This window comes from Meles meles, chromosome 6 (assembly GCF_922984935.1).
Source record: "Meles meles chromosome 6, mMelMel3.1 paternal haplotype, whole genome shotgun sequence".
NCBI classification, from domain to species: domain Eukaryota; kingdom Metazoa; phylum Chordata; class Mammalia; order Carnivora; family Mustelidae; genus Meles; species Meles meles.
In genome coordinates this window covers 68,091,360-68,230,735 of record NC_060071.1, presented here as the reverse complement: position 1 = coordinate 68,230,735, position 139,376 = coordinate 68,091,360, and the positions used below count along the sequence as shown (strand labels likewise).

The 139,376-nt window shown below is 49.5% G+C and overlaps 5 protein-coding genes, 3 non-coding genes and 1 pseudogene across 12 annotated transcripts; 5 read left to right on the top strand and 4 right to left on the bottom strand.

The window, feature by feature from the left end:
- Window positions 1–32,387: 32,387 nt before the first annotated feature.
- LOC123945358 lies at window positions 32,388–32,487 on the bottom strand (annotated as a pseudogene).
- A 9,184-nt stretch (window positions 32,488–41,671) lies between these two features.
- TRNAH-GUG lies at window positions 41,672–41,743 on the bottom strand. The gene has a single exon. It is a non-coding gene; the product is annotated as a tRNA-His (tRNA).
- A 628-nt stretch (window positions 41,744–42,371) lies between these two features.
- TRNAH-GUG lies at window positions 42,372–42,443 on the top strand. Its single transcript has one exon. It is a non-coding gene; the product is annotated as a tRNA-His (tRNA).
- A 1,421-nt stretch (window positions 42,444–43,864) lies between these two features.
- TRNAH-GUG lies at window positions 43,865–43,936 on the top strand. The gene has a single exon. It is a non-coding gene; the product is annotated as a tRNA-His (tRNA).
- Window positions 43,937–49,522: 5,586 nt separating this feature from the next.
- On the top strand, window positions 49,523–69,840 carry SHF (Src homology 2 domain containing F). Of its 4 annotated transcripts, XM_046010131.1 has the most exons (7): window positions 49,523–50,049; window positions 58,779–58,920; window positions 61,306–61,512; window positions 63,074–63,214; window positions 64,663–64,834; window positions 64,979–65,098; window positions 68,711–69,840. In XM_046010131.1, exons 1-7 carry the CDS (start codon window positions 49,549–49,551, stop codon window positions 68,895–68,897), a joined length of 1,470 nt encoding a protein of 489 aa, XP_045866087.1. In that variant the 5' UTR covers window positions 49,523–49,548; the 3' UTR covers window positions 68,898–69,840. The 4 variants fall into 4 exon arrangements, with proteins under 4 accessions (XP_045866087.1, XP_045866088.1, XP_045866089.1 ...); XM_046010132.1 differs by lacking the exon at window positions 63,074–63,214; XM_046010133.1 differs by lacking the exons at window positions 63,074–63,214; window positions 64,663–64,834 and having other exon boundaries at window positions 68,711–68,867.
- Window positions 69,841–70,897: 1,057 nt separating this feature from the next.
- On the bottom strand, window positions 70,898–102,842 carry DUOX1 (dual oxidase 1). The gene is made up of 33 exons (XM_046008859.1): window positions 102,785–102,842; window positions 100,651–100,734; window positions 100,296–100,460; window positions 98,222–98,409; window positions 97,879–98,080; window positions 97,567–97,733; window positions 97,073–97,133; window positions 96,804–96,900; window positions 95,039–95,129; window positions 93,954–94,056; window positions 93,529–93,701; window positions 92,207–92,382; window positions 91,913–92,031; window positions 91,178–91,315; window positions 90,403–90,516; window positions 89,464–89,663; window positions 88,655–88,840; window positions 86,317–86,542; window positions 85,954–86,047; window positions 85,513–85,688; window positions 83,294–83,363; window positions 82,795–82,920; window positions 82,062–82,240; window positions 81,670–81,900; window positions 81,031–81,130; window positions 80,712–80,761; window positions 79,199–79,326; window positions 75,024–75,177; window positions 74,371–74,603; window positions 73,971–74,129; window positions 72,733–72,888; window positions 72,376–72,504; window positions 70,898–71,715 (listed from the first exon to the last, which is right to left on the bottom strand). The coding sequence occupies exons 1-33, from the start codon at window positions 102,840–102,842 to the stop codon at window positions 71,593–71,595; spliced, it is 4,656 nt and encodes a 1,551-aa protein (XP_045864815.1). The 3' UTR covers window positions 70,898–71,592.
- Window positions 102,843–110,705: 7,863 nt separating this feature from the next.
- On the top strand, window positions 110,706–113,933 carry DUOXA1 (dual oxidase maturation factor 1). Of its 2 annotated transcripts, XM_046009053.1 has the most exons (6): window positions 110,706–111,201; window positions 111,540–111,597; window positions 111,938–112,072; window positions 112,288–112,501; window positions 112,749–112,966; window positions 113,677–113,933. In XM_046009053.1, exons 1-6 carry the CDS (start codon window positions 111,007–111,009, stop codon window positions 113,931–113,933), a joined length of 1,077 nt encoding a protein of 358 aa, XP_045865009.1. In that variant the 5' UTR covers window positions 110,706–111,006. The 2 variants fall into 2 exon arrangements, with proteins under 2 accessions (XP_045865009.1, XP_045865010.1); XM_046009054.1 differs by lacking the exon at window positions 111,938–112,072.
- Window positions 113,934–115,019: 1,086 nt separating this feature from the next.
- DUOXA2 (dual oxidase maturation factor 2) lies at window positions 115,020–118,425 on the bottom strand. Its single transcript, XM_046009055.1, has 6 exons — window positions 118,279–118,425; window positions 117,086–117,143; window positions 116,688–116,822; window positions 116,217–116,430; window positions 115,693–115,907; window positions 115,020–115,355 (listed from the first exon to the last, which is right to left on the bottom strand). Exons 1-6 carry the CDS (start codon window positions 118,423–118,425, stop codon window positions 115,162–115,164), a joined length of 963 nt encoding a protein of 320 aa, XP_045865011.1. The 3' UTR covers window positions 115,020–115,161.
- A 526-nt stretch (window positions 118,426–118,951) lies between these two features.
- Window positions 118,952–138,122, top strand: DUOX2 (dual oxidase 2). The gene is made up of 34 exons (XM_046007061.1): window positions 118,952–118,960; window positions 119,602–119,685; window positions 119,929–120,015; window positions 120,295–120,459; window positions 121,043–121,230; window positions 121,372–121,573; window positions 121,719–121,885; window positions 122,315–122,375; window positions 122,525–122,621; window positions 123,050–123,140; window positions 123,422–123,524; window positions 124,075–124,238; window positions 124,845–125,020; window positions 125,247–125,365; window positions 125,727–125,864; window positions 126,085–126,198; window positions 126,372–126,574; window positions 126,891–127,076; window positions 127,467–127,692; window positions 127,772–127,865; window positions 129,724–129,905; window positions 130,460–130,529; window positions 130,934–131,017; window positions 131,498–131,682; window positions 131,827–132,057; window positions 132,229–132,328; window positions 133,039–133,088; window positions 133,349–133,476; window positions 133,720–133,873; window positions 135,085–135,317; window positions 135,559–135,717; window positions 136,027–136,182; window positions 136,290–136,418; window positions 136,716–138,122. The coding sequence occupies exons 2-34, from the start codon at window positions 119,616–119,618 to the stop codon at window positions 136,836–136,838; spliced, it is 4,635 nt and encodes a 1,544-aa protein (XP_045863017.1). The 5' UTR covers window positions 118,952–118,960; window positions 119,602–119,615; the 3' UTR covers window positions 136,839–138,122.
- The last annotated feature ends 1,254 nt before the right edge of the window (window positions 138,123–139,376 follow it).

The window sequence follows — 139,376 nt, the reverse complement described above, 5'->3', positions numbered from 1 at the left end:
CTCTTTTCTGATTTTGGTGCTTTTATTTTTATCCTTGCCTAATTGCTCTGGCCCTGACTTCCAGTACTGTGTTGAATGAAAGTGATGAAGATGGACACTTTTTGAAATATTGCTGACCTTAGAGGAAAAGTGTTCAACTTTTTAGTGTTGAGTATGATGTTAGTTGAGGGTTTGTCACATGTGGCCTTTATTATGTTGAGGTACATTCCATCTGTCCAAATTTGTTGGAAGTTTTTATCATGAGAGGATATTGAATTTTATTAAAAGCTTTTTCTGCATCTATTGAGATGATAATATGATTTTTATCCTTCTTTTTGTTAAACTGGTATATCACATTTACTGATTTGTGTATGTTGAACTATCAGTGCCTCCCAGAAATAAATTCCACTTAATCATGATATATGATTCTTTTAATGTACTGTTGAATTTGGTTTGCTAATATTTTGTTGAGAAATTTTGCATCTGTATTCATCAGGAATATTAGCCTGTAATTTTTTTTTCTTGTAGTGTTCCTGTCTGGCTTTGGTATCAAGGTAATGCCAGCCTCATAAAATGAGTTTGGAAGTGTTCATTCCTCTTACATTTTTTGGAAGTGTTTGAGAAGATTTAAATGAAATCTTTTTAACTGCTTGGTAGAATTCACTGGTGAACCCATCTGATCCTGGGCTTTTGTTTTTTTTGTTGTTGTTGTTTTAAAGATTTTTATTTATTTATTTGACAGACAGAGATCACAAGTAGGCAGAGTGCCTGAAAGAGAGAGATGGGAAGCAGGCTCCCTGCCGAGCAGAGAGCCCGATGTAGGGCTCGATCCCAAAGATTCGGGGCTCAATCCCAAGATCCTGGGATCATGACCTGAGCTGAAGGCAGAGGCTTTAAGCCACTGAGCCACCTGGGCTTTTGTTTGTTGGGAGGATTGTGATTACTGACTCAGTCTCCTTCCTAGTAATCAATCTCTTTAGAATTTGTTTCCTCATGATTCAGTCCTGGTAGGTTGTATGTTTCTAGAAATATATTCATTTCTCCTAGGTTATCTAAATGTTGGGGTATAATTGTTCATAGCAATTTCTTATGATCCTTCCTGTGCTATCAGTTGTGATATCTCCTCTTTTATTTCTGACTTTGAGTCTTCCCTTTTTTTCTTAGCTAAAGTTTTATCCACTTTGTTTATGTTAAAAAAAAAAACCAAACCCAGTTCTTAGTTTCATTGATCATCTCTATTGTCTTTTTTGCCTCTATTTCATTTGTATCTGTTCTGATTTTGTTATTTCCTATCTTCTACTAACTTTGAACTTTGTTCTTTTTCAGATCCTTCAAGTGTTAACTTCAAGCAACCCTTGAAGTGGGTTGCTTATTTTGAGGTCTTTTCTTTTTCTTAATGTAGTATTTGTTGCAATAAACTTTCCTCTTAGGAGATGGAGCTCTTGCTCCATCTCTCAAGTTTTGGTATGTGGTGTTTCCATTCTTATTCTCTCTCTCTTTTTTTTCCCCCAAGTTTTCACTTGTTTTATGTAAATATAAATTAAATATATAATATAAACATATAACACTTATAAATATAAGGTATGCAACATATTGATATATGTATATATTATGAACTGATTACCATGGTTAAGTTTATTTAACATCTATCACCTCATCTCACCTCATGGTTGCAACTTTGTTTCTTGTCATGAGTCAGGATATTTTAATTTTTCTCTCTCTTTTTTAAAAGATTTTATTTACTTATTTGACAGAGAGAGAGAGATCACAAGGAGGCAGAGAGGCAGGCAGAGAGAGGGGGGGAAGCAGGCTCCTCTCTGAGCAGAGAGCAGGATGTGGGCCTTGATCCCAGGACTCTGAGATCATGACCTGAGCCAAAGGCAGAGGCTTAACCCACTGAGCCACCCAAGAGCCCTTGACTTCTCTTTTTTTGGATCCACTGTTCAGGAGCATGTTGTTTAGTCTGCACATATTTGTCAATTTACCAGTTTTTTTCTTGTATTTTATTTCTTGTTTCATAGCATTGTGATCAGAAAAAAGTGCTTGATATGATTTCAACCTTCTTCAATTTATTAAGATTTGTTTTGTGATCTAACATATGATCTTCCAGACAATTTCCACGTATACCTGAGAAGAATGTGCATTCTGCTGCTGTTGGATGGACTGTTCTGTAAATGTCTGTTAGATCCATCTGATCTAACATGTAGTTTTAAGTTTCCTGGTGGATTTTCTGTTTGGATGATTTATCTATTGTTTAAAGTGGTGTACTGAAGTCCACCACTACTTTTTTTTTTTTTTAAGATTTTATTCATTTATTTGATGGAGATCACAAGTAGGCAGAGAGGTAGACAGAGAAAAAAAAATATTTTTTTCCCATCCCTTCACTTTCGGTCTATATGTGTCTTTGAAACTGGAGTCTCTCATAGACAGCATACAGTTGGATCTTTAAAAAAAAAAAATCCGGGGCGCCTGGGTGGCTCAGTGGGTTAAAGCCTCTGCCTTCGGCTCGGGTCATGATCCCAGGGTCCTGGGATCGAGCCCTGCATTGGGCTCTCTGCTCAGCAGGAAGCCTGCTTCCTCCTCTCTCTCTGCCTGCCTCTCTGCCTACTTGAAATCTCTGTCTGTCAAATAAATAAAAATCTTTTTTAAAAAATTAAAAATTAAAAATTAAAAAAAAATCCATTCAGCTACTCTGTCTCTTTTGGATTAGAAAATTTAGTCCATTTACATTTAAAGTAATTATTGATAGGGACTTAATACTGCAATTTTGTTAATTGTTTTCTGACTTTATTGTAGTTCCTTTGTTCCTTTCTTCTTCTCTTTCTCTCTTTGTGAGTTGATGGTTTTTCTATAGTGGTATGCTCTGATTCCTTTATCTTTTGTGTATCTACTACAGGTTTTTGTGTGGTTACCATGAGGCTTACATAAAATATCTTAGAGTTATAACAGTCTATTTTAAGCTGATAACAACTTAACTTTGAATGCACAGATATACAAACACACACACACACACACACACACACACACACACATTTTGTCTTTGCTCTTCTAATTTACAGCTTTTTACCATGTATCCATTAACAAATTATAGCTATAGTTATTTTAAATACTTCTGTTTTTTATCCTTAATATTAGTTATGTGATTTACCCACCATCATTACAATACTAGTCTGAATTTAAGTATATATGTACTTTTACTAGTGAGTTTTACACTTACAAGTGTCATGTTACTAAGTAGCAACTATGTATTTCAGTTTAAAGAACTTCCTTTAACATTTCTTGTAAGACCACTCTAGTGGTGACGAACTCCTTTAGATCTTGCTTGTCTGGGAAACTCTTCATCTCTCCTTCATTTCTGAAGGACAACTTTGCCACGTAAAATATTCTTGGTTGGCAGTTGCTTCTTCTGAATACATCATCCCACTTCCTTGTGGACTGCAAGGTTTCTCCTGAAAAATCTTTTAGTAGTCTAATGGGGGTTCCCTTGTAAGTAACAAATCACTTTTCTCTTACTGTTTCTAAGAATCTCTCTTTATATTTAACTTTTTAAAAAATATTTTATTTATTCATGGGCGGGGAGTGCACACAAGCAGGGGGAGAAGCAGAGAGAGAGGGAGAAGCAGACTCCCTGCTGAGCTGGGAGCCTGACATGGGGCTCCATCCCAGGACCTGAAGATCATGACCTGAGCCAAAAGCAGATGCTTAATCAACTAAGCCACCCAGGCACCTCTATATTTAACTTCTGACAGTTTAATTATAATGTTTTTCATTGTGGGCCTTTTTAGTGTCCTAAAGGGGAGGGTTGCAGTCAGCACCTACATACAACCTGATTAGAAGCTAGACGCTTGGGTACCCCGTGGGAAAGTATGCAGTTAAACCCCTTTCAGGGAGAAACTGGGAAATGATCACTTTTTGCCTGCTCTATGCTGAGCCTCGCTGTATAGCTGTTGGGGGTTGCTTCTCCACCCATTTGAAAACTGTCTTTGTTTGCTGTAGTTCTATTGTACTCATGAATGCAAATGCCATTTACTATAACAGCCAGGTGTCTTGGGGCCCATCCTTTGGGTGGCACCCATAAAAGTTGGGGTGCTACAAATGTATACAAACTCTTCCTGAAGATGGCAACTTAATTTTATTGTTGAAGGGAGCTGGAGGGGAAAGGTGAGCTCCAGAGAGGATCACAGTCATGCCCTAGATGCCTGCTGATTAGAAGCCGGATCCTCAGGCAGTGGGGCACAAAGTATGCAGTCACACCTCTTCCAGTGAAAGGCTTGGAGGTGGGTGTTTTCCCTGCTCCCTCTGCACCAAGCCCTGCGGGGAGAGCCACAGTGAGTGCTCTTGCACAAGCCCATTAACAACAGCTCCTTTGTCTGCTTCAGTCCTGTGGGACTCAGTGAATGCAAGTCCTTTTGGCTATCAGATCCAGGCAATCTGGAAGCTTGTCCCTTGGGTGGCAGCCACAAAAGCTCCGGCATCAGGCCTGTGGACAAGCTACTTCCAGAGAGATGCTGATGACCTGGTTTTACCATGGGAGTGAGCCTGAGGGGAAGGTGGGGAAGTGCCTATCAGCTTGTTCAGGCTCCAGGAAGATGGTCAGCACATGCTAATTAGAAGCTGGACCCTCAGGCAGCAGCTTGTAAAGTATATAGTCAAACCCCTCCCAGAGCAAGACTAGGAAATGGGCATTTTTGCCAGCTCCTTCTGCACTGAGGCCTGGAGGCATAGCCACAGTGAGTAGTCCTGTACTATCAAGAACGGCTTCTTTATTTGCTATAGTTCTCTGGGACTCAGGAACCCTAGCACTATAGGCTTTCAGAGCTAGGTGTTTTGGGGAGCCCATTGCTCAGGATAGGGAGCCTTAAAAGTTGGGACACTAGATGTGCAGTTCAAACCCTTTCCTTTTCAGGAAGAAGGAGGAGAAGTTCCCTTGGATTGTATGGTACTGTACCAGGGGTGTGGTTTATGGGGAGTCTGTCTCAGATTTCCCTACCCAATTAGATATGAGCATTTTTGATGAGGGAACAGAAGTATGGCTGAGGACAAAGGTGTCTGCAACCTCCCCGCACCCCTCACTCCTGGGAGAGATATGTGTGACACTTTTCCAGGAATCTCCCAACTGTCTTAATGTTAATACCTTGCTAGAGCAGAAAAACAACCTTAACTTGGAAATGGCAAGGCCTCCCTTATCTTGTAGGTCCTCTTTAGCATATGAAAGTTCTTTTGAAACCTCTCTTTTTCCCTACCTTTCCTAACCCCATAGTATATAATGAGTCACCTGTCACAACCTCCGTGCCACAGCTCTTTCCATCCTTCCCTGGTGTTTAATAAATTCTTTTATTTATTTGGTGAAAAAAAAAATTTTATTTATTTGAGCACCATTTTGCACCAAAGACATCTCAAGAATTCTTTCTTGGTTGTCAGCTCTGGACCTCACTTATATTCCAAAGCTTCATCATTTTGTCTGTTGAATGATATGTAGGAGTCAGTCAGCCACTAGTTTCTGGATTTCTCTCCGAGGGAATTACTCCACATGTAGCTGTACAGTCAGCACATCTATGGGAAAAGGGACATTCTGGAGCCTCTTCTGTGTCCATCTTGGTCTGCAGTCACTCCAGACTTATTTAGTATAAATGAGTTGGACAAAAACATTATCTCTTTCAGATTACAAATGCTAATGGCACTCAGTAAGTGACTTTAGGCAAAAAGTCAATTGCAGCTTTGAAGGCAGACATGAGCAGGAAGAATAGTTTATTAAATTTTTAGGGAAGTTTAGTGATGTAAAGACAACTCATCATTTAACAAAAATTAGCAATTTTCACTTTCATTTACTTAAAATTGTGCTTACAATGACATTCACTGAATTGCCACAAGAACATAGGATCAAAACTATGCTAGACCATGGTCTCTCCAATTTATAATTCATCTTTAATAGTACATCAAAAGGATTATTTTTTCAAGAGTTCTGATTATAACCTCCAAACACAGGAGGGTAACATCTCTTAATTTGGCATAGTAACTGTTAAACAGCTAGCACCTGAACATCTACCTGTATAGTGAACAAATCACTTACTTAATGATAACTTCCAAATCTATCTCCAGCTCTGATTTTTCTCCTGAACCACAGACCCCCAGCGGGCTTGTGAACAGCTTCACATGGTGGTCTCCTAGGTACCTCCAAGTCAACATATCCAACTGAATTAAAGCATAATCCCTCCTCTTTCCTCCTATTCCTGAAACTAGTCCTGTTCTCACAGTGAATGAATGGCACCCCTTAGACCCACTTGCCCAAACCAGAAAGAAGTCCTTTCCCTTCCTTACCACACTTCTTTCTATCTAGCAGTGACAAATCCTATTGATTCTCCTTGGTCTAGTGCATCTCCATCCTCACAACCTCCTAGTAACAGCTCTCATCATGTCTCACTTGGGCCATTAAGCAATGTGGTTATTGATCTCCCTGACATCCAGGTGGCTACCAGATTGATCTTTGGAAAAAACATCTTAACATGCCAGTGTTCAAAATTCTGACAATCAAAATCTAAATTCCTAGCATTTCATACAAGGTTTTTAAAGATCTTTCAACCTCATCTCCCAGAACTCTTTTCATTTACCCATGTATCCCTACTAATACACATATCTTTTGCTTTAGAGAACCAAACATTCTAGTTCCTCAAATCTTTTTGTGTGTTCTGTAAGTAGTAATTTTAGCTTAAGGATAATTTTTTTCCCCTGCTGGCTTCTTTCAGTATTTTTTCTTTTATTTTTGACTTTCTGTGATTTGAAATGATATGTCTAGGTGTAATTCTGGGGGGCATTTATCCTGTTTGGTGTTCTCTGAGCTTTCTGCATCTGTGGTTTGGTGTCTGACATTAATTTAGGAAATTCTCAGCCATTATTGTTTCAAATATTTCATTTATTCCTTTTTTCTTTCTGATATTCCACAATGTGTATGTTACACCTTTGGTAGTTGTCCCGAAATTCTTGGATATTCTATTCTATTCTATTTCTTCTTCTTCTTCTTCTTTAGTCTTTGTTCCCTTTGCTTTCAGTTTTGAAGGTTTCTACTGCTATATCTTCAAGCTCAGAAACACTTTCCTTATCTGTGTCCAGTCTACTAATAAGCTCATCAAAGGCATTCTTCATTTCTGTTAGTTTTTTTTTTATCTGTAGCATTCCCCCGCCCCCCTTGGGATTCCTGTATCTCTGCTTACATTGCCCATCTGTTCTTGCATACTTTGTACTTTATCCATTAGTGCCGTCTGCATAATAATTGTAGTTGTTTAAAATTCCCAGTGTGATAATTCCAATATCCAGAGATGGCAGTGTAAGGACCTATTTAGGAGCAGCCCCACCTCGGTAGAACAGCCATTTTGTTGTTTATGCAGTGAACTTAGATTGACTCTGCCCCCCAGAGGAACTCACTTAGAAACAGGTCTGGGAAACCAGTAAAATATGGCCGACCAGCCCCTGATAAAAGAGCCCATATACCAGGACGTGTCATGTCAGGGAGAGATAAGAGCCCAGGATGCAAGGACCAGTCAGGCCAGGTGGAGACATCCAATCAGTAAAGCGCACATACTATCTCCCTGACTACCAAAGAATGTGGGCCCCGCCTTTTGGGCACCAATTCTGACCAAGGTGATAGACTAGTTCAAATACCTACTATGGGGTGAATTGTAATTCAACTGGCCACCCGTGTGTGACCTAGCCTGACTGTGTGACCTAGCATGACTGTAACTGGTGTTACAATCTCATTGGCCACCTGTGTGTGGCCAGGCTCAACCACATGGCCTTTACTCTATAAAAGTTAGTCTGTAAGGCAGGGAGGGGTCGCCTTCTCTGTAAGAGGCAGCCCTGGTGGGTCAGTTTGGTTCTCCATGCTTGACGTGAAATAAAGCTTTGCTTTACCTTCGCTTTGTATCAGTCTCATCCTTTTGTCCAGGGACCCTTCAGGCAGGATGTCTTCAAGTTTGTTTTTTGACTTTTAGTGTGTCTTGTAGTTTCTTCTTGATAGCCAGGAATGATGTATATGTATGTATGTGATGCATTTTCCCATACAAGAACTACTACAAATAGACCTTTAGTAATGTGGTAGTAAGGGGTAGAGGAAAGGGAAGTGTGCTATTGTGGTATGATTAGGTGTCAGTCTTTTAGTGACCTACGCATCTAGACTGTAGACTTCACAAGTGTTTCTTAGTTTTTGTTTTTGTTTTTTGTTTTTTGTTTTTCTCCCTCCTTAGGTAGGACAGGATGGCTAGAGTGGGCTGGAGTTGGGTATTTCCCTTCTCCCAGGTTGGGTAGGCCCTGATAATACCCCAGAAGGTTAGGCTCTGGTTAACTAGTTTCCCCTACGGGAAGTCTTTGTTAAAAAGAACAGAGTGCTCTGGTTTCAAAATGGTTCCTTTTCCCCTTTCCCTGCCAAAGCATTAGAAGCTTTTTGTCCAATATGACTATGAGAACCTGGTGTAGCTACTGGAGATAAAACTCACAAAAGTACGGGGATGTCCTCTACGACTGGGTCCCCCCAGAGATCTTGGGGGCAATGGTTTGCCTTGTCTCGTCACCTCTCCTGTAGATCCAAGAAGTATTGTAGGCTTTTCAGACTGTTCATTTTTTTCAGTTGTTGTTCGGATGGAGTTGTGACTTCCAAACTCCTTACATTCCATTCTAATAATATCCCAGAATTTGGTAAGCAAGTTCATGTTTGCAATATCTAAATGCATCATGGTTTTATCAAAGCAACATTTTTTTAAAAGATATTATTTATTTATTTAAAAGAGAGATAGTGAGAGAGAGCATGAGCAGGAAGGAGAGGGAGAAGTAGGCTCCCCACTAAGCAGGGAAACTGATGGGGGGCTCGATCCCCTGGGATCATGACCTTAGCCAAAGGCATATGCTTAAACCACTGAACCATCCAGGCGTACCTTATCAAGATAACTCTATCCGATCTCAGTCTTCCTTATTTCTGTCAGAAGCAGCCCATAATTTTTTGGTCACTAAGGACCACTGCCAAACCTCTACCTACAACATATCTATATTCCAATCACAGTAAGTACAGTACCTCCTTATCACAGAAACCACCCTTCCTTACTTTTTCCTCTACCTTTCCACTTATCAGGAGCAGATGACCTGGGTGAAAGAGATACCCCAGGAAAAGGAGGCCAGGAGCCAAGGACTCTCTCTGGAGCCTTGACTCAGTCTCCACCCTTTTGCTATCCATGTTCTCCCTTAGCTCACCATGGGTCAGGATATGCACAGTTCAAGGACTACTCACTGCACTCTAGAGGGATAGCCCAACCTTCACCTGGAAAGGGCGAATCCTGTATGTCTACCAATTCTTCTAGCCAGCACAGGGCAGCACTGATGAAGGACAACACAGCCAAAAAAAAGGTGACCAGGATGTCTGCTACATTATCAACAAGGCCTATGGCATCCCATAGCTCCATTGCTGGTAGCTTCAAAAGGGTGCAACTCCCCAGCCCCAGAGTGCCCACCCCATCCCCCAGGACACATCCCTTCAGTGTGAGTGCCTCTCCAGCATCCAGCTTGCTCTCAGAGCTTCGCAGTGTTTACCTCATTTCTTCTGGCACCTGCTCTTATTCTGGCTGGCATTGTTCTCATCTGTTTTCACATGAGTTTGTCTCAATTCCTTTTTATGTTCTCAGTGTCTGGAGCCGTATGCTTTTTTTTTTTTTTTAAGATTTTATTTATTTATTTGACAGAGAGAGAGAGATCACAAGTAGGCACAGAGGCAGGCAGAGAGAGAGGGGGAAGCAGGCTCTCCACCTAGCAGAGAGCCCGATGTGAGGCTCGATCCCAGGACTCTGAGATCATGACCTGAGCTGAAGGCAGAGGCTTAACCCACTGAGCCACCCAGGTGCCCTGAAGCTGTATACTTAATGAATGACCTTATGGAGTACATATTAATTGCTTGAAAAGTACTTATTAAATTAATTGCAAATAGATGATTAAAGCCCAGTGTTGATGACAGAATCAAAAGAAACCATGTTTGTTGTAACACTGTATGTCAACTATACTTCAATTAAAAAATGTTTGTGAAAATGTTATAAAATGATGAAGCCCCAACTATGTAAACTGTATCTAGTATTGAGCTAAAATAATGTTATTTATCATTTAATGATAGAGATATTAATATGAATAAGGCAAACTTCTGCTGTTAGGAGTCTAGCAGAAGAAACTAAGCTGATAGTACATAATTTCAGCAAAATGTAGAGTGCTATGGTAGGAGTGTGGAAGTACCCTAAGAACATTTCAGAAATAGTTAATCCACCTAAGGCCTTGGGAGAGAAAGACCTCAATACTAACTCTATGTCAGTTTGACAAGCCATTGTCCCTAGCATTGAGCTGATCAGTCAATTGCACGTATTGAGCACCTACTCCATACAGACAAATGTATCAAACAAGTATTATGAGAGAGTCTTTATGTTAGCCCTGAGCAAGGCAGGCTATTGTCTCCTTAAAAACACTGGAAAACAAGGGTCACAGGGAGAAACCAGAATATAGAACTAACATCCTGCAGAGCCCCTGAAGAAGATTTGGAGCAGAACATTTCCATACATTCCTGTGTAAGAAGTTGGATCAGTGTCTAAGGATATCCAAATTAAGTACACCCAGATAAGTACTTACTCACCCAGAAGTGAGTAAGCAATAAGCAGAGTTTTCTTTGAGCTTCCAAGTTTTCTTTTATCAGTGATTGGCTGCCCATACTGTCATCAGATATTTGATTTATCGGAAAGAAAACATACTTTTCTCAATGGGCTTTCTGCCACACCTTGTGGTCCCCAAAGAAAAGAAGATCAAAAGGCCTTAAGGTGCTTACCAACCCCACAAAGATGCTTCCTGCCACAGCCTGGGTGTCCGTGCAGTGGTACCTGTAATGATTTGCAAAAGGTTACCTAAAGGGATGTAAAGACCTAAAGCACTAACATTAGGAGGAATCTTGGGAGAGTATCCCACAAAACCTCTCCTCCATTTTACTGGCAAGGAAATGAGACCTAGAGAAGTAGAGTGACAAGCCTAAGGCCACAAAGCAAGTTACAAACAGATCCTGGACCAGAAATCAGGACTTCTGGCTTCTAGAACAAGTACATTAAAACTCATTATGAAATAGTAGTTCAGCCTATTTTTTGTCTCTATTCTGCCCTTCAGCCTACATAGGGCCTGGACCTGACCTTCTGAAATCAGGCATGCTTGGAAGGGTTTGCCTTTTCACATTGGTTTTACCCCTCTACATCCTACACATATCCATTCTTCCAAAATAAGTGTCATCTTCATGCCTCTTGACAGATTACATGACGAAGGCCCACCTCCTGACTGGTATAGGAGAATGACTCACGTTCTGAACCACCCACTGCACAAGACCCAGGTAGCAGAGAATGGACATCACCCATCCAAAGTAAGGGATGATTGGTAAGGTCTGTAGTGAGAATGACAGGGCAACTGGTGAGATGAACGTGCTCATGTGTGCCATAAATGAACTGCATTTCAGGCCTCTAAATTAGGCTCTCAGCATCCCAAGAGCAGCTAATATAGTATAGATACTCAGTGGATATTTAAACACAAGCTAGTTTATGGGGCGCCTGGGTGGCTCAGTGGATTAAGCCGCTGCCTTCAGCTTGGGTCATGATCTTGGGGTCCTGGGATCGAGCCCTGCATCAGGCTCTCTGCTCCGCGGGGAGCCTGCTTCCTCCTCTCTCTCTGCCTCTCTCTCTGCCTGCCTCTCTGCCTACTTGTGATCTCTCTCTCTGTCAAATAAATAAATAAAATCTTTAAAAAAAAAATTTAAACACAAGCTAGTTCAGGAATACATTTAAATGTATTAAAAATCTATCATCTTGTCAGTACTAGCACAAGGAGATGTTTCTGAGACTTCCTCCTCAACCCCTATGTCATTCCAATTTCCAAAGATGATAATCAAAGAGCAAGAGACTGATGCTGTTTACTAATGGGATCAAATTCTCTTCTTAGAATCAAATTGATGTATATACTGCCTCATCTCTTGGACACACATTTTCCTTCTTCTTTTTTTAAAGATTTATTTATTTATTTATTTGTGAGAGAGAGAGAGAGAGACAGAGAGAGAGAGAGCGCAAGTGCAAGCAGGGGTAAGGGCAGAGGGAAAGAATCCCAAGCAGACACCTGGCTGAGCACAGAGCCCAGCACAGGGCTTGATCTCAGGACCCTGAGATCATGACCTGAGCTGAAATCAAGAGTCAGATGCTTAACCAACTGAGCCACCCTGAGTGCCCCTGGACACAAATTTTCATCGTCTACTTTATATCTCCCCCCACACTAACTCTCACTCCCCCCATAAAAACAGATATGACTTAAAAAGAAATGACATTCTTGGCTGGCATATCAAAATCAGAGAAAGCCACAGTGTAATTCAGGAAATTTTGAAAGTAAAAAAAGAGAGAGTGAACAAGAGTGAAGCCAGGAAGGACATGAGGGAAGACAGGATCATCTCATGTGGGATTAGAACCTGCTGCTGCTACTGAGGTAGGCCTCCCTATGACCCCATGGAGGCAGGCTTCATCCCTATGAGCTGCTCTATATACATGCTCAGTTGTACTCCGGCATACTCTTGCCTCTCCCACCAGATCTCCTACTACCATCATTAACAAAACACAGCACAGCCTCCTCATGCTTATCCCAAATTTCTTTTCTCTGGGGTCTAGAAGAGCTATTCTAAAAAAGCAGAGCCCTCACATTCAATTTCCCATACCTGGATCTGGTCTCCAGCCACTGAAATATATTAAATCGAGAATCAATTCTAATGACAAAGATCCCAAAGACAAATTGAAGACCCAGGCCCAAAACACTGCCCTCCAGGATACCTAGGATCAATCAGAACATTATTGCAATGTGAGTTCTGAATCCTAGATGTCCATTACCTGGTTGGATTTTTAAACATGGGTACATGTGCTCTGGGTGGAATCAACCTAGAATGTTAACAGTAAATCAGGTGAGATGGAGTGGGGACTAGAGGGAAACAGAGAAATCATATATAAAGAGCCCCATATGTCTATATGGTTTTTAAAAACTGTCTACAGGTTAGATGGCATACATACACACATACAAATAAAAGTGTCGTAAATCAATACTATTACTGTGTGCAATGTGGATTCTATTTTCTTTCCTTCTTTCTTTCTTTTTTATTTGTTCTTTCTGGGTCCATAAGTTGATATCAAAGTTCAGTAATGGATCACAACCTACAGTTTGAAAATAAGTGGTCTAGGGCCTCTGAGAACTTTAAAATTTCTCTAAGGAGGAAAATTGTCAGAGAAGCAAATTCCAGAGATTGTCAGATCTTAGCTCTATGCCTTTGTAATCAATATTGGACACATGTACTTTTTAACTAATAACACATGGCCCTGGGCTATGTTGTAATACCCATCCTGCATGCCCAAAACTCACTGTACTGCTGTGTTTGAAGCAGGCAGAGGGTGAGGATGAACACGCTGATTCCTGTGAAGAAGGTCAAATGCTCTGTAGACTCTGACTATCACCTCTCCCCCACAGCTCTCACAGAATGAAGTTAAAAGAGTCCAAGCTGAGGAGACAAGTCACATGACTTCCTTTTCCTTTTCCTCAAGTTTCTGTACCGGTAAGATGTGATAAAAAGGTTTATTCTTGGGGTGCCTGGGTGGCTCAGTTGGTTAAGCATATGCCTTCTGCTCGGGTTGTGATCTTGGGGTCTGGGGATCAAGTCTCACATCGGGCTCCCTGCTCAGTGGGGAGCTTGCTTCTCCCTCCCTCTCTGCTCTTCCTATTGCTTGTACTCTCTCTCTCTGTTTAATAAATAAAATCTTTAAAAAAAATTTTTAAAAGGTTATTCTGTAAGACTGTTCTTTCTAATGAATACCAAAGTATTTTTTTTAAAGATTTTATTTATTTGACACAGAGAGCTGAGCAGGGAGCCCAATGCAGGGCTCAATCCCAGGACCCTGAGATCATGACATGAGCCAAAGGCAGATGCTTAATCGCTTAATCGACTAAGCCACCCAGGCACCTCTAACCAAAGTATTTTTAAAAAGGAGGAAAATGTTCCCCTATGGATCTCTGCCCAATATCCAACCACTCCAAGGGCAAAAGTAAAGGCTAAGCCACAGATCAACTACTTATGGTCTTATGGTCTGTTGATGTATCAGACATGTTTGATCAATACACAAACTGCTTTCCTCACATCTAAGTATTGGACAAGAAAAGAAAATGAAAAGAGAGGTCTCAAAAGAAAAGAAAACAAAAAGAGCATGTTGTCCATTGGGATGTGTCAGGAACAACAACAATGACAAAAAGCTTCATAGGTCAGAGTTGAATTTCAGAGCCGTTCTCACTGTAAACTCATTGCACTTGAAGTGAATAAAATCTGGTTTTCAGAATGCATCCTGTTAACAAATGAAGTCTGAAAACTAAGGTTGTACTCTGGTGTGTTTCTCCAAATTATCATTCTTTTTTCTTTTCCTTCCTTCCTTCCTTCCTTCCTTCCTTCCTTCCTTTTTTAGTGTGTGTGTGAACATTTTCTGTGCATCCACTGGAGAACAGGCAGAAAAGAGGAACTCATAGAGAGTCTGGAAGTTACTCTCTCACCCCCAAGCCTACAATCAAAGGACACGTGCCTGCCATAGTTAGATGAGCTATGACTGATGTAGAATCCAGTTCAGTATACACTGGACAGTCAATTCTCCTTGCCCCCTAGCAATGAGACACGAGGCTATAAGAATTTGATGATCCGCGCACAGAGACCTGTTGCAGTTCGCTCCCTGAGCTTTGGGTTTGCAGGTGCAGGGGAGTGGTTTAAGACACAGCCCAGGAGCTGTCAACGGAGAAAAAGGGAAGTTGCTGAAATCTCACTCATCATTTCATCCAGAGCTTCAGGCAGGAGTTTTTAAAGGGCTTTAGACATCTTGTTAGTTTTTTACCAAAGAACCTTTTTCAGAAAGTGGTGACCCAGGACCAAGAGCACCAAACAGGTAAGTACAGACAAGGCCAGTGCCCTCTGGGAATCCATGATGTGGGTGCTAGGAAGTAAGCAGCTTAAGCTAAAGAGAGAAGGTACAGAGTGAGGATCAGCAAGCAGGGCTTCTCGGGGGCAGATGAAGCTCTGGTCATGAATGTCTGAGACTTAAAGCAAGAACAACCCTCCGGCGACCTTGCTACCCATCTCAAAGTGTCAGACTAAGCTGCAGTCCTCAAGTACGGAGGGATGGCTGTTTTCTTCTTGAGGATTCCCAGGGAGAGTTCAGCTTAGTCTGAATACTACATTTTTTCACTTATCTCTAATGAAATCTCACTCCCTTCTATTTTATCTGATATGCTCTTTCTGTCCCTTGGAGTAGATTTGATCAGCATCTACCACTGGACTCTTCAAAAGTCATCTGTCCTCAAAACCATATAACCTCAGTCATGTTAATCTTTCGTCTGGAGCAAAACCATGTAAATAAGGTTACTAATAAGAAGTACAGTCATATGGTTCTCACCTCATGGCTCCCTGACTAACCTCAGAATAAGACTTTTGTTTTCACCATCCTAGCTCTCTCTAATACTGGCATCAATGTCCCATACATTACTGACAGTATATTTTAAATGGATATTTTCTCTCTTTTAAAAGTATGTTAGGGGTGCCTGGGTGGCTCAGTGGGTTAAAGCCTCTGCCTTCGGCTCAGGTCACGATCCCAGGGTCCTGGGATCGAGCCCCACATTGGGCTCTCTGCTCAGCAGGGAGCCTGCTTCCCTTCCTCTCTCTGCCTGCCTCTCTGCCTACTTGTGATCTCTGTCTGTTAAATAAATAAATAAAATCTTTTTTTAAAAAAGTATTTTATATCATTGAGCTTACTAATAAAGCTAGAAATAAGTGCCATATACTAGGCTTCTCTTGTAAAGGCTACAAGAACCAGGCCCTGCATTGAATCAAGAGCCAAACCCAGATTCTCTCAAATATTTAAGTCTATCAAATAGTACAGTTTCGAAAAATAGTTTATTCTCAGATTTTACCTATTCCTGGAAGTGCAACTCAATAAATTATGATTCACTTTCAAGTAATTAAGATCTATACATCAAATAGCCCTTTAGATCAGTTTGTGAAGAGAGTTGCTTTCCATCTAGTAATTGTCTTGTCACAAGGTCACATTCCTAAAATAATTGTGTCTCTTGCTTCCCCTTCCATGCATTCTCAACACCTCACCCAAACAGGCCCAGCAGGATCTTCTTGAACAAGCCTGCATGTGTTTTGCAGAAACTTCTTGCTCTGGTGAAAGGCTGTATGTTCCCCCTGACAAGCACCCAAAAACTAAGTTACAAAAATTACTTCATCTCATTTGTATCAATTCCCAGAACTTAACCTGGCCTGAGGAAAAACTTTCTGTTCATCAGTGAGGAAAATTATTCAGCCAGGGGACACTAGACATTATTGTGGAAATGACAAAAAGGCCAGATCAAACCTTGCCAAGGAGGAGCAGGTCAGAATAGGCCTACCCAACCTGGACTAATAATCAGTAATCTCAGTAACCTGCTACCATGGAAGGGGACGCTAGTAACGGCAGAAGAGTCTCTTGAGACTCACTTTTTTCCCCTTGTTCCATAGCGACAAGGGATTATTTAGCTTGCAGATTCAGAAAAGGGTCTATTCTCAGAGACAGCTTTAACCATTCTTCCATAAAAATCACACAAACCTCTACCCTGCGTCGTCAACCAGATGTGCACTGACAGACTGGAAAGAAAACACCACCACCCTCAACACTCCGTGGTGGGCAGGGCCTGAGCCAAGATGCCCAGCAAGTAGAGCTACGGCAGCTTGACTGAACATTTTATGTGCTGGACTCTTTGTCGGAACTTTATAAGGAGGAACTCACTGACCCCTCCTTAGAATTATTGAGGTGGTTACTGTTATATTTTCCATTTTACAGAGGTGGGAACTGGAAAACAGAAAAGTTAAGTAACTTTCCCAAGGTCACGGAAGCTATTAAGGAGCATAGACAGAAAGCAAACTCAGGCAGCCTAGCTTCAGAATCTGAGCTCCCATTCTCCTATGCTGCACCTTACCCGGGCCAGGCTCGCCCATCTCTGCTCTTCCTAAGTATCTTCAGCACACTGAAGTCATATGAGCAAAGATCTCCAATTTCCAAACTCTAGGAAGGTCCAAAGAAGTCAAAGCCAGCAAGAATGTCCCCGCTGGCCATCATGCTGAGGCAGGCCACGGCTGGGACCAGTCACTAAGTTCAGATGCCCAAGGATCTTGGTTCACAGATTTCCATGACTCTTTCTTCACTGCTATCACTCCCATCTGAGATGCTCCCACTTCCTTATTACATAGCCTTCCTTTTCACCTTTCCCTCCTCCTGGTTTCCCCTTTGCAGGGAGCCCAAGCCTGTGTTAGCTGAGTAGAGTATATATTACCAGACACAGGAAATCTGAGAAAAGAGAAAATAATCTTTATCACCATCTAACTGAATCAATTCAAGAGGCCACTTTAGGATCACCAGAACTCTGTTGCCTTTCCATGCTTAATAGAGAACATAGTGAGTAAAACGTTTTGCTTGGAGGTGTCAGTGTGCCTGAGGGACATTATTATCTCTGGAACATCATTTGTGAAGTGTATCAAGGAACTAATTAAGTTTCAATCCTAGACTTCCTGTGTGTGTCAGGTACCTTCAGTTTGCCCCTCTAGATCCACTCTCTACCTCCTGGCTCTGGACCCTAGGAGGCCAAACCTATGAACTACAGGCTCCCATGCCCTCAAGTTCATCTAGTTGGGTTCTCCCGGGGGAACCACAAGGAGATCAGAGTGTCTGAGAAGACTGAGGTCAGTGTACTGAGGTCTTTATCTGACTTTCCTCCCGGGTTCTCTCAAGTCTTGTCCCTTCAGGCCTAGGAGTAGTAGCAGTTCCCTGCTTACTGCGGCAGGTTCTTGCATAATCCTTTCTTGTGTCTCTGCTCCATCTTGCACACATCTTTGTAATGGTCTCTTTGTAAATAAACCCTCCTCTAATCTGAGTTTAAGTATTCCATCTCTTTCCTGTTGGGTCCTGATACACTAGGTGAAGCTGATTTAAGATTATACCCCGTCACATGTCAGTTCAGTAAAGCCACCGCAAAATTAGAGGGGATGCACTAGTCAAAAAATAAATAAAAATCACATGCCTAAAAAAGATTTTTGTCATCACTTCATAATCACATTTGACTGTTTCCTGGGAACTAAAGTTCAGTGGGTACCACCAGAAATTAGTTAAGAACAATCACTTTAGGGGCGCCTGGGTGGCTCAGTGGGTTAAAACCTCTGCCTTGGGCTCAGGTCATGATCCCAGGGTCCTGGGATCAAGCCCCACATCGGGCTCTCTGCTCAGCGGGGAGTCTGCTTCCTCTTCTCTCTCTGCCTGCCTCTCAGCCTACTTGTGATCTCTGTCAAATAAATAAATAAAACCTTTTTAAAAAAAAAAGAATAATCACTTTAGCAGAATGTATTAACAACCTGATCCTGGAATATTAAGTTGAAACTGGACCTCTCTTGTGGGGGGGGGGGGGGAGCCATAAGGGGCATTGCAAAGGAAGAGAGAAAGTTCATGGTCTTGGTCTGCTTAGCCTGGGATATTGTGTTTTTTTGTTTGTTTGTTTGTTTTAGCCTGGGATATTGTTAATACTACCTAGCTCTTTACATAATGGTACAATTTGAGGGATTAGTAACTGTGTTCTATCTGGAAGCTGAATTGAGAGGAAATCTATCTGCTAAATGGTGAAACGTAATACCTTGACTGTAGCTTGCTATGAAGTATGTACCCACTGATAAATTCTCCACGTATGTGTATGGGAGGCTTTTCCAACATGGACTAACAATAGCCCTCTCTCATGCTTACTGCCTGTAGCCTCAACTGACAGAGCAAGAAAGAGTAGGGTAAAGGTGGTTGGTAGTGCTAGCTGAACAGAGCATTACAGCATTACAGGTCAGGCTTAGCAGAAAATGTCTGCGCATTTTCTCAATGACCTTATCCACAGGATGTGGAAACTCCCAACTAAGGGAGACAGAGCTATGGAAACTCCTAGGGCCTGGAGTACTAGCATTTAGCAGTTAGAATGGAAAGCTTAGGATGACTTTCAGAAAATCCATCTCCAGGGCTATTGGCATTGTGGCCCAGGCTGATTCTTTGCTGCTCTAGCTTAAAAAAAGAACAACTGAATCTGAAAAGCAAAAAGGTTATCAATAAGCCAAAGTGGAAAGCCAAATAGAAGGTGGAAAACCATGGAAGGCAAGAGAAAAGTCTATCAGATGGAGGCCAGGAAACTTATGAATGGTGGCACAGACTCCGTGAACCTGGCAATGACCAGCTCTGAGAGCCATGAGCGCAGGTAGAGTGAGAAGGGGACCTAAACCAGAATGGGCCCAGTGCTTAACTGCTAAGTTGTAATGGATGTGTTACCTTAGAAAAGAATGCTTTCTCCACGGAGTATCCAAATCTCTGTTTCCTCTACCCATTTCAGACTACCGAAAACATGTGATCTGCTTCCAGTAAGGGTGGACATCCAACGGGAAAGGTCAATGAAAACAGTAAGGTGAGATATCAAACGGCCCTTCAACCCACCCTCAACTTCTTCCTTCCAGAACTCTTATCTCTCAGAGTTAGAGATAACACTATTCTGACAGGCAGTAAAGTCTTCCCAGATAAGGTGCTTTCTCTCAGTGGGAAGAATCACGACTCTATCTCCAGTGGCCTTTTTAAGCCAAGTCCTAGGTTCTGTTGTTAGCAAAAGTTTTTCCTGGTTTCTAGTATACAGTTAATGCTGATCAAGGACTTCCTATGCTGATATAATTTGTTCCTATTTATACATTCTTTTAATAATTTCAGTAGGAATTTGAGGACATAAAAAATCTAGCTTCTTCAGCTGCAGATAGAACACTCAGGCCCTAATGAGAGGAACAAGGGAGCTCTTACCAAGGATGCGCTGCCTAAAATTCTTCACTAGGGATTTGCATTCACATGTGACATAGTTAAGCCTGAGATGTTCTTCCAGACCTCCCCCCGGGGAACTTGTACAGCTCATACCCACCCACCTATCCTGCTATGCCCACCCGACCCTGCCAGGCTTCCCACCATCCTCCCAGGAAGTCAGAATAGTTAACTCTGATAGGACAGCTAGAAGAGACAGCAGACTTAGGTGAGCTAGGAGGAAAAGTGAAAAAGAGATATAATCTGTAAAAAGGAGGAGAGATCAATAATATTCAGTGATGTATAAAATCAGGTAGCATGGCAAATGAGAAGATGATGCTAGATTTGTCACTTACAAGGTGACTGGTTCTATATGAGAGAGCTGTTTACAGGATAGCCAAGGTCCATACCAAGTACTAATGGGTTTTCAGAGCAAGTGGACTTCTCACCCATTGATGGTAGGAATGATTTCCACAAGAATATGCAAAAACAAAATGCAAAAATCAACAGTGTTTCTGTGTACCAAAAAATTAAGTTCAATGAAATATACTTTAAGATATAATTTTTAGGGGTGCCTGGGTGGCTCAGTGGGTTAAGTGTCTGCCTTTGGCTCAGGTTGTGATCCCAGACTCTCCCTCTGCCTGCCACTCGTGCTTCCTCTTTCTCTCTCAAATACACAAATAAAATCTTTTATAAAAGATATAATTTTTTAAATAGTGTATCTTCAAATATTTTTTCTGCCTCTCTCATATATCCCCTCTTTCTAGGACTCCAATTATATGTATATTAGGCCACTTGATGATAGCCCAGAGATCTCTAATACTGTTCTCTTTCTCTTTCTTTCAGTCTTTCCCCCTTCTCTGTTTTATTTTGGATAGTTTCTATTGCTGTGTGTTCAAGTTTGCTAATCTTTTCTTCTCCAATGTCTAAGCTACTCTTAATCCCATTCAGTGTACTTTCATTCTAGATTTGTGTTTTCACTTCTAGAATTTCAATTTCAAACTTTTTTTTTATGGTTGTTTAAACTGTCTACAGGTCAGGCCTTATTGCTCCTGTCTCTCCGCCAGAAAGTTTCCATTCTTCTCTGTGATGTCCTCAGCTATCTGTCAAATAGATGGAAAGCCTCTTCAACAGACCAGTAACCCAGTTGAAACACACAAACCAACCAACCAAAGCACTTGGCACTCACAACTCAAATGCACAGTGCTTCCTAGGCTGTTACACAGCAGATACTTGATACTTATTGGATAGTTAATAGTTAATAATTGGATAATAAACTGGATAGTAAATAGTTAATAATGAAGAACTCAACGCCCCCCCCCAAATACACATAAAAAATGGGCAGAGGACCTGAACAGACATTTTCCAAAGAAGATATATAGATAGCCAAGAAACACATGAAAAGATGCTCAATATCATTAATCATCAGGGAAATGCAAATCAGAACCACAATGAGATATCATCTCACACTTGTCAGAATGGCCAGAATCAAAAAGGCAAGAAAGAACAAGTGTTGATGAGGAGATGGAGAAAAAGGAACCCTCATGCATTTCTGGTAGGAATGCAAATTGGTGCAGCCACTATGGAAAATCATACGGAGTTTCCTCAAAAAATTAAAAATAGAACTACCATATGATTCAGGATTTCACTACTGAGTATTTATCCAAAGAATACAAAAACACTAATTCAAAGAGATACATGCACCCTATGCTCACTGCAGCATTATTAACAACAGCCAAGATATGGAAGCAGCCCAAGTGTCCATTCACAGATGAATGGATGAAGAATATATGTATATACATATATATATATACACATATGCATATATACATATATACACATATATATGTGTGTGTATATACCTACAATGGCATATTACTCAGCCATAAAAAAGAATGATATCTTGTCATTTGTGTCAACATGGATGGACCTAGAGTGAAATAAGTCAGAGAAAGATAAATACTATATGATCTCACTTCTATGTGGAATATATTAAAAAAAAAAATGACCAAACAAAGCAGAGACAGACCCATAAATACAGAGAACAAACTGATGGTTGACAGAGGAAGATGGAAGGGATGGGCAAAATGAGTGAGGGGGGTGTGGGAGGTACAGGCTATGGAAATCATAGAGATGAAAGGTACAGCATAGGGAATAGAGTCAGTGGTATTATAGTAGTGTTGTATGGTGACAGATGAGAGCTACACTTGTGATGAACATAACATAACATATGGAGTTGTCGAATCACTACGTTGTACACCTGAAACTAACATTGTGTGTCAACTATACTTCAATATTTTAAAAAGGGAACTTTTTTTTTTTTTAAATAATGAAGACAGAAGGAATAATGCTATAAGGAAAGGAGCTAGATAGCTTTGAACACCAGGATCTTTCAGGCACTCCTGAAATCTTCCCATGTGGGTGACCCTTTCTTGAGCTCTAAGGTTGGGTCTGCCAGTATTAACACAGTGCTTATGTCATTTAGCCACCTCTGGAGAAAATGCTGAAAATTTGTTTAAAATGAAAGAATTATATTAAGAGGAAAGGCCGAGAGCCTGAAAATTTCAAGAGACTGAAAATTCCAACTTTCTAATCATTGGCTGAGTTAATGTTGAGTGGTTATATGATCCTGTTATCAGCTAAGGAAGAGAACCGCTCTAGAAATTATTCTTCTTCCAAGAGAATGACTGAAGAAATCAAAGTACCAAGGAGGAGTATGGGGAGGCCTTTCCCTGTTCCTCTCTTACCCAATTCCATCTCAAGTCCTTGGCGCCAGCCAGAGTCATAAAATAGCTGTTATCTGGGGGCTTGGAGCAGATTATCTTGTAGAGTCATATAGATTTTTTAGAGCTTTTGGACCTTTAAGATCTTCCTGCTAATCACAACTATACTGGTTGTAGATAATCCAAATCATCAAGCCACAGGCAGTCACCTGAGGGGCATGGCATTAGGACACTGTGCTCTGCTGGCTCTGCATTCAGGACCTCAGTGAACTCAACAGCTTACTATATCTCCCGCTTCCTGAAGAGGACATCCAGTTCCTCTCTCTAAATCTGACTTTAAGAAGTCTCCTTCCATGCTCCTGTCTTCCCCAAAACCTGAACGTCATTTCCATTTAGATGACCCACTGATGTCCAGCACCACTATGTTCTACCAAAGAACTTCCTGTATCAGGGGCACTTGGGTGGCTCAGTCGGTTAAGTATCTGCCTTTGGCTCCCATCATGATACAAGGGTTCTGGGATTGAGCCCCATATTGGGCTCCGTGCTGGGCATGGAGCCTGCTTGAGATTCTCTCTGACTTGTGCTCGCGTGCGTGCTCTCTCTCTCTCAAATAAAGAAAGAAAGAAAATCTTAAAAAAACAAAAAACAAGAACTTCCTATATCTTCTCAGATGTCACCTCTTCCCAGTTCCCCTTTGTTACCCCCTGGGTAAGGTAGTCCTTACGCTTGCTTCTCTCCTCTTATACCAGCGCTCCCAACCCCCATCATTGGCACTTTCCCTCACTCGGCCTTGTGTTGGAGCTAAGCATGTGTTAGAGCTAGGATAGAGCTTATGTTAGACTTAGGGCCTTTATGCCCTCTCACCAGAGGGGAAGTTCCATGAGGGAAGAGCTTATGAGTGAGAGAAAGAGATGTGGAGCAGCGTGCAGAGGGAAGCATTTAAAGATATATTTCTTCAACATCACAATTTTGGATAGGGTTGACTCTGAATACCAAGCCATTTGAATTACTGCAGGCACTTAAAATGGCAGGTTTAAAGGGGAGATGACGACAAGTGTTTTGCAAGAATCCCATTATTTTTATAATCCCATTATTTTTGTATCTGGTTATAGTCTACTTTTTGAAATGCTGGCCATTTCTCATGGAATCCTGATGCTTTTTGAATTTTGCCAGCAAGAATGTTAAGGTCTTTTTCTCTCTAGCTTTGTCCCACATGTAGGTTCCTGCTGCAGTGAGACACTGGCAGTGTGAAGGGTGTGGAAAGACAGGAGGGGGGTGATAAATGCCGCTCCATGCTGCAGCTCCTGGCTTGGCCATCAGATAACCTGCTCTTTCAGGAAAGAGTTTCTATAAAGACTTAACTGAAAGATCCACCACACGTTATCCAACCGTAGAAAGGATAATGGGAATATAGTAAAACTAAGGGCTTATATCCTCTTTGCCCTGGCATTAGGGATTTCTATGTTCCCTTCCATCCTCTGCTTCTACATCCTGTTTGTACTTTCTCTACCCCTCTGACCCTCCTTCCTTCTCTCTCCCTCAAACCCCCTTCTTCCTTTCTCCCATCACTCCTACTTATACTTTGCAGAGAGCGCTCTGGGAAAACAGCCTCCAGAACGCCTGTGGGGCCACCACAGTCCTTGCAGAGTGGAGCTCATGACCAAGGCAGACTGTGCTGAGGGCGTGTGTGTCAGAGAGCAGGTGTGTGAGCAGTCATAGCCTCCGGATGGAGATGGACGAGGCTTGGGGAGAGGCCAGGGGGGCCCTGTGAGTGTGCTCATGCGCCACAGACATTCAGCATCAACATCCTTCTACAGTTAGTCTTACAGGACGTGGATTCAAATCTTTACTTTCTGTTTCCTAAACTTTGTGGGAGACTTTTCGCTTGGGTTCTGATTAGAAAAGCCTGACCTCTTGTACCATTATTGATTTATGATTGGCTAATTATTTGCCATGGGCTAAATTATGAGGTGGACAAAGTCTAAAACAGCAGGTGTTGGTCTCCCACTTCTGACCCTCCCCCTAAATTCTCTAACCTTCATAAAAAGTCTACCCTTGTTTGGAAAATAATCCGTGACCTATTTGTTATTAAGCATCTCAGGGTTTATCTCTCTTGGGGTTTTTCACTTTTATGGCAGGATTTAGAAATATTTGGAGTCAGGGGCTCTATGGGCAAAGTGACCTCATGACCTTGGGAAAAGTACAGTATTTAATTTTCTTGAACCTCAGTTTCCACTTCCACAAAATGGAAGTGGCAATAAGCGTATCTGCCTACAATATTGAGAATGATTAAGTTATAATCAAAGTGAAGGGGAAAAAAGACATTTGTATAAATGGAAAAGTGCTCCAAGAAGTACCAAGCACTTAGCATAGTGCCTGTACAAAGTTAAGTGTTTGCTTGCTTGGTCGTGGCTACCCTGCCCTACATAAGTAACAGAGCAGGAATCACTGGAGCAACTTAGAAGCAGGAGGTAGAAGGCGGCAGGAGAATAGAGAGAAGGAAACAGAGCAATATGGTGGTTGCTGCCGGTCCATGTAAAGAGCAGGCCAGTAAGGTCTTTTCAGAGGCAGCAATGGCCAAGGAGCAATTAAGGAAAAGGACATTTAACATCTGCTGTGCTGAGCTACAGCTTCACCCTCTTTCCCTCAAGACTTCAGTAAAATCTGCTACATATACAGCTTGGTGTCAGCGGTGCTTGGAGAATTCAGGAAGCTAGAGTATCTCTAATCAAGTTGAGGCATGGGAATAGGGTTGGGGGGAAGGGAGGTGATACTTTTAAAAAGGCGGTCAACATGTAGAGTTAGAGAATTCAGCAGAAGTGTACAAACAGAGCCAGGGACAACAAGGAGAGAATTGCCAAGATTTCTTAGAAATATTGGGAGTGATGGTGATTATTGTCATTCTGTAGGAGATGAGGATTCAAGACAATTTTATTTAAATATGAAAGAATGGGTGCTCCCAGCAGGCTAGAGAGTTTGGGGACATCTAAGTAGTGACTAGCACTTCAGTTACGTGAATGTGTGTGTGTGTGTGTGTGTATTTTTTTTTTAACATATAATGTATTATTTGCCCCAGGGGTGCCGGTCTGTGAATCATCAGGCTTACACATTTCACAGCACTCACCATAGCATATACCCTCCCCAGTGTCCATAACCCAGCCACCCTAGCCCTAACCCCCAACCAGCAACCCGCAGTTTGTCTTATGGTTTGTCTCCCTCCCGATACCTCTCATTTCATTTTTTCGCTCCCTACCCCCACTACCCCCCACCCTGCCTCTCAAATCCCTTATATCAGAGAGCTCATATGATAATTATCTTTCTCTGATTGACTTATTTCGCTTAACATAATACCCTCTAGTTCCATCCACATCACTGCGAATGGGAAGATTTTGGTTTTTTTGTTTTTGTTTTTTCTTAAAGATTTTATTTATTTGACACAGAGAGAGCTAGTGAGAAAGGGAACAGAAGTAGAGGGAGTGGGAGAGCGAGAAGCAGGTCTCTGGCCTAGCAGGGAGCTCGATCCCAGGACCCCAGGATCATGACCTGAGCCAAAGGTAGACACTTAAAGACTGAGCCACCCAGGCACCCTAAGATTTCAGTTTTTTTGGTGGCTGCATATTTTCCCGTTGTATACGCATATACACCACATCTTCTTTATCCATTCATCTGTTGATGGATATCTAGGTTCTTTCCACAGTTTGCCTATTGTGGACTTTACTGCTATAAACGTTTGGGTGCACGCAGTCACATGCATATTATTATCACTTGGTTTATGTTATGCCCCTTAGCTGTATTGTAACCTCTTTGGGATAGTACCTACGACAGGGTGTTGGAACTGAATCTGTGGGGCTTTTTTGCCTTGTATGAATTTCATTCTTGTATATGGACACACCAGATCCTGGCAGTGACCCACAAATAGTATGCAAAGTGTCAGTGTGTTGCTTCTATTTTCAAGATAAGAAAATGCAGCCTCAGATTGGTGACGTCCTGTTCCCTGGGTTCCAGACCCAACAGTGAGCCAAGCCAACCTGGGCCATGAGGATGCATGAGGTAAACCTGGATGTCAAGGTAAAAATCTAGCTTTCCATTCCCCCTCTTACCATCTAGAGCCACGCTCATGCAATAGTCAGTGTCCTCTTTAGTCCCACAGAGGTAATTCGTCTTTCCCCCTCAAATCTCATTTACCACCTACGGCAAAACCTTTAGATGAGCTCTTTTTTTTTTTTTTTTAAAAGATTTTATTTATTTATTTGACAGACAGAGATCACAAGTAGGCAGAGAGGCAGGCAGAGAGAGAGAGAGGAGGAAGCAGGTTCCCCGCTGAGCAGAGAGCCCGATGCGGGGCTCGATGCCAGGACCCTGGGATCATGACCTGAGCCGAAGGCAGAGGCTTTAACTCACTGAGCCACCCAGGTGCCCCTAGATGAGCTCTTTGATATTTAGAAAGCTAATACCAACGGCATCTTTACAGAACTATGGAATTAAATGAAATAAATAATTCATTTAGTTAAATGAAATAATTAAATGAAAATCTTTGACATGTTGCCTGGTACATAGAGATGTTCAATGCATTTTCTCTCCCTTTTCTCTCCTCCCTTCTTTCTCTATCACTAAATTTAAAAAAAAAAAAAAGATATTTATAAGAGAGAGAGAGAGACATCAGGAGTGGGGAGGAGGGGCAGAGGAAGAGGGAGAACCAGACTCCCCACTGAGCCGGAGCTCCATGTGGGACTTGATCCCTGCACTGTGAGATTTAATCCCAGGACCCTGGGATTAATGACCTGAGCTGAAGGCAGATGCTTAACCAGCTGAGCCACCCAGGTACCCTCTATTGCTAAATTTAGGTTCAATGTTCATTCTACCATGCTCTGTTCCTTATGTTTCATTGTATCTTCAATAACGCCATCACATGACATCATCTGACCCTTCACCTGGGGGTAACCCAGCAGGGTGAGACCAGGGACTGGGCTGGCTTTGGACCTGGGCGGAGAGAGCCAGACAAAGCCCCAGGGCATGGTTGAGGTGGAAGGACAGAGATCCAAAGTGGTAGGGCCAAATTTGTTCTCAGGTTCAAGAGGTGACCTCAGAGCCAGATCATGGGATAATTTCAACACAAATACTAGTCCGTGTGAAAATATCTATCAACAAAAGAGAAACATGGTCTGGAAAGTTTATTGGTGTATTAGCCTGTTTGGCTGCCATAGCAAAATACCATAGACTAGTATTAAACAACAGAAATTTCTCACAGTTCTAGAGGGTGAAGTCCAAGACCAGGATGCAGCATGGCTGGGTTGCAGATGGCTGCCTTCTTGCTATGTCCTCCCATGGGAGACAGCAAATGAGCCCTCTGGTTTCTCTATGAAGGCCCCACTGTCATAACCTCATCTAACCTAATTACCTCCCAAAGGGCTCAGCTCCAAATACTATCATATTGGCAGTTAGGGCTTCAACATTTGGGAGTGGGGGAGGACACAAACTTGCAGTCCATAACAGTTACCAATGACCACAGTACAGCTTTTATTTACTTTAGTCTGTGCAATTTGTTTCTAAACAAGCAAAATGCACACCTTTGAAAGCCCAAGTTCATTTTTTTACAGACACAAGGCTCAAGGAGACTTCCATTCATTAGTCACAGATTTCCTGTGACTATAAATATTCTCCCATATTTTTAATGTAAGAATTGAGACAGAATATTAAGTCTGATTTTTAACAAATTTAGAGCAGCAAGTTCTTTGCTGAAACCTTATTTCTTCTTAACAAAAGCCATTGTTTCCTTAAGGAGAGTGAACATTATGACCACAACATTGACTATCTTATGAGGACAGATGTCCTTACAAGAGAAAGGCACAGTGAGGTTGGAGACACAGAAGAGACAAAGCAATATGAGGACTGAGGCAGAGATGGAATTAGGCAAGCCACAGTCCAAGGAATGGCTAGAGTCACCAAAAGCTGAAAGACGCGGGGCGCCTGGGTGGCTCAGTGGATTAAGCCGCTGCCTTCGGCTCGGGTCATGATCTCGAGCCCCGCATCGGACTCTCTCGGGAGCCTGCTTCCTCCTCTCTCTCGGCCTGTCTCTCTGCCTACTTGTGATCTCTCTCTCTGTCAAATAAATAAATAAAAAATCTTAAAAAAAAAAAAAGCTGAAAGACGCAAGGAAGGGGTTCTCCCTTAGAGTCTTTGGAAAGAGTGCAATTCTGAAAACACTTTGATTTGGGGCTTCTGGCCGCCAGAACTGTGAGAGAACAAAATTCTGTTTTAAGCCACTTTACGGTCATTTGCTACAACAGCCTAGGAAGCAAATACAGGTGCCCAAAGGGCAGAACTAAGTTTGAACCCAAGTCTCAGGACTCCTTTAGTCTTATGTTTATTTCCCTGCCACCTTTCCACATTCTCTAAGTTATGATTTTGTCAGAGACATGAAAAAATTCACACTTTTCACAGCTGAAAATATAACTTCTGAGATGAAGGCATTGAAGAACATTGCAGGTGCTGCTTCTCCTATGAGTTGATGCTTAGGCCATCCAACAACTAAGCTTTGGGGCTTGAAAGTAATACATATGACTAAGACTGATATTAGGCATTAGGGAATCATTCTAAGATCTAGAGGAGAGAACTGATAAAATATAGCCAGAAGGGTAAGGCAGTTGACTCCAACAAAATACATACACAGGCGATAACAATATGTAACTCACAAAATCTGTATGCAGTTAACAGGATTTACTGAGCATACCATATGTGCTAGGCATTTTTCAAGACTTCTTGATCTCAATGGGAAAAATGGGATCTCAGGGTAGCAGGGGCTAGGTAACATATAAATGCCCGAGACAGTATAGTCATGGTTAGGGAAATGGGATACAAGTCTTGTATGTTAATCAGGGTGGTTTGAGCTATAGGCATCCTTGTCATTGACTAATTGTTCATGATCTCCATAGAAGTAAGACAAGTGTCTACGAAAGCCTTAACTGAAAAAAAAAAAAAAAAAGTTGGGAGGCCTGGCTGGCTTAGTCAGTAGAGAGTGTGACTCTTGATCATGGGGTCATGAGTTCAAGCCCCATGCTGGGTATAGAGTTTATTAAAAATAGCAGTGATGATGGGGTGCCTGGGTGGCTCAATGAGTTAAAGCCTCTGCCTTCAGCTCAGGTCATGATCCCAGGGCCCTGGGATCTAGCTCATCCGGCTGTCTGCTCAGCAGGGAGCCTGCTTCCCTTCCTCTCTCTCTGCATGCCTCTCTGCCTACTTGTGATCTCTGTCAAATAAATAAATAAAATCTTTAAAAAAACAGTAGTAATGATAATGATAATTATAATAACAATAAAAACATGCCCACAAATCCTTTAAAAAAAAATTGTCTAGATCTGGTAAGCAGAGATCTTACTTGAGGTACAATAATGGAGAACACACCACGTAGCTTTTGTTTCCTTCTCCAGATCCTCTTTCCATCTTTCTCCTCCTGCTCTGACTAGTGCAAGCTACATTACCAGGCTGCCTCAGTCTCTGGTTTTTGGTTAGGTTTAGCCAATGGGAACCACTGACAGAAGACTGGATATCTTTCAGTCTATTCATCAACTACCCCAGTGTTTGTTCAATGGACTCATAAACAAAATGGCCATGGTGGCAGAGAGGGAAGTTATGCATAGGCTCTACAACAGGGACTTCTCACCAAGGCAAATCTGACCTCTCCTGCTGGTGATTGCTGAATCTACCTAAAACAAAGACCAATGCTAAGTTCATAGTATGGCACTGTTCTTCAGGGGCACTAGCCAGTCACTCAATAACAGTTGATTATGTCGTCCCATCATGGAGGGAGTAGCAGTTCCTCAATGAACTTAACACTTATTCTGAATATGGTATCCCTTAATACTTTGATGTTACATAGTAGAAGTTAAGGGAAGACTACAGCAATACCATTAAGTCAGGACCACTATTAGTTCACACACGGAAGAGTAAAGGTTTGAGTCATCAGATAAAGAACCAATTGACCACCAGTTAAGAAACAAGATCTTAACAGCTAGGCATATTTTCCCCTTGGTTTATTCTGTATATATGTATACTTGTTAGTTTCTTTCTTCTCTTTTCCCTTCCTGTGCTCTTCCATATAGGATGAGTTGATCATAGTTAAACTTTTATTTTGTTTTTAATTTATAGGATATCAACGGGGGATCGTGACTGAAAAAGAAAAAGGATGACCATCACACAGACAAGAAAAATGATTGATAAGACTTTGGGTAGACTTTGTAAGAGAGATAGTCACAGCACATTAGGTGTAAGCATTATATCATCACCATCATTTTTTGGAAACTAAATGTGAGTAAAATGGTATATATGGATCCTAAGTACCTAAAATAATGAACTACACTAGACTGTCTACTGGCAACTCAGCTTCCCACTTTGTGCTCCCCAGAGCTCCAGAGTTAGGAATTCTGGAAAATATTTCTTAGATCTCTTGACAACTGTTTTCTATGTTAGAGTCCACAAATGACAGGTGCTTGCATGAAATTTAGAGAACAGAATTGAGGCAGCTTCTTCAAGACTATTCAGACTTTAGTACAACATCCATTCATGATAAAAACCCTCCACAAAATAGGTCGAGAGGGAACATACCTCAACATAATAAAGGCTTTGTATGAAGAATCCACAGGTGACATACTTAATGGTGAAAAACTGAGAGCTTTTCCCCTAAAGTCAGGTACAAGACAAGGATGTCCACTCTCACCACTTTCATTCAACAAAATACTGGAAGTCTTAGCCACAGCAATCAGACAACATAAAGAAATAAAAGGCATCCAAATTGGTAAGGAAGAAGTAAAACTCTATTTGCAGATGACTATGTATCTATAGAAAACCCTAAAGACTCCACCAAAAACCTACCAAAACTAATAAATTAATTCAGTAAGGTCACTGGATACAAAAATCAATGTACAGAAATTGGTGGCATCCCTAAAGACTAATAATGAAGCAGCAGAAAGTGAAATTCAGATAACAATCCCATTTATAATTGTGCCAAAAACAATAAAATATCTAGAAATAAACTTAACCAAAGAGGTGAAAGATCTATACTCTGAAAACTATAAAATACTGATGAAAGAAATTAAAGACAATGCAAAGAAATGGAAAGACATTCAATCTTCATGGGATGGAAGAATAAATACTGTTAAAATGTCTATACTACCTACCCAAAGAAATATACAAATTTAATGCAACCCCTATCAAATTACTGACAGCATTCTTCACAGAACTAGAACAAACAATCCTAAAATTTGTATGGCTCCACAAGACCTTGAATAGCCAAAGAAATCTTGAAAAAAACAAAACAAAACAAAAAACAAACCGGAGGTATCACAATTCCAGACTTCAAGTTATATTACAAAGTGGTAGTAATTATAACAGTATGGTACCAGCATAAAAATAGACACATAGATCAACAGAATAGAAAACAAGAAATAAATCACAACTATATGATTAATTAATCTTCAACAAAGGAGGAAAGAATATACAATGGGGAAAAAGATAATCTCTTCAATAAATAATGCTGGGAAGACTAGGCAGCTACCTGCAAAAAACAAAAACAAAAACAAAAACAAAACGAAACTAGACCCTACACAAAAATAAACTCAAAATGGATTAAAAGCATAAATGTGAGATCTGAAATTATAAAAACCCTTGAAGAGAGCACAGGCAATTTCTCTGACATAGGCTGTAGCAACACTTTTCTAGATATGTCTTCTGAGGCAAGAGAAATAAAAGCACAAATAAACTATTAGGACTATACATTAACCTGTGTGTCATCCTTGCAAAGGGGCTATGCTAATCTCTGCATTGTTCCAATTTTAGTATATGTGCAGCCAAAGCCCTCTACTGGGATTATATCGAAATAAAGTTTCTGAACAGTGAAGGAAACAACAAAACTAAAAAGCACCCTAGTGAATGGGAGAAGATATTTGCAAATGCCATATCAAAAAAAGGATGAGTATCCAAAATATATAAAGAACTGATAAAACATCCAAAAAACAAATTATTTGTTTAAATGGGCAGAAGACATGAACAGATATTCTCCAAAGAAGATATCCAGATGGCCAACAGACACTTGAAAAGATGTTCAACATCACTCATCATCAGGGAAATACAAATCAAAAGTATAAAGAGATAACACCTCATACCTGTCAGAATGGCTAAAATCAAAACACAAGAAACAACAAGCATTGGTGAGGATGTGGAGAAAAAGGAACCCTCATGCATTCCTGGTGGGAATGCAAAGTGTTGCAGCTACTGTGAAAAACAATATGGAGGTTCCTCAAAATATTAAAAATAAATCTACCCTATGATCCAGTAATCACACTACTTGGTATTTACCAAAAAAATACAAAAACACTAATTCAAAGAGATACATGTGCCCCTGTTTATTGCAGCATTATTTACAATAGCTAAACTATGGAAGCAGCCCAAGTGTCCATCAATAGAGGAATGGATAAAGAAGATGTGGTGTACATACACAATGGTATATTATTCAGCCATAAAAAAGGATGAAATCCTGCCATTCATAACATGGATAGAGCTAGAGTAGAATGCTAAATGAAATAAGTCAGTCAGAGAAAGACAAATACCATATGAGTTCACTCATATGTGGAATTTAAGAAACAAAACATGAGCAAAGGCAAAAGTGAGAGAGAGAGAAAGCAAGAAATAGACTCAAATATAGAGAACAAACTGATGGTTACCAGAGGGAGGTGGGTGGGTGGGGGATGGGTGAGATAGGTGATGGGGACTAAAGATTACACTTACCCTAAAGGGGAAGGGGGACCCTACCCAAACTTCCCCTAACACTCTTCTCAAAGCTCTTCTGTTGGTGTTTATATTATGGCAGTGCTCCACTTCTAGGTAATAAAATCTGTATTAATTATCAACTGCAGTGTAAAGAATTACCTGAAATTTAGCAGCTTAAGCTGATGAACACTGATTATCTCACAGTTTCTTAATTCAGGAATTTGGAAGTGACTTAGTTGAGTGTTTGGGTTCAGAGTCTCTTATGAAATTGCAGTCAAAATGTCGGCCAGAATACAGGCATCTGAAGGTTGACTGAGGCTGGAGGACAGGCTTTCAAGATGGCTCACTCACACAACTTTTGGTCAAAGACCTCATTTTCTTGATGATTGTTAGCAGGAGTCCTCACTTCCTCACCTCAGGGGTCTATCCATGGGTTGTTTGAGTCTCCTCATGACATAGCAGCTGGCTTCCACTGGAGCTAGTGATCTGCAGGTGCCAAGGGGAGGCTGACCCAAGATGGGTCACTCTGACACAGACTTTATTTGTACTTAGAAACAATCAAAAGCCAGTAGATTCAGGAAAAGCTCTTTGTAACTCCCTCAACTGTTCGCTTATACTAAGTAGAGAGCTATTAACAGATTCTTCTCTACCGAAGTAACTTATCTACATAATAGTGCGACCTTTGTTTTCCAAACATCTCTTCTTACCTTCTTGCTAACTGTCTTTCTCCCCCTTGTGTCCTCAAGTTCCTATCCCTCCTCCTCTTTCCCCTGAGCTCATAAAAGCCTCTTGTTGCCTCACTGTCTGGAATTTCCATGTCTCTGTGGATTCCTGGTACAAACACTATTAAATGTGATTTTCTCCTGTTAATCTGTCTCATGTCAATTTAATTCTTAGTCCAGCTAGAAGGACCCTGTAGGGTAAATTATGGCCCTCCAACAGATCCAAGAGAGAGAGCAAAAAGGAAGCCACAATGCACTCTATGGCCTCATCTAGAAATGACACACCGTCACCTCTACTTTATTCATTTGGAGATGTCACTAAGTCTAGCCCGCATGCTGGGGAGAGAAATGAAGCTCTACTTCTGGAAGGGAGGAACATCAAAAAAATTGTGAACATATTTTAAAATCACAAGTTCTCTTGAAGCATTTGATCTAAAGAGATTTAAGGAGGAAAAAGTCCTTAGCAATTTTGATGATATAGTAATATAGAAAGTCATCCAGACTCAGTATGAGGCCAGTGAACCAAAGAGTAGTTGTGACACAGAAGTATTTTGACTTTGAAATTTAACAGAAATTGGGAAAAGAGTCGAGTCATCTTTTTGCAGTTTTAACATGTGTCTCTCCCTTTTAACTTAAAATTACACTTAAAAACTGCATATTCTGTCATCATGTCAGATTCTCAATACCAGCAAGGCTATTAGAGTAACAATTTTCATACTATTTTAACTACCATGACTCCAAAAAGTATGCCACCCTTGATACTAGAGCTTCCTTTCAAACTCATCCATTTCCTTCATCCAACATGTCCATCCCCGCTACTTCTGAGCTCAAGACCCTCTGAGCTTACTGCCCTCTGATCACACACCTATGGAGAAGAGTCCCTCCTTCACTCTAATCTGGGGATTAGTCCTCAAGCCCTGACAACCAGAACCAGAAGCAGAAATTCTTTTCTGTCTCTCCTTTGGATTAATAATAATTATTAATAATAATAATTAATATATATTATTAAATAATTATATATTATAATATTATTAATATACTATATTATATTATATATAATAATTATAATATCATTAATATAATATATAATATTATATAAATAATAAATATTATTAATAATAATATTGATAATATTACCCATTTGCACCTCATCCTTCTAAAATACATATATGATTATGTTCCTCTTCTGTGTAAAAATGGAGGCTTACATGGTCCCCCAATACCTATAACAAAGTCTATACGTGGCTCTCAGGAAATCTGTGAATTCCTGACATTTTTGTCATAGGGACATCATTTAGGGAATAATGCTATGGCTTTAAATGGATCCCCCAAACAGTAAGTTACACAAAATGTCAAGAACCACCAGCCTCCAGGAAAAAAGGCCTGACTCAATAAGGGGCAAGAGAATCATCAGAATTTGACTCCACCTTTCCTTTCCTTCCATATCTTATGTCACAGCTATGACTTGTCTTTCCCTATGCTACCTGTATGTTTATGCTTCATTGCCTTTGTTTCGGCCTTTCTCTCTGCCTGGAATACCTTTCCCTCTTTTCTGCCAGGAAAATTAGTATGCATGCCTTAGAACCCAGCTCAAATATCATGATATTTGATCTAAGCTGTAATACATTTTGTATGTACTTCTAACATAATTGTTTCTTCACTCTTCTGATTAACCCTGGACTAAAATGATCATCTCAGAGTTAGAATGAGTCTTATTCAAATTTATATCTCCAAGGCCTAACATAAATCATACTAGCGCCTACTGTTTGTTGGGTAGGTGAATGGGTGTTAGCTTGGACCACTGCCTGACAAAACAGGGATAACTTCCCTATGAGCATTCCCCTGCAGACCCCCTGTAAACTGAGGACCATTTCTTCTCTCCCCAATGCTTTGCTCTGTAGTGAGCTTTGTACTTTTAGATTTTACTGACCAGTAAAATTTCAAAATAATTTTGGAGATCAACATAGGATGGCCAATTTTTTAACTTTCCAAGAAAAGACTTCAGTAGAAATTATCACTTACCTTCTCCATCATGTTTTAAAAGAAAAGTCACTTTAAAACCTCAAAAGTATGAAGGACATAATCAGCCTAGAAGATAGTCCTTGGTATTAAATACATTTAGCCTTTTGAAAACCTTACCACATTGACCTTATTTTCTCTCATTCCATGAAGAAAAATTCCTCCCTGTTTATCAGTTCTAGAACAATGTTTGGAAACCACTGATTTAGACCTTTGCTTCTGAGAGGTGGCTCCAACATTTTTCCTCAGGAGTGAGTTTTAGGCCTCATGCTAGCAATAGTCCTGCAGGATCTCCCTTTGGGTTTCTTATTGAAGTAATAGAGAGAAGTGCATATTGAGCACTTACCATTGCAGTTAAAAACTCAAGACTACAAGAAATGCAACCTTATCTTTTTCTTACTGAATTTATCTTCTATTTGAATATGTTCCAGTGGGTAACAAATATAATCTTAATTCAGGGTTCCTCTCCCTTTCTTTCATCTTTGATCCAGGGGACTGAATTAGTACACAAGCAGGGCTAGATGAAACCTCTCAAGGTCTTAAGCACTGATGAGATGATGATGTCTCATATGGAATTGAAAAAATTTCAGGGGTGCCTGGGTGGTTCAGTCAGTTAAGAGGCTTCCTTCAGTCCAGGTCATGATCCCAGGATACTGGGATCAAGCCCGGTATCAGGCTCCCAGCTCAGCGGAGAGCCTGCTTCTTCCTCCCGCTCTGCTGGCTGCTCTACTTGTGCTTTCTCTGTATCTCTCTGTCAAATAAATAAATAAATAAATTTTTCTTAAAAAAAGAAACAGGCAAAGGGTTAAAAAAGAAAAAAAGAAAAGAATACATATAGTTCGTTATTTCCCAACAAAGTTCTCGGTTTTTTTTTTCCTCTCTCCTTAAATTATCACTTCAATGCTTTTTACTCTTTCAAAAAGCTGTCTTACATTTTTGGGTGGATGCTTTGTTTCCCTGCGGTCCTTGGTAAGTTCTAGGCCTACCAGTGGGGTCATCTGGTTCTGCTCATTGGTTCTTAGCATCCACTTGGATATATTTGATTTTACCGTAGGTCCATGCAGATGACCAGAGTCGTCCTCACACAAAAGATTGCCTCAGATTTGAAGGCTCTTTATGCCACATCTCAGCCATTCAGGGTTAGAATTTCTCTCTTCAGTGTAAAACTTTGATCTCTTTTAAAATGTAATGTAAGGGCCTATTTAGCCAGAGTGGCTCATATCGGTTGAACAGCCATTCTGCTGTTTATGCAGTAAAACTTAAACTGACCCTGCCACCCTCCTCCCCTACCACCTCAGGGAACTTACTTAAAAGCAAGTCCAGGAAACTAGTAAATTTTTGGCCGACCAGTCCCAGATAACAGAGCCGGAATACAAGGGCGGGTCAGGCCAGGTGGAGACATCCAATCACTATCTCCCTAAAGAATGTGGGCCCCACCTTTTGGGCACCAGTTCTGACCAAGGTGATAGGCCAGTTCAAATAATTACTATAGGGTGAATTGTAATTCAATTGGCCACCTGTGTGTGACCTAGCATGACTATGCAACTTTCTCTGTGTGTTATAGTCTCATTGGCCACCTGTGTGTGGCCGGGCTCAACCACATGGCCTTTGCTCTATAAAAGTTAGCCTGTAAGGTTGGGAGGGGTCGCTCTCTCTGTAAGAGGCCGCGCGACGGGTCGGTTTGATTCTCGGTGCTAGCGCGAAATAAAGCTTTGCTTGACCTTCGCTTTGTATCAGTCTCGCTCCTTTGATCACAGACCCTAACAGTACACTTATTATTTCTTAAATATTTTTTTTAAAGATTTTATTTATTTATTTGACAGAGAGAGAGAGAACACAAGTAGGCAGAGCAGCAGGCACAGAGAGCGGGGAAGCAGACTCCCTGCTGAGCAAAGAGCCCAATGCCAAACTCAGTTCCAGGACCCTGAGATCATGACCTGAGCCAAAGGCAAAGGCTTAACCCACTGGGCCACCCAGGTGCCCCTAACCACTTATTATTATCAGTCACTGTACTTTGTACAGACGAAGGAGCTGAGGGAATAGAAGGGTGGACAACAGGCGGAGAATAGGAGGACACTGTATCACATTATTTTCCAATGGCTCTAACTCTCTTACTTATTTTTTGTTTAGTTTTCCTTCCTGATTCCTGCACTAGACTACAGATCTACGAGAACAACACATCTGTCTTACTCATTACCATAGTCCCAGAACCCAGAATAGTGCCTGGGACATAGGAGGCCCTCAATAAATACTGCTGATCTAATGAATGAGAATGATGAGATAAGAACAACACAAAGAGAGGCTGGAAGTGCTAAAAATTAACTTCAGTTCTTTTACATTCTAGTAGAAGTTTGTATCAGTTTTCTCTTGGAAAGTTTTGTTCCACTGAAGCAAGAAATGCATGGCTCTTCCTTCTACCATTTCGTGTGTATGTGTATGTGTGTGTGTGTGTGTGTGTGTGTGTGTGTGTGTGTGTGTGTGTGTGTGTAAGGTGGGGAGAGACAGAAGAAGAGCGAATGTTAAGCAGGGTCCATGCAGGAGAAGGGCTCCATCTCAGGACCCTGAGAATATGTCCCGAGCTGAAATCAAGAGTCCAATGTTTAACCAACTGAACCACCCAGGCGCCCCTCTTGTGTTGTTTGCTGATTGTTGCCTCTGGGCTAGTTGTTTCTCCTAGCTGGAAAATGAAAGAAATTATTTTGGGCAAGCAGTATCACTATATACCTTTGCAGCTCCCCAGGATGCAAAGCACTTTAACAGTTAAAAGATGCTAGTCTACCAAATGAATGAATGGATGAAACCTGAGTCTTGAATATCCAGAAAACTTCTGAGGAATGGTCTCCCTGTTGGGGGTTAAGGCCAAAGTGGTGTCTCCAACAGGGAGTCTTCTCCAGCCTCAGCATTTTATATCCACTTCCTGGGGTGCAGCACCTCCTAGTGGAAATCCAGGGGTGCTACCTCCTCCCTCTATCCCCCAAATACAGGCCTCTTGGTGACCCTCTCCCAGAACTACATCTTGTCATTCCTCAAAACCTTAATGTTACTCCCCTAAATGAGGCCCAGTAGACTCTGGCAGGTCCCTTCTAGTAACCCCAAGGACTGACAAGGTGAACAATGAAGGGCTACATTCCAGCCAAATGTTCTAGACAATAGCAGCACTCCTCAAACTTGAATGTGCAGATAAATCACCTGGGGAGGATCTTGTTAAAATGAAGATTCTGATCTAGTAGTTCTGGGTGGTGAACCAAGATTCTGAATTACCAACCACCTTCCAGGAGCTACCAAGGCTATTGGCCCAGTCTGTACTGCACCTCTGTGGTGGCCAGTGACTGGAGCAACAGAAGCCCGCAGATGCACCAGGTGTGCATCAAGCCATGCGGTTGGCTGTTTATGCAAACACTCTGAAGTTGATATATTACAGCTGTCCCCTTCAAGGATTGCCTCTTAAAAGTCAACACACTGGGGGTACCTGGATGTCTCAGTCGGTTAAGCCTCTGCCTTCAGCTCAGGTCATGATCCTGGGGTCCTGGGACTGGACTCCGCATTGGACTAGGCTCTGCATCCCGCTCCAGCTCCAGCTCCCAAATAAATAAAATCTTTAAAAAAAAAATAGCATGCTGTATGTTAACTACACTGGAATTAAAATTAAAACCTTAATAAAAAGAATGTTTTTTAAAGAAGCCAACACACTTATACCAAAAAGTATTTTGCTGGAATGTTGCCAAAAACATTTTTGGAATTGCTGCTGAAGCTTGTTGCACCTTAAAAACTCAGTTTTTCTTTTTCTTTGAAGGTAGATTTAAAAGCAGTCAAAAAACATGTCAAAATAAAACGTGACTATAAATATTGAGATGGATTTATTTGTATGACTTGTAAATTAGGCCTGAAGGTAATCCCCAAACAAGAGTTCCAAAAATATTTGGGCAGCTGATTGGAGAAAGTGGAATGTCTCCTTTGAAACACAACAGTCATTTAGATTGTTAGTCCCACTTCGTTCCATTTTAAGGAGTTGATTTCATTACTAGTTTATTTAAGAAAAACTTAAATAGGGCTTAGTGAGTGGCAGGCACTGTTGCTTTACAAATATTAACTCGTTTAATCCTCATAATAAGCCTGCTTTTATTCCCATTTTATGAAGGAGAAAACTGAGGCACTGAGACATTATGTAGCTTACCTAAAGTTACCTGGCTAATTAATTCAAGAGTCAAGATTCAAACCTTATGGACCTGCTTCTAGGTGTCACTGGCTTAATTAAAGCTATGCTAACCTTTAAAATTAGAGTTAGGACTAACCTAAAGAGTGTCAGCTACTACAGAGTCCATCAGAGGAAAAGAAAAAAATTAAGTGATTTACAGTGGAGACAGGAAACCTACAAAAAATAACAAATCCAACTCAAACAGAAATAGCTGGAGCTGGAATGTGTGAATAGAGAGAGGTCTTACATCTCCTGCCTCCTTCCTGGTTCTGATACCTAGAAAAGACCTCAAGATGGAAGGGAGAGCGAGTTCCCAGGTTGACTTTCTGCTATTCTATTCTCTCGTGTCCCGTTTTGTGGCTTTAAACTCCACAAATTTAGGGAACTGGGAGCGGGGAGATTGCATCTGCAGTAGTGTCTTGCTTTATACATGCTGTTCAGTGAGTCTTTGCTGATGGATTGTGGGTAAAGGGGGCACAGCCCCAGGAAAATGTCCATCTCTTTCAGGAATGCTTCCTGACTAGCTCTGCCACCTCCAGATCCCCTGAGGAGCTGGAGAGACTCATTCCTCGATCAGTCCTATTTCATTCCCTCCTTGGCAGTGACCCCAGCCGCCAGCAGCCACCAGAGAGCCAAATCCAAAACTCACTTCCATTTTGCCCAATGCCAAATGACAGACCCGAATTTGGGAGGCTCAGATTTTTTAAGTGCACATAAAACAAACTAACAAATGAAATTTGCTTTAAATCTGAGGTAGATTAGAGGGGGGAAAAAAAGAGCCCTCCAGGAGAAAACACCCTCTCACCTAGGAGGCTGTGGAACCGGAGGCTACAAGCCCCTCATTAGCACCTCTCACGGGGTCTATGGGAAACAGTGCCTCTAGTGTGGTCATGTTTCTCACTGGTCACAGGATCTGAACCAGAATGATTCACCGTATTGTGCATTCTTTTAACGCTCAGGAAATGTTTGCCCTTTGCGCCTATAACCCCATTCACTTCAAGTATTGAAGTTGTAGCCGGGGGAGGCTTTTCTGAGGACCTGGGGTGTACAATCTGACCACTGACAGTGGCCAAACGAGGAAAGACAATACCACACAGAACGAAGTCCTAAAATGATCACACAGAGGGGAGGATTGGAGGTGGGCCGCTCCCCTCGCACTTAAGAGAATTAGAGGAGTAAAGTCCTCGAGACCCGCAGAACTTCTGTCCACTTTGGCCGCATTATAATTTCGGCCCTGCCCTAACCTACTCTCTAAGAGGCAGTCGGAACACAACCACACGATGCAACGTGCTTTCCCAAACCTAAAAAGGGGCCCTTGCCGTGCCATTGTTCCCACAATGCCGTGACTCGGATTCGAACCGAGGTTGCTGCGGCCACAACGCAGAGTACTAACCACTATACGATCACGGCGAGCTACCGGGACACCACGGAAGTGAAGCTCCCGGGAATGGGCCTTCAGGTCTAACCGGCCGCCTCCTTTGCCTTTCAACGTCTCCCGCGGTCGGCCAGGCCTGCCTGGCCCTCGCGCTGACCCCGAAGCGAAGTAGGGGTGCCGTGGTCTCCACCGCCGGTCTCCGCCGGTCGTGCGCACGCATCATAAAAGAAAGGACTGATAAGTGCTTGGCAAACGAAAGGATTCCGAGGAGGCCGGGACTGACATGACGCCCCGGGGTCGTCCCTCTCACACCCACCGTGCCCGGCGCTCACGCTGTCTGAGAGGATTCTGGCTGGGAATGGGGCTGTCTCTCGAATTCTACAAGAAGGAAACATTAGTTCCAAGCACCCGCACTACTTCCTTCGAGGCGCGGGGGCCAGGGAGAGCTCCAGCGCAGCCGCCAAACCCGTGAAGCGGCGGGGTTTGGCCGGCGCCGAGTGCGGATCGCAATCGAGAACGCGGGGAGATCAGTACGTCTGCTTGTGCGCGAGGAACAGCAAAGCCAGAGATCCGCGAGAACCGATAGTGACGTGACAAGGGGGCGGGGCTTTCAACACAGAAGAACTCAGGCGAGGAAACCGAAGCCCGAATCCCCAGTAGCTCGCCGTGATCGTATAGTGGTTAGTACTCTGCGTTGTGGCCGCAGCAACCTCGGTTCGAATCCGAGTCACGGCATTGCGATAGCAATGGCACGGCAGGGGGTTTGACTTTTATCGCTGTCCTCCATTTTTTTTTTCGAATTTGTAATAACATTCTCGAAAATGGATCCCAATCCCCTTGTGGCAGTTGGAAACTAGGTTTACGTCACGCCAGCTCTGGCTAAATTGGACTTCCGAAGAATATAGGTTACCGTTTACTCGTCCTACCCGCGATATCGTTCAGTGGGGACAAGGCACAGAGCTCTCGTAAGGCTGATAATTGTCGCCATAGACATATGTACGAATTTCCATGGCAGCGCTGGAAAAGGACTCCCAATAATAATAGGAAGAGCGGGCCTCGCAGAGCTGACTTTTGAAGTAGCTCTTAAAGGCAGAGAAGGAATTTGAGGAGCAGCCAGGATACTCTTGTGTGCAAAGGTCTGAAGGAGATCTCAAAAAGGAATTATGGGCAATTCTTTATAAATCTTCCTCCTTCCCCACCTCTGAAGGACCTGTTGAGTGAATGAATGCAAGTAATTCCGGAATGGGAAATGACACGGAGGGCCAAGGTGGACGAATCTCCCGCAGTCTGTGGGTAGGGGGGTGAGGGGTGGAGAAATGAAAGGATTCAAATCGTGTTTGGTAGCATCCCTCCCTTGACTCTGCAGGGGGTGGGGGTGGTGATTAGAGCCGACAGGCGGTCACCGTGGATTCTCTTGTTAGAACCAGTGGCTCGTTCTCGGTGTAGCAAAAGGCCTCTGCCTGCTGTGGACTCGGCCTGGTTCTAGGCGCCGTGGGGGCGGGGGCACCGATGGACAAGAAGAAAAACCCGACTGGTGCTTGGTGCCGCCCGGGGCACAACCGAGGGGGCCACTGGCTCCCGCGGCGGGAGTACTGTAAGGGAGGAGTCAGGGCGGTCCCGGCAGGAACGGAAGCTGCTAAGAAGTTGGCGGGGAGGAGATCGGCAGGGCGAGATGCATTCATTGAACTCATTCTACGTGATCAACCGGTCCTGGGGCCGTCCATATCCTCCAACGGGGCGATGTTGGGTCACTTCTAGGGGAATCAGCAGGGACAGGAACCCCTTAGGAGCGTCCCCGGCAGACCGGGGTCGCTGGAAAGATCTCCCAAGCACAGGAGAGGGGCTCTTCCTAGGAGGGGGAATGACAACTTGTGAACATTGAGTTCCGGCCAGTCCCGTCCCTGCATACCCAAGTGTTCCCCTCTAAACTCCCACCTTATTCACACAGAACCCACCCTTCCCCACCGCAAAGGGACCAAAACCTGAGAGAACCCGAGCAACTGTCGAGAGCCCCATGCGCCTGCGCATTCTCAGATTCGGTTTTAGGCTGGAACTCCGCCCCATAGGTGGGTCTTTTGGTGACGTGCACAGTGGGAAGGCCTATGACTATTGAAGAGGACAATCAGAAAGCCATCCTTACAGGTCCCCGGTAGCTCGCCGTGATCGTATAGTGGTTAGTACTCTGCGTTGTGGCCGCAGCAACCTCGGTTCGAATCCGAGTCACGGCATTGTGGGAACAATGGCACGGCAAGGGGCTTGTCTTTTTAAATTTCTCTTCTTGCAGCGAGGCTCTACAGAGAATATAATTCGCTTTCTTGAAATGAACCCCCGCGTCTTTCTACCTAGAAGAGTGAGCCACCCTTAAGATCGCCACCTCCAGTAACTCTAACTTAACACTGTGAATTGAGTTTCACAGCCGTTATAATCCCTTCCCTCCCGAAGAAATTGAAAATCGGTATCTGAATCATTCTACAGCAGCAAAACAGCGCCCCCGTGACCTTGCGATTTTCCCTTTTATGAATTTTCTAAAAATTGAGTTGTTTATGTTTAAATAGAGAATACATGTGCACAGGTCCAGTGAAAAGTAAGTCTCCTCATTCTTCAGTTCATCCACCAATTACTGCAATTTTCTTCATACCTTTCCAAGGCAGTCCTTGTATAAACAAACATTTATACAGCATATATGTATAAAAATATATCCCCCCTTCTTGCATAATACAAATGACCTCTTCCCTTCCTTGCCCTCACCCCTAGAAGTCAGACAGAACTTGAGGTGATATATTTGCACTAATAGGCAATCTCCTTTTACAAGGAAGAGTACACATACAGGGAGGGAGCATCCACCCACCCATCCTGTCCTTTTTCTCCCTAGGCCCTGGATCCTGGCTGGGGCAGGTGAGGGATGGCTGGGTTGGTGAGACAGAGGAATGAGATTCCTTATTGTGCTTATAAAAACCTTTGGATCAGAGCCTGGGCTCTGTTGAGAAGCAGTCCTGTTTTAATTTCACGCTGGAAGGGCAGGATAGTATCCTAGGTTTGGGGTTGGGAAGAGGGACTTGACTTGGTAGTCCATTTGGAGACCCTTCACTTCAATTTCTCTGTTATTTTATTATGAGGATCAAACTTAAACTATAGGCCACTAGAGTTAGAAAATTCAAGGTAATCAAAGGAAGAACTGAATCTTACTATGTATATTTTCCAAGCATACATAAACATTTGGAGAGAGGTTTCTTATGGTGTCCATAAATGAGTGAAGTGGGCCAGTTTACTTCATGATTGTACCTTAGGTTGTATTCTTTCAAATATATGTTATTTTCATATCAGACAAATAGAAAACGTGGCCCAAATGAAACTCCATCTATATCTAGAATCTCAAAGAACAGAGTGCATGCGTGAGTATACTGAGATATGTTTGTCCTCTCAAGTTTGTGAACAGAGATGGGCCTGAGGCAAGGCTGGAGACAGAAGGCAAGGACCAGTCTTAGGAGAAGGCAAAACTCAGAAGGGATCAGAACTCAGGAGAGGACTGGGCATCCAAATTTAGATAAACAGAAGTGAGGACACCCCACTTAGTACCTACTAAGAAAAGTAAGGGCTAAAGACGAGGCCTTAGAACATACACAAATTTAGGAGGTTAAAGGAGGAAGAGGGTGTAGCCTAAAAGAAAGGAGGAGAACCATAACGGTATCATTGAAGGAAAGTTTGGGAAGGTTTCAGGGATGGAGGTCAGCAGATTTAGGTACTGCAAAGGAGAAAGAGGAATAAGATAAAATCATTGGGTTTGACACTTAGAAGTCATTGCTGACTTTAAAAATGTTCTATGAGAGCAACTAGGCAATGTGTATCAAGAGTCAGAAAAAATCGAAAAAAAAAAGAGTCAGAAAAAAAATGTACATCCTTTTCCCCAATAATTCCATTTCTGGGAATCTGCTAAAGGACATAATCGTAAACTTGGAAAAGGAATCTGCATAAAGATGTTTATCACAGGGTAATTTAGAAAGAAAGACAGTGCATATATCCTGAATGCTCAACAAATAAGGTAACATTGAGCCCAATTAAAATGTTAATTTGATGAAATATTGAATAGTCTTTTTTAAAGTATCTAAAGTACATAAATGAAGTTCTAGGTCAACTTTTAAATACCACTTCCAACCAAAAAGAGTAAGGTTCCCTTAAAAAAAATGACTGATTACGGGTCTCCAGCAGGACAATTACAAGTCTGAAATATTTTCTGTAAGGAAGCAAGTTAACTGCTTAAAGATTGATGGAATCAAGTCAAAAGGACACGGAGGCCTCTTTAAAGGGCCCCTATTGGCCAAATTTGGGACAATTTGAGCATCAAAAAGTAATAACAATAATAATAATAATGGATTATATCACACTGAATAAATAGACGGATAAATAGACAATTTTTTAGACCATGGGGATGAAAGAGAGAGAGAAAAACAGAGAAGCAGCAGCAGTTCTTCTTTACAAGAGAATGCCAGATAATAAATGCAGAAGAAATGACAGAATTAGAGTCACCATTTTCCAATCCCCCAGCATCATAACAAACAGAAGGAGAGATCATCAATGGAAGTTAACACCACTGGGCAAAACATTATTGGGAACAAATAATCAAAGGTCTCAGGATATCCCACCACAGCTTACTTTAAATTGTAAAGGAAAGATGTGGTGGACTCCAAATGAACCAGAGATTAAGCCCACATCACCAATGAAGAGACAAATGTGCGCTACCGGCCTGCCGGTGGAATTCAGTGGGAAGTCCACAACATTGCCTATGCAGTAGTCCTTTCCAAAATGTCTAACAGGAATCGAATCATGAGATAAATAGAAAACCCAGAATGTGGGACATTCTACATGACAACGGCCCTGGACGCTTCATAATGATCAGTGTCATGAAAAATTAATAATAAATTGGGGAACTGGTCAAGATTTAAAAAGACTAAGGAAACTTAACAAACAAATGCAATGGGAGAGCCCAGATTAAATCCTGAATCAGGACAAAAAATATATATAAAAGATATTTCAGCAAAGTGGAAAAAATTTAATACGGACTGCATAATAAACAACACTATTATGGATGTGTCTGAATGGACCTATAGAAGAATTCTTCATTTTTAGGAAATGAATTATTTAAGGAAATATTTAAGGAATTATTTAAGGAATAATTTTATTGAATTATTTAAGGAAATTATTTAAGGAAATTATTATTTAATTATTATGAATTATTTAAGGAAATATTATTTAAGGAAATAATATTTATTATTTCTGCTGCTGAATTATTTAAGGAAAAAGTGTCATGATGTTTGCAACTTGCATCAAACGGTTAAGGAAAAAAGAGAAAGGGGTAGAGTAATTGTGGCAAAATGTTAAAAAGTAGTGAATTTAAGTGAAGGGTATACAGATTTCCACTGTGCTTTCTTTGAACTTGTCTGTAGGTTTGACATTTAAAAAAAAATGGAAGAAAGTAAAGCTTACATAATAAAAATGGGGAAAGTATGCAATGTTAAGTGAACAAAAAATAAGGACATAAAATTGTGTATACCACAATTATAGCTATATAAAAATAAGAACAAAAGAAGTGATCTTTATTCATTTCAACATTTGTTAAGATCCTGCCAGCTCTACATTAAGAGATGGAGGACCCTGCTCCCCTCCAAAATCCTGATTTTATGGTGTAATGCTTAAAATGCAAGACTTTGGATCTGGCAAACCTCACCCAAGTCTCAAAGAGCCTTGCCATGATGACCTCACCTCTACATCCTGGGTTCAAGCTGCTTGGCCCCATGAGGTGTTTAACAGACTGCTTCCAGGAGTCCACACTCTGGTGAGGGAAGAAAGTGCATTAACAAATCATTTAAAACAACAGGAAGTGCAAGGTACACACAGGGTATTCGTTTTAAAATTATCATTTAAATTCTACCTTTATGATATCATCCACCCCCCCCCCCCCGCCATCTAACATTTTTTCCTATTCTCCACGAGGAATCCTCCCCTTCTTTATGCTGTTTCCTACCTCATTGCCTTGGCTCAGTTCATGCTGACCTCATTCATAGCTTAGAGTAACCTTTGGCTCTTTTGCTTCAAGTGCCCAATCCTACCCAGTTCAGGTCTCCCTCCCCCATGAAGTCTGCCATCTTTTGTATAGACTTGATTGATTCCATTCCTCTGAGCTGTCAGCAGCTTAACTCCCTATTTCTTAAACAAAGGTGGCTTCATTTGACACCTACTATTATAAGCATTTTACAGGTTTCATTGTCCATCATCTCCCCTAATCCTCCCACAACAGTTATTATGCCCTTTGCAGCTATAAGGAAAGTGAGGATGGGTTGCATTGAGTAACTTGCCCAGAGATCTGGCTAGAGCCTGCAACCATTGGATTCCTGAGTCAGTGTGTCCTGCAACCCTACTACTCCAAGCATGTGTGTATGTTTGGGGATGGGGGTGGGGACCTGCAGCATCTGTATAAACCTGTGAACCTGTTAGAACCACAGTCTAGGACACCACCCCAGCTAGTCCTACAGAACCAGAAACGGCAATGTAACAAGTTCCCTGGTGATTGTGTTCACATTAAAGTTCGAGAAGCACTGTCTTATGGTGCCAGCTAGAGTTGGCACAAAGCTGAAACCCAACCAATGTTTGGAGACCTGGGCCCTGGGACTTCTAGGGGATTTGCAGTTTTGCCATCACATCTTTCTTTACTCCCCCCACCTCTGAGACCCCTTCCCTTTGGGGCCTAATGTGGCTCTTTGCTCCCTCCCATGCAGATACGGGCCCAAGGGTGAGACAGACTCTGAGGCAGTGCCCTGAGGGGATGATGATGAGGCGAAGCTGCCACCTTCCCAGCAGAGCCAAAAGCAAATGTTGGCGTTTGCTTCAGGGCTACATTATTTCTGTGGAGAAACTGGCTTTATTTCTAAGACAAAAATGCCTATGGCTTGAGCATCAGAGCCTCGAGAGGATAAGGGGTTTGTGATAGACGACATTGGAACTGTTTCTAGACTTGATTTATTGACTTGTCTGTTTCTATTCTGTCACTAATCTGATTGACAATGAACCCTGGGATTTGACTTTAAGGGATTTCTGCGTGTGTGCATGCTGCCATCAGGGCCAGGTGGGCCTGCTCTGAGCGGCTGTGCCTGGGTTTGAGGTGTTCATGTGAGGGCTGTTTGCATGTGAGGAGGGTGTATGTGGAAAAGACACGGGAGAAGTGGGTGTCACTAGAGAGTTGATTATCTGTGATGTGAGATATGTCTGCCTGGATTGGGAAGCAATGCAGTGGGAGCAGCTGGATGGAAGGAGGTAGGTGGGGCTCCCGTGGTACACAGAAGAGGGGATTGTTACAGACACATCTGTAACAGAATGTTACAGGAACAGCCCCATCTCTCGCCCTCCCTAGCTTTTCCTCTTGGGATATTTCCCAATTAGGAGTCCTTGGGGGAAGGTAGGGGAGGGACCGGAGGCATCCGAGGGCTGGGAACCCAGGGGTGTGAGGCGCCGCGTGTGAGCTGCGATCTGGGGAAAGGGAACAGATGGAGACAAGTGCGGCCCCACAGGGGCACGTGTGGGACACGTGGAGGATTCACCTGCAAGTCCAGGATTCGCATCGCCTGCCTTGGGGTCGCCCACTTACTTCTCCTACGTCCACACCAGCTGGAAACCCGCACTCCCTCTTCTCTTCCCTGGCTGGGGGAGGTAGACCCCGATAGGGAGCGGAACCCCGCCCCTCCCTTGTTACTGACGAGCCCCGCCCCCTCCCGCCGCCCGGCGGAGCTCCGCCCCCACCCCCGCCCCCCGCCGGGCTACAGAGCTCCCCTCGCTCAGTCTGGCTGGCCCCATGTTACTGAGCGGAGCTCCTCCGGCGGGCTCCGGCCCGGGGCAGCGGGCGCAAGGGAGCGCGGGGAGCGGCCCGGGGGGGTCGCGCCGGGGCGCCGGGGGAGCGGGAGCCGGCCCTGGAGGGGGTGGCAGTGGCGGAGTGGCCAAGTGGCTCCGAGAGCACCTGGGCTTCCGCGGGGGGGGCGGCGGCGGAGGTGGGGGCAAGCCGGCGCCCCCGGAGCCGGACTACCGTCCCCCAGCACCGTCCCCGGCCGCGCCCCCTGCGCCACCCCCGGACATCCTGGCCGCCTATCGGCTGCAGAGAGAGCGCGACTTCGAAGACCCTTACTCTGGGGGGCCGTCCAGCTCCGCTGCTGCCCCAGCCACCCCCGCCGCCCCCGGCCCCACGCCGCCCCCGCGCCACGGCTCGCCTCCCCACCGCCTTATTCGGGTTGAGACCCCTGGCCCCTCAGCGCCCCCTCCCGAGGAGCGGATCTCTGGACCCCCGGCTAGCAGCGACAGGGTGAGTGCTGCACCGGGCGTGGGTGGCCGGGAGGAGAGGTGGTAGGAGGTCTGGGGCTTTCAAGAGGGACAAAGGTGGCCTGCTCGGGGCCGGGCCTGGGCCCCTTAATGTCACGGTTCCTGGCGGACAAGATCTTAATCCTTGACCCGGGGGCTCGGAGGCTTCATCCACCTTTGTTCAAATTCTCGACCGACTAATCTGGGACGTGTGCCCCCCAAACTCTGCTTCTGTCCCTAATATCGCTCCAGGACTAGTGACCCTCTTCCTCAGGGACTCTGCCCTCCTCCTGTCAGTCCTCCTCCTCCCAGGGCCTAATCAGCGAGCTTTTTTCTAACGGAATTTGAGCACCCCCCACCCCAAGCCAGTTTATAGCTTTTCTGCCCTCCGGGAGCAGTAGCTCCCTGCCCTTTGATCTCTGACCCCTCCCACCAGGGCAGAGGCAGCACAAAGCTCCATTCCTTCTCCTGGGGGGGGGGGGGGAGCCCAAGCATCCTTGCAGTTGCTGTAGCCCCAGGAAGGAGGTGAGGGCTGAGGTTTCTCCCTGTGGATACAGCAAGAGCTGGCCTTTGCCTTACCCAGTGGTACTGGAGCCTGGTGGACTGTTGTTCTCAGGAAGCCAGAACAAGCAGTATATAGTTCTTCACCAAAGATGCTGACCACTGAGGTCCAGGCAGGCTCACTCCTGCAGTATTTCCCTTGGTGTAAGGGAGCAGTCAGTGCTTCGGACCTGTTGCCCAGAAGGGGCTGAGCAGCTGTGTCCACTCCTGGCCTCCCCTTTCCCGGGTCCATTCTGAGGGAGGCTAGAGCCTTTGGGGGACCTGCAGGCATGGGATGAAGGGAAAGCTGGGCAATGCCTCAGAGACCACTGGTGGAGAAACCAGCCCTTGCCCAACCCCATTTCAGTCTTATCCCTCCTTGATAGCTGAAAGCCATCAAGGTCCCTCTGGCCCTAAATTCCATGACAGTGACTCTGGGGACTGCCTTGGCTCTGTTGTCCCCTCCTCACACATCCCTGGAAGCTCAGCCCTGGGGCTTACTCCCTTTCCTCAGCAGAGAACACAGTTTTATTTGGTTGGAGAGCAAAGTTGCTGTCTGAATCCATTGGCTCCCGTGTTGAGGCTTTCGGTGGAGAAACTGTCCTTCTGTCCGATTTCCTGGATAAGAGAGATGTGTCAGGATCAGAGCAGAAGCCTCAGGAATGTGAATTATTTTTCGCCTGGTTCCTGCCACGGGACCTGACTGCCCATCCTGCTTTCTCTTCTGAAAGCAGCGGGAGACTGCTTTCATCATGTGACCTTCAGCTCCTCTCCTTCCTCATTGTCCGCCACTGTTGGGTGATGTGTTGGTGGCAGTGGCAGTGAGGCAGAGGAAGCATTAAACCTTGTTCTTACTACTTACTAAATAACCTTGTTATTACTACTGACCAGTTAGTGTCCTCCCTGACCACTGCCCATTGGCACATGGGCCTGAGCTATCCCTGGCCTTCCTCTCCGCAGTCTTGGAATGGCCTAATAGGCTGCCCCTCAAGCCATGGGCTCCTCTAGGACAAGGATCATTGTCCTCCTCATGTCTGAATTTCCCAAGTGCCTGACATGCTTGGCATAAAAAGGGGTGAATAAAATACATCCATTGAATGGTGACTGTCCATTGCTAGGGTGACCTGAAGGTCAGAGACTCCCTTAACTACAGCTCCCTTTTGTTCATTTCCCCACAGAGATCCCCCCGAGGAAGGGGCTGCATCCACACAAGTGTGAGAGATCCATGGTCTCTTCTCACCGAGGGCATCCATGCCTCAGCCTGGGTTGGCTCTGTGATCTGTGGGCTATTCAGACCTTAGGGGCCAAGAGGTGTCTGACTCCTTTGTCAGCTGCAGGGACAGGAATGAAATCCAGCAGGATCTCCCAGGAGCTACACAATCTGTGGTTTCTTTAGTGGGTGTGATGAGAACAATCCAAACTGGCTCAGGGGCAGGGACATTGTCTCCGCGGGCCCCGACCTGGAGCCTCCCACCATTGAGAGAGAGGAGCTCCACTCGTTTAGGAGTACAGTTTGAGGGATCCCAGAGTCTTCCCTGAGGAAGAGTCCAAGCTAGGCACCTGAGCTCCATATCCTAAACCCAAGTTGCTGTCCCTGAATGGTGAGCCGTCCTGTTGAGCTGGAGTTTCTGTTCTGTGAAGTGTTTTGTCCCGATCCTCCGTTCCTGTCCTCTCGGCCATGCAGGTCTTCGTGGCTTTTTGCTTTGGGGTTACTTTCTGAGGTGAGATGGGGACTGCAGACCGGGATGGGCCATAGGCTGGCCCACTTTCCTTCCCTTCCTGGAGCTCAGTAGCTGGTGCCAGGTGGTTCAGAACCCCGTCAGAGGGCCTGGTTGTGAGGTTTGATGAAATGGATGGAAATACTGCTATGATGAGAAGGAGATGGAGGGGAGATAAGCCCTGTGGAAAGTGACTTTGGAGGGCAGGAGAGAATGGGGATTTCGACAGGCCCTGAGAGGCCTAGGGAGCTTAGAACCATTAGTGTTTCCCCATGCAGGGCTCTGGCTACTGGCCCTCCCTGAGACCTACTGCTGCATTTGGCAAGGGGGCAAGGGTGGCCATCTGGGCGGGCCTGACAGTGCAGGTGTGGGAGCCGCAGGAGCTGCCCCCTGGACCAGGCAGTCAGGACCACACCATCTGGCCATGGGAAGAGATCCCTCATGGTGCTGGGCCCTGTCTGGCCTCCAGGCCACACTTGGGCAGAGGGGTGAGAGAATTGGGCCTTATTTGCTTTGCTCCCTTTTCTCAGATCTGTGACAGGAAAAACCTGGTCTAATTAGGATAGGGAGATGGGTATGGAAAAGGGGCCCTAATTGGATAAAGCTTGGAGCTCCCTGTGACCATCTGCACAGTGTGTCCTTTGCCTCCATCCTGCCAAGATATGTGTGTGTGTGTGAGTGACAGAGAGAGAGAGAGAAAGAGATGATGTGAACAATAAGACAGGCACCCTGTATGCATTAAAACTAGGGCTCTTGTTCTTAGCTCATGGAGAGGCTTTGGGGGTTCGTGAACCTCCAGAAATTATGTGCAAATATTTGGGTGCATGAGCATTTCTCTGGGAAAAGGCTCACAGCTCCCAGATGCTCAAAGGGTTTCATAGGACCCAAAATATCAAGAACTTTAAAAAATAAATACATCATGTTCAAATGGATCCTCCAGCCCCAAATTTGGAAGCAAGTGAAAAGTCAGGTAGAGAGAGGAAAAGGAAGGAGACATTGATGGTGTCAGAAGGCAAACAAGATATTCCCGCTCTGGGGTCAGGAGTCTGACCTGAGGACTGCTGTGGTAAGATCGTGCCTCAGCCAGTGTTCACTGAGGAGTTCTAGAACATTAAGAGACACTAGCCCAGGCGCTGAAAAGGACTCACATCCTAGAAGACCTGGTCCTTGCCTTTTTTGAGTTTATTTGTTCTTGCTTTAATTTTCCTTTCTCTGACGTCCACAGAGTCTGGAGTTGTGATCTGTTTATCTTGCACATGTCCTCCAGTGGAGGCAGGAGGAGGAAGAAAGAAGGGTCCAGGTGAAGGGACCTTTGTGGACTGGTTAGAGCTCTTAACCCTTTGGCCAGGGCTGACCATCTTTGCTGTCACTGGGGCTTTGCGGGGTGTGAGGGGGTACTGCCAAGGCCTGTGGCTACCAGGGGACTTTATGGTGGGCCTACCCACTCTTCCTACTGCTGCTTCCTAACACAGCGGCACTCACTCTTTCAGGAAGACATCTGCAGCTTGTTGGCTTGGCCAGTGACTCAGGGACACCTCCGTTAGCCCTGGCACTCCACCTGTTGGGAGCCAGGAACAGCTAGGGCGCTGCGGACCATGGGTGGGAGCAGCTGGCTGGGGCCTGGGGCTTGGAAGGGCAGCTGCTGCCCTCTCCAGCTCGCCCCCCGCCCTGCAGAACCAGTGGGGATGCTGTGTGAGAGCAGAGTTGGGGCCCAGTCCCGCCGGCACACAGGGAGCCTGTGGGGCCTCTGGAGCTTGGGGCACAGCTGCAGGGCTTCACAGCCCCTCAGGGTGCCACACTCTTAGAGCTTTCTTTGTGGCTGTCCCTGTGAGCCCCTGGAGGACCAGAGATCTGGTCTTTCCATCTTTCATGGTATACTTGCAGACCATTACCTAGTACTTGCCATGTGCCTGGTACCATTTTGAAACAGCTGATGTGTTGTAGACCAATTGCTTCTGACAACGACCCTAGGAGAAGATTCTTTTATTATCCTCAGGTTATTTAGAGGGAGACTGAAGCCCAGGAGTGTTGCATCACATTTGCCTGATTTCACAGCTAGTAGGAGAGCTGAGGTTCACAGCCAGGCGGCCTCATGGCAGACTGGCTGCCAACACTGTGCTGTGGGACCATGGCCCCTTTCGGGGAGCTGTTCACCGAGCGTGGGGAGCAGACTCAGAGAAGGAATGAAGAGTGCACCCCATGCTGGGTTCTCCATTTTCTGAACCGAAAGGCCAGCACTTGCCACCCAGTCCTGAGGTGGCCTCGGACACACCTTGCAAGGGTTGTCGACCTCCATTGTGTATCCGTGATGTTCGAGTGTCTTCCAAGTGTGACATTTCTTTGTAATTAGAAAAAGACGCTAACAGATTGTTTCGTGGGAAGGAGTTTCCATGGCAGATAAAATTGGGAAGGGTGATTCCAATAAACGGGAACAGAGGGCGCAGAAAGTTAGATTTTGGGAAAGGTAAATAGTATATACCATTTCCAAAACTGACAGACTGTCGGCAGAAAAAGGATTTCACGGTTAAATACTTTGGAGAAATGCCGAGTTAAACAAAATTAGACAGCTCTCTTTGCTACACGATTTCTCAGAGCCTTTACCATGCTAAAGTGTATTTTAAATCTACAAGTGGAGGAGAGAGGATGCTACATTTCCTGAGTTGTCTGGAAAATCTGCAGCAAGGTAGTGAGAGTCAGGAGACCTGGGTGCCAGTCTTGTCTCTACTGCCGCCATCTGTGTCCCCTGTCCAGCACCTAAACTCTGGGCTTTAGTGTCTGAATAGAAGAGATCAGCGGCAGGGCCAACATCTATTGAGCCCTGACTGCATTCCAGCCTCTGAATTAAGGACTTTTACACTCATTGTCCTCTTTCCAATCCTATGAGGTGGGTAGTAATACCATCCCCATTCTACAGGTGAAAAACCAGAGGCTTCCAGACATTAAATGTCAACCGAAGACATGGAGGAAAGGGGCAGGGGGAGACTTTGGCAACCTTGCAGAGCCCAAATCCTGTGACATGTGCCCCCTGCTAGCTGCCCTTAGACCAGCAAGCCCCATGGGTAGGGTCAGGAACTCCTAGTGGGGCCCAGCTGCAGAGCGGAAGGTCGCACCAGATGGTAGGCCTGCCAGCTATCTTAGGAGAGGCTCAGGCAGGAAGGAGACTCAAAGCAGGACAGCTGCTCTGGGAGGGGCACTGCCCAGTTGGAACAGGCACAAGAGCCGGGTCTGGAGCCTGCTGGATGGCAGGAAGGGAGGAGATCTGGTTGGCAGGAGGCGTGGAGACAAGGGGGCCTCCGGGCAGCAGCTACTAATTTGGAAGTATTTCAGCCTTTCAGTAGCATTCTGCCTACCAGAGGGTTTGCCTAAATATTAGCCCTGGTTTTAGGTGCCTTCCCTGCCAGTTCTTCCCTTCTGCCCTTGAACCAAAGGCTTTGATCCCTCCTCAAGTGCCGGTTCTCCGGACAGCCTGCTCCCACAGCTGCTGCTGGTCTGTCCAAGTGCTCAGAGTTGGGGTGAATGGAGAGCTGAGAGTCTGTGTCGCTCCAGAAGCTAGAGTCTTAGAGAGGGAGGCCTTTGGAGCATCTAGTAAATGTACACTGAGTGCCTCCCCTGTGCCAGGCCCTGTGGTGGACATGGTATACAGCAGTGAGCACAGCAGTCAGGCAAAGGTCCCATGAACAAAATAAATCGTAATAGAGCAAAGGTGTCAGAAGACTGCAGAGGCAGCTTCCCCCCACTGAGCAGTCTGGCCTTCTCACATGGCCTAGAAACCACAGGTGGGTACCCATCTTGCCAACCTTCCCAGCAGGTGTTTCTGCTTCTGCTCCTGCCTCCCAGCCCTGTGGGTGGCTTCTCTAGGTGACCCGCCCAGGGCGGGGGGCTAGATTTTCCTGGAGCAGGGTGTGGAGTCTGGGGTGGAACAGAGGAGCCATTGAACTGCCCACAGAGCTGCCACCTGGGTGCCCACAGGCATTGTGGGCTGGCCCTAGGAAGGCCCATGCTGGGCCAGGGAGAGGTCACAGCTCAAGTCCAGCCCAGGGCTCCAGCAGGCAGGACACTGGCTTGGAGGGGGAAGATCCGGGGAAGGGACCTCTGCAGAGCCTGGGGGACTGGGGCTTGGGCACAGCACTTCTCACTGAGCAGTTTCTCCAGGACTCAGTGCCCTACCCCCCACCTCCCCACTGGACTCATGATGCCTTTCTCTTCTGAATAAACCAGGAGAAGTACTTCCTTTGTCTGTTCTTCCTGTTTTATGTGAACTAATTTAACAGATACCTACTGAGCCTTTTTAGGTGCTGGGAATTTAGCAGTAAGCATGGTGCTACCCTCGGGAGGCTCAGGATCTGCAGGAAGACAGATGATGAAACAAGTATTTATTACACAGTGTAATAATACCCCAGCACAGAGACATCTAACCATACATGGGGTTGGGGGGGAGAATGGAAAGGATTTCTGAAGAAAGAAAATCATATAATCCAGGTAGAGGGAAAGCTTTTTTGGTAAGAAACAAAGCACAGACCTTTCAGGTAACAGAGTGATCCGAGGTGGGTAGGGAGAAGCCGAAGAGGAAAGTGGAATCTTTAAGTCCCTTTAACTCTGGACTTTTTCTTGTGGGCATTACACTCTTTAAGGATAGCCCGTCCGATAACTCGGTTCCTGTTAAATAGCTGTTACATAGGAGTGTGAGGCTGAGTGCCAACTGCCAACTGCAGAGCCCCCTTGGTTGGGTGGGTGGGGCTGTGGGGGCTAGTATGCCTCGGAGGAAGCAGCCTGGGGTGGGAGTGGATTTCTTTTCTCTCCTTCCCGGAAGAAGGAGGACTAGGGGTGGAGGGCTCCGAGGGGAGAGAGGCAGTGATCTAGTAGAAACATTTTTTTAGTACCTACTGTGAGCCAGGCGCTTCTTAGAGCTAGAGAGACAGAAACAACAAAGAACTCTAGGCTGGTGGGTGAGCTGATGGTGGGGATTGTATGACCTGAGATGGTGGTCTTCTCAGAAGCAGCTGGAGATTTGAGGGAGGTGAAGGAGCTGAGGGACTTGGGTGGAACAAGGTGGAACATGGTGGGAGCTGAACTGAAGGGGGAGATGGTAGGAGTCATTGGGATATGCTTCAGAGACCCCTGGAGGGGCTTGTGGGGGGCCCAAGGAACAAGCAGGAAGAGTTCCTGTGGTGGGCAGTTTCCTTTCCCCATCACTGCTTTGCTAGGGGGTCCCAGATCCACTGACCCAGGGCAGACAATCACCCCCATAGCCTTCCTGCTTAACTGACTCCTGCAGTTCTGATCTGGCCCAGACCCAAAGCACACACTGAGAATGGAGGAGAGGGAGGAGTGGCCCCTCCTCATGCCACAGGCCCCAGAGCCACCTCTTGTCAATGCCTGTCAACTCAGTGCAGTGCTCCGGCAGGTGCTGGCAGCCCTGGGTGGGCTGGGCTCTGTCTCCGCCTAGGCCTGTCCCCTTCAAGGAGCCTGTGCCCAGCTTGGAGAAAGGCTCTATTGTCCTCTGCTGCACCCCGCCCTGAGCACCTTGGGCTCTTCCTCAGGGTGTGTGGCTTATAGTTCGCTCTGCCTTGACTGGAGCAGGGACAGGAGGTTTGGCCATGAACCACTTGTGAGGGAGAAAGGGGCAGTGCAGGATGTGGAGTGTCAAGGCTATGCCGTCCCTGTTCCTAGCCTCCAGGAACCAGGGGATTTCAACTGAGCCCAAACCCTGGCTTTCCTCAGGGCTGTCAAAGTTGGTCTCTCTCCTGGGATGGCCAAGACGCCCACTGGCGGCAGGTTGGCAGCATCATTTTGCACAAAGGGCACAGGTTCCAACTGGGTTCCCCCACTTAGGTGGAATGGTCTTGGCCATATTATTCCCTACCTACCCTGAGCCTCCGTTTCCTTAAAATGAGTGTAACAATGCACACATGATGTGGTGATGAATGTTCTGAGGCTAGACCAGCAGGACTGTGCCATAAAGTGAGTATTTGGCTTTGCTTTTCTCTATGGTCAGCAAATTTTTCTTTGTTCAGCATCTGGGATGGAACTTGTAGGTATGGACCAAGTTAATCTCTGAGTTGCCTGCTATTCCCTACTTGTTCTTTGAACTCCTCCGACACGTTTGCAACCAGTTCTCTGAATTGATTCCCTCTGTTGGACCATCTGGTGTTTAACACCTCTGTCACCCAGCCTGGACACGGACTGAGGTAGGCTGTAGTGCCCAGAGCTTTATCCTGGCCATTTAACCTAAAGGATGACCCAGAGGCAAAAAATTAACAGAAAAGATAGATCTGCCACTCTGTCTGCAGCCTTGTAGGGGAACCCTGCAGAGGGTTCTTGTCCCCATCCAAGCTCAGAGCCTGCCTGTGGATCCCTCTGGCTCTAGGTCTAAGACATTCTGCCTAGAACTCACTCCCATGGACAAAGCATCTGGGGAGATGCAGAGCTGTCTCTCCGATGTCTGAAGCCTGCTCTCCTCACTGTCTTCCCACAGTTGGCAATCCTTGAAGACTACGCGGACCCATTTGATGTTCAGGAGACTGGTGAAGGCCCAGCAGGAGCTTCTGGAGCCCCAGAGAAGGTCCCTGAAAATGATGGCTACATGGAGCCCTATGAGGCCCAAAAGATGATGGCTGGTGCGTGATGGAGTCGGGGGGGGGGGGGATTGCTGTCTGAGGCACAACAGGCTCTGGGACCCACAAGACTAAGGATTGATTCCATGATTCCTTACTGGTCGTTGGAGACCATGGGTCCACCACGGACCACCTTGCGTCACTGGCCACTGCCTTAAGAGAGTCAGTTTGGAGAAGGAGCCATGACTTGTGGTGCCTGAGATGTGAGGCGGTAGAGAAGGCCACACAACCAAAGGTCAGGCCGATAGTCAGGAGGGGCAGGATAAGTGGTGTGGGCTAGGGGTCATGGAACCCAAAAAAGAGAAACACCAGCTTTAGGGAAGGTGGTGAGCTTGAGAGGTTGTGATATCAGAGTGAAACAGCTTTATGGTGGTTGGAACCACAGGGCTGGAGAAGGGCAAGCTGGTCAAGGAGTGCAGGCAGAGAGCAATGAGTAGGACTTGGTCCTGGGGAGCAGAGCAGAGGTCAAGAGAGGGTCCAGGGAAAGAACTAAGGGGAGGTGATCTGAGAGGAGGACAGGGGTGAGTTGTTAAGTCAAGACCCCAAGGCAGGAGGGGAGGAAGGTTTGTTCAAGGGCAGACAGTTTTAGTGTTGGGCATACCGAGGAGCCAAAATGAGAGAGGCCACAGGGGCAGTGAAGGGCCTTGAAGGTGGGAATGAGGCATTTGGACTTGCTCTGGAGGAGGAGGAAAACTGATACGGATTCCTGAGCAAGACAGAAACAGGACAAGTGTGGCATTTTATTTATTTATTTTTTAAGATTTTATTTATTTTTTTGACAGAGAGAGAGAGATCACAGGTAGGCAGGGAGGCAGGCAGAGAGAGGAGGAAGCAGGCTCCCTGCCGAGCAGAGAGCCAGATGTGGGGCTCGATCCCAGGACCTTGGGATCATGACCTGAGCCAAAGGCAGAGGCTTTAACCCACTGAGCTACCCAGGCACCCCAAGTATGGCATTTTAAGGGGATTACTGAGGCTTTGGTGTACAGAACAGACCAGGAGAACTGGGCATCAGAAAGATGAGTTAGCAGTTGTGGAAACTGTTGAGGCTTTAAGGGAGCAATAATTAGCACCGCTTTCTTCCCCTCCTGAGCTTGGAGATCACTGAGAAGTCAGAATAAGGAAATAGATGGATGAAGATAAGAATTCAGCTTTATGAGTGATACAGTAGATTGGAGAACATCACTTAGCTATGTCTCCACAGTGGGTTGCTTAATACTTCACAGAATTAAACTTGCCCACTCGGGCTTGGGCAGTGCAGCACAGCTATAGGCCCCGTCACAGGAGCAGGGCAAGGAGACAGGAGGAAAAAGAGCCAGAAGGCAGAGCTGAGAAAGAGAGTGAACATCCGCTGCTGATCAGATAAGCTGCTCTCCCTCCTTGGGAGTGGGGTGAGGGGGCAGAGAGCAGTCAGAAGTGTTCTCCATGGAGCTCATGGAAATGCGAGCCAGGAGAGGAGGGCTCACCCTAGCAGCAGTCTAGATGTGGAGAGATGAGGCTAAGAGTCCTCAGGTACTGGGGGCAAACAGGTGGGATTTAGAGCAGGAAGGAGGGCCAGGACGGAGGAGAGCAGTGTAGTGGACAGAAAGGGAGAAGGTGGGAGGGAAACTACCCTCTTTAGATCAGAGAGGTGTGTACCCCTCGGAGGCTCATGAATGCCCCGGAATTGTATGTGAGAATTTGCACATTTTCTGGAGAGTAGCTCCATAGCTTTTATTGTATTTTCAATGGGACCAGTGATCCCAAAAAGGGAATAACAGAACCGAGTAGAAGAATTTCTTGGGAAAGTGGCAAGTTTGAAACATTCAAGTGAAAGATCTTACTGGCAACTGGAAGTGTATATGGTGCCATGAGACTGGGCAAGGAGTGAGGGCGAATAAGGCCTGGTTCTGGGGAACAGAGACCAAGAGAGGGGCCAGGGAAGGAGCCCAAACGGGTGACCAGAGAGGACAACCACGTAAATGACTTGTCAGAAGGGGACAGTTGCAAGGAGGGAGTGCTCAGCAGTAGCTGAGCAACAAAGAAGTATTTTCTGATTGTCAAGTGGTATTACTTGGGATGTAAGGAAAAAATTGGAGCTGTGTAGCCAGGAGGTGGATTAGGAGAGGACCCTGCCTCAGTTTCTGAAATGTGTAAGCCTCATTTCCCAACCCCTTGCTGGCCATCTAAAGATCTTTTTTCTGTCTTTCACTCTGGTGCTTCTCTGCCCCTGCCTCCATTGGATCCCATGCTTTTTGGAACCCCAGAGATGTTTTGAGGGCCATTGGGCCCCCAGAGCCAGTGGCATCTCCTCTGAAGGAGGCTTGGTGTGTTGCTGAGGGTGCTGACAGAGAAGCTGAGCTGGGCAGCCAGGGCTGCTCTCACCCCTCCTCTCCTGCCTTACCCTGGCAGAGATCCGGAGCTCCAAGGAGACAGCCGCTCAGGCCTTGCCTCTGTATGACACGCCCTACGAGCCAGAGGAGGAGGGGACCACCCCTGAGGGTGAGGGGGCCACCTGGCCTCGGGAGTCCCGGCTGCCAGAGGATGACGAGAGGCCCCCTGAGGAGTATGACCAGCCATGGGAGTGGAAGAAGGAGAGGATTTCCAAAGCCTTTGCAGGTAAGCCCCTGGTGGAGATGATGGGTCTGCTGGGGTCTCCAAACAGCTCTCCAGGCCCAGGGCAGTGGAAGGAGTGGACCCCAGGGGCTGGGGGAGGCCCTGAAGCTGGGCCCAAGGGAGGAATAGTTGCGTGCATCACAGAGATTGGCGAATTGGGCCATGTGGTTGCAGCGCTGTGTGTGGGTCAGGGAAAGGGTAAGGGAGGATGGTGGGTCTCCCTGCATCACCCCCTCTCAGAGCCCAAGAGGCTTAGGCCACTTCCCTCTTTTGGGAGACAGGGTATATCTTAAAATAAAGACATTCCAAGGAAAAAGATAAAACTTGTGACATGTTAAATACTTACCCTTAACAAAAGAAGGCATTTAACAGCCCAGACAATGAAAACGGCTGTGTGTGTAACCTTTAGAGATCCCAGCCTTGAATTAGAGAGCTGTGTCTCCCAGTAGCAGGCTGGACAAGACCAGGGCACCTGTGCCCTTGAGGGTATTTCTGAGGAGCAGGAACAGGTGGGGAGAGGGAGGCTGTGAGAAATCCCCTTGGTTGAATGAGGGTTAGGTCTCTCCTGTGTCACACACCCCATTGCGGATCCCAGGCCTGGAGTCCAACCCGGGGAGGTGTGGGGGGTTGGTGCTGAGTGGGTGCAGCTGGAGAGCCTGGAGAGGGCTTTAGCCCCTGGATTCTTGATTCAGTGAAAACAGATGTAAATGCCATTTGACTTCACCCCCACTCCTATGGCCCCTTCACCCCTCCTTGGGCAAGGGGGCTCATGCTAAAGCTGGACTCAGCTCTGCCCTGTCCTCCCCGCCCTGGCGGCTAGACTGGGAAACCACAGGTTTCTAATTTGTTCCTGTAAAGCGTGCACCATTGAGGAGGGACCATTTATCTCCAGAAGTCTCCTTGGAGAATCAATACTGTTTGGATTGCTTAATGGGAAAATCTATGCTCGTCATTAGGAAACCTCGTTAGCAGTCCTGCAGCCACCAGTGGCATCCCTTTCTTAATTGTCAGGGCTCAAGATTGAGGGTGTGGGGCTAAATTTCAATAAAACATCTGCCCCCACATCAGAGTATTCCTGACAGCCTGGAGCTGGGCTGTTAGTCTCGCTGCCCATGACTTCCCAGACCATGGGTAAAAGGAGGAAGGGCGGCAAGTCTGAGGGTGCCAGGAGGCTGTGGGAACCTGGGTGTGGTGCTGGGAGGTGAGGGCAGCTTGTTGTCCCTCCTTTCTTCCTTTCCTGCTCCTTTTGGGCCCTGGAGGCTTCTGAGGCTTCATATGAAGGGGACCCACATGGCTGGCAGGGCAAGAGTCTGCATCCTGTTTGCTATCTGTGCCCCTCACCCTTTGACTGAGCTAGCCTGGTGTGGTCACTGTGGCTCCATCCAACCCTCTGAGAGTCCTGCTCCCCCCTCAGAAGCCACTCCTGCCTCTGCTCTGACCCTCCTCCTTTCTAGGCTATCCTGTGTCCTGGCTCTGGGTTTTGGTGTCTCAACCTCTGCCTCTCTCTGTCTCTCTCTCTGTCTCTGTCCCTGTCTGTGTCTCTTCTCCCTGCTGCTGGCTCCAGTTGACATTAAGGTCATCAAAGACCTACCTTGGCCTCCACCAGTGGGACAGCTGGACAGCAGCCCCTCCCTCCCTGACGGGGACAGGGACATCTCCGGTCCAGCCTCACCCCTCCCTGAGCCCAGCCTGGAGGACGGCAGCGGTGGGTCCTGTGGGAGCTTCTGGCCAGGGTGACATGTTCTCTCATGCCTCAGGCCCTGTGGGCTTGGGTTGGAGGAGCTGGAATGGGGCAGGGTTTGGAGAACCCAGGAAGAATTCCCTCCATCCTGGAGGAAGAGAGAAGGGACAAAGCACACATTCCTCCTTCCTCCGAAAGGTGTGGGGAAGGTGTCTTCTAAAGGAGTCCCTTTACAAATATCTATCCCACCATGCCACAAAAATCCACTATTTTATTTTTTTTTAATTTTTAAAAAAATATTTTATTTATTTGACATAGAGAAATCACAACTAGGCATAGAGGCAGGCAGAGAGAGAGGAGAAAGCAGGCTCCCTGCGGAGCAGAGAGCCCAATGCAGGGCTCGATCCCAGGACCCTGAGATTGTGACCTGAGCCGAACGAAGGCAGAGGCTTTAACCCACTGAGCCACCCAGGCGCCCCCAAAATCCACGATTTTAGATTAACTTCTTTGCATAGGATTTTGCCTGACCCCACCCTTAGTGTAAATAACTCTTGAGGCAGGGATGATGCTAGCACAGAAAGTGTCTGAGTCCTTCCAGTAAGTGAAGGGTGTGATCCTTGCATCTGGTAACTGAGAGACAATAAGATCCTGAAAATGCTGCAAGGAGAGAAAAAACCCAAATGAGAAGAAAGGAAGCATTGAACACTTCCATCTCCATTCAGTTTTGTACAGAATGGGCGCCAAGGATTTGTGAACACCTGTTTGTACATTTGTGCCTGAGTGTGAGGGGTATTTTGTAAATATAGGATGAAAGAGGGTCTCTGTCACCTGACCATGTGTGCCTGTGCCCATGTGGCTCACTGGCTTCCTCCCTCCAGGGGGCTGGTTCAGTGGGGCAGAGCCACCCGAGCTGGGTTTCTCGGGTGGGGGCAGGGAGCCTGTGGGCAGCAGCCCTGGGGGCGGGGGAGGGGCAGGCTGGCTGGCGGCTTCAGGCAGGATTAGCCTGTCAGGATGGCACCAAGGGGAATCGGATAATTGTTCTCAAATCAATAAGTCATTTCTACAGAATGGCTTGGCAGGGTGATATGGAGAACGGTAATGAACTCTGAGGAGGAGAAAGAAACAATATTATCAGCGCTGAAGCCACCCCGAGGGGGAATGGAATAGGGAAAGGCAGGCAGCTGCTCCAGAGGGAGAAGTTGAAGTGGTTTCTCATGTTGCTTCTCTCTCCTCTCCTCCCACAGCATGGGAACTGGTAGGCACAGTGTGGCATAGGAGGGCTGAGCCCCACCCCCAACAGGGGAGTAGACCCAAGATTCTGTCCCCAGAGCCAGTCAAGCCCAGGAACATGTCCCACCCTTCTAGAACATTCCTTTGACCCCTTTTGGCAGAAAATGGGGGGAGCACTGGTTATTCTATAGAGCTCTGTCTCTAAGGGTCCTCGGAGTCTATGACTGGTATATTCCCCACAGCCCAGTTTGAAGGATCTGAGAAGAGCTGCCTGTCACCTGGCCGGGAGGAGAAGGGGCGGCTACCTCCCCGACTCTCTGCAGGGAACCCCAAGTCAACAAAGCCCCTAAGCGTGGAGCCCAGCAGCCCCCTTGGGGAGTGGACAGACCCAGCACTGCCTCTGGAAAACCAGGTGTGAGTGTCTGTGTCCAGCTGGGGACTCTCTCCCCTCCCTTCCCCTCCTGCCACTGGCTTACCTGCAGGGGACACCCAGAATGGGTGGGCCAGGACGGCGAGGGACCCAGCAGAGATGCCCCCCTTCCTCTCTCTTGTCCTCAGCTGGTACCACGGGGCCATCAGTCGAACAGATGCCGAGAACCTGCTCCGACTGTGCAAAGAGGCCAGCTACCTGGTGCGCAACAGTGAGACCAGCAAGAATGATTTCTCCCTGTCCCTCAAGTGAGTAGGGGTGGGCCAACTAGCAATGTTAGGCAGGATTAGCTCGTCAGCATGGCACCAAGGAGAATCCATGGGAAGACAACCAGCAGGACAGGAGGACCAACATTCTCCCCATGCCCAACCAAGCTGGGGAGAACTCCGTCCCCATGAACATTTGCTGACCCTGGGCCAGGCCCTGGGGATCTGGAGCAGTCTGAGGCTCAGCCCCTGATCTCAAGGAGCTCAGAGTCCATTACAGCAAACAGTCAAGCCTGTCCGATGGGAGGGGAGGGTCACCCCCCCCCCCCGTCACTTACTAGCTGTGTGGTCTGGGGCCCCCTTAACCTCTCTGGGCCTCAGTTTTCTTACTTATAAAATAGGAGAATAATAATATCTATCTTGTAGGGAAGGATCAAATGAAATAATATATGGGAGGCACTTAACATGGTGCTAAATGCTAAATAAATTATCACCATCATCTTTATTAATAGAAGTCCAAATATTCTTTTTTTTTTTTTTTTTAAAGATTTTATTTATTTATTAGAGAGAGAGAGAGCGAGAGCACGGGTAGACAGAGTGGCAGGCAAAGGCAGAGGGCAAAGCAGGCTCCATGCCGAGTAAGGAGCCCGATGTGGGACTGGATCCCAGGACGCTAGGATCATGACCTGAGCCGAAGGCAGCTCCCAACCAACTGAGCCACCCAGGCGTCCCAGAAGTCCAAATGTTCTTAAAGCACAGGCAAGGAGAGAGGAACTTTGCTCGAGGGAGGCTGGGTCCTGGGAGGAAGGTGGAACAGCGGACACAAAGCTATTATTCACTGTGAAGAAGTGGGCAGGCAGTCTGGGTACTAGTGGCTGATAACTGACTCTTAAAGGATCCAGAAAGAGGAGGGGGTGGCAGGACCCTCCCCTCCCATCAGCCTTTCTTCCCAGGAACAGATAGATCAGCATTGACCTCCTAGGCCATCCTGGTAGAATGGCCAGCCCTCCCCTTCATCCCAGGAGTTCTGCCTGGTAGATCCTACACTCCACACGACAGCCTGTCAGATGGTGTGTCCATTCACATCCCCTCAACACTGCTGGGACATCTGTACCACCTCCTATTACGCTTTCCGGGGCATTAGAATACAGGTATACCCCCACTTCAAACAAATGCAATATACAGAAAATTTGGGACTATTAAACAGATACATTTGAGGATAATTATTCAACTTCAACTAAAAGATAATGGGAAAATGCCAGTCTATATTCAAATAACTTGAATTTTATTCTTGGGCTTAATAAAACTAGCTCTGTGACCCTAGACAAATCATGAAACCTGTCTGGGCCTTGGTTTCTTCCTTTGCAAAATGCATTAATGGGTACCACTTAGGTTTCTTGCCACTCTCATACCCTGAAAATTATCATAAAATCAAAGGAGCATTTAGGAAAAGTTAATCTGTCAAAAATCTGATATAATACTAGGAATGTGTATTGCTTTAATAGATTAGAGTCACAGAGCATCTACTGTGTGCTGAGCAGAATATATACCCTCTTCAAACCACCAGCCTATAAGATGAATCTCTTTTTTATAGACAGAAATAAATACAAAGAGCTATGTGACTTGGTTGAGGCCACAGGTAATGAAGTGCCAAAAGCAGGATTTGCACCCAGCTCAGTTCAGCCTTACTACAAGAACCGCAGTCTTCCATTGCATAGCTCCACCCGACATCAAATCTGGAACAGTCCAAGGCTGGGTTAGACAGCAAGGGTCTGGCTCCCTGAACAGAGTGGGGCAGGGCTCAGCCCTAGCCTGGGGAGTACAAGGGGGAGGCAGGCGTGGATGCTGCTTCAGCCCAGCCTCATCTGGCCCCACCAGCATCCGCCTGCCAGAGCCTCGTTTGCATATAAATGGCTTCTCTGAAATACAATTATGGTTTCTCTGCTCTCCGTAATAGAAGGGCTTTCACTGGTAATTAAACAGCTTCCTCCGAAAGCCATGTCAGCTCTGGCCCTGCGGCCCAGCTAGTCCCATCCAGGCTCCTGAGGGTTGGGCAAGGACTCTGCTTGGGACTTTATCCCAGGAGGTCAGTTCTCCAGATGGAGGCTTATTACCACTTATTGCCCTTTTTGGCCAGAGCTGTTCCTCAAGGAGAAGATGCAGTGCAGTTTTTGGGAGAGGTTATTATCCCAAGTGGACTGTGGGTAGGGGCTTGTCCCCAAACTGTGAGAGGGTGAGGGAAAGCAAGGCCCAAGCTAGTACCCACAGCTTTGGGCCTGGGCCATTGCATAGGGCAGACAGGGGAGAGGATCTACTCACTGCCTCCCCCTCTCTGCACCGCCCCCAGGGACTGTACAGTTTCCCCAGGGCCTGTGTGGTCACCATCAGTCTCAGCCATTATCTGAGGCCTAAAGAAGAGGGATGCCTGTGCCCCCCCCCACCCCCCGCCCTACACCCAGCCTGGGGCTCCCAGCAGGCTTTAGGTTACTGTATCCTAGAAGGAATTGGGAGGGTTTTTCCTGTCATCCCTTTCCTCTCTCCAGTCATCCACTCTCTGTCTTCACTTGTGGGCCCAGTGAAATGGGTCCAGTCAGAGCCCTTTTTGTACCCAGGCAGGGGAAGGAAATGAAGTTTGCCAGCCTCACCTCATATGAGGGTCCCCCTCACCAGTCCTACTTCCCTTACTAGTTTCTGAGCCCTGCACTTGTCCCCAGGTAGGCTCTGGATGGGAGAGACAAGTATTCAGGTTTTGGGGCTCCCCTAAGGATTGCTTCCTCCTTGCCTGTGGTAGCTTGGGCAGACACTGTTCTTGCTTGGGCCCCACCCCCACCCCCATGTTTTCTCTCTAAGACAGAGGGTGTCTGGGTAGTTGGGAGCTGGCCAGAGCTCTGAGCAGCAGGGTCCTTGTCTTGTGGGCAGGGCCAGGCACTAATGTGGATTTCCTGGATTGTGTCCGGGAGATGGGAGAGGCAGTAGAGCGTTTCTTCTCTGAGGGAGGGAGTTACAGCCTCACCAGCCTCACCGATGATGTCATCTCAGGGTGAAGGGATAAAGGGGGGGGGGGGGGCTTGGCCCAAGGCCCAGTTAGCAGGAGGGTAAAGGGATATCCCCAGGACAAGGCAGTTGAGACTTCCAGATTTGGAAAGGATTTCCAGAGCCCCTAGCTCACGCCCTCCCCTGGTTTCTGCAAGAGACAGCCTCAACCAAGATTGACTTGGTTGTCAACAATGTCCTGCCAAGGATGTGTGTATCTCCACAGGCGTCACTAGGAGCCCCATTCCACCCCCTCCACAGCTCAGAGATGGGGAGGGCAGACCAGCCTTGGCCATACAGACTGGAGGACACTGGTGCCTGGGTCCCAGGGTTTGGGGCAGGGAGAGTGGTCGCTCATTTCCACCTGCACACGCCCTGTACACTCACTACACACACATTCTTGGCACACCCAGTGCCCTTACCACAAAACCAATGCCTACTGTTACCCAGTCACAAAATCCTTTGTGCCTCCTCCCTGTTTTCTGGACTGGCCTCCAGCTTCCCAAGTCACCTCCACACACAGCTGGCCAGAAACAACATTTGCTGCATGGGTAGGGGTTGGAGAGGGAAAGGGGACCGGAGAGGGCCCCTACTCACCAGGGTCTCCTTTCCTCTTCCCAGGAGCAGTCAGGGCTTCATGCACATGAAGCTGTCCCGGACCAAGGAACACAAGTACGTGCTGGGCCAGAACAGCCCACCCTTCAGCAGCGTCCCTGAAATCGTGCATCACTACGCCAGCCGCAAGCTGCCCATTAAGGGGGCCGAGCACATGTCCTTGCTCTACCCTGTGGCCATTCGGACTCTGTAGATGGGAGGCCTGGGCACTGTGACAAATCTGGACCAACCTGTGCCCACCCCCCTGCTGAGGGCTGTGGCTCTTCCCAGGGACATGTTCTGTCAAACCTTTCTTCCCCTCTTCCCGAGATCAAGTGGAAGCTGGAGATTACTTAATTTATTCTAAACGGGAAGGTTATTCCAGAGGACAGCCCCTGGAGGAAGGGAGCGTCAGAGCCGCTGGTCGCCAGAGGAGTTTAAGATCCGCAGCTCCCCGCCTTTTCCGCCCCTAGGGCACAGGGGGAGACCTTATTCCTCACCGTCTCCTTCCCCCTGGGTCAGTGTGGGGTGGGGCAGGACGCGGGCCTGCGGGCGCCCTGGCCATCTCTCTGCTTCCACCCCCAAACCACCGGCGGGCTCCGTCCAGAGTCCGGTGCGGGGCTTAGGGAAGGCAGAACCCCCAACCCCCGCCCCACCAAGGATGGAGCGGGCCTTGGGGGTTGGGAGACGAAGGGAAGGGCTCGGGCCGGAGGGAACTTGTGCAGTCCCCGGGCCGCCCCGGCTCCCGGCCAGATGCAATAAATAAACCCAGTCCTGCCAGGCACAGACGCGTCCGCGCTTCCAGCGCCGCCCCCCGGGCTGTCGAGGGAGGGAGCTGCGAAGCGAGCGCAGATTCTGTTTATAAATCAGCTCGGGAGCAGACACAGGCCGGCTGTGAAAAGCACTTTCGAAGCATCAAGTTCCTTCCCTTGAGATGTCAAAACAGCCCCCGCCGCCCCCGCCCCGGCCGGGGGTACCCGGAGCCGGCCGGCCGCGCGGCGCCCCCTCCCCGCCACGCCGACTCGCGCGGCTCCCCAAGAGCGCGTCCAATTTCCTGCCAATTCGTCTGGGAGGAGGGGAGCTGCGGAGAGACAAAGAGGCAGCGCGCCAGGCGAGGGGAGCGGGCGGCCCTGCCACGCGGAAACCGCGCACCCGCAGAGGCGGGAAAGCTGGCGCGGCCGACTGCGCTTTCTTCCAGAGGAAGCGAGGTCTGTCGCGCCTCACCCATTCGCCGACCCGGGATCGGGGCCCCTGGAAACTTGCAGCCTGCAGGTCTGGGCCGGATCTGCGTTCGGCGTGAGGCCTCGGCATGGCGGCTCAGCCTGGCGGGGCGGTCCGCGCGTGCCCCCTGCTGGCCGTGCCTCTAATCGCGAGTCGTGGGCGCTGGGCCATACGCGGCGCCCGGTCACACCCGACCCCGGCCCTGGAGACGCCCCGGCCCGCGCCCACACCTGGACCGGCCAAAGCCTGTGGGCCATGCCCCCGGGAACACCCACCGGGTCCCGGTCGAGCTGCTGGCGACCCGCCCCAGGCCCGCTCTCCTGCTCCCACGCGGCTCCCCGTGGGGCTGAACAAACATCCGCTTCCCTGGGACCTGCAACATCCGAATGTAGTGTCCAACATGGGATTTCGAATTTTCTATTTTATCGAAATATTTTATCGAAATCGAGGATATGCGATCTGACAAATAGAATTCTGTGAGGACAATCGAAAGTCTCACCTGAAATTGGGCCCTGCTTTAGAAAGTCCCTCAGAGGTTTGCCCTGTAACTTGAAGGGTACTGAGTCACTCTGGAGATGAGCAAACAGGCTCAGAGTGTTTAGGGGATGTGCTCATCCGTCTCCTCACTTTCATCTCTTTATGGGGAAGACCCATGTAGGCACCAAGTGGCCAGCTCCTGTTGGCTCAGAGGTCCTGGAGCTAGTCAGGCAGACTCTGGCTCCCTGTGGGCACCTGCCTTGTCCTGCCACACACACCCACACTTGGTGCCCGGCCCACCTTCTCAGGAACTCCCACCCCTTCCTGATCAGGCTCCAGAAGCTGCACACTAGCCGCCCTGAGAGGCCTTTCATCAGGAACGGGAGCTGGGAAAGAGGTCTCCAGCTAAAGCACTCGGCCTTTGGCCGGTTCCTTTATCCAGAAGGTGCTGGCAGGTTCAGAGGACTGTCTGCACCAGCTTGGGTGAGCTGGCTGGTGGAGTAGCTTCCTCTGCCAGTGCCTACCCCCACTCTGGGGCAGGATAAAGAAACCCAGAGGGCAGAAAAGTGGTTTATTTGTAAAGGAGACTGCTGCAGTAGGAAGAAGAGACAAGGCGTTAGGAGCACTACATAGATTTGGGGCCAGATTCTGACTACAGTACATGTTTAAAAACTGGGGAGAGAAGATCAGTTGTGCTGTTAGACTAGGATGCTGAGGGGGTTCCTGTAGACTTCTCTCTGCGGGCCCAGCATCTACCCCACCCCAAGGCATTTGCCAGCCCTTTTGACAGTGGGGAGCCTAGGGGAAGGGGAGGTTTTTGGGGGAGTTCCAAGATGCCAGCATCTGTGCTCCCACTCCATCCTTAGGCTCACAGCCCCCTAATACACATACACACTACTTGTCAGGTCCAGTCTTTTGAGACTTTTTCTTAGCTTGGAAGAAGAGGTATCACTTTGCCCCAAAGTAATAACAGCTCTCCTGCCGGGTCCCACCTGTTTCCCAGCCAATGCCTCCCTCTTCTCCAGGCTGAGACATTCTGGAGTTGGGGGTCTCTGAACTCATATGGATGACTGACCATGGCCACCTGAACCAAAATTCGGAGGTGGGAATGGGGAGGAGGCAGAAGGAGTCAGAAATAGGAAGTACAGAGTAAGGTATAGGCCCAAACCTCTGCTCAGCTGGGCAGCGGGAAGAAGCCCTGGGCAGGAGGCCTAGAAATTCTCATAATGGTGGGAGAAGTGAGTCCGGTCCTGTTTGTTGATGAGCTGACAGGCCTTTTCCACATTCTTGGTCATGCCCGGGGGGCCGCAGCTAAACACCCCAATCTTCCGGACCTGTTGGGGGAGGGGAACATGAAGGCTAGCTCAGTGTTCGTGTTAAAGACAGGCAAGAGTCCTTGATGAGGGCTCCTTCCAGGTTTCTGGTAAAGGTTTGCTTTGCACCATGTGTGGTAAGGGCTGGCTCGGTGTATTTACATCTAACTCAGTTTTGGTAGACTTGCTCTGTGTGGGTCCAACCTCCACCCCCTGGAAGGCATTTGTCAGCTTTAGGGGACATGATCAATGTTTCAGATCAGGGCTGGGTTAATAAACGTTCCAGTTAAAAGCTAGCTTAGTGTCTCACTGAGGGCTAGGCCATTATGAGAGCAGTGGCTAGCCTGGTATTCATGGTAAAGATCAGCGTCTAGGGTGAGGGCTGGCTTGGTATTCATGGTTAGAGTAGCTCTGACTTTATGGTAAGGACGAGCTCAGTCACTGCACCCTTCCTTCTGGACAGGCACCTTGGCTTTAAAAGTGGCAAGTCTCTGTTGCTGCTTCCCCCTTAGCCCCTCAGAGTGACCCCTACTATTTCTCTACTCCATGAAACCCACTTATCTCCTGGGTGATGTGTTCTTATCACCTGTCAATTCCTTCCCTCATGGAGATGGCCTGGAAGGTTTGCTCAGACCTCAGGGGATAAAGGCCAGGAGAACCTTCATATGGGGTGGGACTGACCTGTGGGTGGACCTCCTGCAGGGACTTGAAGAAGGGCTCGAAGGGGGGGCGGCCGAAGTGGGTGATGGAGCGCAGGCCCGTGAACAGACTCCGGTTCAGCACCTTCTGGAAGTGCCGCTCACAGATGTACTGGGGGCATAGGGGCAGGTCAGGCCAAGGACAGTCAGGGTCCATGCCTAGCCCAAGCCAGCCTGCAGCTCAGGAGACAGAGAATGGGATGGGGAGGGAGCTGGAGGGTGAGGATCAGGACCACCATCTCTGTGCCTCCTGCTGTCTGAACCTGGCTGTCCACACACCTAGCCTGGCCATCTGTGTCACCTTGCCAACCCAGATACCCACCTAGCCACCCTGCCCTACCAGCATGGTGGTCCTGAGGTCAAACTTCTCGGCCAGCTGGGTGATGTAGATGTGCACGGACACCAGGTCCTGGCAGTCATTCTCCTCCACCTCCCGGATGATGTCAGCCAGCCACTCAAACTGCCGCTGGGTTCGCGTCACCCAGATGAAGTAGATCTGGGGACACATGGCAGGAGCTCAGGACCTGGCTTAGCTCAGGGTCCCCATATCCCAGGGATTCCCCCACAGCAACAGAACTCTTCTGGTCCTGGCCAGCTTGTCTCTCCCCAGACTCCCTGGGGGATGGTGTGTTGCAGGGACCACAAGGCCAGGTTCTGGGTGGGGGGAGGGTGTGGAGTTAGCCCAGAGCATAGAGAGGTAGAAGGCTTTGATTACCTGGGGTGGTGAAAAAGGACACTTGTCAAGTGAGCTGAAGGTCTGATGGGGTGGGAAGCAGCTTTTTCACTCCAAGCCTTCCCTGCCATTCCCTCCAATGGGCCCTCCTCAGGCTGCTAGACTCTAAATTAACCCTAGCCCAGAGGGATAGGGTTCTACTAAGGGGCACGTCACAAAGCAGCCTTAGGGAAGACCCAGCTGGCTTCTTGGAGCGGATGGGAATGGGCTCAAAGAGAGACTGAAAGGATGGAAGCTGCCACAGAAAGACCCACGTCCAACTTCTGAAGAGGATGAAGCGGGGCTGTGTGAGTTAAGAAGCAGAGGCAGAGCTGGCATGGACAGAGGAGAAGAGGAGCTGCCTGTCACCCTCCAAGTGCTGACAGCACATGGGCTGGGCCTCTGCCTGCTGCGTTCCTGTGCCCCTGACTCACCCGCCAGGCCCAGAGGAACAAGCAGGGGCCTGCTACAGGGTCCAGGCTGGGGTGAAGGGACCTGGGATGGAGGGGGCCCGAGGGCCTGGGCTGTGTTCCCGGAACCAACCCAGCCCACCAGCCCTGCCTCGCACCACCTCCCCTCTTCTTCCTCTTGAATGCAGAGCCTGTTTCACTTCCGCCCCACCCCAAATGTTCCCTTCCTTCTCCCAACCTAACAATGCTCCCTTCAGGGGCTGGCCACCTCTGTAAGACAGAGTAGGTTTTTTAACCCTCTCCAACTCTGTTCCTTAGGGTCTGAGGATATCCTGACCCCTCTGGGGTCAGGTCAACTGTGCCTTGTTCTTCAGGTGAAGAACAGAGGCAGGGGAGACAGGCAGAGATGCACACAGTGATAGGGAGCAGAGGTCGGCAGGAAAAGAGGGCACTCACCTTCTTACAGAACACGTGGCAGCTGACCGAAGACTTGAAGACCAGGTCTTTGAGGATGGAGGCAAAGGGGGTGACCCCAATGCCCCCTCCCACCAACACGGACACCTCAAACTTATGCCATTCCTGGTGGCCCTCTCCAAATGGTCCATCGAGGTACAGCTGCAAGAAGAATGGATTGGAGTTAAGCTCCACCACCACAATAGTTCTGAAGCTAGAGATGGGAGGCAGGGAAAGGCAGGTATGTTTATAGAGTGAGGTGAAAGGGGGTACCATGGCATTACCGGGAAAGACTGGTCTCTGGATTGGGGAAGGGGAGGGACGCTGGGGAGCCTGGGGCTGCAGGGCAAGGCCTGCTAAGGGGATGTGGGGTAGGCAGCTCATCTGGCCTGGGTCTGGTCACCTTTGGGTATTTGGCACAGCCATCTCCTGTTGGAGGTGAGTAGATCTCCCTGAGCCGAGTGGTCCAGGGCCCTGCCGCCCGGATGTGCAGGCTGAGCGTGTCCTCATGGGGCGCAGAAGTCAGTGTGAAGGGGTGGTACTCAGTGGTTCCCAGAGCCAGACAGGCGATCCGCACCCACTGTCCCGACTTGTACTCAAAGCCTTGGGGCCGCTGGAACTGCAGGTGGGTCACTCCTGAGGAAAGGAAGTGGGCAGGAGGCTGCTATCCAGGACCTAGCACCATTGTGGCCTCTAGAAAGTTCCCCCACCTGCAGCCTCAGCTCTCCTTCTGGAATATGCCAAGGCCTCTTCCCACCAGAAGGCGTTACTCCCTTTGGGCCATGCCCACCCTAAGTAGGGGCAGTGAAGTACCGGTACTCATGGTCAACAGGGAAAGGAGCAGCCTGGCCTGGGCTCCTTCCCTCTCTGTTGTGAGAGAGGCTCAGATCTCCTGGCCAAGAGCTTCTCTTGCCAGCTCCCTCATCACTGCTACCCCAAGGCCCCTGCCAACTCCATTGGGCCAGGCCAGGAGATTGCAAGGTCCAGGCTCTGGCCATGCCCTGTGGGCTTTGTCAGTACCACTCAGGTGATCCCTGACCGCCTCTAGGCTGGTACCTGAAGGCAGCAGCTCAGCCTTCACCACGCTGATCTCCACCTTCTTCCGGCTCAGGCTCACCAGCTTGTCCCCCACATAGATTAGTGCCGGGACCAGGAAGAAGATGTGGAAACGGGGCAGCTGGATCAGGCCAAAGCTGCCGTGGATGATGAGCTGGACAGAGTGAAGAATTCGGCTCAGACCAAGCCATACCCACAACAGTGCCTGTGGCCAGCTCAGAGCTTAGCCCCTAGTATCCTCCACCCACCCCATCCCACCCCACGGTCACCTTCCACCCCCACCTCTCCGTGTACCATGCTCCCTCCAGGTTCCCAGATCTAACCACTTCGAACCCCAACTACATGTGCCTTTCTGGCACCATCCTAAACCAGCCCCTTTGACTCTCGACGGGTCTTCTGCAGTAGCCTCCTGGGTGGTCTTCTACAGGGCTGTCCAGTGTGACCCATTCTTTTCAAGGAAGCCAGTGTGACTTTTTTAAAGTTCATTTTATCATGCCATCTCAACTTAACCAGCCTTAGTGGACTTCCCATTATACCACAGGATCTTGAGATGCTCTGGCCTTTGCCTGCCACTGTTTCCCCTTCCCTGTTCTTCAAACATAGCAAGTCTATCTGCTTCAGGACCTTGGCACCTGCTGTTCCCTCTCCCTGGAATGCCCTCTCCCTGGTTCTTCCCCTGGCTACCTCTCTCATTGTTTTAAAATTTATTTATCTGGGAGAGAAAGAGTGTGAGAGCACGAGCAGTGGGGAGGAACAGAAGGTGAGGGAGAAGCAGACTCCCTGCTGAGCAGGGAGGCTGATGTGGGACTTGATCCTGGAACCCTGAGATCATGACCCAGGTGTACCCCTCAATCTCATTTGTCAGGGCTCAGCAGAAAGGCTGAGAAGGCCTCCTTAGGCCTTCCCTGGGTCCTGTGTTGTATCCCCCAGTTAACTCCCATCAGAACATTTGTCATCATCCACACTAATGTTGTTTCTTCATTGACATGTTTCCCCACTGGACTGGGGGTTTGTGTATGTCTTTTTTTTTTTTTTTTTTTTTTTTTTGCCACCATACTCTCAGCTCTTAGCAGTTGCTGCCTGGCACACAGCAGGCATTTAATAACTGCTGAGTTAGTAAAAGGAGTTCCCCCAATTTATCCTCGGCCTTTGGAGACTAAGAACAACTAACCAGTCCCCCTTTTCCAAGAAATAACATGACATAACTGTTTTCTGTGGACTTGTATTTCCATGAAATAACTAAGGAATTGTTCAGCTCTGGTCCTTTCCCCAACAAGCTGGTCTAACAAGGTCAGACACAACTTGCCCCCATGCTTCCCATTTGCTTGTTCCTAAGTCTGGTAAGTCCGGCTTCTGCTTCCACCTCTTCTCAGGACCTGCTCGCTGGGGGTTCACCTGTCCCATGAATGGTCAGACCCCAAGGTCTCCTTTCATTTGCTCCCATGGTTGGCCGTCTGTGGCACTAGTAACTGCCCACTCCTTGCCACATCTGCTGCTTCTCTTGGGCCACTCATTTTCCATCTCCTCCACTGGCTCCCTATTCCTTCTCCCAGCCCTGATCCTGCACATTGCCCAGTCTCCTCTGTCTATGCTGTCCCATGTGGCCCGGCCCCTCCACTGAGCCATAGCCCCTCAGTGGTCACCTCAGCCTACACAGGTCCTGCCACCACCTAATATCCTGGGGCCATCCACACCCAGGCTTGTCCCCTCTGTGCCCTGAATATTCTGTTATCATTTCCACCTCTGCACCAGTGCTCATGCCCTTTATTCTATCTGGGATGCTCTTCAGATTCCACTCTGCCCTGTCAAATCTTAGCTTACCTCTCCTTAAGGCTTGGCTCAAGTCCCATCTTCTCCCCAACATCTTCCCTAACCAGTTTGGCCCAAATGAAACTCCCTTCAGTGAGCTACTATAAACTCACTGTTTGGAACACTCAGCTCAGCAATTAATCCTATATTGTCTGCTCATTCTGACCATTTCAAGTGCATGGCCCTTATCTCTGCAGCAAACCCCAAGTTCCTGAGGGTGTAGCTTTGAGTCTCCCCGTCCTCCACAGAACTCCTATGGCATACCACCAAACAAACGAACAAACGTGTACTAGACCCTTCAACAAATAACTGTTAAACTGAACTCTGGGGGCACCTGGGTGGCTCAGCAGGTTGGGCCTCTGCCTTCGGCTCAGGTCATGATGTCAGGGTCCTGGGATGGAGCCCCATATCAGGCTCTCTGCTCAGCAGGGAGCCTGCTTCTCCCTTTCTCTCAGCCTGCCTCTCTGCCTACTTGTGATCTCTGTCTGTCAAATAAATAAATAAAATCTTAAAAAAAAATCAAAAAACCAAACTGAACTCTGGCTCCTCATTCAGCTCTCCCTTTCCCCAGCTTAGTGTTCCTCTGCCCACAGGACTAACCCAAACCTCTCTGGGCTCTTCCCTGAACTGGCTCCACTTTCCCCAAGCTCCTCTTTCATTATGGAGCCCACACCCACCCCCAAGGCTTTCTGAGCATTGAACCAGGCTGAGCACAATGTCTGGGTGACCTCATACCCCTCTGTTTATACATCCCATTTAGTGCTGGCTCTACTTTTAAACCACAAAGCTGCTGCAGATTCATGGTTGGCTGAGGAGCTGGGGTGGGGTGGGGGAGCTAGCCCTGCCCTCTTCTGCCTGGATCAGGAGCCCGGACGTCTTTCTGCAGGATCCACTCCACACTGGGGTCCTTTACTTGTAGCTTTTCTTTCTGTCCCAAGTCAAGTGGCCATGAGGGATAGATAAGTGGGTGTTTCCGCCCTGATATCCCCCCAGGTGAGACTCCCTCTAGTGGCCAGCTCTAGGACTGCCCAGCAGAGGGTCCTGCACCTTTCTGAGCCGCTGACTTCCTTGCTGGCGGGAAGGGTGGCTCTGAACTCCAGTGATCCCCCAAACCCAGGAATAAGTCATAAAGGGGTCTTGGTCTCAGGGAGTCAGTCTGGCTACCCTTCTGTATCTCCCATCGAGTTCAAAGAAGCTGCTTTTTCACCAGGACCCAGAACATCACCTCCGCCCCTAGCAGAAACTGTGACCCAGGAGGCTGCGGCTCCACCCGAGCAAGGGTGGGTAGGGAGGGACAAATTAGCCAGCTTCCAAAGAACGCAGAGATCCCTTTGGAAACAAACATCATCAGTTCTAGGAAACGACCTCACCCAAGGCTGGGTAGTCATCTTCAGAACCGTGAAGTGCTGAGCCTCGGGCAACAGGGAAACAGACCCTCTGATCAGTGAGGACAGAACTGCACCTGAGAGGAGGCAGGGCAGCCCCCAGGTGCCAGCCTGCCCCAGGCCACCATGGACCCTCTCCCTCTGTCTCACGACTGTGTGCAGTTCTGCCTGGAGCCAGGTGACAGATGGCAACCATCTGGGCTCTGCGCTTCTGAATATTGGCAGCCAAGCTATCATCGGTGGGGACGCTGGGACCTCGGGACTTAGTTTAGCTTCTCAGCAGGACTCTCGGGTGCTCTTTAGGGAACTGCCTGTAGTCCATGAGGAAGGCAAGCCAACCATGACCCAGGCACAGATTGGAGTCAGCTCTGGAACTAACTAGCTGGTGCAACTGATGGCAAACCCACGGAAGATAAAGGGAACAGGAGGACAAGAGAAGGGAGGGAGGCAGAGCCTGGGTTAAGGAGAAGGAAAGGGAACAGGTAGAGTCTTTAAAAAATCCATCTTATCAATAGGCCAAGTGAAGACATTTTGAGCAAGCTCATTAACTCTACAAGTGGCACTCCACTGGGCAGAGGGGTTGGGGTACTAAGACCTCAGAAAACAGGATCAGAACAAAAGTGGCAGAACCAAATTAAGATACGTTTCTCTCAAATAAAAAGGATATTGTTCCTTTGCATGTAGGCAGCCCACCCAGGAGCTCACACTAGCCACCGGAACTGCGGAATCACCGGCTCCGCAGAAATGACGGGGGGTGCCTCAAGGAATGCAGACCAGCCTGGTGGGGCTGCTACTGCCAGACCCCTGCCAGGGCACCCATCTTCCAGGTGCTGCATCCCCGGGTCCATCTGCTTGGCAGCCCCACACTAGATTCTCCAGCTTTGAAGTGAAAAGTGGAGGGGATTCCTGAGAGGATAGGGGAATAGAGAAGCCATCATGGCCTTCCTGGGATCATCCCACCCAGACCCCAGGAGCCCTCACCAGCACGTAGAGCAGAATGTAGAGGTGGTGGGTCAGCCAGAAGCCCCGGAAGCTGTGGCGCCGGAAGTGGTGGGAGGCGAAGACATACATGATGGCCAGGACCAGGAGGAGCAGCACCCCTGTGAGCCCTGTGAAATGAACATGCGGTGAAGGGCAGAGGGGCGGGGCTGTTCTGAGGTGGCCAGGGGTCGGGGTTCCCGTCCCACTTCATTGTTCTGGGTGGGGGCCGTGGAAGCCAGGCTTCTCCTTTGTTCTCTCCCTACACCACTGATTACAGATGCCTTTTATTTCAACAGACTCTGCTCATCCCTCCTAAGCCTTGTCCTGATTGTTATTTCTTGAGTACTGGTGTCATTTGTTTTTTGTCTGTCACTTCCCTCACTGTCAGGCCCACAAGAACAGGGACCAGGCTGCTGATGGTTCAGCTCAGAATCCTAGCGCCTCCTGAGGGCTTAGCACCCTGTGGACCTCATATAAATGTGTGCTGACTGAAAGAAGGCAGGGGCAACAACTCTGGGCCCTCTGGGTTAGACTTTGGACATTGCAGGTCCTGCCCCCATGGAGTCAAGACTCTGTCTAAGTTCCCGTAGCCCCTGCCTTGGCTACAACAGCGTGGGCTGTGGGACAATTAATGAGTAAGCACAACCACCTGAGACCCCTGTGTTCAGCCCAGTGCTGGTGGGAGGACCCTCCTCTCACAGGGGATTCCAGGCCTGGGGTACACAAGAGAGCAATACTAGATTCAGGATGGGAGTATGAGAACAGAGAATGGCCTCTCAAGTGTCAAGGAGGAGAGAGGCAGAAATTAAGAAGATTAGAGCACTGCAGTATGGAAAAGCTGAGGTTAAGAAGGGATCTAACCAAAGCCTGTAAAAGCCTGAACAGAGAGGAGGGCATAAACACAGCCTTACCCACTAAATCCCAGTGTGCAGGAATTAGCAAGCACTCTGAAGTTCAAAGCAGATTGTTTTAGGATTAAAAAAAAAAGCTGTGTTTCACAGAGAGGAGTGTAGAAAATGTATTACCCCAAGGAGGAAACAGACTGAAAATATAAATAGGTTTGAGAAGCTTTTGAATAGATTCACAGCTAATAGTTCTAAAATAGGTGATTATGGGGAGTTAGGAATATGTCCCTAAACAGCCCTTGTCAAGACAGACTACAAGGGGTGGAGGGCTCTGCCTAGTTTGACAAGCCCCATCCCTCCAACATGCAGCTGGGGCATAGCATTCCTCAAAGCCACTGTCATGGTAGGTGTGTATGTTGGGGTGTAGGGAGAGAAGACCACTCCCATACCACAGCAGAGGATGTTCAGAGTTGGGGCAGGAGCCCGGCCAAACTCCCAAGAGAAGGACTGGGAAGCAGAGGCTCTTACTGCCCCGGAGAGTCCTCAGGACCAGAGGGCAGAGCCTGGCCCACCCTGAGAGCTGAGTGAGTGCTGCCTCATGGCAATTGGAACCCAGAGCCAGGAGCTCAGAGCCAGACCCAGAAATTCAGAGTAGGGAGGGCTCTCACCTGGCACAGTCTGGAAGAACCACCAGTAATACTTCTGGGGAAACTCAGACCTGTGGAGAAGGGAAACCAAGGAAGGATGCTGAGAGATGTCTGGGACTTCCAGAAAGAATCTTCCAGAGGAAACAGCCCAACCCAGCACCAGTCTCCCTTTCTGCCCACTTGGGGCCAGGGCTCTGGCTGATCATTGTTTGTCCTATCACCTGGAAGGTGACACTCTCCTCTGAGCCAAGAAAATTTGGCTCCATAAAGTATCCCCCACCTTGACACACACACACACATACACGCACATATGCACACGCACATTCACCCACTCACTCACCCATCGTCATGGAAGAGTCCAGGAAAGAGGCAGGAGAGGACGCTGAGTGGGCTGATGGAGAATAGGTACACATTCACCACATGGCCCACACTGTGCAAGACTAAGGAAGACCAGACGGGGTGGGAGTGAGTCAGGGGGTGGCCTGGTGGGGGCCCTCAACCCATTTAGCCCAAGTTGGAGGACTCCAGCCACCCAGCCTTGGGGGCCTGAAGAAGGACCCTAGGGGTTAGCACTTCTGGTCTCTCATCATCCTCCTGTCCCTCCCCACCCCCGCCGTGCCCCATATATACCATCTGTGACAACAGCCACAGGAATCTGAAATTATACCATTGGAAATTCATTCTTTGGGTTTCTCTCAAAGAGTATGTTTTACTACATAAAAGCTGGGAAAGATGGCATTGATGTGCCCTCCTTCTGGGGTGTGGGTAGCTTGTCAGCTAGATGCTGGTGAGGGAGCCCGAGAGCATGGGAAGAGAGCATGTGGGGGGCTCCTGGGCTCACTTCACACCACTGTGGGGCCAGCTCCATCCTTCTGAGAAGGACATCCGGGGCTTACACTCAAGCACAAAGGAGAGCAGAGGGGCAGGCAGCAGGGCGCAGGAGGACGTGGACAGAACCCCTGGGACTTCGGGGCCCTACCTGTGAGGATGATGACAGTGGAGGCAATGAGCCGGTGGAAATCCACGGCGGCGTCAAAGGGCACGTAGCGGTGGAGGAAGGTCTCTCGCAGGAAGGTGATGAGGTTGCGGCACATGGTGAGCAGGATGTAGGAGAACATGAAGGAGATGCTGGCGGCCGTGCCCCGGGACAGGATGATGCCCACACGGGTGGTGTCCGTGATGCCCGTGTGGTGAGCCCGGTAGGCGTAGTCTGTCGGGGAGCCCAGGCAGGTGAGAGGGGAGCAGTGCAAAGGACAGCTGTGGAGGCGGGTTAAGGGCCCATACCGGCCACCTCCCCCACAGCCTCTCTTCAAGTTCAAAAAGGCCCCTTGGGCCCGCAGGGGGGCGGTGTGCAGGGCTGCCCATACTCACAGTAGGCACGCTCCAGGAAGAGGCCCCCAGCAATGGCATAGAACACAGCCACACAGCCGATGTGGCGGCGGTAGTTCTCGATGAAGCGCTTGAACTGCTGCAAGGTCTGGTGGCGCCGGCTGCGCTGAAACTTCTCCCGGTGAGCCTCCGTGAACAGCAGAGGCTGGAAGGATGTGACCCTGGGAGACAGGAAGTTTTGACTCTGGCTATGGAGCGCCCCCTCCCCCAGTGCAAACCCATCTTCCCAGAGCAGAGAAAGGCCATCAGTTGCTCAAGACAAACAGCATGCAGACCCCCAAAGGCTCTACCACACTCCTCAAGCAGTCAGAGTAGGGACAGCCTTGCAAGTGCTCACTTGGTCAGTTCATCCCAGGGGATGCTCTTCCTTTAGCCCAGTTCCCACTCACACTCAGACAGCCCTCTCCCCTCCCAGTCTGCAGCTGGCCCTTCTTACCCTGCTCTCTTCTCACCCTTTGCTGGAAGCTCAGAAGACACTCCCTCCAGGAAGCCTGCCTTGACTTCCCAGGCAGAGGTGAGCACTTCCTTGAGCTCTGAAGCCCCTTGCTCTGACCACTATTACAACAGTCATCAGTGGGACACTCTAATTATCAATGTACCAGACCATCTTGTCAGACTGTGATCTCCCTGGGCATGAACTCTGCCTCCTTCCTGCACCCCTTCATGCTGAAGGGATGGATGACCTGCCTGGCCTTAAGGGGAGGAGCAGGCGTACTTCTTGCCAAACCTCCGCCGGATCTCCTGGGGAGGGTCTGTGTCCATGGGGCACTGCAGTCTCTGTGCTGTCCACTCCACGTCAGCGTTGCTGTGGGGACAGCGAGCACTCACTCTGGGGGAGGGACTAGGACAGGAATGAGAGAGAGAGGATTTTGGCCACCTGAGCCACTTGATCCTCTGCTGCCCCGGTCTGTCTTCAGAGGGGTCAGAGCTCTCAGCCAGGGGACAGCAGGATTCTCTAGAGACCTAGAGAGAGAATGAGTTACGTCCTGGGGATACACACACAGTGGTGCCCTTCGCAAGGGCATCTGAGCCAGGAAGTAGGAAAGGGCTGAAATCCAGCAGGTTCTCTGCTCTTCCTGGTGCAGGGCTGTGTCTGCCTAGAGTGAGGGGCCCTTTTTTCTAATTTGTGTGAAGGCACTACATAGGCTGGTAGGGGAGAGAAGAGTCAACCCCCCACCTCAGCCCTCCTCTAACATTCCCCAATGAGAGCTCACCAGATCTTTTCCTGGCTGATGTAGGAGGCTCTCCGGCACAGGTCCTTGATGACTTCAGGTACCTCCACACCTGTAACACAGAGCAGCGCTCAGGGCCCAGAGTCCAGGAAGCCCTGGCACTCACCCCATATCCATACCATAGAGGGTCCTTGGCCAGTAACCTTGCCTTTTGGGTGCCCCAGCCTTGACCTCTGCCCCCAGTGGGACCCAGTCCCAACCATGAGTGGGCAGGGAAAAGGCCTGAAACAAAGTTGGCCAGGCAGTGTCCCCTGGGTGCATGTCCACCTTCAGCCCCACTCCTGGAACTGGAATCAGGCTTATGGGATAGAGTTCAGGAACTATGTACAATCTTCCTGCTGAGACCATTTTGCCTCAAAACCCCTGCTAAACCCTCCAGCTTAAAAGCTACTGGGAATTCAATGTAGCCCTAGGAGGTTCATAAATAGAGATCACCATAAAATCCTTGCCACCTTCCTCTGTTTAAAATGTCCATAATCAGGGCACCTGGGTGGCTCAGTGGGTTAAAGCCTCTGCCTTCAGCTAGGGTAGTGATCCCAGGGTCCTGGGATAGAGCCCCATATTGGGCTCTCTGCTCAGCAGGGAGCCTGCTTCCCCTCCCCCCTCCCTAGGCCTCTCTGCTTACTTGTGATCTCTGTCTGTCAAAAAATAGATAAAATCGGGGCGCCTGGGTGGCTCGGTGGGTTAAAGCCTCTGCCTTCAGCTCAGGTCATGATCCCAGGGTCCTGGGATCGAGCCCCGCATGGGGCTCTCTGCTCAGCAGGGAGCCTGCTTCCCTTCCTCTCTCTCTGTCTGCCTCTCTGCCTACCTGTGATCTCTGTCTGTCAAATAAATAAAAATAAAATCTTAAAAAAATAGATAAAATCTTTAAAAAAATAAATAAATAAAAATGTTCATAATAAAATGCTGGGGAGGGGTATACTCTCCCATGAGCCACCCATGCCTCTCTGTCTGGGCTGAGCACTGAGGGGCAAAATGGTACCAAAAGGCAAATCTAGGTGCACAGGGAAAGGGATGATTCTTGTGCTATTCTTGTACCTTTTCTGTAGGTATGTTTAAAATGTTTCATAGTAAATCTGAAGGAAACAGCAAGACACAACAACAACTACAAGCAAAACAAGATAGGACTCAGAGGTACTCTTCTACATAATCCTCACTCCCCCAGCCTGGTCCTCCACCCCAGGGGCTAGATGTTCTGGGACTCTGGCCTGGGCTCATCTCCAGGCACCTGCCCTTGCTCTGCCCTCAGGCCCAGGTGCCTACTGCCCTGGCTGCCTGGGAAAAGAGAGAAGCAGGAGAATCGGGAGTACTGGGTCTGCACTGCACCAGCTCTTCTCCAGCCCCGGGCTGGGGAAGCCCTGACCAGAGCGTCAGCTCTGTCCTGCCCAACTCGCCCCTCTCCCCGATCTGGGCTGCTGAGCTCCCCCATGTTCTCGTAATCCTGGGAGGGGCTGGGTTTGGTCTCAACATGCCCCAGTGAGACAATGTAATTGTACTGTAACAGCTTGGAGGAGGCCACAGAGTCCTGCTACCTGCCCCCTCCTCACCCTGGCTCTAGCTCCCACCCACCTGAGTCAGACTCTAGTGGGACAGGAAGTAGGGGGAAGGACAACAGAAGTGGGTCTCCGTGCACTCAAGCAAACATGAACTGAGCACGCAGACAAGGGATATAAAGGCAAACAAAACCAGAGCCACCCCTCCCCCCATCACCACCAGCCACCAAACTGCCTAGCTCAGGTGATTATGGCCCAGGGCTGTAACAGGGAGACACTGTTTCCCCCATGCTGGGCACCCAGGACAGGGGCTTTGACAGAGAGCTGGGAGAGGCAGAATCTTATCTGCTGTCCCCGCACTCCATCCCAACCTTGCCTCCCCACCCCCGGGGTAAAACTGCATTAAGACTCTTGTGGGCCCTAGGCACTGACAACTTACTAAACCACTTCTGCCCTTAAAAACAAGAACAAAAAAAGTAAATACATGTATTTATAAAAGGTAAATATTTTTTACAGCTGTGTTGGTATAGAGAAGGATATAATCCAGGCTGGATATGTTACCACCTATTCATTATTACTATATTCCTTCTTCTGATTTTAAAGAGATGAAAACATTTCTGTGGGCTTCTGAAAGTGGGTGGGCCCGAGGCACTGTGCCTGCTGTGTCTAATGGCTACGTCAGTCAGCCCCAAGCCCAGGCCGCCCCACCTTTGACGCAGAGCTGTGTGAATCGGAGCTCGCTGTCATGGTCCCGCAGCATGAAATGGAAGTCCTCCCACGTCAGCTCCTCCTTATCCTGGAAGCCAGACTCCCGGAACATGGACTCCACCACCTCTGTCAGCTGGGCCTTGGACAGGCAGTTGTTGGAGATCTCGATAAAGGACCTGGGGATGAGGGAGGGAAGCCATCAGGCCCCGAAAAGAAGCTTGAGGCCTAGACAAGAGGGCCTACTGGCCATCCCACCAGGCCTTCGGAGCCCATACAGAAGGGCCCCAACTGGCCAAATCCCAAGCCCCCTCTTAGTTTATAACAGTCTTCGGCTGTATGGTCCCTGCTCTTTACCCTCCTGTGTCCACCTTCATGCCCCCACTCCTTTCCTCCAGCTGTCCCTGTCCTGGCCCACTCTTTTGGCCATCCCACAGGACCAACCTCAGCATCCTGATGAACTCGTCCTTGGAAATGAGACCATTCCCATCAAAGTCATACATGCGGAACATAAGGCGAGACTTCTCCTCAGGAGAACCTGGGAGGAGGAGGACCCTGTGAGAGCCCCAACCTACCTGCCTAACCCCCAGGCTGGCCAGAAGGGGCCTCACATGAGTGTGACCCACTGCTGAGCACAACAAGGGGTCCTCTGCTTCCTGATCTCTACCTGGGTGCTCCCAGATGTCTGCTGTGGCTGGAGACCTGGCCTGGCACTTTCCCATCTCCAATGGGTCAGCTAATCTCCAGCCTCAGTCGCTAGCCCCTTCCATCACCGCCTACCTGGACGATTACTCCCCTCTCCCCTACCTTTCATGAAGACCACCAGGATGTCCAGAAACTCCCGGAAGGACAGGTAGCCATTGCCATCTTTGTCAGCCAGGGAGAACATGGACTCCACGAACATGTCCTGTGGCTTGAGGCCCAGGGACTCAGCAAACTCAGCTCTGCTCAGCTCGCAAGTCAGGGCCTCCCGTACTTTCTGGGATGAGTCCAGAGGCAGGGTCCCTGCGTCTGCCTGGTCGATGTCCAGCACCTGTCCCCGGGCAGCAGCAGAGGGAGGGAGAGAGAAGGAGACAAGGTATCCTTGATTTGAAGTCCAGCTGAGGCTTATAGGAGCCACCTTTTCCAGGTATCTGCCCCCTACCATCTCCTGAGCACCTGCCCTGTGCCCTGCAGGTGGTCCCTGGGGCCATTTGTTCTACAGAGCCCTGGTCCTCTGTGTTAGCTGGGTGGACCAGGGATGCACACTTGATCCAAGCAGGTGACGTTGAATGGGACTAAGAGGTCCCAGGTCTGTCTTGACCTGAGCACAAGAAAACTCAGAAGTTGTGGACCACCATGTTCTTCCAAGTGCTCAGAGACACAGACAGAGGGAAGTAAACATACAGAGAAGATCAGGCAGGCTAAGAGAGAGAAGTAAGTGACCCTGTTGGCTGGCAACTCTCCCTTTCCTCGCTTCTTCCAGGCCAGGACACAGTCCTCCCTTTGGAATTCCTGAGACATCACCGTAGCCTCAGTCAACTGATCCTTCGTCAGTACAAGCTTGCTCTTACACCCAAAGGAGTTTTGACTGGGAAAAAAAAAAAAAAAAGGCCTCAGCTGAGTTGAGAAAAAGCTGGGCTTGGGAAAGGAGAATTCTCACAGTGGGCTATCTGCAGCCCATCCAGGAGCTTCCCAAGCATCAGAATAGGCAGTGGGGGAAGGAGGCAGACTTCAGGCCACAGGACCTGTTTCTCCTGCCGGTCGACCGGGGACCCCCAGTCCAAACCTGGCTATGACTTCATGAGGCAAACCTTGTTGCTTCAAACAAGGAGCTTTAGTGGAAAGAGCCTGGGGCTAGAGGCAAAAGACCAGGTACCTGTCCCAGCTCTACCACCCACTTGCTGTGTGACCACAGGCAAGTCTCTCTAGTTGTCTGGCCTTCATTTTCCTTATGTGCCCTACTTTTCTGACAGGGCTACTGTGAGACTCAACAAGAGAAACTGTGTGGAAAATGTCTTGAAAATTGGAAATACTGTGCAGATAGAGAGGGTTGGCAGCTACCCCTAAGTCATAGTAGCCCACCCTTGCACCCCCAGCACAAGGAGTCCCCATAGTCCTGATGGGTCCCCAACTGAGTAGAGGTGCTCTACCCCCCCCCCCCCACCCCGGGCCCTGGCAATGAGTCTCGTCTCCTGGGGATCCCTCCATTCTAGTGCATACTCCAGTTCAATGGGCTTGGGGAGTAAATGACAAAAGACCTGTGCCTGGCACATCATAAATGACCATTAAATGGCCGCTTCCCTCACAAATCTTCTTCCAGGCCAGCCAACCCTGCTCCTTCTCCTCAAACATTAAGAGTTTGCCCTTCTACTGGGCACCACTGTGCAGTCCCTCCTGCTCCTTTCCTCTGAGCCCAAAATTTTCCACCTCTTTTTAAGTTCTCATCAAATGTGACCCGAACCATGACTGTCCACCGGCCTGAAGGCTTGCCACCTTTGCTGAACTCCTACACTGCTTAGCTCCTAGCTGTTTTGTAGCCATAATTCTATGCTGGTTATCTTCCCTTCTGTGGCTGTTCCTTCTTCCCAGAGGCATGACAGAGTCCTTGAGTGGGGCCTGGGCTAGATGGCTCTTATCTTTACCAAGCTTCTCCTCTCCACCCTCCTGGACCCAGGCTACTTTATTTCTGTGCCAGATGGGGACTTGAGTCCTTGCATTTCTCTTTCTGGCTTGTTTTCCCACATCCTCTCAGTAGTTATTGAAAGTATGCAAGGTGGGCACCAATGCCCCATGGAGGCCTCTGGCAGCAGCACTCCACCAAGGGGGGGGGGTCCAAAGGCCCTCACTGCCCCCACACTGACCCAGGTTTCTGCAACCTTTTAGCCAGAATGAGTTAAGTGAGGGCAGAAAGGCTGTACAGTCCTGAGGAGAAAGCTGAGTGACACATGCAGATAAGTTTCCGACGTGGCCTCCCTGGAGTCGCACAGGTAGGCGTCAGAGCATCTCCTTACAGAAAGGCCAGGTGATTGGGCCAAAAATGCAATAGGCCTGATTACCAGTGTCAAGGCTCCTGACTTTCCCTGGAGTCACCCCATGGCCGCACGTAGGCAAGGGCACCACCACAAGCAGACATGCACAGACAGACCCGAGCCTAGCTACACACCTGGGAGAAGAGGTGCCTGAAGAAGGTCTCCAGGAGGTGGCTCCGCTGCTCTCTTGTCACAGCTGCCCTCATCAGTTCCTGCTCCCGAAGCTCCCACTCCTGGAACCTCAGCCCGCTCTCCTTCAGGGCTGCCCGGAGGTTGTCCACTAGCACCTGCCGCTCCTCCTCCATGTTAAATAGCAGCACCTACGGAGTGGTGACAGGGAGAGCAACCCTTTGTGGAGGCCTCCTGGGGCCAGGAGCTTTGCGTGAGTTCTGTCCGAGGCCACTGGAAAGAGTGCCCTTATAAAAGGGATTTACTGTTCTGTCCTGGGCTCAGTGGGGTTCTGGGCTTGCTTATAGGTGCAGAGACTGCCTTCAGATACACATGTCTGCAGCCATCCTTCCCTCTCTGTTCGCACTGGAGAAGAGAAGGGAAGGCAGGGAGGACAGAGGATGGAGGAGACCGGGAGTCAGACAGAGCTGAAAACCAGGCTCTGATTGAGTTCCTCTCCAAAATCTCTAACAATTCACTAGATCCTATAATCAGAGGGCAGGGAAGAGGGCCTAACTTCTTCCAAGGATTCCCAGCTGGGGCCCACCAGGGCATCCTTAGAAAGGGGGGAAGACTGCACAGGAAGAAGGCGGCACTGGGGAGATCATGTCACCCCACACGCCCAGAGCCGGATGAACGTGTTCACGTTTCTCTCTCTATCAGGTACTATAGCCTGGGACTAGAAGCCGGAAACCCTTTCTGATTCAATGCTCCTTCCCCACCACCTGGCTGCCTCCCTGGCTGTGGCCCAGGAATGGGACCAGCTGGGCCATACCAGGTCATACTCCTTGGGGATCTTGAGCAGCAGGGCACGGCGTCCACGGTTGCTAGACAGGATGAGGTTGACCTGCTGTGGGGGCCGCAGCTGGATGGTGCGGAGCACAGAGAGCCTGCTGTCCACCACGCAGATCTGCCCGGGCTGCAGGTGCACCAGCACAGGCCGGGAGGGCTCCTTGTGGCCCTGCCATTCCAATGCTGGAGAGACAGGGCTGGGTCAGCTGGGGCCAGGATGAATGAGGCCGGCTTTGGGCTGGAGTTAGGTCAAGGCCTCTGTAGCTCCTGGCCCCTTCTTAGGTACAGAAGCCCCTCCCCAAGAGTCCTGCTGTGGCTGTAGCCCACATGAAGCATAACTACCGTTTCCTGAGTGTTTACTGTGTGCCCAATACTGTACCAACCCCTTGGAGTGAACTAGTTAATTTAATCTTCATAAACCTGTTAGGTAAGTGCTATTATTATTCCTGTTTAACAGATAAGAAAAAAATAGGTTTAAAGGGATTTTAAAAATCTGCCTAAGGCCCAAAAGCCCAAGTGGTAGAATCCAGATTCCAGTCCTCCATCAGTGTGACTCTGGACTTCCACTAATTTCTTCTCTGTTGCCTGAAATTCCAGGGTAAGATGCCACACAGCATCCATTGCTGAGGATTCTAAAGAGTCCTGGTAAGCCTATGAAATGTAGTGAGGGCCCTGTGACTCCTTCCTGTGAGTCCATCACACCCCCTTTTGGTGGGACCATGGGGAGGATCTATGGAGGGTGAAGGAGTCCAGGTCCAAGGTCCACCTGATGCCTCCATGGCTCTTCCCACCTGCCCCGATCTGCTTGGATCTTTCAGGGAGGCCTGAAAAGGGAGGCTTTTCCTTAGGCTGCTGAGGTGGGGGTGGTCTGCAGCTCTGAGTCATGTCCTCCCCCAAACCATCCTGGAAGCTCCAGACCTACCTTCCATGCCCCCCACGAGCTTCTCAGACATGATGCTCTGGCGGTTCTGGCCCTGGAGCCTCTTGAAATTTCTCCTTCGGAGCTGGGCAACAATCCAGGCACTAAGCAGGCTCACTGAGTGGGCAGAGGCAGGATGTTCAGAGGAAGTGGGGGGTGTCTGGCAAGATCACTAGCCCCTTTAACAGGCAAGACCCCTTGCTTTCCCCACCTCTTAGGTCCGCTCATTCAGTTCTCAAATTGTGAAGCTCCCTGATTGGGGGGGTGGGGAGGGAGCTTTGGGTATCCTCCAAGGGACCAGCACAGCCTCTGAGGCTTCTACCACTCAGGCCCCTTGCCAGCCAGAGACTAAGGCCAGAGTCCTTGTGCCAGAGACTGGATCTGCTCTGCCATGCTTCTGGTGGACTCACACATGGCCATGCCAAAGTCTAGGTCTCAAGCCTCTGCCCCAGCTAGTTCTCAACTGATTCTCAGGCAGGGTTTGCCTTGGACAGTTTCCCAGGCCCAGGCTCCTGCAAATAACTGTGAGATTTGGATTCCCTATGGCTTCTGACCAACCAGGGCCCTGGAGGGACTCCAGGAGGACAGAAAGGCAAATATCCCTGAAGCTGACTTATCTGTGGGTCAGATACTTCTCATGTCCCCTCCTGCTCTGATGTTTTTGTCATATGCCCAAAGAAACAGTACTCTGCATGGTCAGTGTCCTAGATGAAACCACACCACTGCCACCCCTTAGCTTTCGCATTTCACCCAATACCACCCTACCCATCACTTTTACCCAGGGGGAAGCAGCAGAGAGCCCCGATGGTAACCCCAAAGCCAAATCCACTGCCTTCAAAATAGTCACGCACGATGGAGGGAGCACAGGCTGGCAGGCCCTCGGTGCCGAGCTGTCTTGGCTGCGGGCAGGGGTCTCCTGGGGAGGCAGAGGAAGCTAGAGTTCTGAGGGTGCTGGGCCAGAGGTTCTGGTACAGAATCACTGAGGAGGTTAGGGTAGCAGGAAACATAGGGTGGGGGGGCCTCTGGGTAACAGGAGTGGAAGCTGCTTACCCTTGTCATTATACCAAGAATGGGGTGTTTGCCGAGTGAGGTAGCAAGTGGGGTAAAAAATGAGCCTCAGCCATTCTCTCCCTCACACACACGTATGTACACACACACACACACAGAGCACTTCCCTTGTCACAGCTGTGGGATTAGGATATCCTCACTGCACTGGGCCTTCCTGATATCATACCTACCCCAGGTTCAGCCTAGCCGATGGGAGTCTCCTCCCTAGGTTTCTCTGAGTCTCAGTCTTGCCCCCAATTGGGTACCCCCTGGGGCTGTGCAGAAGGGAACCTACACAGTCACATGTGGCCACCTTGGTGCCAAGAACCAAAGTTCCCAAGGGCAGCACCATGACTTACTGCCTCCTTGAAGTCTACTGCCCAGCCACACCTGTACCAGGCCCACAGCTGAGGAGGGATGAGACACCAGACCCCAGGCCACTCCAAGCATCCCCCGGACCACTCACCCGTATGCCAGAAGAAGACATTGGGTTGCAGGGCACTGGGGTTCATGCTGGTGACAGCCACTAGGACATCCCGCAGGGAAGTGTTTCTGATCTCTGCAATTTCTTCCTCAGTGAATAGCCTGGGGGTGGGAGAGTTGGGGAGCTGTTGTAATTGGGAGAGAAATAAATGCCTGCTCTAGTCCATGGGGGAGGCCAGCTGGGAATCAAGGGGCTGCTGACATTACACACGGAGGGCCTGGGGCCCAGGCCAAGGTGGGCCCTCAAGTCTGAGGAAGGGATCCAGGCAGGACTTACCCATTCCCGGTGTTCTCAAACCAGTAGCGGTCGCCATCACGCAGCCGCAAAAACTGGTCAAGGACAATGGTGCTAAAGAGGGACCCAGGGTCTCGATGACTCTCCAGAAGCCCTCCGGGGAGCAGCTCCAGCCGGGACAGGTCCTGGTTGTACAGGGCAGCTGTGGCCTCCAGCACCTGGGGCCAAGAAGGGATGGCAGTGAGTACAAGGACATGGTACCCGCCCTGGGGCAAAGAGGTAGTATGCAGGGATCAGCCCCAGGGATGATAATAATAAGTGACAGTGACAATTACTCACTTATTAAGCCCCAGGCACCATTCTGAGTGCTTTACACAAGTTAACTCATTTATGGAAACTCACTCACAGACTCAGCTGCCTATTTTAGAAAGTTGGAATAAAATGGGCAGCCAATTCCCTATGTGGATTGTTCTCAAAAAGGTATGAAAGTTGAGGATCAAAATCAGTAAAAAGTTGGAAAGGTAGAATGATGTATTAGAAAAGGTTTCTATTCTTGAGAGCTAAAAAAGTTCTTAAAAATCAAATCCCTTCATATACATTGCTTTTTGGAGACAGACTTCAACATTATATGAGCAGCACTTTCTACCTGACCTTTACTTTAGTTCTTTTCTCTGCAATGTAAACAAACATTTGCCCAGCTTAATTCCAGCAAGGCCCAGTTAAGATCAAGATTTACTACTTTTGATGTGCCCGGTGATCCCTATCTTTATATTGATTTTATAAACCTTACAAGCCCATCTGCATAGTGCTTCTTCATCAACTTTTCAATTCTCCACTTTTCAACAATCTTATAAAACAGTAAGGACAAAAGCAATAAAGCAAGCATGCAACTGTAGAAATGCCACTATGCCAAGACAGTAAGGCCACCAAAACTGGTCTGTTGGCTGGCAAGCAACGTCGCTTGCCTAGGCGATAGCTCAGGGCGTGACAGTTGACTCCCCAAAGGCATCTTGAATATCAAAAAAGTGTAAAATAGTACAGCTTGTCCCTGGATCAAGGACCTTCTACACCTGCTCAGATGGTTGTTGGAAGAGAAAATGAGATAACGCCTATTAAGTGCCTGGCATGCAAGAGATGCTCAACAAACATTTGCTAGATCTGCAGAGTGACAAGGTCTACTGCCAAATCCTGCTGGTCTGATAACTTCCATTGTGGTGTATGACACTGGGATGCCACCTGGATGAGTTCCATCCCTCTCCCCAGGGACTCGTCTCTAGTGTTTGTATCTCACTGACTGCCTTCCATGTCTTGGGCCAATGTGCTTCCACCTTCCCGCCCTGCCCTCTGGGTCCCAACCCTCTTACGGTGTGGTTGCTCTGGGAGAGTGCAGGGTTGATGTCCTGCCATCTGGTAATGGGAGGCAGACCCAGTGCTGCCCTGGCCTTGGTGTAAGAGGGCAGACCCAGATCCCGGCCCCTCTGCAGGCAGCCAGCCACGTAGTCTGTGCGGGAAAACTTCAGGGGTCCAGGCCAGAAATCTGGGGATGAAATAGCAGAGAGTCTGAGGGAGCTCAGGGCCACCACAGGGACACTAGCCCAGGACCCAGGCTCCAACCAGCCCCAGGGAACTGAAGTCACACAAAGGGAACCATGGTCACTAGGTCTCTCAGCAGTGAAAGAGTGCAGGTTCCCAGCCCTAGGCACCCCCTCTGCCCTGACACAGGAGCTCCAGCAGAAGCTCCACCCAGGGGCCAGCAGGGCACAGACTGAAGGGACAGCCTCAGCCTCACCAAGCACATCCTCGACCACGACATGGTCCTCTCGCTCAGCGATCTGGGAGGCCATGCCCAGCAGCAGTGCATCCACATCCTCAGCTCTTCGCAGGTTTGGATGCTTTGGGAATGGGGAGAGAGGGCGGGGCTGGAGGTTGAGCAGCCAGGATCTCCCCACACCACAGTGCATGTCTTGGGCCCACCCGGTACTGGTGTTTGCTCTGAAACTAGCAGGCCATTCCTCCTCCATAGGTTGATTCCTTACTCAGGGTGAGTGACGTCCCCATCCAAAGCTCATGCTGCTGGGAGACAAGTCCCCACAAACACAAGGGATCTAAAACTTTACTTCCACTTAGGAGACTTGACAATATGATCGAAAAAGACACTAGACCATCTAGGTCTTGGTCCTTGCTCTGTTAGTGAACACGTGTATGACCATGGGCAAATCACAGGACCTCTCTAAACTCAGTGCCTTTCCCTTGATAAAAAGGGCATTAGGGATAAAATTAATTTAAGTTAAATTAAATTAAAACAATTAGGAGGACACTGAGGTCTTCTTCAGTTCAGCTCTGTGACTCTTCTCCTGTGCTTTCCTCTTCTCCCTTTTCCTCCCACCTCTCTTCTTCTCTACACAAAGTATCAGATTTTGCTTTATTTGTCAATTCTCTTCACCCACACTGGCCTGGTTTGAGGGGGACAGATTATCCCTGATAATCTCAGAATTCTTTCCTCCTCCTTGCTCCCCCCTCAACATACACATTCACACACTGCCTTAGGTGTGTCTCACTGGGACATTTCCTTGGGGGGAAGGGTGGGATTGTTGGGGTACTCCAAGGCCTACAAGGGACTCAGAGCTGACAAAGGAGAAGAAAAACCCACAAGGAAGCAATGAATGTAGTGCCACATCTGCATAGGCCTCGCTGTCCCTCACATAGCCCTCAGGTGGGGGAGGAGGATTGGTTTTTGAGCATGTACACCTGGCTCCCTCGGCCCTACTGCCCACCTGCATCACACACCTCAGACACAGATGCACACAAATGCATGCACACACATACACACACCACACACACATGCCCACCCACATATGTGCCCCCGGTGCTGACCTTTCGGCTCCAGTAACTGTTGCAGACCCGGAGAGCTCTGGAGGTACTTGAGTTTGTATCGATGACCTCCTGGAAGTGACAACTGGCATTTCTGAAATGCAAAGAGTGGGGGTGTGATGACTTAGGCCATGGGGTCCTAAAGTCAGGAGTCAGTGCTGGTCTTCAAGACTGGATACAGCCAGAGGCCAGAACATTGTAAACATTTAAAAATGTATCCAAAACATCCACATGCTTCCCCTCCTCATCTCTTTCTCCATTTCTGTGTCTGTGTGTGTGTGTGTGTGTATACTGAGTGTATACATACACGCACACACACACTACATGGGGCTCTATTCAGAGTACTTCTTCTCTCCCGATTCCCAAAGACAGAATTCATTATATACACACACACACATACACACACACACACACACACACACACATGTATATGTAAGTTAAAAGATTTTAAAAGGATTTTTAGTTGTTCTTTTGAAATTACTTGTCTAAGGATAAGTCAACTGCTATGATTTCTTGGCTATCATTAGGCATATCTAAAAATTGTTCCAGAGTAAGAGAATCAAACCTATGAATTTTTTTTTAAAGATTTTATTTATTTATTTGACACAGAGAGAGAGATCACAAGTAGGCAGACAGAGAGAGAGGAGGAAGCAGGCTCCCTATGGAGCAGAGAGCCCGATGCGGGGCTTGATCCCAGGACCCTGAGATCATGACCTGAGCCAAAGGCAGCAGCTTAATCCACTGAGCCACCCAGGTGCCCCCAAACCTATGAATTTTTTAGAAAGATTTTTATTTTATTTATTTTATCTTTTAAGAGTTTTTTTTAAAGATTTTATTTATTTATTTGACAGAGAGAGAGTGAGAGAGAGAGAGCATAAGCAGAGGGGAGGTGTAGAGGGGGAGGGAGAAGCAGACTCCCCACTGAGCAGAAAGCCCGATGCACCACTCCATCACAGGATCCTGGGATCATGACCTGAGCTGAAGGCAGCCACTTAACTGACTGAACCACCCAGGTGCTCCTAACCAACAAATTGTTTCAAATTATAATGTAATTGTAAAAAATAAACTGATGTTTTGTTCCATATACATTTAATTAAATATGTATATTTTTAGTTTAAAGTTTGCTTTTCATTATTTTGGAGTCAAAATTTCTCTTCAGCTCTCACACTTTTTAAATTATAATTCCCTAGAAAGGCTTACAAGACCCAGGTCCTGGGGCGCCTGGGTGGCTCAGTGGATTAAGCCGCTGCCTTCGGCTCAGGTCATGATCTCAGGGTCCTGGGATCGAGCCCCACATCAGGCTCTCTGCTCCGCGGGGAGCCTGCTTCCTCCTCTCTCTCTGCCTGCCTCTCTGCCTACTTGTGATCTCTCTCTCTGTCAAATAAATAAATAAAATCTTAAAAAAAAAAAAAAAAAAGACCCAGGTCCTGTGCTTATAGCTACAAATGCCCCCAGTGTAGTGTCAAGACCTAAGTTTCAGACCAGGAGGGTTTGTGACTCACCCTCTAAGCCTCAATTAGCTTGTGTTTAATTGGGGGGTTATACATACACCAGCTGTAGGAAAATGGACACAAAGTGCTTCAAGACCACAATGATGTCTTTTTAAACAATTTTCTCCCCCCTCCAAATTCACTGTTCTCTGGGGAAATTAGCACACTTCAGACTGATAATCCTTTCCTGAGGGCTCCTGAGGGCTCCAGAGGGCAGATTTTTCTCAAATGACATCCCCATTTCTCCTAACACACAGACGTTTATGCTTTGCCCTCACCTCATGTAGATGCCAGGAGGCACCAAGGTGGAGAAGAATTGCTCAGAGGCCGCCAGGAACTCTGGGGAGATGCTGGGATCCAGGAAAGGGCGGTATCCTGGGGAAAGGGGAGAAGAGAGAAGATAGTAACATTTAGCCCTTAAACCACAGGCCCTCTTTCCCCTCCTCTTCTCCCCCCTTCCTCTGCACCCCTTCTCCCCCATCCAAAAGACTCCTGCTAGCTCCCCCCATTCTCCCTTCGCATCCCCTCACCTGCATACTCCCCTCACCTGCATACTTTGGGGGTGTTTTCTGCAGGAAGCTGGGCAGCCACTCATACAGAGCTATGTTCTGAGGGTCAAGAGAGGGCAAAAGGGAGGCAAGTGCTGGAGCAGCCATGCTGAGAGTGGCTCAAGTGAGCCCAAGGAAGGCTTGGGTGGGAGATGAGGGCCAGGCAGGGGCAATCAGGAGGGAGGCAACTCCAACAGGACAGGGGCAGAGGCCTGTCCCCCACGGGGAACATGGGATGGCAGTGGGCTAATAACTAATAACCACAGCCAAGTCTCGTGTATATGGCCCTCGCTCTGCTCCTCATCTTCGGGGTCCATTCCTAGACGTCAGCTCCAGTTCTGGGGAGCAGTGTCCTAGTGGGACAGGGCGTTTCTGGGGGCTGCTTGTGTGAGGATGAACGGCACTGCGGGGCAGCGGAGTCTCCCGTGCAGCAGAGGGCAGTGTGTGTGTTGGGGGGGCGGGGTGGTTACCGGGGACCGGGCGTGTGACTGACCTGGTAGGTGGCGATGACCCTCTTGCGCGCGTGCTGGAACAGCTCCTCGTCCCCCCACTGCGGGTGCTCCCGGGCCAGCCGCTGCGCGCACAGGTTGTGGTAGCGGAACCACAGCAGGCCCAGCGCCTGCAGGAAGGGGTCGCGGTTCCCTCGCTCTGCCCCGAAGGCTGCACACGACGCGGGGCCGCAGGGCGGGGGGCGGCAGGGGAGGACGTGAGCCGCGGACTGACAGCCGACGTGGCCGCCCGCAGCCCGCAGCCTGCCCCGGCCCGCCCCGCGCCCCGGCCGCCGCAGCCCGCCCCGCCGCCTCACCGTACAGCCCCCGCGGCCCGCGCTGTCCGGTGGCCGGGTCGGGCGCAGTCCACATGAGCAAGGGGCTTTGCGCGTCCCGGGGGAAGGCGGGGTCGGGCCCCGACGCCAGCTGCCCCCCGGAGAAGCTCCGCAGCGCGTCGCTCCAGGAGTGCGAGGAGCCATAGATGGCGCTGCCGTCCAGCCAGCCCGTCACCTCGTTGGTCTGCGGGGGCACGGAGACGGCGAGCCGCCAGGGTGAGCCGGGAGTCGGGGAGCGGAGGCGGGTGTCGGTGGGCAAGGGGGTGGGAGCCTCTTCCCGCCCCCCCCGCCCTGTCCGGCCGCGACCCCGGCCGCCTAGTCTCACCAGGTCGCGGGGATTACTGGGGCTCTGTCCGGTCTCGGGGTCCCAGCGGCTCCTCTGGAAGGGGAGGACCACGTCCCCGCGCCGGTCGGGGTCGAACACCGGGTCGCCGGGCGGGATGTGGATATTGAGGAACTCGGCTGGGCAGCCGGGGGTCTCCACGCTCACCAGGTCCGAGAGCATGTGGTAGCCTGTCCGCAACAGGAGAGGGCTGGCAAGGACCAGCTAAGGACCATTCTCTCTTCTTCATCAAGAATCTATACGCCTTCCCCAATTCCCCCCAAGCTTCAAAAGACTCCTCAGCCAGTCTTGGCAAGCCCAAGTCTTGACCTCCTTCACCCTTCCCAGTCCTTTGTTACACCCTGGTCCAAACTGTTTTCATTGCCAGTTTGGTCTTCTCCTTGGTAACTGGGAGGTGCCAGGTGAGTGTGCCTAGGCAGTCGAGCTGGGAACACTTGCTCCAACATGCAGCTGGGAGCAGCCCACACAGAGAACCTCCCAGTCTCACTGCAACACTGGCCACTGGGAGTCAAATATAGACACCCTGGGTGGCCACCATGAGCCTGGCATTCCTGCTGGGAGCAGCAACCCACAGTCACTGGGGCCTGGCCAACCACCCTAGCACCCCCGTTTTGACACCCCACCCACCAACCCTCTTGCCAAAATCAAAACCCTGCCCTGAGACTGTCCTAGGAGTCACAGGGGCAAAAGAGTGAGAATAGGGTCCCACCAAGAGTCCCTACCAGATTATTGTCATATTCCTGTCTTTACCTGTAGTCCCATCAACAGCTTAATGTGGGGCAAATTTATGCCTCCCCCAACCAGACTTTCTCCCTGTACTTTTTCTTCCCCAGAAAAAGAAATACAAGACATAGCTTTATTGACTTAAGAAAAGTCATTTTAGGCCCCAGACATCTTGTGATTTATGACTACTTGCCCAAAGCACATTCTTGAGTTATCTTTGCAGGATTTAAACCCCTTTGCCCACTCAGATACCAGATCAATTAAAGGCAGACTATTGATGCCAACCCTTGCTAGCCCTTGTGAGTTCCATCAATTAAGACCTGGACTCTGGGGCGCCTGGGTGGCTCAGTGAGTTAAAGCCTCTGCCTTTGGCTCAGGTCATGATCCCAGGGTCCTGGAATCAGAGACTCCCATGGGGCTCTCTGCTCAGCAGGGAGCCTGCTTCCCCCTCTCTGCCTGCCTCTCTGCCTGCTTGTGATCTTTGTCAAACAAACAAAATCTGGGGAAAAAAAAAGAAAATTGTTTATTTTTTAAGATTTTATTATTTATTTATTTATTTGACAGCGCGATCCCAAGTAGGCAGAGAGAAAGGGGAAAGCAGGCTTCCTGCTGAGCAGAGAGCCCTATGCGGGCCTCAATCCCAGGACCCTGAGACCATGACCTGAGCCGAAATCAGAGGCTTTAACCCACTGAGCCACCCAGGTGTCCCGAAAGAAAATTGTTTAAAAAAAAAAAAAAAAGCCCTGGACTCTGTCATTCCGAGATGACTTCTGCCTAAATTCTAGGCGGAATTCCCCATACACAAGTGCCTTCATGAATCCATATGGACCCTTAGCTTAAAACTTCCTCAGTTTTGTTATTTAGGAAGACTCTGCCTTGAGAAATATTCTCCATGGGGCACCTGGGGTGGCTCAGTGGGTTAAAGCCTCTGCCTTCGGCTCAGGTCATGGTCCCAGGGTCTTGGGATTGAGCCCCGTGTCGGGCTCTCTGTTCCGTGGGGAGCCTACTTCCTCCTCTCTCTCTGTGCCTGCCTCTGCCTGCTTATGATCTCTGTCTGTCAAATAAATAAATAAAGTATTTAAAAAAAGAAATATCCTCCATATCCCCTACTCGTTCTAAATAAAACTCTTCCTATTCTTGGCTCAATACCCTCCAAGAGGCAAATCCATTTTGGGGTAAGAATACCCCATCTCATTGCCTCTCCCTCCATCTCTCACCCACATTTCTAAGATCCTCCATCACTTTTCTCCCTCACTCCCTGACTCCCCACTCAGACATAGAGGTGTTCAGCCAACCCTACTGGCTGCCCTCCCCCAGAGGTTGAGGACCTCACCAAAGAAGACTCCCAGCACTGTTCGGTTTCGTAGGGAGGCCTGCCCTGCAGGGCCCCTCATTGCAGTGTTGCTGAGCTTTCTGGGGTTGGGCAGGTGGGGTTCTCCCAAGGGCTGGTACACACCATCTGCATAGCTGGCTGGGACCAGGCGCTGTAGCCGAGAGCCTGGGGTAGGAGGAAGTAGGGACAAAGATAAATCCTCAGTGGGGCTCCCTTACCCCCTCTCTCCCAGGCTTCCCTCCATACCACAGATCCGAAAACATTAAGAATGGATGAACCTTTACTGGTGGCTGCCAGCCCTTGCCCCTTTGTGCAACCCTGCCCCTGGTGCTGTCTCTACCTGGCCCTCACCTACCTTTGCTGCCCCATCTGTGCTCCATGAGGTTGTTGTACCACCCATCAAATCGCTGTACCTCCCAGGAAATGGGGTTCTGAGCTCCTGTGTGAGAACAGAGAGAAGGGGCAGCTGGGCGAGTCCGGGCATGAGAGGACAGGCAAACCTGCAGGATAAGGCTCTTGGGAGCCTAGCAAGAGGAGCAGCAGAAGGTGGACACCCAGCACAGTGTGGAAGGCGGGCGGCAGAGGGAGAGAACGGAGGACAAAGTGATATTCAAACTCAAGCTCAGTCTTCCAGCCGCTCTTGGAAACATGGCAGGGAGCACTGAAGTGGTGTAGCCAGAGGCGGTGTGTGCTGACAAATAACCAGAACAAGATGGAGCTGGAGAACAGTGGCGATGTGGAAGGGCACACAGGAGCCTTCTACTGCCCTCACACCTCAGCTCCCTGAGGGAACAAGGCAGGACAGAAACCATTCCCAGCCTTAAGATATCATACGGAGCAAGAGCCAGTGGCACCCCAAAAGCCAACCACTCTTCCAACCAGGGAAGGAGAGGTCATGCTGTGACCACTCCCTGGGTAGGGGAAGTATGGAGAGGGGCTTAGCCCTCTCCTGCTCAGCAGAGTGAGGACAAGGGTGTGGGCCCTGGGGCTGGCTCTGGGGCCTGTTGCTACTCTGGTCTCTTTTCCAGGTTCTGGGGTGGGGACCAGATCTGGGACTGCCTGGTCATGGGATAACCTTAGCCCCTCCTCTTTTGAGGCATCATGTTCCTCATGTAATTCCTCTTATTGACCCTATTATACTTTCCAAAAACTAGGATCTGGGAGGGAGCACTCAGTTGTTGAGGGAAGAACTCAGGCAGTGAAGGGGGAGGGAAGGATCCAGAATCAGAAGTGGAATGGGGGTCCTTCTGGTCAGTAGATTAGATGACCAGTCAGATTTCTTTCCCCAAACTAGAAGACTACAGGGTGGAAGCTCTCTCTCTGCTCACTTCAGGGAACAGAACAAAGGACCCTCATCAGCCAGAGAGAGACCCATTCCTGATTGTCTTTCCACTCAGACCAAGCACAAGATCTCAGAGCTCCTCTCCTGACCCACACTCCCATGTGTGCACACTCACTCATCAGAAGGTCAGAGAAGGAAAATGACTCAGGCTCTGATGTTTGAGCAAAGAACTCAGCTAAGAATCCCGGACTTGGGGCAGAAACAGGCACAGCTACATACATGTAATCTCTAAAGAAAGATGAACTGGTGGCAGAACAAGGGGGAGGAGGGTCTTTGGGGGAGAGCAAAAGGGAGAATGCCTCCTGGGAATAAGTGGCAAGAGCTAACAAGAAAAGGAAAATCCAAGGTCAAGGCAAAGAGAGAGCTAGAAGGAATGAGAATGCAAACAGCTCTGTCCTGGGAGAAGCTGCAGGGGTCTACTGCCTTCATTCAGAATAGGACTTTCCAAAGGTTTTCTCTGCTTACTTTTCTTGTATCTTCCCTACTTGCTCCTGATGATAAGGAAATGGCTCTTAAAAAAAAAGAAAAAAGGTACGTATTTATTTGAGAGAGAGAGAGAGCTAGAGAGTGAGAGCACAAGCAGGGGGAGCAGCAGAGGGAGAGGGAGAAGCAGACTCCCTGCTAAGTAGGGAGTCAATGAAGACACATGGGGCTCTATCCCAGGACCCTACGATCATGACCCAAGCTGAAAGGAGACACTTAACCAACTGAGCCACCCAGGCACTCCAGGAACTGGCTCTTTTTAAACCTAACTTGTAGCATTTTAAACCTACTTTCCTTCTCAGAGACCCAGACTTCAGAGAATGGCCTTAGAGTCTAGTGTCCAAAGCTGACAGAAACAAGATGAAATCAAACGGACCGCCCATATTAGTAGTGGTGGTTGTTTGGTTTTGGTTTTGTTTTGTTCATATTGTTTTGAAACATTGGTGACTTCCCTTCAGCTTTGGTCTAGTCTGACCACAGGATCCTTTATTATCTTGTATGCCTCATCAGTCTTTTCCCATTTGGAATCAGGGGTCCTTACTTTATGAAGAAAGAGAGAAGACAGAGAAGAGAGAAAGGGCCTCCAGACTAAGGAATGAAATAGGAAATGCTGACACAGCAGGGTTCCTCTGCTCCTAGCTATACTTCTTTAATCTGTACTTACCCATGGCTGTCCATGATCCGACCAGGAGTGTCCATGCCAGAGCCAGACAGAAACCCATGATGAATATAATAATTGGGCTCAGATATTAAAACACCCTAAAAATGGAAACCCTAGAAGAAGAGGACAGGAAGAATGAGTCCCAGCAATTCAGCAGAGTCGGGCCAGGGTCTCCGAAGGTCCCTGGGAATCTAGGTGTGGCCTGGGCCAACACCACAGTGGAGTGCAAAGAGCAGGAGACTCACGGTCTCCCAATAATCTTTCACTCACTCAACAAACATTTGACAAGTATCAGGCACTGGCTGACCTAGGAGCTGGAGATTAAGTGATGAACAAAGCAGACAGAAATCTCTGCCTTCCTGGACTTACCTTCTTAGATTAATTGAAACACCTTGCTTTGGCCCAGCTTCCTGAAGTGTATGTTCCTTGGACAGAGCCTTACTTGGGGGCCAGGACACTGAGCTGCTGCTAGTCCACGAGTGTGGTCTTAGGCAGGTCACTTACCTGGTCTGGACCTTGGTTACTTCTTCCAGCAATGAGAGTAACCATGCCTGAACTGTCTATCTCCTAGCATGGTTGCCAGAATCAAATGTGAGAATGAGGCTGAACAAAGCAAGAATGGCAACAGGTGTTATGTAAATGTGATGTAGACAGAGGGTGGGTTGGAGCTAGGCTCCTCTTGGTGGACTCAAAGAATGCAGTGCCAGGCTCTCCTGTCTTTGGTGTCAGCTTTCTGCTCTCTCTCCCCAGGTTCACAAATCACCCAGGGACAACGGGGAAACAGAGGCAGCAGTGGACTCAGGCTGGGACTCTTGACTGGCACAGGAAGTGCCTCAGGCCAGTAAAGATCTTCAAAAGGTGGCATAGAAACTGGGGGCTGGGGGTGGGACTGGGGAACTATCAAAGAAAGCCTTATCTCAAACCAAACCCTTAGGACTCCTGAACAGGTTTTCTAGTCCCAGAGGGTGAGCTCATCCCAGCTTGCCATCTCCCATTAAACAAGTGAAAAACCTTAGGCCCTGTCATAACTCAAAAGCTCAGCACTCCACCCACTCCTTCCCAGAGACTGTCCACATGGTGACCTTTGATAGTGCATGAAAAGCAGGGTCCTGAATGGTTGAAGCCATAAGGATGGACATGCTGAACTGGCCACAGTCCTTCCCTGATCTAGGATGCTCTGCCCCTTCCCTCCTTCCACTGTGTCTTCAGGATCTGGGCCCCAGAGACCACTCAGCCGGGAAAAGCACGCAGTGAACTTTCAGGCCCAGCTTCGGGGATAAACCTGAAGAGGAATGTGGGCATGCTTAATAACCACTCCTTTTGGGTGGGTAGCCACAATGATTTATACAACATTGGTTCAGTAACTTTCTAACAGCCTTGAGTAGAGGGCATAACCTTATGACAGGGCAGTGAAGCTGCAGGCCGTGGCAGAACTGCGGAGGGAACACAGGCCTACCTTGTGCTTGTCCCACATGGCTACTTTTCTAGCCTGAAGCCCTACAATGGTGACCCTGAGGTGGGAGAAATATAAGCCAAGGCCATAGGGATTCCAATCAGGTCGCAAGGGAAGGCTGAGGGGAAGCCTAGACTCTTAAAAGCCCAAAGTTACCTCCCTGATGTCCCTCCACAGAGATCCTTTAGGCCCAAGCAAACCAGGCCACCCAGCATTCCCAGTTCTCGAAGAACCCAAAACTTTGGTGGTGGAGGTGCGAAAAGGAAGAGGTCTGAACAGGCTCGATTTTAGCTCCAGGCTAACAACTGAGGCGCAGGGGGCCCAGGGCTAGAATTCCCCTTCCCTCAAAAAGCGTGGCCGACAGGGGCACGCTCTGTCGAAGCCACGCGGGCGGAGCTCCCTCCCCCGGAGCACCCAGGCCCGCGGGTCGTCCGGGTCTGACCTGTGGCGGCGGCGTTCCTGGACCCCAGAGGGCGGATGGGCTTCCTCCCCGCTCGCAGCGCGGCCGCAACGCCCTCCCGGCCGGCTTCCTCCGCAGCTCTGCGCGGGGCGGGCGGGGCTGGGGTGAAGAAGGACTGCGCGGCGTGTTCTGAGGCGGGGCGGGGCGGAGTGGGGCAGGATACCAGCCGGCGCGCGGTGGACCCGCCGAGGTGCTCGGAGGGGACCGGGACGCGCCAGGTGAGACGGCGCCGGCTCGCAGGGCTCCGGCGGGCCATCTGTCCGGTCCGTGGCGAGGGCTCGGCTAGTGCGGCCACTTGGACAACGAAAGGGGCAAGTCTGCTGTGGCTGGGGGGCGGGCGTGGGGGGACCGGGGAGGCGCTCCCCCAAACTCTCCACACCTTCGGATGTGCGCTCCAAGACCAAGAGGATCGGTCAATGCCGGCAGTCCAGGCCAGGCGTCCAAGCAAGGCACTCGTCCTAAGACCCTGAAAGAATCTGTGGCAACCCTAACCAACGCACCCCACCCCCACCCCCCGCAGGGTTCTTCGTGAGCTCTCGGAGGTCTCAGGCCCTAGAGCCCTGCCCGGGTCCCGCGGGTCCCCGGACTGCAACGCTAGGTTTGTGCGGGAGCCGCTGGGGATTCGGGGCAGGGGGCAGGAGGAGGGGGGCCAGAGCGATGGCTGCGGAGGGGACGGATCTTGTGCGCTGTCCCTCCTCTGTCCCAGGCGGAGGACGGGGGTGGGGGTGTGCAGTGCCTCAGAGCCTCGGGTGCGGTCTGGGAAGGTTGAGAGCGACTTGGAGTGGTGGGCGGGGAAGCACCCCTGACCCGGTTTGTCCGGTCGAAGCCTGGTCCTTCAGTGCATTAGGAGAAGTGTGGGGTGGGACGCGAGCTCCACCGAGAAAAGGGGAGTGCGTTTTCAGTGACAGAGCATCTGGCCCTAGTTCCCGCCCTAATCCCACCCCCAGACTTGCTGTCCGTGAGGTTCCACAAGGAGGAGGCGAGCCGCGCGGGCTGCCACGCACGCATCGTTTGCGAGACCCGAAGGTAGGAAACTGGTCCGGGTGTGAGTGGCGGGGATGGGGCTGCTGAGGTCGGTGTGGTCCGGGTTGGGGGGTGGATGTTGAAGGGAGCCTTAGAGTGCAGTCCCTGCCTGGCCCCTAGGGGCGTACTTCCCGCATCCGCCCAAGGGCAAGTTCAGATCAAGAGCCAGTTCCTCAAAGAGACCTTGGTAAGAAATGAAGAGGAGGCCATAAATGCCACTGGTTTACAGACGTGGGATCCTTATCTTGGCTTACCTGGAGACTAGATAGTTTGACTTGCATGATTCAGCACCCTGGGACTCCTAACTCACGCCAGCCCTTACTGGGGATTCCTGCCTAACCCCAGTTTTCAGATCTTCTATTTCAACACTCAGTGCAACAGCACACATACACATGTCCACAAGCCTTCTTGAAGAGAAGAGGCTGGGACAGGAACTCCTGACAGGGTCCCCATAGCCAGTTACAGCTGTAAACTTTGAATGGGACCAACCCCAACCAGAGAAACAAACTACTACATTCTAATAGCTGTGTATCATCAACCAGAACTTGTGGCAACTCCAGCCATGTCACCCATTTCCCCCTTTGTAGGGAATTCGTCATCTTTCTGGGTTCCAGAAGATAGGGGAGGTGGGCAGAGGGAGGCTACAAGAGGGGCCACAGAGCACTAAGAAAGCATGTGACAACTTTGAATACGAAAGACCAACTGTACCAGGCTGAATTTTCTTAAAGATGTATAACTTTATTTCCTGCCCACCCCTCATACACACACAGGAACCCCACTTCAACCTGAGATAGGTAAAGTTTAGATAACTGTCTGAAACACAACTGAGCATTAGAAATGTTTCAGTATTTTATTTTATTTTTAAAAGATTTTATTTATTTATTTGTCAGAGAGAGAGAGGGAGAGCGAGCGAGCAAGCACTGGCAGACAGAGTGGCAGGCAGAGGCAGAGGGAGAAGCAGGCTCCCTGCTGAGCAAGGAGCCCGATGTGGGACTCAATCCCAGGACGCTGGGATCATGACCTGAACTGAAGGCAGCTGCTTAACCAACTGAGCCACCCAGGCGTCCCTGTTTCAGTATTTTAAAGGAGTTCAGAAAGGGGAAAAAGTGACCTTACTTCTCCAGGCCAGGGAGGAAGGAGGACCCGAGTGTGGGGATGGGCCCAGCCCATTGAGAAAGCACCTCAGTTTTGTCACTGGGGCCTCTAATTGAGGGCTTCTGTGTCTAGTTCTCTATGTTACTGAGAACTACTTACTTCTTGTGTCTATATTTCTGTTTACATGAAATTGTAGGTGTATGTCTGACTGTATCTTGTCTTATTTATATCGGTGTCCATTGTATATATCTGCCAGTCATGGTGGTGAGCTAGGGGAGAACTGAGTGAAAACTGACAAGAGATTTTTCTCAGATTGGAGGAAATTCTACTGTCAGAGCCTCCTTGGCAAGCCAAGGAGGAAGATGTTCCAGAGGGAAACTACAGGCTTTGTAAGAAGAGCAGGATGGCTGGGCACAGGGACTTTTGATTTCAGTCCCACCACTTCATGCAGGAGGTCTGTTACCTTCATAAATTAAAACTAATTTGGGATCAGGGTCATCCAAAATTAACTTTAGATTAGGGGATGCAGATTAAGGAAAACCTAATTCATTAAGTTAAGTAAGATGAAATTAAAGAAGGTGAATTTTATCCACCAACTATCTTTTATCTTTAGTCATCTTTAATAAATATTCTGGAGAATTGAAATAAGTTAACATTGTTCTTTTGTACTTAGAGAGCCTTTTGTTAGTGTTTCTTTGAAGCATGATGTTAATAGAGATGAGCCATTCTTGTAAAATATTTTATAAACTCCCATTAAAATATATGTAGGAATAATGCTAACAAAAAATGCTAACCCAAATACATTACACTTTATTTGCTTATATTGCAAATGTTTGTTTTTGAAATTTTGGCATATAAGATATATTCATAGTATTAGGAAACTTACTTTATCTTCCTACTTTATTACCCAAGATGTTTTACATTTTTTTAAAGATTTTTATTTATTTATTTATTTATTTGACAGACAGAGATCACAAGTAGGCAGAGAGAGAGAGGAGGAGGAAGCAGGCTCCCCACCAAGCACAGAGTCCGATGTGGGGCTCGATCCCAGGACCCTGGGAACACAACCTGAGCCGAAGGCAGAGGCTTTAACCCATTGAGCCACCCAGGCGCCCCAATGTTTTACATTTTATAGACTTTTCTTAAAAATATAGCCTTCTATCACAATTGTAATGGCTTCAGTCTAGGTGTCATAGATAAAATATTCTTAGGCCAATAAATAAAATAAGTAGCATATCACATTTTATAAAAGATAACTTAATCCACAAGTTCTTAATAATTTATCTTCAGCTAGAGTTGAAATGTATGTTTCAGATTCGATTAAACATGACCACTCATGCTTTGGATTCCAACTACTGGAAGAGGCGCTCTCAAAATTTTGTGAAAGCACTAAAAATGGACAGGGTTGGTCAAATCCCTTCCTGCCCAGTCTTAGCCCTATATTGGTGACAATGTTGAATGACAGTTTAATACCTTCTAGAGCTCCCTCTTGTGTGTGAAATAGAAGATGCCACCTCCAGGGAGAGGAAGTCACTCGTTCACGTGTTCATGTATTCGTTCATTCACTCTACAGACTGAGTAGTATATGCTACATGCTGGGGATGCAAAGATGGAGATTAGAAGCTAATGGGGAGATGGATGTTCAAACAATTACAATAGGGTGTAATTATTGTGATCTTGGAGGTGTATTCAAAATGTAATCAGATTATTAGAGGTGGGAACATCCACATTGGCCCAGTAGTGTCAGAGGAAACTTCACAGAGGAAGTAACACAAGCTGAGACTTGAAGGGTGAAAAGGAGTTTACTAAAGGGTAAGAGCATTCCAGGCAGAGGAAATAGCATATACAAAGGCATGAAGACTTGAAAGAGCATGTCAGATTCAGGAAGTCTGGAGGTTAGGCTGCGCCAAAGACAGAGAAGCGATGATAGGTGAGATCAGATTACAGATTACATATGTGATTGTGAGATTGTGATGGAAGTCTAATCTCTGCTCTCCCAGAGCAAAGAAGTAAAAGGATTAAATTTGCTTGCTAGGAAAAAAACATATTCTGGCACTAGGCAAGATAGTATGAGGCTGAACTAGGGCAGCAGGGAAGGAAATAAATGGATGGTTTCAAGAAATGTTTAGGAGGTAAGTTGGTCCAGCTTTCTGATTTATTTTATTGATACAGTGGTGATGCCACCAAAGAGACAAAACAGAATAAAAAGCAGAGCAGAGAAAGTGAATTCAGTGTGGAACCTGTTAAATCTGAGGCATCCCTGTGAAAGCCAAGTGAAAAATGTCAACTGGGTAATTGGACCTTTTGTGTTTGGAGCCCTGGTAAGAGGTCTACCTGGGGACATATATTTGAGACACATCAGCCATGGGAATAAATGAGTTTGCTTAGGGAATCATGAAGACTGCTAGAAGAAAAAACCAAGACAGACTCTTGGGAAACAGAAACATTTCAGAAGGACTGGCAAAGGAGCCACAAAAGGAATGGCCAAAGGCAGGAGACCCCAGGAGAGCATGGTGTCATGCCTAAGGAGGACAAGAAAGAGGGAAACTTCCACATGCCAAATACCACAGGGAGGTCAAGAAGGATGAGAAGTGAAAACTTCCTTTGGATTTAGCCTGTGGTAACCTGATGGAGAAGTTGGAGAGTTCTTGGAGAGAGAAGCCAGACTGCAATGGGTTGAGGAGATGAAGCAGTGAAACACCAACATAGTCTGTTCTTCCAGAAAGCGTGGCTCTGAAGAGGGGAGAGTGGGATTAGACAGTAGCTGGAGGGGACTAAGAAGGTCAAGGGAGAGAGTCTTGTGCTTGTGTTCCTAAGATGGGAGAAATTTACACATATCCTTGGAAGAAGGAGCCAGCAGGGAAAGAGAAGCTGAAAAATTGTAATGAGAAAGGGCATGGCTAATAAGAAAGGTAGTAGTGAAGGCAGGCAGGATTGCAGTGACAGCCCAGGAGGAAAAGAGATACCTGTTCCTCTGGAATGGAAGAATTGAAGAGTTAAAAAAAAAAAAAAAAAAAAAAGCAAAACTTCATATGAAAACTGAGACTCAGAGGTCATGTGACTTGTCCAAAAGACAGGATTAAAAGAAAACTGTCACTTTGTCTTTTTGCCTGACACTATGCTACCCTAGAGGTAGCATAGGAAGCGGCCAGCCGAGGAAGAGAGTGGAAGGCTGGGAGCCACAAAGTATTAAAGAAGAATCACAGAATTTAGAAATAGAGTGGAGCTGGAGAGCATCATAAACAAATGTAGATGAGGAAACCAAAGACCAGGGAGGTTGTCATTTGACTTCCCAATGTTTTAAAGTTAGTGAGGAATAGAACTGGACCCAGAACTGATTCTAGCCCAGGGTTCCCTCCAAGAAGGATGGGATAAAGAGATAAATGGAGCAATAAAATGTCCCCTTTTCCCCATCTATTAAAGTGGCAGAGGCTGAAATCAGACACAGAGCTGCACAACTCCAAACTTATTCTTTCACTACATCGCTTAGCAAGACACTACCGGGTCAGACTATAAATAATGGAGCCTCCCAGGCAAACCAAGGCTCCAGTACAGATCACACACAGGGATACTGGCAGAGCTGGGATCATTGACTGTAAGATAAAGTGAACTCAGTTTAGTTTGTTTATTCTGGAGCTGCCAGAGCAAGAGCCAGGGTGCTGGAGAAAGCTGGACAGACCAGTGCAAGCAGTGCCAGGCCTGGGAATCAGCCCTCTGATGATGTAGGTGGATTAGATACTTAGCAGTGCTTTCTGGCCTTTGTTTCTTTGGGGACTGAGAAGGAAAGCCAACTTTTTGTAATCTATACCATCTTTCACCCTTATGCCTTCACTTGATAGTAAACACAGATCTTTTTATGTCCTGTGATCTTTCTGATTGTGCTGGAGGCCTGCGAGAGATAAAAGAGAATTATATTTCTTAAGACAGTCTCAGAGGGAGCAGAGAACGCTCGAGGGTAGTTGGGGCCCTGATTTAGGGGACCTGCAGGTTAGGAAGGGAGCATGGGGCAACAGAGACTGATCAGGCCACCACCCTTGTTCCCTCACAGTCAAAACAAAGGGAGATGAATGGCAGAGGGGCGGAGGAATGGCAGTAGCAGTAGCGTCTGGTGAGCTCCAGAGTTGAGCGACCCGGGCTGGTTTATCCTCTGCTGTATCTCCAGCACCAAGAACAGTGCCTGGCACATAGACATACATGCCTGTTGTCCTACAGCATACACCTCCCCTGCACAACCCTGGCAAAATGGCTACGTTGGGACACACATTCCCCTTCTATGTGGGCCACAAGCCGATCTTCCCAATGGACACCACCTTGGCCATCATCGTTGCCATCTTTGTGACCGCACTGGTCACCTTCATCATCATCCTGCCTGGCATTCGGGGCAAGATGGTGAGAAACAAGCCCAGCCCTGGAGACCCCAGCCCCAGAGAGATCTTGGCCTCAAGGTGAGGGGGCCAGACTCTCTGACTACAACCAGACTCAGGAAAGAGACTTCAGTCCTGAGAAAGTGTCACCCACCCCCACCCCCAGGAGGGAGTTCCTACTCATTGATTCAATGGATAATTATTGAGCACCTATTACATGCCAGACACTCTGATCACAATTGATCAAGTGACCCCAGTTTTAGAACCCCCCCCCCCCACACCACACACACCCAAGTCTGGAAAGAGAAAGGGTGGATTTGGAAGGAGGGTGTTCTCCCTAAACCCACCCACCCTGTGACTCAGAGGCTGTTCTGGCTGCTGCGGGTGGTGACCAGCTTATTCATCGGGGCTGTGATCCTGGGTGAGTATAATCCTGGTCATTTGCCTCTGTCCCATCTAGTTCCCTCTGCAGCCAGCCTCTCCTCTCCCTGTTTCCTCATGGCATCTTCTGCTTCAGGGGAGGGAGGGGTGGGAGTGCCGTAAGCAGAGTGTCACCAAAGGAAATCTTGGATTCTGACCCTTTGTTCATCTTGGGCAAACATATTATTGACAAACTAACTGTGATTCAGACCCTGATCTAGTTAACGGATATTCAGTTATGAGCAAAACAGACCTAGACCCCTTGTAGCTCTCCTTCTGACTCTAACCCAGTAATGCCTGGACCTTCCTGAGTCCCCACATGTCCACCTCTCCAACCCCAGCTGTGAATTTCAGCTCTGAGTGGTTTGTCGGCCAGGTCAGCACCAACATATCATACAAGGCCTTCAGTTCCGAATGGATCAGCGCTGATGTGGGGCTGCAGGTTGGTCTGGGAGGAGTCAACATTACACTCACAGGTGAGGGATGGCTCCTACCTGGGAGGGAGGAGAAGATTCTTCTGTGTCTTTGGGATCTAATTTGGATCTACAGGACAGGGGGGATGGTAGGAAGGGAAATTTCCAGAGACTGAGACTAGCTCCTGTCCCTCTGCCCAATGTGATGAGTCCCTATCCAGGCAAATGCCCACTCTGGTCCTGGGGTTCCTGCTGAGCACACCTGCCCCATTCCCCAGGGACCCCAGTGCAGCAGCTGAATGAGACCATCAATTACAATGAGAAGTTCACCTGGCGGCTGGGTGAAAACTATGCCGAGGAGTACACAAAGGCACTGGAGAAGGGGCTGCCGGACCCCGTGCTCTACCTGGCTGAGAAGTTCACCCCGAACAGCCCATGTGGTCTACATGGCCAGTACCGCCTGGCGGGACACTACACCTCAGCCATGCTCTGGTGAGGGTGGGATGGAGGCCCTGCTGGCCTAGACCCAGGAATGGAGTTTCTACCCATCTTTCCTTCACTTATGTGGAAATCCCTGATGGGACAGGGTGGCACCAGCCCCACAGTGCTTGGTTGGGAAACCTATAGGCAGAAATCCCTATCTCACATCTTTGGAGTATGCTTGGGTCCCTGAGCTTCCACCTGGGCCCTTCCAAGTAGAGGTGTCCAGGCCAGCCTTCAATGGGTCCTGGCTCTCTAGGGTAGCCTTCCTTTGCTGGTTGCTGGCCAACGTGATGCTGTCCATGCCCGTGCTGGTCTACGGTGGCCACATGGTGCTGGCCACAGGCGTCTTTCAGCTGTTGGGACTGCTCTTCTTCTCCACGGCCACGTCACTCACATCACCCTGTGCCCTTCGCCTGGGTACTGCTACGCTGCACACTCACCATGGGCCTGCCTTCTGGCTCACATTGACCACAGGTGAGGTGCAGCCCTGAAGACCAGACACTGGAGGGCTTAATGCCAGGGAGGGAGGGCCAGGGACCACCATATTGGTGAGGGTTGAGGGTCTGCCTCTGGGGGCCAGGATGCCTTTCCTCTCGTTAAAGCCCCATCTCTCTTACATCATGCATCTCTGGGTTTTCTCTCCCCATTTCGACCCCCTTCCTCTCCATAGATGCCCACTCCCTGTGTCTTCTGTCTCTGTCGTTTCCCTCAGCCCCTCACTCTCTCTTCACCCAGCTCTTTCCCAAATCTTCCAGTCTTGTGTCCCTGCTCACTTCCACCAAACACTCTTCTCTGTGTCCCCCATTCTTCTCTCCCCCTGCCTCACATAGTCCTAAATTGTCCTGCAGTTTCTTCTCTTCTCCTCTTCTCTCATGCCCTTTCTTATGCCTCCTCCTCTGTGCTTGGCTTTTCCCCCAGTGTTCTCTGTTTTCAGAGTTCTCTCTCTCTCTCTCTCTCTCTCTCTTGAGATGTAATGCAAAGAGCACTGGGCTTGAGTCTCAAACTCAGAATAACAGAGCTACACCAGCCATATGACCCTAAGTCAGTCACTGCTCTGAGCCCAAGTTGCCCCGAAACAGGGACTCCAGCAATTCTCTTAGAGTTGTTCTGATGCTCTTGGGAGAAGATGTCCTTGGGAGGGCATTACTATCACCAAGGCAGGACACCTGTTGTCTCATCCCCAGGACTGCTTTGTATGCTGCTCGGCCTGGCCATGGCAGTGGCCCACAAGGTGCAGCCCCAGAGGCTGAAGGCTTTCTTCAACCAGAGTACAGGCGAGGATCCTGCATTGGAGTGGAATCCTGAGGAAGGGGGACTCCTGAGCCCACGATACCGGTCCACAGCTGAGAGTCCTGAGCCCCAGGACATTCCTCTGTCAGAAGCTTCCTCAGAGGCATGCTGTAAGGACGAGCATCACAGAGAGTCTGACTGTGCCCTATAAGGTTCCTCTCCCTGGTGGACACCTGGACTGGTTGCAGATATCATTGGAGCCTCATAAACCTGCCAGAACTGACTGCAGGATGGGTTATATCTGATCTGTCCCCAGCCCCAATCTGTAGGTGGAGTCGGAAAAAGAGCCTCTTCCTACTGGTGTAAAAACAAAAACAAACAAAAAGCCCTAATATGCTAAACAGACATTGGGGCTGCCTATAAATCCTGTCTCCATGTTAAAAGCAAGCAGGTGCTGCCCATTTCTGTACAGCAACCCTGTCTTCCCTTGATACCCTGCCTCTTTGAGGGGCCATTTATTGAAACTTTGCTTCATCTACATAGTGTGTGTGTGTGTGTGTGTGTGTGTGTGTGTGGTGGGGGGATTACAATGTGATTCCCATGTAGTCCCCCTCATCCCTCTGTACCTCTATTTTTCCTTTTACCTCAGTCCCTTTTGTCCTTCTTTTACTTGTGTGATCTCTTGGTACAATGAAAGCCCTGGGCAGCAGAAGAAACCAAACTTCTGGTCCCAGGTCTAATATTAACTGAATGTGCTACATTATCTTTAAGCTTCACTTAAGCTTCACGTCTCAAATTTGCCAAGTAAGATTGTAGGTCTTGCCAAGGACCTAAAAAAAAAAAAAAAAAAAAAAAAATCCCAGGATTTACATTTTTATGCCTTGCTGACATTTACCTTGGCCCTTGGACACTACCTCTTAGTGAATAAACTGGTTAGCAAATGACCTCAGAAATGCCATTCCCTCCTAGTCCACTCAGCTGAGCCAGCAGAGGGGGATTAAATGGGAAGGCGACCTATCTGGTCACTGCTACGTGCCATCCACCTTGGGGCACCCCAGGAAGACGCTGGCTCAGGCGGGTTCCCCTTTGGGTTCACTAGAGGGCGTCCCTCTCACAGAGCCTTGTGGCAAGGCAGAGAAAATGGAGCAGGCTGTTTCCAACTCAGGGAAATCTGCCGAGAACGCATAACCCCCAAGCCTGGAAAAGCCATGGAATGTAATAGAAACAAGTTTTTTTTAAAAAAAGGAAAAAATTTATTTACAGTTCACCCTGGGAAACCTTTCCCCGGGCGCAGGCATGCGGCACGTCTGAGACCGCCTGCTTTTCCCGGCGCCTGGGCGCAGTGACCCTCCAGAGCTTTCCTGGCTGGAGCCCAGCAGGAATTGCTATCCCGCCTGCAGGGAGCAGAGGCCGAGTAGGAGTCCGAGGTTGAATACCCCTCAAAGGTTAGTGCTGGTCGTTAAGTCCAGGGCTCCGAACTGCTTATGCAGTGGGTTGCTCAGGATGAGAGGCAAATTCCTTTTCTCCTGGCTACCGCAGTCCTTGACACTTAGGTCCAAGAAGGTACGAAGAGCGCGGGGTCGAGTGTAGTGGAGACTCACCACCGCCCCTCCGAGGAGGAGGCACAGGATGCCTGCGGCGGCGCAGACAGAAAGAAACAGGGTAGTCAGGGCTTCAGGCCAGAATCTGGCCTGCCCCCTACAACTCTTGGGGGCTACCGCTTGCATTTCCTCCCCCCACCCACACGGCAGAAAGACCTCTAATATGGATAACGTGATACATGAGTTCATGCGCTAACTGGGGCAAACCCCCCAACCCTTCAGAACCCCCTGCCTCATCTGTAAAATGGGCATAATTGCCTGTTTCTAGGAACTATTAAGAGAATATATGTGAACTCATTCTGTAAACGGGAGACGAACACATCCCGCCCCCACTCCCAGCCTCCCGGAATCGATCCCGTTGGTCCTCACCGGTGGCCAGAGTGACCCAAAAGGCGGCCCCGTAATGAGTGATGAGCATGGAGGAGCCGAGGCGGAGCGGGCAGAGAGGCACGCTGGAGATGGAGGCGAAGGCGAAGATGGAGAAGAGCGTGAAGGCACCGGTGATCAGAAGAGCTAGGCCGCCGTAAAGCGGGACCGGCATGGAGAGCAGCACGTTGGAGAGAAGCCAGAAGCAGAACGCCACCCTGCGGAGGGGACCCGCCGCACAGTGAGCTGGCTTCCCCCAGCCTCGCCTGCTCTGTGTCCCTACCACAGAATGAAAGCCGGGGCTCGGATGGCGAAGGCGCAGGGGAACCCTCCCAGGGAGTAACCGACTCCCAGCCTTTGCTGGGTCTCTCCGGGTTTCGACGGTCTGTGCGGACCTCAAGACTTCCGACCCGAGAGGCGGTAATTCTCACGGCCAGTGCAGTGGAGCTGTAGCTAGACCTCACATCCTCCGGCCCCGCCCCGACCCTCCGTCCCTCCCTCCCACGTGCCTTCCCTCCAGCGCTCACCACAGCGTGGCGGAGCCGTAGTGTCCCGCCAGGCGGTACTGGCGGTAGAGCCCGCAGGGACTGCTTGGCGTGAACTTCTCCGCCAAGTAGAGAACAGGATCGGGCATCCCCTTCTCCAGGGCCTCCGAGTACTGCTCGGCATAGTTCTCACCCAGACGCCAATTGAAGTGCTCGTTGTAGTCTATGGTCTCATTCAGCTGCTGCACTGGGGTCCCTGCGACGGGAAGCCGAGGGCGACCGGGGTCATGGAGCTGCGCACAGCCCGGGACACCGCAACTAAGCTAGTACGTGTAGGAAAGGGGTGGTGTGAGAGAAATGGGTTTGGCAGCTGTTGGGGGAAATTCGGATCCACGAGGGCTAAAAACTATTTCCAGCCTGTGGGGTCTGAGATTTCCTCCAGCTGCCCCTGCCACACTCTCCCAGCCATGGGCTCTGCCAATCCAGAAGTTCACTTTGACCCAGCCCCCTCACCTGTGAGCGTAATATTAATTCCCTCCAGGCCAACGTGGAGACCAACGTGAGCGCTGACTCGTGCTGCACTGAAGGCCTTGTAGGATGTGTTGGTGTTCATCCCACCCACTGACCATTGTGCACTAAAGTGCACGGCTGTGGGGAGAGACACTAGTGTCGGAGGGGAGGGTTAGGGAGAGGGTTGGGGAGATGGAATGAGGGGAGTGGTGATGGCAGGTAGGACATTGTGCAGAGAGATGGTATGCATGGTAAGGGTGGAAGAGTGGGCACTAGAATGAGCTGAAGAACGGAAAGAGGGTGCAGCAAACAGACCCCAAATCTCCATTTTCCCGGGTGCCCTCCATCCACCTCCATCCTCACCCCAGGTCCTCTCCCCATCTGTGGCACCACACACTCACCCACAATTTCCGCGCCTATGAACAGACTGAGAAGAACTCTCACCAGCCAGAACCAGCGCTGGAAGAACAGGTACCTGGGTCAGGCCTGGTAACTGCCACCAGAGTCCCCAAGACCTCCCTTGACCCCATGCCACCTAGAGCTTTAGTGACCCTGCAACTGTCCCTTCTTGCCCCATACTCTTTTCCCACTTATATTCCTGATGTTTTAAAGCTAAAGTCAGTCTTGCTTTTTGTGCAAGTCCCTCTGGAACCACTGGCATTTCTGATGATTTCTAGCCGTGCACTTCTGCCTCCCTAGCCCCATTTCGCAGTCCACCCTGCAACCTGGCTCCCTGCCTGGTGTTATCACATCACCTTCACTCCCCCAGCTACCTGGCTCCTGGTCCAGGTCTTGCCGGCTACTGGAGTCACTACTATGATGAGGCTCAGTGAGTCCAGAAGTGCCAGGCAGGCTGGGGTCACCTCCCCCAGGAGAGGGCAGCCCCAGGGTCCTGTTGCCAAGTAGAGGAGGTAGGAATGCAGCCTCTCAGATATTCCTAGGTGCACCAGTTTCCCAAGGAAACTGACACAGATCAAAACTCAGGGAGGCCAGATACTCCTAGACTGGAAAAACAACTTAGGTTCTGGGAGCAGGGTGGTGGGAGGGGAGGGAGTTGGAGGTGGGGGGGGGGGGGAGATTGCCCAAGGAAAAGTACTCAGTCTGCTACAACTTTGAATCCTTTGAAGAAGTCCCTCAGTCCTTAGGATGGGAGCACCCATACACATGCATCTCAACCCAGCACACCAGTCTTAGCTGCTGGTTTCTGTCCTCTTAGTCCACTGGTCAGCACCTGAAGGCTGAGATTAGAGTGCAGCCACAGTCTGAGGAGAGGAGGGAAACTCCTGCAGCATGTGAAGACTAGCATTAGCTCCTGGATTACTGGACTGGGCACCCACTCTCCACAGCAGCCTCTTGGATGATCCAGGTAGGGCCAGTCTAGAATGTCTTACACAGGGCCTCTACCTCTCCCAGTCCTTGGGCAGGGAGGGGTCCCTGCTGTACCAGACTTTTGGGTCTGCTCCACCTATGCTCCTCTGGTTCAGCGTTTCATCTGACTAATCACAGAGGCCTTTGTTACAGTAGCACCTGTCCTAGGTCTTTCACAGACAAGCTGCCCATGACCCTCAGACCCTAGCATCTAGCGCCCCCTTACCGAGTGACCACGAATCCCAGGCAAGATGAGCAGGAAGCTGGCGGCCAAGACCAAGAACACCAGAATGACGATGAGCAATGGCACGCTGAAGCCAGGGGCATGCCGGGGCTGGGGGTAGAAAGGCAGCTGGCCATTCCACAGAGTCATGCTGCAACTGGGCCAAGCTGGGTCCGCTGGAGAGGGAAAAGCGCAAACCTGGCAACCAAGCCTGGGTCGCACTTCTCTTTACCCTGTTCCCTGCGTTCTTGAACAGGACTTAAGGGACTGGTCAAGTCTGAGCTCCTCAACTCGCCCCTAAGGAAGCACAGCAGCTGGCTGGCTGCCTTCAAGTGCTCTGGGTTGGCCCAGGCAAGGTTGCGTAGGCGGGAGAGAGGAATTATTTCTCACTGGCTATAGCCAGTTACTTTTGAGGCTCTGTGGTTTGCTCTGTGTTTGAAAGTGGTACAGGACCTGGAGCCCTTTTATAGCAGCCTGGGCAGCTTGCTGGGCGGATGGCAGGGCTTGGCAGCTGGGTGCAGCTCGGAAGAGATCTTGCAAATAAGAGGCGGAGGCTACTATGCAAATGAGGGAGCCCAGCCTTCGCAGCAAGAGGGCGAGCCTCTTGTCGAGATGTGGTCACTTGGCGCTAGTCTGATCTGAGAGGACAACAGGACGTCTGGCCTTAGAGGATCCAGAGAAGAGGGTAAGGGTGTTGCTGGGGTTGGGAGGAAGGATCTTCAGAGCTGGGAGGGTTGGGGGATAGAGCTATTACTGTTTTGGGAAGATGGAGCCTGGGAGGAGGGCAGAGAAGCAAAGATTCCAAGAAGAAAGACTTCTGACCTCAGCCAGAAGCTGTAAACCAGAGGTTGGAGGGAGTTTGGGGCCTGATCTTTCCAACCCTCCTATCCATGCACAGGCATTCAGAGTAGAGTAGGAGGAGCTACAGGTCCCGGTTCCCAGCTCACTAACCGTTTTCCCTTCCCTGCCTCCTCTAGGAGAAGCAGTTACTGAGAGTTTGGGGATGGAGATTGGAGGTTGGGAGTTGGGGGCCAGGGGAAGGCTGCCAGGCTGGATGTAAATTTCTGCTTGGAACTGACAAACCCCAGAGGGGTGGGGGGTGTCCTTTAGCCAGTGTTAGTTCTTCCAACAGGTGGAAAGTGGGGACCAGTGTCAGTGCCTACCAGGTGTACTGAAAAGAGTGTCATATGGATGAGCGTTCTTGGTGATGCTTCTAAAAGCTTTGCTCCAGAAATGAAAACAGCAGGCACCTCCTCCCCTATGTGGGCTGTAGGCATTGGGGTACACTAGCTCCTTGTCCCTCACTTTTCACCTCCCACCTCCCAGGCGGCAGGGTCAGCATGCTCTGCCCAAGGCCAGAGGCAGTAATGCTCCTGGGAGCTCTGCTGACTGCATCCCTGGATCCAGCGGGTAAGTGTCCCATGCCCCTAGCTTCGGGATGTCACCCTGCACCTCCTGAGGGTGGGGGAAGAAACAGATGCGGGCAAGCTACAAGATCGGTCAAATCGCAGCGCCGCTCCGCGGGGTAGGAAACTTCCCAGCGCAGCCTCAACGAGGCTCAGGTGTTGCCTCTAGGGTAGGATTGGGGGCGCTCAGTGAGCAGGAGCAGTCGTAGGGAGGGAAGCGCTGAGGGGACCGCTCTCTGACCCGCAGGCGGCCAGGACTCATTCCCGTCCTGGGAAGTGCAGCGCTATGACGGCTGGTTCAACAACCTGAGGCATCACGAGCGTGGCGCAGCCGGTGCGTCCTGTGGTCTGGGTCGGGGTTAGGGGGATGACTAGTGGAGGGCCGGGCCGCGGGAGATCACGCGCGGAGAAGCAGAGACAGCGCCCCCCCCCCCCATCTCCCCGCCCGCGCGGCTGTCTGAGCAGCGAACTCCTACGCACTCCTAGGGCCAGGAGACCCCGGCGAAGAGGGTCTTGCGGGTGAGGGTGGGGATTTGAGGTAGGCGTAGGGAGAAGTCTGTGGGCTTGTAGGGGACGGGGGTGCTCTGACAGCCCAGCTTCCTGCTTCCCACAGGCTCCCGACTGCAGCGCCTTGTGCCAGCCAATTACGCGGATGGCGTTTACCAGGCTCTGGGGGAGCCGCTGCTGCCCAACCCGCGCCGACTCAGCGACGCCGCCATGCGGGGCGCAGCCGGGCAGCCATCCCGCCGCAACCGCACGGTGCTGGGGGTCTTCTTTGGTGAGAGCGAAGTGGGAAGACGCCGGGGGTGAGCAGTCACTTAGCTCAGCACCTGGGGAGAGGGGCCTTGCGGCCCGTCCGCAAAAGCTCGGGAGACGGCCCGCAGACTCCCAGGCAACTCCTCTGCCTTAAGCAACACTTCTAGCCCTCCTTTATCTCGAAGGATTTGGGAGTGTCGAGTCAGGGATACTTGCTTCTCTAATCTTTCTGTAACCCCTTACTCCAAACCTAGGAGAGTCATTGACCTCCATTATAGCTCTAGGAGTTGCGTCCCCTGCCACCGCTCTCCCACCCGTACGATTATATCCTCTTTCCTCCGAAGTGAATGGAGGAGGCAAGATCTGTTGGAAGACGGGAATTGATTTGGGGGAGCCCTTATATTAATTATATTATTTTGATTCTTACAGCAACGTTATGAGGTGGCTGGAGAGGGTACTATATCCCCACTTTGAAATTTAGAAAAAAAAAACCCAGAGTTGGTGGCCGAGCTTGCACTCCAACATGTTTTTTGAGTCTTGAGAAACCTAGAGAAACTCCGAGCCCACGGTGAGTGGCGATTCTCATCAGTTTGCCTTGGCCACAGGCTACCACGTGCTCTCGGACCTGGTGAGCGTGGAGACCCCCGGCTGCCCAGCAGAGTTCCTCAATATCCACATCCCGCCCGGCGACCCGGTGTTCGACCCCGACCGGCGCGGGGACGTGGTCCTCCCCTTCCAGAGGAGCCGCTGGGACCCCGAGACCGGACAGAGCCCCAGTAATCCCCGCGACCTGGTGAGACTAGGCGGCCGGGGTCGCGGCCGGACAGGGCGGGGGGGGCGGGAAGAGGCTCCCACCCCCTTGCCCACCGACACCCGCCTCCGCTCCCCGACTCCCGGCTCACCCTGGCGGCTCGCCGTCTCCGTGCCCCCGCAGACCAACGAGGTGACGGGCTGGCTGGACGGCAGCGCCATCTATGGCTCCTCGCACTCCTGGAGCGACGCGCTGCGGAGCTTCTCCGGGGGACAGCTGGCGTCGGGGCCCGACCCCGCCTTCCCCCGGGACGCGCAAAGCCCCCTGCTCATGTGGACTGCGCCCGACCCGGCCACCGGACAGCGCGGGCCGCGGGGGCTGTACGGTGAGGCGGCGGGGCGGGCTGCGGCGGCCGGGGCGCGGGGCGGGCCGGGGCAGGCTGCGGGCTGCGGGCGGCCACGTCGGCTGTCAGTCCGCGGCTCACGTCCTCCCCTGCCGCCCCCCGCCCTGCGGCCCCGCGTCGTGTGCAGCCTTCGGGGCGGAGCGAGGGAACCGCGACCCCTTCCTGCAGGCGCTGGGCCTGCTGTGGTTCCGCTACCACAACCTGTGCGCGCAGCGGCTGGCCCGCGAGCACCCGCAGTGGGGGGACGAGGAGCTGTTCCAGCACGCGCGCAAGAGGGTCATCGCCACCTACCAGGTCAGTCACACGCCTGGTCCCCGGTAACCACCCCGCCTCCCCAACACACACACTGCCCTCTGCTGCACGGGAGACTCCGCTGCCCCGCAGTGCCGTTCATCCTCACACAAGCAGCCCCCAGAAACGCCCTGTCCCACTAGGACACTGCTCCCCAGAACTGGAGCTGACGTCTAGGAATGGACCCCGAAGATGAGGAGCAGAGCGAGGGCCATATACACGAGACTTGGCTGTGGTTATTAGTTATTAGCCCACTGCCATCCCATGTTCCCCGTGGGGGACAGGCCTCTGCCCCTGTCCTGTTGGAGTTGCCTCCCTCCTGATTGCCCCTGCATGGCCCTCATCTCCCACCCAAGCCTTCCTTGGGCTCAGACCACTCTCAGCGTGGCTGCTCCAGCACTTGCCTCCCTTTTGCCCTCTCTTGACCCTCAGAACATAGCTCTGTATGAGTGGCTGCCCAGCTTCCTGCAGAAAACACCCCCAGGATATACAGGTAAAGGAGTTGGGGGGGGATGCCTGGACTGCGGTGGGGGTACAGTGAGGGACAATGGTCAGGATATACAGGGGAAAGAAGACAGGTGGCTGCATGTGATGGCAAGATGTGATAAGGAGTCTATTTATCTTCATACCCCTGTTGGGCAGGGTATCATTCTTTCTTGGATCCCAGCATCTCCCCAGAATTCCTGGCAGCATCTGAGCAGTTCTTCTCCACCATGGTGCCTCCTGGCGTCTACATGAGGTGAGGGAGGGGCTGGCAGTGGGAGAGGCTTAGCACACTGGCAGAGGTAAAGTGTCAAGGACCTTAGGGACCTGGAGACTTTTATACACCTCCATAGTTTAAAGGGGAAGAGAAGCAGAATTGAAACCCTAAATAAGACCCAGGGGTAGGAGTTTCAACCTTAACAACCCCTCCTAATGGCTGAGCTTTAGTTGCTGACAACAGGATTTGTCCAGCAGCTTGTTACTCTGATCCCTCCTTCCCTTTCCACTCTAGGTGGACAAAAGAGCAACCCATACCTTCAATCCACACATACTGCCACATCCCTGCTGTGTTCAAAGAAGTCCCGTCCTCAGTCTTGACCAAACCCCTTGGAGTCCCTCATCCCACTCAACCTCATCTCAGCTTTCCCCCTGAGTTCTCATCCCATCTTTGATTCCCCATTTCAGAAATGCCAGCTGTCATTTCCAGATGGTCCTGAATGAGGGTTTTGGCCGCTCTCCAGCTCTCAGGGTCTGCAACAGCTACTGGCATCGGGAGGTCAGCCTGGGGTCTGGGTCGGGGAAGGTGGGTCAATGTCAGTCTTGGCACACAGGCTGGGGAAAGCAACCATTCCAGATCTTGGGTGTTGCCACTCCAGATCGTAGGAGATGAAGGGGAGAATGATCAGAAAATTATCTGGAGACAGCAGCTCAAAAGATTCGGGACGGGCCAAGGGCTCTCAGTCCTGAGGTACTGCATGGTTTAGGGTGACAGGGACCAGGCTTTGGGAAGAGGCCCAAGAGCCTATCCTGAATGTGTTTTTTTTTTTTTTTCCCCAGAATGCCAGCCTGAACAGTGCCCAGGCTGTGGATCAGCTGCTGCTGGGAATGGCCTCCCAGATTTCAGAGCTGGAGGACAGGATAGTGGTTGAAGATCTGAGGGGTGAGCTTGGGAGCCAGAGGGGATAAGGGCCAGAGGCTCGGAAGCCTGGGGACCCTTCTGAGTGAACCAACAGGCAGACCCTAGGGTACCTACAATGCAGAAGCACAGAAATACACACTGCAAATAGCCATTAGAAGGAAAAGTTTTTAACTTTTTTGTTTGTTTGTTTAATTTGAGTTTAGTGTGGTTTTCATTCTAAATTAACCTGTGTCTGAATATGTGGGAGGAGGGGTGACAGCACAATCTCCTTGGTGCTTAGGTCTCTAAAGATTTTTATCAAGTCCTGTCTTGAGGTTGAGGAGGTAAAGAACAGGGAATATACTGCTTGGTGATTGGAACAGTCTTGAGTCCCAGGGGAAGATTCTTGCCAGAAAAATTGCCCTTGATCACACATGGTAACATAGCCCCCATATAGAGGCAAGGTTGATATGGGCATAGGTCACATGTGGGGAGTGTGCCAGGGACAGGTAGTACCAACAGCCTAATGTAAGGTTGCTGGGCAAAGTGTCAGGATGATTTGGCCCTATAGCCTGGTGTTTCTCCTTCTCAGACTACTGGCCTGGCCCTGGCAAGTTTTCCCGCACAGACTACGTGGCCAGCAGTATCCAACGTGGCCGAGATATGGGACTTCCCAGCTATACCCAAGCCCTGATGGCTTTGGGGTTGGACACCCCACAGAACTGGAGTCACATCAACCCCAATGTGGACCCCCAGGTGAGAAATAGTAAGGATGGCAATAGGAGCTAAAACTTTCTTGTTTTAAGACCTGTATACATGTAACTCATTTAATCTATATCAAGATGCTATAGGGTAGATACTTTCATCATCCTTATCTTACCAATGACATAGCCACTAAGTCAGTCCTAGAGAGAGGATTTAAATTCAGCCAATCAACTCCAGAGTATGTTCCTCACCACTACACTGTACCACTCCTGCAGGGTGGCCTGGGTTGGGTGCCAGTGACCTATTCCTGCAGGCTCCCTCCTGCAAGAATGAATTGGGTGACCTTGAAGCTGTTCATCACTGGGGCCAAATAGTCTGGGCACTGGGGGTCATAGGATATGGTCCTCAGGCACTTAATGGTGGTCTCAGCATGGGCAGGGACACACTGGTCCTCCCATCGGACTTGCCACTCCTGAGGGGGATTGCCTAGGAAGAGGAGACCTCCTCGGGCCTAAGCAGCAAGATAGGCAACTGACAGAGTCCTGTGTTTGAAGGAGGGAGCAACAGCGAGTGCTCTCCCTAACATGCACATGGACATGCACAAACACACACACACAGATGGGCACACACACACTCCTCACCTCCCATGGTGCCCAGGTGCTGGAGGCCACAGCTGCCCTGTACAACCAGGACCTGTCCCGGCTGGAGCTGCTCCCCGGGGGGCTCCTAGAGAGCCATGGGGACCCTGGGCCCCTCTTCAGCACCATCGTCCTTGACCAGTTTGTGCGGCTGCGGGATGGTGACCGCTACTGGTTTGAGAACACCGGGAATGGGTAAGGCCTGCCTGGGTCCTTTCCTCAGACTTCACCTTGGCCTGGGCCCCAGGCTGCCTGTGTGTAACGTCAGTGGCTGATGTGGGCCCTTGATTCCCAGCTGCCCTCCCTCTTCCTCCTCCTCAGCCCTTCTGGGTCTCTTCCTTTATCTGAGGCCCTGGGCCTGAGATTGCTGGAGGCTGGCAGCCCTTCCCATTCCAGCAATTCCTGACTCTCTCCAACTTAGGCTGTTCTCCAAAGAGGAAATCGCAGAAATCAGAAACACCACCCTTTGGAATGTGCTGGTAGCTGTTACCAACGTGGACCCCAGTGCCCTGCAGCCCAACGTCTTTATCTGGCAGGACGGTGGGTGGCCTGGGAGAACATAGCGAATGGCAACCAGCGAGAGGACCAAGGATGGGGGACAGGAGCATTTGGTCTTGTCCAGGGAAGCAGGTTCCAGGCAGCCTGTCTGCTGTGGTGCTGGGAAGCCTGCATTAGGCTGCCTCCCCTAGTAGGACTGGACTAGTTTGCAGGCTGCACTCTGTGGTCAGGCTGCGGTGGGTGCTGAGTACAGGATATGGAAGGGAACTTTTTGAGGGGAACAAGCCCTAGCGAGGTGGGCCTGGAAGGAGAATTTTACCTAGTTCTTTACAGGAGAGAGAGGAGGAGTCCCTGACCCTGAGTGAGATGCTGACTCTGAGGTCTTCTGTGTCCTTTCCCTCAGGTGCCCCCTGCCCTCAGCCTCGGCAGCTCACAACCCAAGGCCTGCCCCGCTGTGTGCCCCTGACCATACTGGACTACTTCGAGGGCAGTGGTCCTGGGTTTGGCATTACCATTGTGGCTCTCTGCTGTCTTCCTCTAGGTGAGCTCTCCACATGCTCACCCACCTCTTTTCCCCTGGCCATCCCCCCACCCACTGACTGTCCCTGCCCCTCATAACCTGCTGGTCTGTGGCATGAGCTCCTTGCTACTGTTGAAGCCTGGCTCAGGGGAGCCCGTGAGGGAGGGGCAGCAGCAGAACCCTCAGTGAAGCTGCAGGCAAAGGGCTCCCCTCTCCACAGGCTCCTTCTGATCCCTTTTAGTGAGTTTGCTTATCTCTGGTGTGGTGGCCCATTTCCGGAGCCGAGAGCGCAAGAGGCTCCAGAAGAAAGGCAAAGAGAGTGTGAAGAAAGAAGCAGCCAAAGATGGTGTGCCAGGTGAGATGGGGCTGAGGGGAGGGAGGGAGCTGGGGCCAGATAGGGAGCCCTGGGAGAAAAGCCAGGTTACAGATAAGGGGAGAATGCCTGCTCAGACTGGTAGAGTGGAATTGAGATCTGGGCCTGGGTACCTACCTGTGCTGAACCGCTCTGCCCAACTGTCTGTTCCCCAGCGATGGAGTGGCCGGGCCCCAGGGAGAAGAGCTATCCCATCACCATCCAGCTGCTCCCAGACAGGCGCCTGCAGGTCCTAGACAGGCGACTCTCTGTGCTTCGCACGGTCCAGTTGCGGTCCCCGCAGCAGGTCAACCTCATCCTGTCAGGCGACCGCGGACGTCGTGCCCTACTGCTCAAGATCCCCAAGGAGTATGACCTGGTATGGCCGTCCTGCCTCCCCTACCTGGAGTGCTCACCAGTCTCCCCTCTCAGAGCAAGTCCTGTCAGCTCACCCTCTCCTCAGCTACAGAGTTTCCCTGTGAAGGCAGTGCTGGGGAGAGGCACCCTTTCAGCAGACCCTGCACTCCACGTGACCCTTCCTCTGACCCCCTTGGACTACTCACCTGGTTCCAGCCTGGATGGAGGGAGGGGGCAGGGGACAACTTTTCTTGTCTTCCCTAAACTCAAGGTCCTTTTGAAGGGAGGCTGAGCCAGAGCTGGAGCTCTGAGCACTGAGTGGGCTTCCTCCCACCCAGGTGCTGCTGTTTAACTCTGATGAGGAGCGGGGCACCTTTGTGAAGCACCTGCGGGACTTCTGTGTGCAGTGGGCTCTAGACCTTGACGTGGCTGAGATGAGAGAGAAAGAGCTGTTTAGGAGGGCTGTGACCAAGCAGCAGCGGGGCCGCATCCTGGAGATCTTCTTCAGACACCTGTTTGCCCAGGTGCCATGGCTGTGTCTTTTGGAGACGGGACATGGCTGGACAGGATCCTGCCTGGGGTGAACTAAGCTTCTGGTCTGTGGGCTGGAGACAGTCAGCCTTGACTGAACCGTAGCTTTGCCACTCACTCCCTGCCTGACCCGCCAACTCCACCACACCCAGCTAGCACCAATCCTTACCGTATAAATCTCCTGGATCTTGGGTCCAGGGAGAAAATGGGCTGGCTCCGAGAAACTGGAGTCATCCCCTTGGGTCAAGGCCCAAGTCAGAAGTGTATCTAAGGACCAGGAGTAGCCACTGGATTGGACTTTGGGGAGATGGAAAGGGTCACTGAACGGCACCCATCCCAGGCCTCACCTCCTTCTCTCTCCCTCTGCTGCTGCCCGGGGGCAGGTGCTGGACATCGACCAGGCAGATGCAGGGACTCTGCCCCTAGATTCATCCCAGAAAGTACGGGAGGCCCTGACTTGCGAGCTGAGCAGAGCTGAGTTTGCCGAGTCCCTGGGCCTCAAGCCCCAGGACATGTTTGTGGAGTCCATGTTCTCCCTGGCTGACAAAGATGGCAATGGCTACCTGTCCTTCCGGGAGTTTCTGGACATCCTGGTGGTCTTCATGAAAGGTAGGGGGAGGGTGGGCCATTCCAGGAACCCGCAGTCTTTCAGCACAGAGGTGACCTGCATCCCTCTTTGTCTTCCCAGGCTCTCCAGAGGACAAGTCCCGCCTGATGTTCACCATGTATGACCTTGACGCAAATGGCTTCCTCTCCAAGGATGAGTTCTTCACCATGATGCGGTATGGTGTGGGCCCTTCCAGTTCTGAGACTCCCTGCTATTTGAAACAGGGAATGTCAAACCAGAGGGTGGGTGAGGAGGCTATGTGACCATCTGTACTGAAAGGTGGCTTAGCTGCATTCTCCTGACTCGCAGAGCATCTAGCTTCATAAGAAGTTTATCTGGCCAGGCCCCTGCCTCTAGGAGGGTCTGTTATCTGCACTGTGTGTACCAGCCAGAAAATTCTCCCTCCCTAGTTAAAAACAAACAGGCAGACAAACAAGCAACAACAGCCAAACCAATATGACCAATAACAAAAGTCTATCAGCCCCCTTTTGGATGCCTTTGGACCTTCATAAACTCTTGTCCACCATACATAACACTGTGCTTTGCCCTGTGAAATAATGACCAAGATGAGCTTGGTCATTCTTCCTGTATTAATCACCGTGACATACAGGAGGAGAAACATAGAAAGTTCCTCTATATTCCAACCCTCTTTCTTCCTCTTGCGTAAGCTATTTCTGGTTAGGGTATGCTGATAAAGACCAGTTTTGAATGCATGGACTTCTTATTCCAAAAAACACTGTTCTGGTTACACAGCCCCCTTCAGCTCCATAAGGACAAGGGTCTGATTTCTTTTTTGTTTCACGCTGAATCCACCTCTTCCGCACTGTGATTGGCACACAACAGGTATTAAATACACACTTACCTGGATCACATGGAATAAGAGTACAAATTAATAAATAGAATGCATAAAATGGTGCAGAGTCTTTTACCTTTTCTACCTTTCCATTGCCTTTGGCATTTCCCTGAACTGCCGCATCCCTCTTGCGGCCCAGATCCCCACAATTGGGCATGGGTGTCTGAAAGGCTGGGGTGAAGCTGCCTGGGTGGCTGAGTCGGTTAAGTGGTCATGATCTCAGGGTTGTGGGATCAAGCCCGGCATTGGGTCTGTGCTCAGCGTGGAGCCTGCTTGAGATTCTCTCCCTCCCTCTCCCCCTACACCATCCCCCCACCCCCGCCTCTGCTCTCTCTCTCTCATTCTCTCTAGTCAATCAATCAATCAATCAATCAATCTTTAAAAGGCAAGTGGGAAGCCAATTGCAGTTCATCCCTCACTGGGGGTGCCATTGCAGGCCCAGGCCCAGGTGAGGCTCTAGGGAATCCAGAAGAGGGTCCCTGTCCCCCAGGGCTGAGCAACCACCATCTCCTCCTGTACCCAGTTATGAATCCTGCTCAGTCTCACTTGAATGATGCATTTTTGAAATGTGTTTTCTGGGACATGTGCACAGACGTCTTCTGTTGGACTCACACAAATGTGCACAGTTGGTTTGGTTTGTGTCCCAAAGCTCAGCCTAAAAAAAGAATGTGGCCTCCGCATCTGCCAGTCTGGGTGCTATCAGGTGGGGTGTGGAGACACTCCTGCATGGGCCCTGGGGTGTTGGCACAAGGAAGCAGCAACCACTGTAGCTACATCTCCCCTCCCCACACCCGGGCCATCTGTGCCCTCACTGGACTGTGAAAGGGGGAGGCCAGCAGCGGCGTGGGATGCATTAACACAAGAGAGTGGGCAGAGAGCCTGTCACGTGAGAAGCCCATGGCCCATCTGGACATGTCCCTACACTAAATGGACAATTATCCCAACTCTCAATGCCCCCTCGTTTGAGGGCTGCCTTCTGTAATTGGTCAAGGTCGTTTTCAAACCCTTGGCCGCCCCACCCCGCTTCACGTCAGCTGCAGGCTAGATGAACACCTTCTCAGTGCCATTTCCCGGGTCACTGGTAACCACATGAGATAATCTGGGGCCCGCCCCACCCTGCTCCTGCCTGAACCTGACCTTGCTGGATGACAGGCTGCTCTGTCTCTCCTCCTCCCCCCAGGTCCTTTATCGAGATCTCCAACAACTGCCTGTCCAAGGCCCAGCTGACAGAGGTGGTGGAGTCCATGTTCCGGGAGTCTGGCTTCCAGGATAAGGAGGAGCTGACGTGGGAGGACTTCCATTTCATGCTGCGGGACCATGACAGTGAGCTCCGCCGCACGCAGCTCTGCGTCAGAGGTGGAGGTGTGTGTGTGTATGTAAGAAGTTGTAGGAGTCAGGGAAGGGTGTTCCTTCAACATGAGAGTGGATAGGACCTGGGTTGTATGTCTCCCCAAGTCTTTTGTGCCTGGTATAGAGCTAAACACTTGTCATCAAGGGTGTCACGTACACCTGTACCATTTGTGCACTGGACAAAGATGCCCACTGAGAGGTCAGGGGGTGGGCTGAAATCCAGCCTACATGCCACTCACTGAGCTCGTGTGCACTGCCTGGGATACAACGAGTCAGAGGAAGAGGCATTATTTTCTTTATACAAAGGATGAAGGGTTGCATCCGCCTGCAGTGGTCCCTTTTCCCAAAGGTACCAAGTCGCCGAGCAGTGACTGCCCTGTGCACAATGGGTGCTCAGTGTGGGCAGTGAGGGGAACAAGGCTGGAACAAAAGATGAGAATGTGACAAAGTCACTGGCAAGTGCTGTGGTAGCCTTCCTAGAGAAGTGGGGCAGCGGGGTCGGGGGCAGTCTCCCATGCTTCCCCCCTGGTGGGGAAGCCTGTCCAGACTCTCGTTCTTCACTTCAGGTGTTGGTGACATCTTTAAACCAAACATCAGCTGTCGAGTCTCATTCATCACTCGGACTCCTGGGGAACGGTGAGCAGGAGTGGAGTATCGGCAGGTCCCCCGAAGAGAAGTAAAGGAAGGAGGGCTGGCTGTGTCAGTCCCCGGGACCAGATATTTGCCCTCTGAAAGTAGCTCTTAGTCCATGATCGATTCTGGCCCAAATTCCACTGCTTCCCACATCTCATGTGGCTCAGGAGACTGGCTCTCTCCCTGCCACTCCAGGACAGAATCTTCTAAAACAGAAAACCAGATCATATCCGTTCATTCTGCCCTGCCTCTCCTGTGTGGCTTCTCTCTGACCAGTTTTATGGGCAGGTTCTGTGGGCAGCCCATGGGTCCCAGGCTCCATCCCCATCTTCTAAAGTTCTGATCTGGTGGTTCTTCTCTCGGCTGCAAAGACAAGGAGAGAACAAGTCCCATTTTCCATTTCTCAGCTCCTACTCCCAGAAACTGGAGCTCCCTCCCTCAGAAGCCTCAGAGCTCGGAGGCCCTGGGCTGAAGAAGAGGTTTGGCAAAAAGTGAGTATTTTCCAGAACCTCAGGCCCAAGGAAACATGGGGAGAAGCCTCAGAGTCTCTGGGCCCTGCCTACTCCTCCCGGACACCCTGACTGGTGGGACACAGAGTCAATAATTCTTTGACATCTTCCAAGCTCTGCACCTTCGTCTTCAGGCATAGGGCCTGCCATGCAGAGACAAGACTGAGATGTCAGTAGGGGGTCTTTTGGCTCCTGCTTGCTTTGGGCACAGCTGCAAGGCCTGTGCAGGTAATAGCAAGAGGGAAGGACAGTCGGACAGAGGGAGATGAGGTGGAATAATGGGGAGACAAGAGTGGGCGTAGATGGAGCAAATAAAGATGACAGGTACAAGTTGGGGTCTGCTCACCAGGTGCAGTTTCCTTCTTCTGTTCCGGCCCCTCCTAACCCTGCCAGGTCTCCTTCATGGGGCAGCATTCAGGGGATGCTAGGGCCCCCGGGTCTCATGGCCAGTGCCTCCTACAGTGGCAGGGTGGCGGGGTCCACTCCCCGGCTGTACACGGAGGCGCTGAAGGAGAAGATGCAGCGGGGCCTCCTGGCCCAGAAGCTTCGGCAGTATAAGCGCTTCGTGGAGAACTACCGGCGGCACATCGTGTGTGTGGCGGTCTTCTCGGCCATCTGTGCAGGCCTGTTTGCAGAGCGCGCCTACTGTAAGAGCTCCCGGCTGCGGGCAGTGGGAAGGGAGACATGGAGAGCCTTCTGGGGGCTCTTTCCACAGGAGTCCAGGTGTGCCGACTCAGGCCTGGGCCCCCAACCTCTGGGTCGTGCTGATCCACCCCTTGCCCCCTCCCCAGATTACGCCTTTGCCTCACCGCCCTCGGGCATTGCGGAGACCACCTTTGTGGGCATCATCCTGTCCCGGGGCACGGCCGCCAGCATCTCCTTCATGTTCTCCTACATCCTGCTCACCATGTGCCGCAACCTCATCACCTTCCTGCGAGAGACCTTCCTCCACCGTTACGTGCCCTTTGACGCCGCCGTGGACTTCCACCGCTGGATTGCCATGGCTGCTGTTGTCCTGGCTAGTCCGTGGCTCCTGGGCCCCCTCTCCCACCCCATTGCTGCAAGCCCCTGGGTCTACCTGTGGGGGAAATAGTGAGGAGACTGGGACTACTCATCCCCCCATCTGTCCCCCTGGGTGTCCTCTGTCCCTCAGGGTCGGGCCGGGGTGGCATCTTGAATGGGGTCTCTCTCAGTTTTGCACAGTGCTGGCCACGCGGTCAATGTCTTCATCTTCTCGGTCAGTCCCCTCAGCCTGCTGGCCTGCGTCTTTCCCAACGTCTTTGTGAACGATGGGTCAGTTCTGGGGACGGCTCCCCCTTGGGACACTTGGGCAGGCCAAAGGGCATAATGGAAAAGCAAGAGATGGCCGTGGACACTCTGCTCTGTCTTTGAATGAGGGCAAGAAGCCTGCTGGGGAAGCTGAAAGTGACTTCCTTGCCATGGAAGGAAGCTGGCCTTAATTATCTGGGAAAGGTGTTCAGGAGATGAATCAGACCCTTTCCCACGTGTGCCTGGCATAGAGCGTGGCATCTTAGCCTATCGTCCATTCACTGGGCAAACATCTATGGAGCACATCTTATGGGCACATCCAGGTGCAGAGAACAGGCAGGCCAAATTCACACACTCATTCAGCAAATACTTACTGAGTCTTTACTACGTGCCTGACATTGTTTGAGCATAGGGATTAGAGCACTGAGCAGAGCAGAGCCCCACCCTCGCCCCTACGGAGCTTACAGAATATGAACCAAGCACTCAAGGAAGCAAATGTCTGCTGCGGTAGGAGAGTTCAAGATAACACAGGAGGAAGAATGGCTGAGAGAGCGGAGGGTAGACCTGTGGGAGGCTGGGTGCCATGCTCCTTGGATGGAACCCTGGCCATCTGAGTGGTGGAGGTCCAGGAAGCTCAGCAGTCAGGGCTGGTGGGAGCAGCATCACATGGTGACAGTTGGTGGGAGGTGGCCGTCCTGCTCCAGCCAGAAGCTCCATATGCCTTTGTCCCACAGGTCCCAGCTTCCCCAAAAGTTCTACTGGTGGTTCTTCCAGACGGTCCCAGGTAGGGAGTGGGGCTGTATGTGGGGTCTGGGGGTTCTAGCTGAGGATCTCTGCTTGACTTCCTCTTCCCATGAGTACCTCCTTGTTTGTAGTGGTCATGGTTTCTTTCTAGTCTCCAGGACAGGCCCCAGCTGCTGTTAAGCTGTTCTGGGGGGTGTGGGAGGTCAGAAAAGGGGGGCAGAATGGGGGCATACTCTGTTGTATTCTTAGCCCACGCGGAGGTCCTGAGAGCATTCTCTGGCTCTCTTCCCCTGCTCCCAGGTATGACCGGGGTGCTGCTCCTCCTGGTCCTGGCCATCATGTATGTCTTTGCCTCCCACCACTTCCGGCGCCGCAGCTTCCGGGGCTTCTGGCTGACCCACCACCTCTACATCCTGCTCTATGTGCTGGTGAGGGCTTCCTCTGGGCGGGGCCAGGCCACAGGACAGGAACGAGCACTCATGAGGGGATAGGGAGCTGGCTGAACTGGACCTAAGATCTCAGAGTGAGACCCTGAGGTCAGAGACCCCAGTCTGTGAAGTCTATACTGGCTTTATTGACCCAGCCCAGGCAGGAAGTGCCTGGGCAAGGGGAGTGTGGGGGGTGGGGACGCCTGGCTGGGCCTGAGCTGTACTAAATGGCCTTTTCTCCAGATCATCATTCACGGCAGCTTTGGCCTGATCCAGCTGCCCCGTTTCCACATCTACTTCCTGGTCCCGGCACTGATCTATGTGGGAGACAAGCTGGTGAGCCTGAGCCGGAAAAAGGTGGAGATCAGCGTGGTGAAGGCCGAGCTGCTGCCTTCAGGTACCAGGCCAGCCTGACCCCAGTGGGGGAGCAGTAGAAGTCAACTCTAGGGATATGTGAAGACAGCTTCCTAGGCCTCCAGACCACCATTGAGGTTTCTGAGAGCCCCTTGGGGAACTTGTGCCTTTCCTGATGCACACGGAGCCCCAGAAAGGGCTATGCTTGCCCCCAGGAGGACTTGCAATCAAGGAGAAGTAACCATGAGAAGAGGCACCTGGAAGTGCATACAGAGAGGTTTAAGGACAACACAGATCCCCCCCCCCCCCGCCCCCCGCCACCTTGTGTGTGGCCTGAGTGCACCTTGGGGAACCATATATACTCCTCCTTTCTCCACAAATAACCCCCCCCATTCAGAGATGGGCAACTGGCCCACATTTCGAGAGTCTGTTTTTGAGAGTCTATGTTGACCAAGGTGGGGATTCACATCACTGTAGGGGCTGGCAGATGATTGTAGATATTGTGGGACCATCTAATCTTCAGGACCAAGTAAGAAAATTAACCTCATTTCAACTTTATGTCAATTAAGATTACTCAAGGACAAAAGCTCAGCATGGTGTTAGTATACCCTTGGTACTCTCCAGTACTCGCAAGTCAACTTTTTTTTTTTTTAAATCAACTTTTTTAACAAAGAGAGAACAGGCCTGAAGCTCAGCCATGGTCAGGTACCAAATAGTATCCAGCTAAAATCTGATAAAATGTGCTGCCTTCTATTCAGAACACATGGTACTGGTTTTCCACCCATCTTAGTGAGCTGAAGTTTGTCAAGGTAAAATCAAATTGAAAAAGTAAGTCAATTTAAAGAAAAGTATTAGGGAAACAATAGTGCAGAGGTGTGTAGAAATGGCCCATCACAAAGGTAATTCTCAAATGGTAGAGGTTTGATAAACACTGATATGGTCCTTGGGGACCCCGCCGTCCCCTGACCTGTAGGCCGATATTCAGGACAGTGATATAGGGCCTGGGCCTTTTGTGGGATAAGGAGTGGAGGAAAGGAGAGAGCTGGAACCGGAGCAGAGAAACCCAGCTCTTGGTTTACCCAGGAAAGAGAGAAGAGGATCTTCCAACTCCCACTCCCAGGAACTCTGCTTGCTCAGACCATATATGCCCACTCCCTGTGCCTCAGGTGTTTGGAGAAGACAGGGTATCTGCCTGTCCTCAGGTACTAGGAGCAAGCCTTCTGATCCCTGCCCTTGCCTGCCCATGACCCCCAGGAGTGACCCACCTGCAGTTCCAGCGGCCCCAAGGCTTTGAGTACAAATCGGGACAGTGGGTGCGGATCGCCTGTCTGGCTCTGGGGACCACTGAGTACCACCCCTTCACACTGACTTCTGCGCCCCATGAGGACACACTCAGCCTGCACATCCGAGCGGCAGGGCCCTGGACCACTCGGCTCAGGGAGATCTACTCACCTCCAACAGGAGATGGCTGTGCCAAATACCCAAAGGTGACCAGACCCAGACCAGATGAGCTGCCCACCCCACATCCCCTTAGCAGGCCTTGCCCTGCAGCCCCAGGCTCCCCAGCATCCCTCCCCTTCCCCAATCCAGAGACCGGTCTTTCCCGGTAATGCCATGGTACCCCCTTTCGTCTCACTCTATAAACATACCCGCCTTTCCCTGCCTCCCATCTCTAGCTTCAGAACTATTGTGGTGGTGGAGCTTAACTCCAATCCATTCTTCTTGCAGCTGTACCTCGATGGACCATTTGGAGAGGGCCACCAGGAATGGCATAAGTTTGAGGTGTCCGTGTTGGTGGGAGGGGGCATTGGGGTTACCCCCTTTGCCTCCATCCTCAAAGACCTGGTCTTCAAGTCATCCTTGGGCAGCCAAATGCTCTGTAAAAAGGTGAGTGTCTCTCTCCCATCCTTTGAAGGGGACAGACTGCCTGATTGTGGGCCCACGTCACAGCAGAACAGTAAGAGGAAAAGCCCTCAGCTCCTAGACACTGATTCTGCTGGGGTCATTCATACGCTGTTGTCCACATGCTCAACATTTGAGGGCCTCTACTGGGGTTTGTTGGTTAAAAGCTTGTGGGGCTGCCAACGTTTGGTGTCTGTGGGTGGTCGGAGGCTTTCTGGCCTCTTGGGTGAAGGCATCTGGAGTAGAGGAACTGTGACTGGAGCCAGGTCCTGAGCTCCTGCCATGTGTCCCCAGATCTACTTCATCTGGGTGACGCGAACCCAGCGGCAGTTTGAGTGGCTGGCTGACATCATCCGGGAGGTGGAAGAGAATGACTGCCAGGACCTGGTGTCCGTGCACATCTACATCACCCAGCTGGCCGAGAAGTTTGACCTCAGGACCACCATGCTGGTAGGGCAGGGCTGGCAGTCAGGGCGGCTAGGTGGGCCACCGTCTAGACTAAGAGTTAATTCTGGCTCCGCTTGGCGGCGCCCTTCCTCCTCTACTCCCTCTCCCAGTACATCTGTGAGCGGCACTTCCAGAAGGTGCTGAACCGGAGTCTGTTCACGGGCCTGCGCTCCGTCACCCACTTCGGCCGTCCCCCATTCGAGCTCTTCTTCAAGTCCCTGCAGGAGGTCCACCCACAGGTCAGTCCCACCCCACTTGTCCTAGGACCCTGGCCCTCTCCTGCCAGGATATCCTGCCCTCAAGCACCCGACAGATGTATTCTGAGTGGAGGACCACACCATGCCAGCCCCAGGATGGGATCAAGTGTTGGAGGAAGGCTTCAAGCCCAACCCCCTACTGCCCCCAGCTGAAGAGAGGGGGTGATCAGTTTGCTGGTCATTCCAGCAAGCTTGAGAAGCGGCTTCTTCCCAGGGGTGAGCATCTTAAGCTTTCAGGCCTCTCCTCTCTGCAACCATTCCCCTCAACACACTTGACAGGTACCAAAGATTGGAGTGTTCAGCTGTGGCCCTCCAGGAATGACCAAGAATGTAGAGAAGGCCTGTCAGCTCATCAACAGGCAGGACCAGGCCCACTTCGTGCACCACTATGAGAATTTCTGAGAACTTCCTTGTTCCTGTTTCCCCTCTGTGGACCAGCCCTATTGGCAGCTTCTTTGTCAGAATCCACCTCAGGCCTCAGCTAGAAAGCTGGAAGAGCCCCTCCCTCATGGTCTCATCTGAGAAGGTAGAAAAGACCCTTCCAGCTCAACTCACAGCAGGTTATGGCAAACAAAAGCAGTGTTGGGACAGCCCCTGCCTTGTAACATCTGTAGAGGTGAAGAGATACAATAGTGTTTACCTCTTATGATAGGTCCCCATGTCTCTGTTTTCCTTGCACAAAATCAGTGTGTTTCTTTGGTATTTTCCTGACCGAGGCATTTAAGGGATGATGGGGTGGGGATATCTGATGTGAAGAAGAGAGCTAAGTGAGACTCACCTCAGAGCCTACCTCAGAAGTCATGATGCTTAGAACCTGGACAGTCAAACTGCCTCTATTCAGCTCTGAGGCCTTGTCCCTCCAGCTCCACCCCCAACCCCTTCTTGCCCCTAAAGAGAGCGCAAAGAACAAACATGGCTCCCTAGTCCTGATGTTCCCATGGTCAACTAGTAATGCCTACTGCTGTGATCTTTCTGTGGCCCCTCTCTGAGCTTGTGGAACAACCTCTGGGCTCTGAGTCCAAGGTAGTCTAGCCTGTCTGCCAGATGCCCAGAACTCCCTTTTAGTTCCCTACGTCCACAGGAGCGGGGTGACTAGCAGTCCTGGTTTGCCCAGGGCTCTCCCTGTACGACCACCAAAGGTCTCCTGTCCTCGGAAACACCTCAATCCCAGGCAACTCTGACAAAGTTGATCACCCCCCACAGGAGGCAGCCTGGGATGTCACTTCCACACTGGGCTCTTTGAGACACTTCCTTTTCCTTCTGTAACTGACCCTTTCCTAAAAAGTTGAGCTTTAATTTTTTAAATATAAATTTAAGTATAATTTTCATACAGCAAAGGATACAAATCTTAAAGTTACATGTACATGTGGTAACACTACCCAAGTCAAGATATACAACATTTCCATCACCCAGGAACTTCCTTGTACCCTTTCCAGTCAGTCTCCCCCAACCAGTAGAAGCAACCACTGATGTGATTCCTGTCACTCCAGATTAGTTTTGGTCATACTGAATGTATCCTTTGGAAACTGGCTTCTTTCACTAAGCAGAATGTCTTTGTGATTCATCCATATTGTGTGTTATCAATAGTATATTCATTTTCATTGCTGAGTTGTATTCCATTATAGAGATGTACCAAAATGTTTATCCTTTCTTCCACTGATGAACATTTGGGTTATTTCTAGGTTTTGATAATTCTCAATAAAGCGTCAATGAACATTCTCGTACCTGTCTTTGTTGGACCTAGTGCACTCATTCTTCTCGGGTATATATCTAGTAATGGAGTTGCTGGATCATGGAGTCTCCAACCAACATATGGCAGGGAGAATTTCTGTCCATCTCCGCATGCCTGCCCCAGGCTCCTCTCTTCCTTGGTCCCACCTCACCCTCTTCCTACAGGCCAAATGCCTTTGGCTCCCAACTTTCTATATTGAAGGAATCTCTCTGGCAAAAGTGGAAGAATGCTGGATCAGAGACCAGAATTCTGGGGCCAACTTTACCCCTAAGTAGCTACAGATGAAAAAAACCTTTAACTTCTCTGAGCCAGTTTTCTCATGTATTAAAATGTCTATGTGGGTATTAGGAAGTCAGACACCGATACAGGCAAAGAAAATGTTTCGGATGAGAAAATGTATGTGCTGTGTGCCAGTCTCAGCCTAAAATAATTGGTGCTATAACTGGACCAGACCTTGGGTTTCTCCTTGTGATTGCAAGATGTCCTTGGCGATAACCATCAGGGGACTTTGAAAGAGATGAGGCTTATTACTTTTATGAGTTGGAAATTACATGGCACACCTGGGGCCACACAGTGAGGTCATAGCTCAGGCCTGGGGTTCTACTTCTACTGGGGTAGAGGATGGGTGTTTAGGGTTTTGCAAGCTCATTCCTTATTGGTAAATTTAAAACATAAAAGAGTGGAGGTCTGTCTGGTGAGCTGGGTTGGTAGGTGGAGCACGCAATTCTTTTGATCTCAGGGTTGTGAGTTTGAGTCCCAAGTTAGGTGGAGAGTACTTAAAAATAAAATCTTTTAAAAAACCCATAAGAGGGGTGCCTGGGTGGCTCAGTCAGTTAAGCATGCAACTCTCGATTTTGGCTCAGGTCATGAATTGAGCCCCAACATGGAGCCTGCTTAAGATTCTCTTTCTGCCCCTCACCATCTCTAAAAAATAATAATGATAAAAAAAACCCATAAGGGTGGGAATTGAAAGTACAGGAAGAGAAAAAGCAAGAAGCTCAAATAGTTATCAAAGCAACTCAATGTAGATTTCTTAAACAATGGAGCTTTGAGTGGTGAGGTGGGAGAGATTGCGGCCTGGCTCTTTATCTAGTTGTGTGGCTGGCAATGTGTTTATTCGAGATAGCCATCTTTTAAATGACTGCCTCTTTTTTCCGTATTTATTGAGAAATAATTAACCTGTATCACTCTATTACTGTATAAGTTTA

Bases quoted from the DNA above. Each gene is read 5' to 3' on its own strand.
- DUOXA1 (XM_046009053.1), top strand. From the start codon at position 111,007: ATGCCTGTTGTCCTACAGCATACACCTCCCCTGCACAACCCTGGCAAA. The intron at 111,598-111,937 runs GTGAGTATAATC...CTCCAACCCCAG, and splicing joins CATCGGGGCTGTGATCCTGG to CTGTGAATTTCAGCTCTGAG. The intron at 112,967-113,676 runs GTGAGGTGCAGC...TCTCATCCCCAG, and splicing joins CTGGCTCACATTGACCACAG to GACTGCTTTGTATGCTGCTC.
- DUOX2 (XM_046007061.1), top strand. From the start codon at position 119,616: ATGCTCTGCCCAAGGCCAGAGGCAGTAATGCTCCTGGGAGCTCTGCTG. The intron at 122,376-122,524 runs GTAAAGGAGTTG...CCTGTTGGGCAG, and splicing joins AACACCCCCAGGATATACAG to GGTATCATTCTTTCTTGGAT. The intron at 132,329-133,038 runs GTCAGTTCTGGG...TTTGTCCCACAG, and splicing joins AACGTCTTTGTGAACGATGG to GTCCCAGCTTCCCCAAAAGT.
- SHF (XM_046010131.1), top strand. From the start codon at position 49,549: ATGTTACTGAGCGGAGCTCCTCCGGCGGGCTCCGGCCCGGGGCAGCGG. The intron at 63,215-64,662 runs GTGGGTCCTGTG...TATTCCCCACAG, and splicing joins CAGCCTGGAGGACGGCAGCG to CCCAGTTTGAAGGATCTGAG. The intron at 64,835-64,978 runs GTGAGTGTCTGT...TCTTGTCCTCAG, and splicing joins CTGCCTCTGGAAAACCAGGT to CTGGTACCACGGGGCCATCA.
- DUOXA2 (XM_046009055.1), bottom strand. From the start codon at position 118,425: ATGACTCTGTGGAATGGCCAGCTGCCTTTCTACCCCCAGCCCCGGCAT. The intron at 117,144-118,278 runs GTAAGGGGGCGC...CTGTTCTTCCAG, and splicing joins CTGGGATTCGTGGTCACTCG to CGCTGGTTCTGGCTGGTGAG. The intron at 116,431-116,687 runs GTGAGGGGGCTG...TTCCCGTCGCAG, and splicing joins AATTAATATTACGCTCACAG to GGACCCCAGTGCAGCAGCTG.
- DUOX1 (XM_046008859.1), bottom strand. From the start codon at position 102,842: ATGGGTTTCTGTCTGGCTCTGGCATGGACACTCCTGGTCGGATCATGG. The intron at 88,841-89,463 runs GTATGGCCCAGC...ACCACTCCGTAG, and splicing joins TCCCCAAGGAGTATGACCTG to GTGCTGCTATTTAACATGGA. The intron at 85,689-85,953 runs GTTGGTCCTGTG...CCTCATCCCCAG, and splicing joins GAGTTCATCAGGATGCTGAG to GTCCTTTATCGAGATCTCCA.